The sequence below is a fragment of the Microcebus murinus genome, chromosome 10 (assembly GCF_040939455.1).
Source record: "Microcebus murinus isolate Inina chromosome 10, M.murinus_Inina_mat1.0, whole genome shotgun sequence".
Classification (NCBI taxonomy): domain Eukaryota; kingdom Metazoa; phylum Chordata; class Mammalia; order Primates; family Cheirogaleidae; genus Microcebus; species Microcebus murinus.
In genome coordinates, this window is record NC_134113.1 from 97,896,756 (window position 1) to 98,018,917 (window position 122,162).

A 122,162-nucleotide genomic window follows, 5' to 3' on the forward strand; every position below is an offset into this window, starting at 1 on the left:
AGAGCGGGCTCCTGCCCCAGGGCTGTCACTGCCACACTGCTCCATGGGCCCCCGCCTCTGTGCGTGTGTGACAATGAGGGGTCTGGGTGAGATGCACTGAGTCCTTTCCAGCTCTTAGTGGCTCTGTAGCCCCACCCTCCTTCCTCCACTCTCCTGTGGGTCTCATGGGAGATCTTATTTTTCAGTTTCTGAAGTATTATGATATTGTAAAATTTATATTTGGTTGCCATCCAGTTTCCTGGCATACAACTCCTAAAATCCTTGGAATCTCCAAAGTGATGTCTTTTTATATGCCAATGATTGACTGGTGACTGGCAGCCCCTAGCTGGCTTCAGAATGGGGCTGGTCACCAAGACTGAGGCAGGATTAGATGTTTGGGACATTCAGCTCCACCCAACCTTTAGAGGTGGGAGAGAGGCTGAAGGTTAAGTCGATCGCCAATGGCTGAGGATTTAATAAATCATGCCTACATTACAAAGCTTCCATAAGAACTCAAAGGTCCAGGTTCGGAGAGATTCCTGGCGGGCGGTGCACCAGGGAGGGCACGGCAGCTCCACCCCGTCCCGCTTGCCTTTCCTTATGCATCTTCATCTACGGCTTTTGTAACATCCTTTACAAGAAACTGGCAAATGTAAGTGAGTGTTCCCTGGGTTCTGTGAGCCACTCCAGCAAATTAACTGACCCCAAGGAGAGGGCCACGGCAGCCCCATCTGTAGCCAGGGGTCAGAGCCTGGGGGAAGCCTTGTGGGGCCCAGCCCCGCCTGCGGGACCGGGGCCATCTGCAGGTGGCTAGCGTCAGAACGGAACGGAGGGCCCGGCTGGCGGCTGGCGGCCCTGCGGCAGGATGGCTCGCTTGGTGGTGGTGGAGAAGCGCCGGCATCTGGTGTGAGCAGTGCGGCGCGACCGGTCAGGCAGGAGAGGCCGGCAAGAAGAAACTGAGCCCGTGTCGCCCGGACGCTCCGACAGGACCGTCTCACTTTACTGCTGCTCTCTTCCTTACGCCGCCTACTAGGCCGTTAAATATGACATGTCCGACTTCAAATCAAAAGTGCAGTTTGTTATATTTCAAACAAGAAGCACTCACAGTATCAAGGTGTGCACCTGCACTGTCGACACAGTTTTGCCTTCTTAATGGTGGCTTGTTTACGCCAGCAGTGGAGCCTGGCAGTGATCTTTTTCAAAATTAGCATTTTCTAAATATAAAAAATCGATATTTATTATGGAAAATTTGGAAAATACAAGAAGCACAGAAACAATATGAAAATCACCTATAATCCATTCATTGAAAGAGAACTACCATTAACAATTTGCCCTGTATCTTTCTGGTCTTTCTATAAATAGACAGTGGTCTCTTATTATCTGTGGGGGGCTTTGCCAGCACCCCAGGAACACCAACATCAGTGAACGCCAAGCCCTTTATATAAAATGGAGCGATATCTGCATATAAACTCCTCACATCCTCCTGTATGCTTTAAATCATCTCTAGATTACTGTTACTCTAGCGTAAATGCATTAACTCATTTAATATAATTTAATTACATTGCTTTAATATAATGTAAGTGCTATGTAAATAGTTGTACGCTGTATTTTTTAATTTGCATTTTTTAATTATATTTTTTTTCTGAATACAGTTACGCACCTCACAATGACATTTTGATCAACGACAGACTGAGTATACGGTGGTGGTCCCATGAGACTATAATGGAGCTGAAACATTCCTGTCGCCTAGTGACGCCATAGCCATAGTAACATCGTAGCACAGCACATTACTCGTGTGTTTGTGGCGGTCCTTCCCAAGGTGTTCCAGAAGGCGTTGTTATCTTAGGAGATGACAGCTCCATGTGTGCTCCTGCCCCTGACGACCTTCCAGTGGGACAAGACGTGGAGATGGGAGACAGTCACGCTGACAATCCTGACCCTGTGCAGGCCTAGGCTACTGTGCATGTTAGTTTTTAACAAAAAGTTTTAAACATAAAAAACAAATAATTTTTTAAATTGAAAAAAAGCTTATAAAATAAGATCTAAAGAAAGAAGACACTTTTGTACAGCTAAACAGTGTGCTTGTGTTTTAAGCTAAGTCTTATTACAAGAGAGTCAAAAAGTTTTAAAAAATTGCTTACAAAATAAAAAAGTTACAATAAGCTATAGTTAATTTATTATTAAAGAAATAAATTTTTTTAGAAATTTAGTGTAGCCCAAGTCTACAGTGTTTACGAAGTCCACAGCAGTGTACAGTAGTGTCCCTGGCCTTCACCTGCACTCGCCACTCACACACTGGCTCACCCAGATCCACTTCCAGCACTGAAAGCTCCATTAGTTGTAAGTGCCCTATATATACACAGGTGTAAGATTTTTATCTTTTATACTGTATCTTTACTGTACCTTTTCTATATTTAGACACACAAATACCATTCTGTCATAGTTGCCCACGGTGTTGAGCACAGTCACCCGCTCACAGGTTTGCAGGCCAGGAGCAATAGGCTGTGCATTATAGCCTGGGTGTGTAGCAGCTGTGCCACCTGGGCCTGTGTAAGTGCACTCTGTGATGTTCGCACGGCAACAAAATCACCTAGTGGCGCATTTCTCAGAATGCATGCCCATCATTAAGTTACACATGACTGTTTCTTCAGTCCAAGGCTGGTTGAATCCACAGATGTGGAGCCCACAGATATGGAGGGCCAACTGTATATACATACTGTCTATTCCGTTTTCTGCTGCTATCATGAAATAGCCCAGACTGGATCATCTACAAAGGAAATAAATTGATTTCTTAAGTTCCAGAGACTAGGACGTCCAAAATCCAGGTGCCAGCATCTGGTGAGGGCCTTCATCCTCTGCCATCACTCGGCAGAAGGCATTGCGTAGCAAGAGGGCAAGAGTGTGTCAGCTCAGATCTCTCTTCCTCCTCTCCAACGGCCACCAGTGCAATCCTGGGGGCCCTTGCTGATGACCTTAGCTAGTCCTAACTACCTCTCAAAGGCTGAGCTCCAAATACCATCAACACACAAATCTGGGGATTAAGTTTCCAATGCACGCAATGGGGGAAACATTCAAACCATAGGACATATTTATATGCTTTTAGTTCTAACCAAGTTAGTATCATACAGCAATACCATTTAGAAACCTGGTTTTTTTATTTCACTTAAAAATTATATATTTTTGAGCATTCTACCTCCAGTATTGATTAACTAGGTTGATTTTTGGACCAATACTCCCACTGAGAACTAGAAAAGCTGGACAACATATAACAAAATCTCTTTCAGAAGGCATCTGAAAGATTACCAAGGCAATGGAATTTTGTGGTGCTACAATCTGAAAGAGGAAGGAAATCAAGAAAAATGAACCCATAATTTGGGGCCTTTTTGCCACTCACAGCAACGGAAAGATTCCATGAGCAGGAACAGAGACTGAAAGGTGGAGAAACCAGGAAGCTTTCAGCGTCTTGAGAGGCTGCTGCAACCAAGCAGTGCTCGGGCCCGCTGGGGAGGAGGGAGCCTGGGAGACCTGCAGGCATTCTGTGGGGGCCCCAAAGGGCTATACTCTTGTTTAAGAGTAAACCGGACCTCACAAAGACTGAAGCCCGTCTCCAAATCAGGTCAATTCCTGCCTGAATTAAGATGACCTTCTCCTGGACTGACTAATGTCCAGAAGTAAGCCCATATGCTCTGTGGAGGAAAAGAGCATCACCTAGAATCATGCCCCCTGGCCCAACACATAGCTAAACTCCACCACTGCTAGGTCCTTGCTGTCTCACAGAGCCTGGGATACTGCCAGGTCCCACCATCTCAGGGTCCAAAGTCACCACTACATGGTATCTCATGCTGCAGGGCCTCAGTTGTTGCTATGACTTATTGGCTCTGGTTCTCTAATTACACTTATTATTACAGTTTATTATTATTACACTTATTCTGAAATTACAGTTACAGCCAGGGGAGGCCCAGTGGCGTGAGGTCTGGCCTGCTGGCAGAGGCCCAGGAATAGCCGCGGAGTTGGGGAGGGTGGAAAGAACCGAGGCCCGCTCCAGACTGCAGGTCTTACCCCCTCCCCACACTTAGACTCTCTGACTGAGTGGGGCCATTCCAGCCCCTCCCTGACAGCTTTTCCCAGAAGCAGAGAACAGAACTTTGACCCCTGCTAACGGCATTGGTGCCTGAGGGCAGGCTTACCCCACCCAGCTCCGCCCAGACTCTCACCTAGACCAGCCCTCACTGAGGGGGAGAAAAGGACACACCTGGAAGTCTCAGGGCCCCACCGACCACCTGAGGCACTATAGTGCCTCTCTACAGGAACAAGAGCTGATAACAGGACACAAAAACAACAGTGTAGCCTGTTCCTCCAAACAAGCGCCACCTACTGACAGGGAGGACACCCTGCACACCCTCTTCACGGCACCTAATAACTCATCATACAGGGAGTGGTCGAATCTCACCCACAGACACCACCTACCGGCTCAGAAACTAAACAAGGCGTGTGAATACCCAACCCAAAACCTAGATAAAAGAAACAACAAAGGATCGACATGGGAAGAAATCAGAGAAGAAACTCCAGAAATATGAAGAACCAGACAGAAACCACACCCCCAAAGAGGAGCACCAGCCCTTTAGAAACAGAAGCTAACCAAAATCAGGCAACCAAAATGACAGAAGATGAATTTCAAATGTGGATCATAAGAAAATTCAATGACCTGCAAGAACAACACCATAAGCAACACAAAGAAACCACAAAAAGCCTCCAGAACCTGAAACAAAAGTTCCCTAAAGGAATTGATACAATGAAGAAAAGTTTAACCAAACTCCCGGAAATGAAGAATCAATTCAGGGAACTACAAAATACAGTGGAAAGCCTAAAGAACAGGGTAGATCAAACTGAAGAAAGAATCTCTTCCAATTAAATAAATCACTCACAGAGATAGAGCAGAGAAACAAGAGAAAAGAGCAAAGCCTACAAGAGATGTGGGATTATGTGAAGAAACCTAATGTGAGGATCATAGGGTTATCAGAAGGGGAAGGAGAAAACAAACAAGGGTTGGACAATCTATTTGAAGATATAAAAGAGGAAAATTTCCCAGGCCTTACTAAAAATCTCCATATACAAGTTCAAGAAGCTCAGAGGACCCCTGGGAGATTCAACGCAAATAGGAAGACATCACGACATACAGTCATCAGACTGACTAAAATATCAACTAAAGAGGCCCTTCTAAGAGCTGTAAGTAGAAAGAAGCAAGTAACATACAAGGGAAAGCCAATTGGAATAACACCAGACTTCTCTACTGAGACTTTACAAGCAAGGAGAGAGTGGGACCACATTGTCACTCTCCTGAAACAAAGCAATGCCCAGCCTAGAATCTTATTCCCTGCAAAACTAAGTTTTGTATATGAAGGAGAAATCAAGACATTCTCAGATAAGCAAAGACTGAGGGAATTCACCAAGACAAGACCAGCCCTTCAAGAAGTACTCAAAACACTGTTACCACCAGATCAGCACAATAAACACTCACAAATGTAAATCTACTCAAAGCTAAAGAACAAAGCCCAGACACTACAATGGTTCAAGAGAGAAAACAAAGCAACAAAGTTCAACCCAACATAATGAACAGAAATCTGCTCCACCTATCAGTTATCTCAATAAATGTGAATGGCTTGAACTCCCCACACAAGAGACATAGCCTGGCTAAACGGATAAAAAAACAAAGCCAAGTATCTGCTGCCTTCAGGAAACACACCTAACCTGCAAGGATCCAATTAGACTAAAGGTAAAGGGATGGAGAACAATATTTCAAGCAAACTGAAGCCAAAAGAAAGCTGGCATGGTGGTGCTAATTACAGATAACTTAGTTTTTAAATCAACAAAAGTAATAAAAGACAAAGAAGGTCACTATATAATGGTAAAGGGTACAGTCCAACAAGAGGACATAACAATTCTAAATATATATGCACCCAACCTTGGTGCACCCAGATTCATAAATCAAACTCTACTAGATATAAACAATTGGATAAGCAACAACACCATAATACTTGGAGACTTTAACACCCCACTGACAGCACAGGACAGATCCTCCAAACAGAAAATCAACAAAGAAATAATGGACTTAAACAGAACCCTAGAACAAATAGGCTTGACTGACATTTACAGGACATTCTACCCCCAAACCACTGAATATACGTTCTTCTCATCAGCTAATGGGTCACTCTCTAAGACTGACCATATCCTAGGACACAAAGCATGTCTCAAACAATTTAAAAAAACAGAAATTATACCATGTATCTTTTCAGACCACAATGGAATAAAAGCAGAAATTCATCCTAACAGGAGTCCTCATTTCTACACAAAGTCATGGAAACTAAACAACGTCCTGTTGAATGACCACTTCATAAATGAGGAAATCAAGATGGAAATCAAAAGATTCTTTGAACTAAATGAAAAAGGTGACACAAGTTACCAAATCCTGTGGGACACAGCTAAAGCAGTTCTGAGAGGAACGTTTTTTTTTCCATAAACGCCTATATCCAAAAGTCGAAAAGACCACAAATAGACAACCTAATGAATCATCTCAAAGAGCTGGAAAAAGAAGAACAGACCGACCTCAAACCCAGCAGAAGAAGTGATATCATTAAGATCAAATCAGAACTAAATGAAATTGACAATAGGGGAACTATTTAGAAGACTAATAAAACAAAAAGTTGGTTCTTTGAAAAAATAAACAAAATTGACACACCATTGGCAAGATTAATGAAAAACAGAAAAGAAAAATCTCTAATAAGCTCCATCAGGAACAATAAAGGAGAAATTACAACTGATATCACAGAGACACAAGATATAATTTATGAATACTACAAAAACCTCTATGCACACAAACTGGAAAATGTGGAGGAAATGGACAATTTCTTAGAAACACACAGCCTCCCTAGGCTCCACCAGGAAGAAATAGAATTCCTGAGCAGACCAATATCAAGTATGAAATTGAAACAGCATTAAAAAACCTTCCTAAAAAGAAAAGTCCTGGACCAGGTGGTTTGACACCCGAATTTTACCAAACCTACAAAGAACTGGTGCCTATCCTCAGAAATTATTCCATAACATTGAGAAGCATGGAATTCTCCCCAACACATTTTATGAAGCAAACATAACCCTGATACCAAAACCAGGAAAGGATGCAACAAAAAAAAGAAAACTACAGACCAATATCCCTATGAATATAGATGCAAAAATTCTCAACAAAATCCTAGCCAATCGAATCCAGGTGCTTGTCAAGAAAATGATTCATCACAACCAAGTGGGCTTCATCCCAGAGATGCAGTTATGGTTCAACATACGCAAATCTATAAATGTAATTCACCATATAAACAGCAGCAAAAACAAAGACCATATGATTCTCTCAATAGACACAGAGAAAGCATTTGACAAAATTCAACACCCTTTTATGATAAGAGCACTCAACAAAATAGGCATAGACGGGGCTTACCTAAAAATGATACAAGCCATATACAACATCCCACAGCCAATATCATACGGAATGGAGAAAAACTGAAAGCATTCCCACTTAGAACTGGAACAAGACAAGGTGGCCCACTCTCCTCACTTCTGTTCAACATACTGCTGGAAGTCCTCGCTACAGCAATCAGACAAGAGAGCAGAATTAGCGCGTCCAAATGGGAGCAGAAGAGATCAAACTCTCACTCTTTGCTGATGACATGATATTATACCTAGAAAACCCCAAGGATTCAACCAAGAGACTCCTTGATCTGATAAATGAATTTGGTAAAGTTTCAGGGTACAAAATCAATACACAGAAATCAGAGGCAATCATATACGCCAACAACAATAAAAGCGAGAACCAAATTAAAGACTCAATTCCCTTCAAAATAGCAACAAAGAAAATAAAGTACCTTGGAATATATTTAACTAAGGAGGTAAAAGAGCTCTATAGGGAGAACTATGAAACACTGAAGGAAATAGCAGAGGACATAAACAGATGGAAGAATATACCATGCTCTTGGGTTGGCAGAATCAACATTGTTAAAATGTCTATACTACCCAAAGTGACCTACAGCGTCCACCCAATCCCTATCAAAACACCATCATCATTTTTCACAGATATAGAAAAAATAATTTTATGCTTCATATGGAACCAGAGAGGACCCCGTATAGCAAAATCAATCCAAAATTAGGCAATAAAAACAAAATAGGAGGTATCAATTTACCAGACTTCAAACTATACTACAAGGCTATAGTCATTAAAACATCTTTTTATTGGTACAAGAACAGGGACATTGACCAGTGGAACAGAACAGAGAACCCAGATATAAAACCATCCTCATATAGCCAACTAATCTTCGACAAAGCAGACAAAATCATACAATGGGGGAAAGAATCCTTATTCAATAAATGGTGCTGGGAAAACTGCATAGCCACATGTAGAAGACTGAAACAAGACCCGCACCTTTCACCTCTCACAAAAATCAACTCACTCTGGGTAACAGATTTGAACCTTAGGTGTGAAACTATTAGAATGCTAGAGGAAAATGTTGGAAATACTCTTCTAGACATTGGCCTAGGCAAAGAATTTTGAAGAAGACCCCAAAGGCAATAATAACAGCAACAAAAATGAACAAATGGGACCTGATCAAATTAAAAAGCTTCTGCACCGCCTAAGATACCATCAAGAGATCAAACAGACAACCCACAGAATGGGAGAAAATTTTTGCAAGCTACACATCTGATAAAGGGCTGATAACTAGAATCTATTTAGAACTCAGGAAAATCAGCAAGAAAAGATCAAACAACCCTATCAAAAAATGGGCAAAGGACATGAACAGAAACTTCTCAAAAGAAGACAGAATAATGGCCAGAAAACATATGAAAAAGTGCTCAACATCTCTAATCATCAGGGAAATGCAAATCAAAACCACAATGAGATATCACTTAACTCCAGTGAGAATGGCCTTTATCAAAAAGTTCCCAAACAACAAATGCTGGCGTGGATGCAGAGAGAAAAACTCCTACTGCTGGTGGGACTGCAAACTAGTTCAACCTCTGTGGAAAGCAATATGGAGATACCTCAAAGCGATACAAGTAGATCTACCATTTGATCCAGCAATTCCACTACTGGGCATCTACCCAAAAGATCAAAAGGCATTTTATGAAAAAGACACCTGCACTCGAATGTTTATAGCAGCACAATTCACAATTGCAAAGCTGTGGAAACAACCCAAGTGCCCATCAATTCATGAGTGGATTAATAATGGTATGGATTAATGGTAGTGGATTAATGTGGTATATGTATACCATGGAGTACTACTCAGCTTTAAGAAACAATGGTGATATATATAGCACCTCTTGTATATTCTTGGATACAGCTGGAACCCATTCTACTAAGTGAAGTATCTCAAGAATGGAAAAACCAGCACCACATGTACTCACCAGCAAATTGGTATTAACGGATCAACACCTAATTGAACATATAGGAGTAACATTTATTGGGTGTCAGAAGGGTGGGAGGGGGGAGGAGGGGATGGGTATATACAACCACAAGGAATAAGATGTGCAACATTGGGGGATGGACACGCTTGAAGTTCTTACTGGGGGGGGGGTCGGGGGCATGTGCAATATTGTAACCTTAACACTTGTACTGCCATAATCCGCTAAAATAAAAAATAAAATCATCTCAAGCCCACAAAAAAAAAAAAAAGAAAGAAAGAAAACTTGGCGAGATACATGATCCAAGATACAGATAGACAATTCAACAAAATCAGGGAAACAAGTCATGATCTGAATGAGAAACTCAACAAACACATAGCTATCATAAAGAGAACCAAACATAAATCTTGAAACTGAATAATTCAATGAATGAAATTAAAAATACAATAGTGAGCTTCAACAGTAGACCAGATCAAGCAAAAGAAAGAATCTGTGAACTTTAAGATAGGTCTTTTGAAATCATCTAGTCAGAGGAATAATAGAAGAGAATTTAAAAAGTGAGACAGCCTGTGGACCTTATAGGAAACCATTAAGGGAATAAATTTTTGCCTTATTGGTGTTCCAGAAGGAGAAGAGACAGAGAAAGGGACAAAAAGTTTATTTAATGAAAGAAATGCTGAAAAATTCTCAAGTCTTGGGAGAGATATACATCCAGATCCATGAAGCTCAAAGGTCATTAAACATATTTAACCCAAAGTAGTCCTCTTCAAGGCACATTATAATCAAACTATTGGAAGTCAAGGTCAAAGAGAGAATTTTAAAATCAGCAAGAGAAAAGCATCAAGTCACACATAAGGGACCCTCCATTAGACTATCAGCAGATTTCTCAAGAGAAACAAGGCTAGCCATGAGAGAATTAGTTGATACATTCAAAACCCAGAAAGAAAAAAAACTGTTAGTCAAGAATATTATACCCATTGAAACTGCCTTCCATAAATCAGAGTGGAAAATATATCCAAAGAAAATCAAAGAGTGCAAAATATATCCAAAGACTAACCAAGTAAAAACTGGTATTGCTATCCTAATAGCAAAGAAATAGACTTTAAGGCAAAAATATTACTAAAGATAAAGAGGGATCTTTTATAATCATAAAGGGGTCAATTAGCCAGAAAGCTGTCATAATTCCAAATCTATATGCATGTCACAACATAGTTTTAAAATATATAAAGCAAAAATTGACAGAGTTAAAAGGAGAAACAATAAATCCACACAGTGGGAGAATTTAATACCTCTCCTTCAATAGTGGATAATCAACACAATAAAATCAGTAAAGAAAAAGAAGAACTAAACAATACAATTAATAAGTGAACTAATTGGAAAATATAGAGCACTACATAATTCCTTTTATATAATGTTCAAAAACAGGAAAAATGAGGTTATTAGAAATCATGACAGTGGCTACTTTTCAGGAAAAAAGTGTGGTTGTTGGAAAAGGGAATGAGGGAAAGTTTCTGGTATGCAGGTAATATATGGTCTATAATGGTCTATTTCCTGACCTGGGTGGTAGTTAGATGGGTATGTTCACTTAGAGATAACTTACCAAACTGTTAGAATTCAATATTTTTAAGTTTATTAAATATATTTGTGTAGTTAGAATACTACATATAGCAATAAAAAATAATTTTATCTACATATATCAAAATGGTTAAATCTTGAAAACTGTGTTGAATGAAAATATCACATTGCAGGAAGTTAAAATTTTTGTAAATTATAAAAGACGCTATGTATTTTTATGGAGATACATATATATGTAGTAAAAATATAACTTCTGAACGGGAAAAGTACATACGAATTTCAGAAAAATAGTCATCTATGGGGAGGTAGGGAAGAGAGAAGTACAAAAGAGGCCTCAACTATATCTGCAACCTTTTATTTCTTAAAACATTAAGTAAATATGGCAAAAATGTCAACCTTGTTTTATTTGGCTGGAGTGCACATGGATGTTTGCTATATTTGGTGTAATTTTCTATAAAAATATTTCATAATTTTTTAAGTTTTAAAAATTGTAAATATGTTCTCATGTCATCAGATATTCTGAAATAAGAATTTTAATGACTGCATTTGTTACTATAATAAATATTATTATAATTACTTAAATATTTGTAATATCTGTAATGTCTTCAGAGACATTCCTAGATGTGGGATTCTTGGGTCAAAAGTTATGAGCATTTTTAAAGTCTTCAATAGATATTGACAGTAATGATAACAGTGTTACTCATTAACCCTTACAGAAAAGTGGAATGCAAAAAAGTCCTTTCTATCTGGCCCTGGGGGATAGTCAGAGATCTACTCTCAATCAGACTCACATGCCCACTCTAGCCGATGCCCTTCCCCAAACCCTCACGGCTAGTCTTCGCAGTCTAAAAGTTCTATTATACTACTGGGCCAGATTAAGCTAACCTCCAACGTGTACAAATTGCATACACATAATAAGATAACAAGCCTGGGTCATTGGAGGACCCCCAAGGGAATGAGAAAGGGGACATTACAGCGGTTGTTCCTGTCCTCAGTGTGAGAGAGCACAATTCACAACCTTGACTAGCCCAAGGATGAGTCATTTGGGGTAGAGTTCTACTCCTTGTGTGGTTTTCTGTATGGGAAGTTCACAAAGTCTCTGGGCCCAGCTCCCTTCTACCATGTCGTTTTAGTAAATTACAGGCAAACCTGCTGCTTCTCAGCAGGGGAATACTGATTTTCCTTCCCTGCCTGCAACAGGAAACTGAGAAATATGGGTAAAAGTTTCTCCCTCCACTCCCCAAATTGCTGATTTCTTACTTAACTCCCCGAAAGCTTGATAGTGGGGGTTCTCTGAGCCACTCTGTTCCCGCCCCTGCCCCGGCTCCTCCACTCCCCAACCTTGCGAGTTATACGCCAGTGAAAAGGATTGCTCGTCTGGATCTGCATCCTGTGGGGCCATGGAACCTCAGCGTACCGTCCAGGCATGGAGACAGAGACCGTAACCCTGGGTTGAAAACTCACCGGCGAGCTGTGTCCAGGCCTGCTCCACCATGCAGCAGCAGGAGTTGGTGAAAGAAGCCAACCAGCCCCGCCCGTCAATGTAGACTGGGTTGGAGTGAAAAGGTGACAGCGGGGTGGAACAGCCCCCGTGGCGCTGAGTCGGGGTAGGAAGGTGGAGCCTTCGGCTTCAGCCCAGGAACAAGCCCATCCCCTCAAAGGAATGGCTGACAGCTCACATCTTGACCAGGACTTTCGCCTCCATTGTAAAAGGGCCTCCTGAGGGCCATTTCCTGCCACCAACACCCCTGCCATACACCTAGGAGCCGGAATGGCCCGATGCCAGGTTAATCAGACGGCTGCGCCCCCTGCCTGGTGAGCTGCCGAAGCCTCCCAAGGTCATGATGCCCAGTCCCTGGCTTCCAGGCTGGACCGTGCGGAGCTACATGCCACGCAGGGCAGCTCAGGTCACGTCCTAACTCCCCCCCAGGCCCCTCCAGCACGGAAGAGGAAATCAAGGAGCCCGGGAGCCTCACGGCCGATTGTTTTTCCCTAAGGGCCGATGGGTTGGGTGAGCAGCGTGATGAAATCACGGCCACTCCCGAGCGCGGCACAGGAGCCCGTTGGAACGCACCTGAGTGAGCTGCTCCGTCCTTCACTGTGCGCAGTCAGGGAGCCCCAGGAGGGGGAATCGCAAGGGCTGCTGTGAAGTAGTAGATGGACTCTTTCCTTCCGCATGTGACAGTATTTCTACGCCCGGCTGACACACAAGCCGCGCTGCACTGCGGCCCCACGCACACAGCGCCGCTCCTGGCTCTCCCTGCCGTCCTCACTGGCCAAAAGCCAAAACCTAGCGGGCTAAATCCTGCCCTCCAAAGCAGACACACACCTGTGAGATGCTGCAGCACGAGAGCCAGACTCCTCAGCAGGACGCGCGAGCCGCCGCTCTGCCTGGCCGGTCTGTGACGCCGGCCTCCAGCACCGCGAGGCCTCCTGCGCCGCGCCCAAGCATTGTCTAGTCTGTGCTCTTAGTTTGCCCCGCGCCTTCATGCCTCCAGACCTTTGCTCTTGTTCTCGTCCCGCCTAATATACTTTTTTGTCTCTCTCCCTGTCTCTGCGGAAAGCCTTCTCATTCTTCCAGGCCTGGATGAAGAGGCACTGGCGCCATAAAACGCTCCTCATCCCTAAACTGAGAGCGCATTAGCCTGTCCTCTGGCCCCCACCTGGGTCCCAGTTCAGCTCATGTCATCCTGTTTTGTGTTTTTCATGTGTTCGTTCATTTGACAGGCATGTATTGCCACTTCTACTGTGGCCCAGCTGCGGCGCTCGCACATACGTGGTCCCAGCTTTGCGAACATCACAGTCCAGAGGGGCAGACAGCTACGCAAGTAGCTGCATTACAGGATAAAGGGAATGACAGATTGTGCTCCTCTTCTGCTCAAACCACCAGTGTTTTCCCAACTCATTCAGAGTAAAACCCAAGGTCGTAGCTATGACCTACAAGGCCTTACACAGCCTGGCTCTGGTTGCTTCCTGAACTCATCCCTCATCATTCCCCTCTCTCACTCTGGTGACCTCTGACCTCCCTGCTGTTCCCTCACATCCAGCATGGTTTTGCCCAGAGCATTTGCCCTGGCTGCTCCCACTGCCGGGAAAGCTCTTTCCTTCCTTCCTTCTAGTCTGTTGTCAAATGTCGCCTTCACTGGCCACCCATCTCTCCGACACTTCATATCCCTCTTCCTAAGCACTGACTCCACCATACACACTGTTGTCTTACTAGTTTATCCTTCATAGTTTGCTGCTCCGGTGGATCACGACTGCATGATGGAAGGCATTTTTATCTGCCTTGTTCTAGTGAACTCTGTCCAGAACAGCAACTGGCACATAATAGGTGATCACTAAAGATCTGCCAAACAAATGAATCATAGAATGGTACGTGCTATGAGAGATGGGGGCAAGGAAAAGGAAGGGAGGACGATGGTAAGTCTCCTCTAGGCCCACTCCTCAGAGCCCAGATCACTCACGTAATTCCCTGGATATTCAGATCCAGGGAACGGCTTGTGTTCCTTGGTTCTCCTGTTAGTTTCATTGCCAAAATACTAAACAGGCTCTGCGGCCTGATCCACAGCTACTCATTCAATAGAACGAGCCACCTATTATACTCGGTGCTAGGATGGCGCTAGGATGTGGGGGCTTAGTGGTGAGCAAGATGACCTGTTCCTGCTTTATAGAGTTTATAATCTAATGGGCAACAAAATGAATGAACATTATAAATTGTAACAAATGCTAGAATTCCCGCCCAAGTCACATCCTCCTGGGACTGAGAAATTCTGCTCAGTTGGTAGAAGTGTGGGTTCAGAAATCATACTGCCTGGTTTATCCCTGGTTCTACTATTTATTAGCTATGTGACCTAGGGTCAGTACCTTAGCTTCTCTGAGCTTCAGTTTCTTCCTGTGTAAAACGGGAATCTTAACAGTACGTAATTATTGGAATTACTGTGAGGAAGAAATAGGTAATCCATTAACAGACTGGCACAGTAAAATGTCATTCAATTGTCACAGGGGAAGAAGGGCTCGCTGGCAGGTCCAGCGCAGTATGGACCTGTATGAAGCCATAAGCCATGCTGTCTGAAGTCATCACATCAGCTCGCTGGCAGGCAAGCAGATGTTTCCTAACTGGCCTGAAGTGTGCAATCGGTCAGTGGTGGGAACAGAAAAAAGCAACGGGCACTTTTCACTGCCTCGGTCTCATCAGCACAGCAAACACCTTTCTCCCCGTGTGTGATGTGACTATTCCCCTGCGCAGAATAAGACTGGGGCTTAGTTTAGACCCATAACTAAGGGCGCATTATGCAGTAGACTGAGCAGCAAGGGATCGCAGGGCCTCCTGCAGTGGGAGCTGCAATGAGTGCGCCAGGACACTTCTGTCCTGGCTTCCCCGCATCCTCATCACCCTTCCGCTGCTCTCTCCCCGGCGCCCACAGGCACAAGCGGCTCTGGACACTGGGCAGCCTCCGGAAGGCTCAAGGTGTTTGAACTGAGGCGAGCCACTAACCAGTTTTAGGCTTCTAAGGGCCAACAGCAGTTGCAGCCGGGCCAATTAATCCCGAGTCTGCCCTACGGCGTGTCTCTGGGCACCTTCCAGAGTCCCCGCAGCACACATCCGCAGCCCTCCCCTTCCTTCACTTCTCGCGCTTTTCCTCCCTGCCCTTCGGCAGTCCTGCCTTCCCCAGCAAACTCCCAGGCCGCCACATAACTTCAGAGCATCCTTCCCGTTCCAGCGCCCCAGCTCCAATGAGCACTACTCTTAGCATGTCAGTGTGGTGTTAGGTGACATTTCCCTCCCCACCTAAACCGTGACCTCATTCAAGGCTGACATTGTGTTTCTTTTTGTTTCATACCCCCAGAGCCTCGCATGCAATAAGAGGATAATCAATGTTGGTGAAGAATGAACAACCCAATGAAGGAAGGAAGGAAAGAATGAGCGAATGCTTTCCAAAAGACAAATCCAAGAAAGGACGGGGTGGGGAAGGGCAGTGGAGGGCCAAGGTCTGGGCGGGTGGGTTGGTTTGTTTGGCCCCAGCACGGGCTAGGCAAGAGCAGAACCTTAGGGATTTTGCAGCATAAGCATGAAATCTGTAGCTCCAGTCCCAGACCTGTGGGTCATGGCTGCAACCCCAGGCAGTCTGCTCGCCTTTCTAGGGCCGCGTTCCTTTCATCTACAAAGGAAGGGAGTTGGGCTAAGTGATCTCTTTCAGTTTTAATATATTAGGATTTTTGAATCTAATTCTTGACTGGCAAATTTAATAGAAAAATATATTCCCCATCCCCACCTCCAGGTCCCCCAAGTCTCCCTTTATGAAAGAACCCAGAAAGAAGCTTGCTGAAGTCTTCTCCATGGATGTATGTGTGGTTTTCCCCACACTCGGACCGGCCGTCACTGAATGTAACTGCATCTCTCACAGTGTGGCTCTGGCCAGCAGGCAGGGCCTGGGCAGAACTCCAGAGTTTAGAGCCACTGGACAAAAACATAGTTTATTCATCACATTTCAGGTGATAGTCAGAGAAGGGTGAATTGAGAGGCATCAGGTTTCAGGGGGAAAAAAATGCTTAAGGAATAAGAAGGAAGAGACTTGAGAGATGAAATAAATTGTGTTTTATAGGACTTTAAATTTCTTGTCTTGCCTGCAGCAAAAGAGATGATAAAATCTTCCACCAGCTGGTATAGCATAGTAAGTAATAAGATACAGGCTTTAGAGATAGCCAGATGTGGGTTGAAAGCCCAGCTCTGTCTCCTACCAGCTGTGGGACCCTGAGCAAGTGTCTTTATCTCTAAGACTCAGCTTCCTCATTGTGAATATATGGGTAATAATAGTATCTACCTCACAGGGTTGCTGTGAGAGTTTACAATGATAATGCACAATTATATCAGTGGATGCTAAAACTCCTGGACAAAAGACTGAGGGGGTATTCACACAACCACAAAGTACTGCTCCACAGATTACTTATTAATTACAAAGGAAAATGTTACCTCCACAATGTAGAACTCTGGCAAACACTGCCTGAGCCAAGCGATCATAGCATCATCAGGAATGGGGCAAACTGATATTTTATGCCCCCTGGTGTGATGAACTGAGAAAGACACAATATTACTTATGCAGTTTTCTTGCCAACAATATCTAACTTGAATCTCACCATGAAGAAACCACAGAAATCTAAACTAAGGGCATTTTGCAAAACAGCTAGCTTAGATTCATCAAAATTGTCAATGTTATGAAAGGGGGAAAAGGCTGATAAACTATTCTAATTAAAGGAGACTAAATAAGTATGAAAAATATGCTTTATTTGGAACCAGAAAAGAGCCTGAATAGCCAAAGCAACCTTAAGCAAAAGGAACCACTCTGGAGGTATCACTGTATCAGGCTTTAAGCTATACCACAAAGCTATAGCAACCAAAACAACATGGTATAGGCACAAAAATGGAGATATAGCCCAAAGGAACAGAACAGAGAACCCAGATAGAAAACCACCCACACATTGCCATCTGATCTTTGACAAAGTAGATAGCAGTAGACACTGGGGAAAAGAATCCCTACTCAATAAATGGTGCTGGGAAATTGGACAGCCATATGTAGAGGATTGAAACAGGATCCACACCTCTCACCACTCACAAAACTTAATTCAAGATGGATAACAGACATAAACTGAAGACATGAAACCATAAGAATTCTAGAAGGAAATGCTGAAAAAACTCTTGCAGATATTGGCCTAGGAAAAGAACTTATGAAGAAGAGCCCAAGGGCAATCACAGTAACAACAAAAATTAATAAATGGGACTTGGTTAAATTAAAAAGCTTCTTCACAGCCAAGGAAATAATCAATGGACCAAATAACCTACAGAATGGGAGAAAATATCCACATGCTATACATCCGATACAGGGCTAATAACCAGAATCTAGAAAGAGCTCAAACAAATCAGCAAGAAAAAAATCAAACAACTCCATTAAAAGGTGAGCAAAAGACATGAACAGAAGCTTTTCAAAAGAATAAAGACTAATGGCCAATAAAACATATGAAAAAAAAATGCTCAACGTCACTAATCATCAGGGAAATGCAAATCAAAACTAAAACAAGATATCGCCTAACCGCAGTGAGAATGGCTTTTATCAAAAAGTCCCAAAACAATAGATGCTGGCATGGATGCAGAGAGATAGGAACACTTATACATTGTTGGTAAGACTACAAACTAGTGCAACCTCTATAGAAAGTAGTACGGAGATTCCTCAAAGAACTAAAAGTAGATCTACCATTTGATCCAGCAATCCCCCCACTAGGTATATACCTAAAGGAAAAAAAGTCATTTCATCAAAAAGACATTTGCACTCAAATATTTATTGCAGTACAATTTACAATCGCAAAGATGTGGAAACAACCCAAGTGCCCATCAATACATGAGCAGATTTATAAAATGTGGTACATGTATACCATGAAGCACTACTCAGTCATAAAAAATGATGAATTAATACCTCTTGTAACAATCTGGATGGTACTGAAGACCATTCTCCTAAGTGAAGTATTGCAAGAATGGAGAAACAAACACCACATGTACTCACTATTAGATTGAAACTAACCTATCAGCACTCAAGTGCACAGATGGACGTAAAACTCAACAAGAAGGAGGGGATGGGTGAAATCATACCTAATGGGTACAATGTACTCTCTCTGGGTGATGGGCACACTTTTAACCTTGAATCAAGCAGTACAACAGCAATGTATATAACCAAAACATTTGTACCCCCATAATATTCTAAAATTTAAAAAAGAGAATATGAAAAGTAAAGGCAATATGTGATCCTTGATTAGATCCTAGATTGAAAAAAGGAAGGAAGGAAGGAAGGGAGGGAGGGAGGGAGGGATAGTTGAAGTATTACAGAAAAATAGGGGAAATTTGAATAGGGAGTATGTAATAGATAGTGGAATTGTTTTAATGTTAACTTTCCTGAGTGTGATTATTGTATTTTAGTTATCTAAAAGAATGTTCTTGTTCTGAGGAGATATATACTAGAATATTTAGGAGTGAAGTGTCATAATGTCTGCATGTAGCCTTCAAATGGCTCAAATAAAGAGAGAAAAATAAAGCAAAAATGTGAAACTAGGTGTAATAAATAAAGCAACTGGCGAAACTGGATGTTTCATTGTATATTCCTGCAACTTTTTTGCATGTTCTAAATGTTTTAAAAATAAAGATTGGAGGGAAAGGATAATGCATGTGTAGTTCTTGGTACGTAATAAGGGCTCGATAAATAGTAAATATGATATGCTGGTGATGATGATACCTTGATTTGATTGGAAACTATTTAAATCTAAAAATGCCTGTTTTACCCTCACATCTCAATTTCTGACTTTCCATGTGAGATGTTCAAGCCACTAGCCCACTCTGGGGTTCAGTTTTCCCACCTATAAAGCAGGAGAGACATCAGGAGGGACACCGAGAGGATGACAAAGATTGCACACACGATGAAGAAATCAAATTCCTCTCTGGGGTTGGGATAAGTCACTCCCTGCTCTCGTAATTACCACATAATTACCATGGTGACAGCCTCTGATTAGTCTTGTGAACTCTACCCTGGTTTATTTTTCTCCTTTTGCATCCACTTTCATACTCTGATGAAATTATTGTTGCTCTGTGCTTTTTAAATGCCCTACGAAGGTTAAAAGGGGAAAAGCAATGCCTGTTTGAGAAGCCTGGAAGAGAAGGCTGGCCCTATCCCACATCCCACATGGATGATACAATTCTACAATCATCGATTCAATATCTTCCTCTGTGTCAGGCACTTGGGATGCAAAAAGAGCAGTGAGAGTCTTTTCTGTCTTTTCTGAAGGGCTTATAACCTATTGGAGGGAAAAAACACATAATGAAGAAACTAGACAAACCATATGAACTATTTGCTCAACATTGTGTGGCCTGGAAATCATAGCAGGTTCATAGTAAGTAGATACTCGCTACATCATTGTTGAGTGAAAGAACAGCTGAGTGAATTGGTGGATGGATGGATGGATGGATGGATGGATGGATGGATGGATGGATGGCCAAGCGGTCAGACCACAGAATGGAGAGGATGACATGGGACCAAGAGAAAAAATGACCAATTCCACATGAAGACTTTAGGAGGTTGAGGAAAGGCCACTAGTCTATGGATGTTTGAATTGGATGTTGAAGTACCAGGAAAATTTCATCTGGGATGAAAAGCATCTTAAAGGAACAGCATAATCCAAGGAATAATTTTTTGGCTTTTCAGTAAATCTGTCCTATTGAGGAAGAAATCAGAAGAATGCAACGTTAGTGATGCAAGCACCGAGGTGAACCTATTCTGGATCAAAAGAGGGGATTGTGGCACTTGCTGGAAGAGGAACAACACAGCTTTGTTCCACAAGCATTACTGAGCACGCACCATGTTGCAGAGAGACATTGTTCAGCCTGAGGATACAGAGGCAGTAGGAAGGGCCCACAGCTTGGTAGCAAGATCTTTGCTATAGATTTTTCTGTTCTGACCTGCAAAAATAAAAGTTGAAGAACAAGAGGAAAGCAGTCTGAAACTAAAAACTAGTTGATACGGAAAAGTATTTGCTGAACACTGTGTGGCATGTAAAATGTCGTAGGGTCACAGTAAGTAGAAATTCAATAAATCATTGTTGCTTGAAAGAATAGCTGCGTGGATGGATGGATGGATGGATGGATGGATGGATGGATGGATGGATGGATGGATGGATGGATGGATGGATGGACAGGTGGATAGATGGTTGGATGGATGAACAAGCAGACAAAAGAATGGAGAAGTTGGTCATGAATAATTCTAAATGCAGGCAAAGTAGGAATACCCAGGAATTGCCTCCTTAACAATGTGCCCACATCAAAACTGCCAGTGGCTAGTTTTGGTTCCTGGGAGCCTTGTACAGACAAAAGAGTTTTACAATGCCTGTGATCGCTTAGCAAATGTAAAAGAGGAAGGAAAGCCAAAGCTTAGATAAGGAGTAATGGAAAACAGTACTTGCATGAGACAACTTATACTTATTGCCATATTTTAATTTTGCCCTAATCATATCTTTTCTTAAGAACTGTGAAGCCTAGATTATAATTAAGATGTAGCCTAATAGTTAAACTGTTGATCTAATAAGGAGTTTTCTTTTTAGAAAAAGCAAAATAATATGGCTGAATCATGTTTTCATCCCTTACCTCTTCTCAGTCATACAGAACTGGAGTAAATTTATTCATTTTCTCTCGGCAATTCCTCCAATTGGGAGGGTGGCATGAACTTGTAGGTACAGTCTAAGAGGGATTACCTGGCCTTTGGAGAATGTCTTGCTAGAATAGATGACAGAATAAATGACAGCAAAAGACAACAAAGGCTTATTCTAGTGGGGAAGCGGTATGGTGTAGCCGCTAATCATGCAGATTCTGGAATCAGATCTTGGGCAGCATCCTTAATAGTCCTAGACCTCAATTTCCTAATCTGTGAAATGGGGACAAAAGTACCTGCCTCATAAGGTTGCTACAAAGATTAAAAGGGTAAAGGATAAAAATCAATTAGCATACTGCATCTCATAGAAAACACTCAAAAACCATCAGCTGTCACTGAGAGATGAGAAGGAAAAGGGAAGCAGTCCTGGCTTGGTCGAGCTACTGGCTGACCTTGAGCAAATCACTCCATCATTCTGGGCTTCAGCGTCTTCACCCATAAAATAGTTTTTATGATCTCCAAGGTCTCCCCCAGTCTAAGGTTGCTCACCATTAGAGCAGGACACCAGAGGGAAGGAGAAGCAAGCCTGGCTGCCAACAGGTTCCCTCTCCCACCGCCGACTTCCTCTCACCACACGGCCAGAGCTGGTGGGAAGTCTCATCCCACAGGGCTACCTTGAAGGCACCAGGTGGCAGAAAAAGTAAGTCCCACTGGGTTTGGGGTCCCTGGGAGGTATTGGGCCCCCCAGATCCAGTTATGCTTCTGGCTCACTGAAGACACTTCTTGCCCTGCAGCAGCTGACACTGTTGGTGTCCACTGTACAGCCATTTCTTTCCTCCTTCTTTGAGATCTTAGAAGGCAAAAGTGAGCCCACCCCCTTGGGAGAGCCGTAAAGGGTCTGTCTACACCTGCAGCTCTCAGTGGGAAGGGGCGTTGCCCCAGGGGAAGTTAGAAGCTGTCGCAGTGACTGGAGGGCCCCTCTGGCACTTACAGAGTGAGGGCCAGGGATGCTGAATGTCCTCAATGAGCAGGACAGTCCTGTACAACAACAAATTGTCACCCCAAACACTGAAAGCACAGTATTGAGAAACACTGGATTACACTATTTATGGACGTTCCACTCCCCTTTCCATTCCCTTTGCCAGATTGGTTTAGGCTTGGACATGGGCCTATTTTGGTCAACAAGACATAAAAGCCCTTTGGGTGTCTGAGAAAGATTTTCCTCGTGATTAAAAGAAAAGAGAGAGTGTATCCCCCACCTCCTGCCTGCGTGAGGCACTTGGACCTCAGTAGCCACGTTGCAAGCAAGAGAGGAAAGCCCAGAGAACCCAGAGACCAGGCAGAGCCTGGCATTACTGAGCTGCTGAATCAGCCAGCCTTGGAACTATCTACCCCAGATGTCTTGTTCAGGAAAAAAAAAATTAAGTTCTTTTAATTGAATTGAATTTTAATCTGGCTCAATCTATTATTTGCAGCCCAAAACACTCTGAATAATACATTGTTTGACCTAAAGAAGGTGAAAGGAAAAAAAAATCACATGATCATATCAATTGATGCAGAAAAGCATCTGATAAAATTCAACACTCACTATTGATTTTTTAGAAAGGGAACTCCCATAAGAGAGCTCAAAGGAATAGGGAGAATCTCCTCAATCCGAGAGAAAGCACCTGCAAAAACATTTACGGCTGACGTCATACCTAATGGTGAAACACTGCTTCCTCCTCTGGATCAGAAGCAGGATAAGGACACCCTCTCTCCCCACTCTTATCCAACACAGTCCTGGATGTTCTATTCAGTGCAATAGGACAAGAATCCGGGGGTGGGGGAGGTATGCAGATTGGAAAGAAAGCAATGAAACTCTCCCCATATGCATATAAAATGATTGTCTATGTAGAAAATTCCAAAGAATCTATAAAAAACTCTTAGAACAAAAAATGAGTTCAATAATGTTGAAAGATACAAAATGAACACACAGAAATCAATTATATCTCTGTAGACTAGCAATGAACACATAGACACCAAAATTAAAAATATAATACCATTTATAATCACTCAAAAAAAGAAAAGGAAACATTTGGGTGTGAATCTCACAAGGCATGTACAAGATTTTGTCTTAGTCCTTTCAGGCTTCTATAACAAAATGCCCTAGACTGGGTAGCTTTAAAATAACAGAAATTTCCTTCTCACAGTTCTAGAGGCTGGGAAATCCAAGGTCAAGGCACCAGCAGATTCAGTGTCTGGTGAGGGCTCACTCTCTTTTTCATATGTGTCATCTTCTTGCTGTGTCCAGGTAAACAAGTTCCCTCAAGCCTCTTTTATAAGGGCATTAATCCCATTAATGAGGGCTCCACCCTCAAGACCTACTCACCTCCCAGGGCCCCAGCTCTAATACCACTATGTTGAGGATATCACCACATATAAATTTTGCAGGGACACAACCATTCAGCCCATAGCAGACTTGTATGCTGAAAGGTGCAAAACACTGTTGAAAGAACTCAAAGATCTAAATAATGTAGAGACGTGCTATGTTCATAGTTTAGAAAGCTAAGAAATCAAATATCTAAATAATGTAGAGACATGCTGTATTCATGGTTTAAAAGACTCAACAGAGGAAAGATGCTAATTATCCCTCAAATGTATATACAGGTTTAACACAATTCCTATCAAAATCACAGCAAGATTTTTATAGATATAGACTAGCTTATTTTAAAATGTATATAGAAAGGCAAAGGAACTAGAATAGCTAAAACAATTTTGAAATAGAAGAATAAAGTGGGAGGAATCAGTCTACTCAATTTCAAGACTTATTATATCGAAATATATAGCTACAGTAACCAAGACTGGATGGTATTGGTGGAGGGAGAGACACATAGCTTAATGGAACAGAATAGAGAACCCAGAAATAGACTTGCACAAATATTCATGAGTGATTTTTGGAAAAGGTGCAAAATCAATTCAATGGAGGAAACAGAACCTTTATAGCAAATGGTGCTAGAACAATTGGACATTTACGGGGGGGGGGGAGGGGGGCGGGGGGGTACCCTGCCCTAAGTCGCACGAGTATACAAAAATTAACTCAAAATATATCGTGGACTTATGTACAGTATGTCTAGAAAACATACAGGAGAAAATCTTCAGGATCTAGGGTTGGGCAAAGAGATCTTAGACTTGATACCAAGAGTATGACCCATAAAAGGAAAAATTGACCAACTGGACTTCTTCAAAATTTAAAACTTGTCTTCTGCAAAAGACCTTGTTAAAAGGATGAAAAAACAACCTATAAACAGAGAGAAAATATTTCTGTCGCCCTGGGTAGAGCGCTGTGTCGTCAGCCTAGCTCACGGCAACCTCAAACTCCTGGGCTCGAGTGATCCTCCTGTCTCAGCCTCCCAAGTGGTTGGAACTACAGGCACCCCCCACTAAGCCTGGCTAATTTTTCTATTTCTAGTAGAGACGGGGTCTCGCTCTTCTTGCTCAGGCTGGTCTTGAACTCCTGAGCTCAAACGATCTTCCCACCTTGGCCTCCCAAAGTGCTAGGACTACAGGCATGAGCCACCAGTGGCCCACAGAGACAATACTTGTAAACCACATGCCTGACAAAAGACTAGTATCTAGAATATACAAGAACTCTTAAAACTCAACAGTAAAAAAAAAAAAAAACCAACAGTCAATTAGAAATCGAGCAAAAAACATGAGCAAACATTTCACCAAATAGGATATACAGATGGCAAATAAGAACACAAAGGAGGTTCAACATCATTAGCAACTAGGGAATGCAAAGTTAAACCACTAAGACGTTATATACACTTATCAGAATGACAAAGATAAGAGGCAGTAGCCACAAATGCAGGTGAGGATGTAACGAAACTGAATCTGTCACCCATGGCTGGTGAAAATGGAAAATAGTGCAGCCAGTCTGGAAAATACTTTGATGGTTTCTCAAAAAACTAAATGTGCAATGACATATGATCCATCAATTATACTCCTGGGCATTTATCCCAGAGAAACGAAAACTTATGTTTATACAAAAAACCTGTACAAAACTGTTCATAGCAGCTTTATTCATAAAAGCCAAAACTGGAGACAGCCCTGATGTCCTTCCATGAGTGGATGGTAAGACACACCGTGGTTCAGCCATGCAGTGGAATACCACTCAGCAATAAAAAGGACAGAACTATTGATACACACAACAACTGATGAATCTTCAGGGAATTATGCTTGAGTAAAATAAAAAAACTAGTCCCGGGAGGTTCCATACTACACGATTCCATTTATATAGCTTTCTTGAAATGAATGACAAAATTGCAGAAATGGAGAATAGATCAACAGTTGCCAAGCCTGAAGGGTGGGATGGGAGGGAGGAAGTGGGCATGGCTGTAAAGGGCAATATCAAGGGTCCCTGTGAAGGAAATGATCCTGTCTTGAATGCAGCAATGTTGATGTTCTGGCTGTGTTGCTGCACTATCGTTTTGCAAGACATTACTGTTGAGGGAAACTGGATAAAGGGTACATGGAATGTCTCTGTATTATTTGTACAACTGCACGTGAATTTACAATTGTCTCAAAATTAAAAGTTTAATTGGGAAAAAATGGCACCAGAGTACAGTCAACAAGTTTGTTGAGCCAGCAAGCCCCGAGCCTGGTGCCGACTTAGAAACTGAGAAGGAGCAGGCCCCGCAGGCGAATGGGAGGCGAAAAGCCAACAGCCCCACGTGGGGTCAAGACGGATGAGCACTGATATTTCACTTGCCTAAAGAAGAAAGGAAAGAAATTACCACATAAGCTGATTTACAAAGGAAACCTCTTTCAGCCTGAATCCACGTGAAGCCGGAGGCTCCTTCAACCTGGCGCGTTCAGACGGCTGGCTGGCGCGGGCGGCTCGGCGCAGCCTGAGGAATCCGACCCTTTGGCTCCCAGTCAGCAGTGTGGACACATGCTTGCAATCTGAAGGCTTCCTGTGAGGCACACAGACCCTCGAGATGCCAGGCCAGGCTGGCGTCGGGCTGAAGCTGCGGTTGGGCATAAACAAGGGCTAAAGGCGGGCCCTCCAGCCGGCGGGCCGGCCCGGGGACTGAGTGTGGGCGCGGGCCTGTTCTCCGCGGCTCCCAGAGAAGGCATTTGCTGTGTTTCCCTCGAATCAGAGAACAACCCACAGGACTTTTCCGCTTTGCTCCTGCATCTGCCGGGAGGCAGAGGCGATGGCTGAAGTCCCGGCCGCGCCAGGCCCAGCCCTGAGAGGAGCGCCGGCGCCTGGTCTCCCGGCCTCTCCCCCAGCCCTTGGCGAGCGGCCCCCGCCGCTCCCGCCCGGCGGCCCGGCCGCGCATGAGTCACTCCCAAAGGAGCAGTTCTCTTCCCACTGCACTGCTGCGGCTTTTCAAGTCATCTGTAAACCACACACTAAAAAATACTGTTCTAATGTGTGAGTTTGACCAACACCTCATCTAATCTGCACCTACTGTTTTCTTCTTGCTTTACCAATCAGACAACAGAGATCTGATTTGGAAAAAGCCCATTCTTTGTTACTCACATCCTTTTAACAATTTCATCTCCTCCTGCTTCAGGAAACAAAAATCAGAGCTAGAAGGGAACGCTTCCTTGAGCTACAGACATAAGCACTCCCTCTGTCCGTGGCCGTTGATGAGGCATCCCGAGCCCTCTCCCACGCCTGGGTCTCCAGGAGGCTGTCCTTGGAGGTCACATCACGGGGGACAAAGGAAAATTGAATGACTAGTTGGCAAAAGGCTCTTGAGCAGGGACTCCTTTTCTCCAAACTTCTATTTCTTTTTTTTCTTTTTTTTTTTTTTTTTTTGCAACAAGGTCTTGCTCTGTTGCCAGGGCTAGAGTGCAGCAGTATCATCACAGCTCACTGTACTCTCAAACTCCTGGGCTCACGCGATCCTTCTGCCTCAGCCTCCTGAGTGGCTGGGACTAGAGGAGTGTGCCACCACGCCTGGATAATTTTTTGTATTTTTAGTAGACATGGGGTCTTGCCATTGCCCAAGCTGGTCTCGAACTTCTGGCCTCAAGTGATCCTCCTGCTTCAGCCTCCCAAAGTGCTGGGATTACAGGGGTGAGCCACCGCACCCAGCCTTTTCTCCAAACTTGTAACTCATCTGTGGCCTCACCAGCCCCACAAACTGGAAGTCTGTAGGCTTATAGGAAATCAGCAGCCAACCAGGGACAGTATGAATATGTACTGACACTTCTTCCACAGGTAAACTGAGTTTTCCCACTTCTTTTGCTTTTGTTCAGCAGGGCTTGGGGAAGGGCTCAGAGAGAAGGAAACGAGTAGCAGGATCAAGAAAACAAGCTGTCCCAGCGGCTGGGAAACCTCTTGCCAGAATGGTTGCTGGCCTCTGAGGTCCTGGCTGCCAGCTCGCAGAGCCGAGCTCTTGTCCTGGCGAGTCACGGGGCAGCGTCCTCCTGAGCGGGGACGGGCCGCCGCGGGCCGCAGAGGTGCTCGCCAGTCCTCAGTGCACGGCCGGGCGAAAGCGGGCCGACGAGGGATGGAGTCGAGAACACTGGGGCTGGGGGCCCCCACTGCAGGCCCACCCTCAGGTGTGGCCTGTGCCATGATACACTGGGGCAGGCCACTGTCCTCCTGTGCCTCAGTTTCCTCATTAGTAAAATAAAATACGAATTGGTAAAATACGAATATTAATACTCATCTCAGGAAGTGATTTCAAGTAGTCAGTTCAGGAATATGTTTTGCTGCAAATAACAGAAAGCCCAACAGCCACTCCTAAAAGAATTAGGTGTTTGCTATTGTCACGTAAGCAGTCCAGAGGTAGATCCTCCAGGGCTCAGACACCTGTTCAGTTCCCATGGACTTTAGAACCCACACTTTTTACACATTTTAACATCTTGGGGATCTGGATGTGTCCTAAAAACAAGTTGTAGTGTCATTATCAGTATTTTATCTTTCCTGATGGCACCTAAATCATGGTGTCTCACAATACTGTGTTTCCGGCGAAAGACATTATGTTAGCAGGGACCAGAGTCTTCCCACCCTTTGTCTCCGTCCTTGGCCTGGTGGATGCCCCACTTCAGCTTCTCATTTGCCTCATGGTGCCAACATCACTGCTGCATCTCCGAGCATCACGTCCACACCACTAGCAGGAGGAAGAGAGAAGTAGGAAGGAAACAGGGTTTTCTCTTCCTGAAATCTTTTCTTCTTAGTTAGGAAGATACCCTGTCTAATAACTTTCACATATATGTTATTGGGCAGAGCTATGTCACATGGCCACCTGCAGAAGGCCAGGCAGTTGAGTGTTTATACTTCCAGGCTCTGTAGAAGAAGGCAAGGGAGAGAGGTGGTTGGGCACTGAGTGAGCCAACCTATCATGCCTGCCCGAGCATTTAAAATAACTAGCACATTGGTTGATAAGGTACTTCTGGGAAGAAAAAAATAGAAAAAATAAATAAATAGCTAGCAGTCTCTGGCAGGTGGCGGGCTTCACCAAGAGCAGTCCCGTGCCTGCCTGCACACAAACGAAACGCCAGTGACTTGTTTGGGGAGTGAGGTAAGCTGCCCACCAAACAGCTTCATTTCTTGGAAGCTACAATCAACACTCCCTAGGAATGCAAACGAGGTTTCCCCAGGCAAGAGTGAGTGAGAACCGCACTTCTCTCCGTTCTGCTCACCCGCCAGAAGAACCTGGCACCAAATAAATAAACTGTTTTCTATCTTCGCAGATGAGACGTTTGGTTTCCCTCCACCAAGCAAAGCCCGTCTCCCTCTTCAGCTCTGCGGTGGCCACAGGGCTCCCCGCCGAGTTGGGCAGGCCCGCGACGCGTCCCGCGTCCTCGGGCGGGAGGTGAGCCGACATCTGCTCAGTGGCGACCATGTCGCTCCTGCACCCTCACTGCAAACCTGTGGGCAGGGCTAGCACTCCCACCCGCGCAAACTTCGTCTCGGAGAAATGAGAGACAGGTCCAAGGCTGTCCAGGCGGTGAGCGAAAGGCCGAGACACAAGCCCAGGTCGTCTGGGGCCAGTACCCTTTCCGGTGCATCTCCTTGCTTCCAGAGTGTTGCTTCATGTTTACCTCTCAGTTTTACGCCAAAACAGCAGGCACCCCCAACACCAGGACCCGTGGAAAGGTCACAGTGGCAATGGCAAGCGGCGGCGCTGCAGTCCGGCTACCCCCAAACGGCTGGTCCTCAGGGAAGGGCAGAGCACTGGCGTCACAGTCTCCCGGCCTCTGACCTCAGAGCCCTCCCAGCCCGATTCCCTCACAGGACAGATGAGGAAAGGGGACCGAGAGAGGTGAGTGGTAACCCTGAGACAGGGCCCTCAGGCTCAGGCCTCTGGGCTTCTAGGCCATTGCTGCTTCCAGCACGACCCGGTGGCCTTCCGGAGCTCAGAGGGACTCTCCCAGTCGGCCGGCAGCCCGGCCTGGAGCCACCGCCACCACATCTCCCTGTGATTTTCATTCACCTACTGAACAAGCATTTCCAGGGAGCTTACCACGGGCTCAGTGCTGCTCTCGGCATTGGAAGTAAAGCAAGGAACAGCAAACATAAATGTCACCTACAGCCCAGGGGAGCAAACAGGTAACAAGTAACTGTGGAGGACGGAGGACACAGCAGGTACCAGACAGGGATGGGCTCTGGGGAGCAGGCAGACGACAGGGCTGACGGGGCACACTTCAGAGTCAGGCTCAGGGAAGAGCTGTGCTGGGGCGACATTCGGGCTGAGGCCTGAATGGTGAGAAGACAGCCGGCCAGTGAGGACGGGCGAGGGTAGGAATCCAGGCAGGGGACGGGTCCAGGCAGAGGACACGTGGCGGCAAAGCCCTGCACCGGGCGTGAGCGTGGCCAAGGCGGGAAGGGAGAAGAGGGGCGGCGCCCGCGGTCGGGGAGCAGGGGTGCCCTAGGCAGGTGGCACACGCGATGGGTCCACTGAAGAGTTTTAGGAGGCAAGTGCCATGCTGTCACGTAAGCTTTGAAAAGATTGTTCTGGATGCTGCGGAGAGAGAGAAACCAGGGAGATGAGCTGTCAAGCCTGGGTCTCCGCAAGGCTGCCCCTGCGTGGCTGTGCGCTGTGCAGGCCCAAGGCCGGGCGGTCCCCTAAGCGCAGCACGCTCTGAAGCTGCACCCCACAGACACTTACAGCCCTGTGTCCTCCCACCAAAGGACCAAAAGAAGAACCCCTCTAACATCCTTTTTCTACACAAAAGTACGACAACTACAAATCACTATGTCCAAAACATCATTGTTGATTAGGCCATGAAGTAAATATGAGAAATAATAAAATCTAAAATATCTTATACTTTTAATTAACTCATGTCCTTTGGAAAATATATTAATTTTTTTATTGTTCTCCTCTGCACTAAAAAAAATCATGGATGATCAAAAACAATCATTTTAATAATTTATATTTGGCTTAAACTTGCATCCAATAGTGAGTGAGCGACTCACAGAAACAAATGGCAGCTGTTCGATGGTCATTGGTATTTGGTTCATATCATTGTCCAGAATGAATCAGGAGTGTTAGAGAAAGCAAATCCTCATTAATTCTCTCATCACGTATTTGTTGAGTGTCTGCTACATGCCAGGCTCTTCTGGGTCAAACGGACAACAGAGAAAATAACAGGGGGAGGCGTCATTTAGATTGTGAGGGTCGGGTGGGCTCCCCGTGATGTCGCTGGAAAGGCCAAGAGCCGCGTGGCTATTTGTAGACCTCACGGTTCTCTCACCTCATTCTCCTCTCCCACTGCCCTTTAGACAAATACTTGCCCAGGGCCTTGCAGTCTTGCTTCATCCTCCCTCCCTCCCAACCCTGCCCGCCAAGCTCGCCCTGCTGTCTGTGACCCGAGCACAAGCGCAAAACCCTGAGAGCCGGGATCCCGAAATCCGGGACGAGGCCGAGCCGGGGAAGCCCTGGCCCCCGACAGAGAGCAGCACGAAATCCTCCGCCTGGTTCTCACACAGTCTCACTCCTTTCATGACCTTCGGGAACTGCTTTGTCTCTCTAGAAGTCTCGGCGTCTCCCATGTATCAAGCACACCGTCCCTGGGGTCCCCAACTGAGCCCCAGAGATTGACTCTGCCGCCCAGATGTCCTTGGAGGGCCCCACAGCAGGCTGGCAGCCCCCCGGCCCACTGGGACAGCGTGGCAGAGGACATGAGCCCCTGCAGGCCCCGAGCCGGGGCCGGGCCAGCCCCCTCCATGGGTTTCCAAACAGACTTCGCTGCAGAGCCTGTGTGCCGGTCCCACTTCGCTCCCCCCAGGTTCCAGAAGCAAATACTTGAGACAAAATGAGGAGAGCAGTGGGAACTCCCTGTTGGAGAAAAGGGCGTGGATTTTGCTTCTGGGCGCTGCCCTGGACACACAGCCGGATGTCAGGAAGTCACTGGCTGCCTCTGTTGCAGCCCCTCGCTCAGCTGACCTCCCTCACCCCTGCCCCGCGGCCGTGGGAGTGTGGCTGTGCGCATTCTTGATGAGCACAGACCCAGCAGTGCCAACGTGCCATCTCCAGACAGAGCCCGCTGGCTCTGGGCGCTGCTGGATGGGAAGAAGATAAGCCTACTGTCACTTCCCACTCCCACTCCCTGGGCCTCCGCCCTGCCACCTCTTAGAGAGGGACTGGGGAACGGCCTGGGGCAGCCCAGGTGGCAGGCGGGGAAGGGAAACTACAGCAGACCCTGCGAAAGGAAGGAACAGGTGCACGTGTGACCAGAGGAGGGAGGCGTCTCAGCCTGGGCTCCAGCTGCTATTCTGCCAACAACCGGCCAGCTGTGGCCATCACTGCCCTCTCTAGGTCTTGGTCTCCTGATGGTAAATGAGAGTATACCAGGTGACCTCTAAGCCATCTCGCAGCTCTAGGGTTTTCCAATTCTCAGAGCACTCATTTCCAAGCTGTGCTCATCACATATGTGCTGTGTAGGGACAGGGGCAGGGAGAGACTGCGGGGCCCTGTCTGATAAGAAGGAAGCACGTCGGCTCAGCGGACTCCAGCCCTTCTTTCAGCGGCAGCACGCCTGACGAAGGATGACCGAGAGCCTGACGTGTTCCCGGGATTTTTGTGGACTTCAGCACAGATGTGAAGGATCCAGGGCTATCCGTGATTTTTGGGGCCCGGGAGATAGAGGACAGGTGACAGCTATAATGTCACCACATCACACCAGTGTACCTGACACCAAATTTAAGAGCCACTTAAATCTGCACCAGCAGACCACGTTGGAAAATTTCTGTTGACAACATTGTAGACTAGGCCAAATCATGCTGCACAGCATCAGAAGAGTCTCGACTGCTTCATAATTTATGCTGCATTTACTAAGGTCTATCACTGGCCAGCACTGTACTGAGTGCTCAGGCAGTCAGAGGAGTAGGGTCCAGTCCTTGCTCTCCAGCAGTTCCCAGTTGACCTGCCACAGCACCCAGGGTGTCCTGAGCCGGAGCATTATCCATCCAAACAAGACCTTTGTACAAATCAGGAAAAGGTTCCCTTCAGGCAGATGATGTCCAATGGGAAAACAGTCTGGTGAACAGATAAGAGCCGACCATTTGGTTTCCTTTGCCCCTTCAACTGAGCCCCATGGTGCAGTTAACAACCTATGCAACTGATCTTGGTGGTCACAGAGGGCTGCCAAATTTCAGACAATGTCTAAAATTTTTTTGTGCTAATCGAATATGCATGTTAGCAATGTCTGTTAAATGGAGCATAGACCCAACTGAGTCACATGACAGTGGAGAGTGAGGTAAGCTGGCTAGGAGACAAGGTGAGAAATGAAAATCTGGCCAACTCGCTGTTTGTTGGAACATAAGAAAATGTAACATGAGAGTTATACAAGAGCATATATTTGGAAAAACCCATTAAAGAGAGACCATTTGATAGTATGGTAACAGTGGGTGCTTTTATAGTTGCTGTGAGACCCAGTTATATTGAAGCAGTAATTGCATTGTAATGATTTCTAACTTGTTTAATGTGTTTTTAGTATTTTAATGCCGTAATGTGTGCACCAAAAAAACCAAAAAAAAAACAAAAACAAAAAAACAGCAAACACAAAAATTGTTGCAAACCACCAGTCTAATGGTTCTAGTGGAAAAGAGGTGTGTTATAAGTAATTTCTGTGGAGAGAATCAAGATGGCAGGCGAGAAACACCACCAGACAGAGTGTCTCAGCAGAAAAGACAGATTCTAGCAGAAATTAGAAGAAAAAGAAGCAAGAAGACGAGCATACATTGAACGAGGGTGGGAAGGAGGGGTACTTGAGAGACCACGGGAGGAGGTTGCAGAGGAGAACTGGAAGCAGAGACCTCCGGAGCAGCCTGGAGACCAGCGGCAAGGGTAGCTGGAGTGGTTAACTTTCCTCTCCCCTGCATCTCGGACTGCTGGTGGGCTCCACAGAAGGTGGAGAGACCTGTGGACACCAGCCCTGAGACGGCCACCGCCAGCAAGCAGTAAGCCTGTAGCGGACCCGGCACCAGGCTCCCAACTCTTACAGGGCATCTCCCCGTGCACAGACCCGAGCCGCACGGCAGGCGCCATATTGCCTCATTCTCCCCTCCCCCGACCCTATTGAGAGAGAGATTGGGAGAGAGAAAGAGAGAGAGCTCCCAACCCACCAGACCTCCCAGGTGCTGCTGGCATGGTGATCCCAGGAGAACAGGGCAGACTGTGAGGCTGAGAGACATAGACCCAGCTTGGGCTCCCGATGGGTGTATTGGGACTGGCACTCCTTGCCCTAGTGGGGATATAGTTTGAATTCTGGGCCCTAAAGGTCAAACCTGCAGACCAGGTCCCGTGCACCCAGGTCTAGAATTGCCCGGGGCACAAAAGGGATATTTGTGAACAGCCTGCTGAGGTGTGTGTGCCTTCAGGGGCAGATCAGTGTCCTAGAGGGCAACCCTCCTTCCAAAGGGAGGCCGTGCGCCCAGCCCGGGTGTCGTTCCTGCCCAGGGAACCTCCCGCCGGCAGCACAGCCAGGGGAGGCCTGGTGGCGTGAGGTTTGGCCTGCTGGCAGAGGCCCAGGAGTAGCTGCGGAGTTAGGGAGGGCAGAAAGAAGCGAGGCCCGCTCCAGACTGTGGGTCTCAGACAGCCCCACCCCCACACGTAGACTCTCTGACTGAGTGGGGCCATTCCAGTCCCCCCCTGACAGCTTTTCCTGGAAGCAGAGAACAGAACTTTGACCCCTGCTAACGGCATTGGTGGTGGCTGAGGGAAGGGTCACCCAATCAGCTCTGCCCAGACTCACTCCAGACCAGCCCTCACTGAGGGAAAGAGAAGGACACACCTGGAAGTCCCAGGGCCCCACCGACCATCTAAGGCACTACAGTGCCTCTCTACAGGAACAAGAGCTGATAACAGGACACAAAAACAACAGTGTAGCCTGTTCCTCCAAACAAGCGCCACCTACTGACAGGGAGGGCATCCTGCACGGCCTTTTCACGGCACCTAATAACTCATCATACAGGGAGTGGCCGAATCTCACCCACAGACACAACCTACCAGCTCAGAAACTAAACAAGGCGTGTGAATACCCAAACCAAAACCTAAAAGAAAGAAACAACAAAGGATCGACATCGGAAGAAATCAGCAAAGAAACTCCAGAAACATGAAGAACCAAACGGAAACCACACCCCCAAAAGGAGCACCAGCCCTTTAGAAACAGTTGCCCCAAATCAGGCAACCAAAATGACAGAAGAGGAATTTTGAATGTGGATCATAAGAAAATTCAACAACCTGGAAGAACAACTCAATAACAAACACAAAGAAACCACAAAAAGACTCTAGGACCTGGAACATAAATTCACTAAAGAAATCTGTACAATGAAGAAAAGTTTAACCAAACTCCTTGAAATGAAGAATCAATTCAGGGAACTACAAAATACAGTGAAAAGCCTCAAGAACAGGGTAAATAAAACTGAAGAAAGAATCTCAGAGATTGAAGATAAAACCTTCCAATTAAATAAATCACTCATGGAGATAGAGCAGAGAAATAAGAGAAAAGAGCAAAGCCTACAAGAGATGTGGGATTATGTGAAGAAACCTAATGTCAGGGTCATAGGATTATCAGAAGGGGAAGAAGAAAACATTCAAGGGTTGGACAAGCTATTTGAAGATAAAGAGAGGAAAATTTCCCAGGCCTTACTAAAAATCTCCATATACAAGTTCGAGAAGCTCAGAGGACCCCTGGGAGATTCAATGCAAACAGGAAGATGTCACGACATGCAGTCATCAGACTGACCAAAATATCAACTAAAGAGGCCCTTCTAAGAGCTGTAAGTAGAAAGAAGCAAGTAACATACAAGGGAAAGCCAATTGGAATAACACCAGACTTCCCTACTGAGACTTTACAAGCAAGGAGAGAGTGGGACCACATTGTCACTCTCCTGAAACAAAGCAATGCCCAGCCTAGAATCTTATTCCCTGCAAAACTAAGTTTTGTATATGAAGGAGAAATCAAGACATTCTCAGATAAGCAAAGACTGAGGGAATTCACCAAGACAAGACCAGCCCTTCAAAAAGTACTCAAAACACTATTACCCCCAGATCAGCAAAATAAACACTCACGAATGTAAATCTACTCAAAGCAAAAATCACAGCCCAGACACTACAATGGCTCAAGAGAGAAAACAAAGCAACAAAGTTCAACCCAACATATTGAACAGAAATCTGCCCCACCTAACAGTTATCTCAATAAATGTGAATTGCTTGAAATCCCCAGACAAGAAACATAGACTGGCCGAATGGATAAAAAAACAAAGCCAAGTATCTGCTGCCTTCAGGAAACACATCTAACCTGTAAGGATACAATTAGACTAAAGGTAAAGGGGTGGAGAAGAATATTACAAGCAAATGGAAGCCAAAAGAAAGCTGGTGTGGTGGTGCTGATCACAGATAACTTAGTTTTTAAATCAACAAAAGTAATAAAAGACAAAGAAGGTCACTATATAATGGTAAAGGGTACAGTCCAACAAGAGAACATAACAATTCTAAATATATATGCACCCAACCTTGGTGCACCCAGATTCATAAATCAAACTCTACTAGATATAAACAAATGGATAAATAACAACACCATAATAGTTGGAGACTTTAAAACCCCACTGACAGAACAGGAAAGATCCTCCAAACAGAAAATCAACAAAGAAATAATGGACTTAAACAGAACCCTAAAACAAATGGGCCTGACTGACATCTACAGGACATTCCACCCCAAAACCACTGAATAAACGTTCTTCTCATCAGCTCATGGGTCATTCTCTAAGATTGACCATATCCTAGGACACAAAGCACGTCTCAAACAATTTAAAAAAACAGAAATTTTGCCATCTAACTTTTCAGACCACAATGGAATAAATGTAGAAATCAATCTTAACAGGAGTCCTCATTTCTACACAAAGTCATGGAAACTAAACACCCTTCTGCTGAATGACCACTTGATAAATGAGAAAATCGGATGGAAATCAAAAGATTCTTTGAACTAAACGACAAAGGTGACACAAGTTACCAAAACCTGTGGGACACAGCTAAAGCATTCCTGAGAGGAAAGTTTATTTTCATAAATGCCTATACCGAAAAGTCGAAAGGATCACAACTAGACAACCTAATGAATCATCTCAAAGAGCTGGAAAAGGAAAAAAAGACCAATCCCAAACCAAGCAGAAGAAGTGAAATCATTAAGATCAAATTAGAACTAAACGAAATTGACAACAGAGAAACTATATGGAAAATTAATAAAATAAAAAGTTGGTTCTTTGAAAAAATAAACAAAATTGACACACCATTGGCAAGACTAACAAAAAGCAGAAACGCAAAATCTCTAATAAACCCCATCAGGAACAATAAAGGAGAAATCACAACTGATGCCATGGAGATACAAGATATAATTTATAAATACTACAAAAACCTCTATGCACACAAACTGGAAAATATGAAGGAGATGAACAATTTCTTAGAAACACACAGCCTTCCTAGGCTCAACCAGGAAGAAATAGAATTCCTGAACAGACCAATATCAAGTACTGAAATTGAAACAGCAATAAAAAACCTTCCTAAAAAGAAAAGTCCTGGACCAGATGGTTTCACACCCGAATTTTACCACCCACAAAGAAGAATTGGTGCCTATCCTGCAGAAATTATTCCACAACATTGAGAAGGATGGAAGCCTCCCCAACACAGTTTATGAAGTGAACATAACCCTGATACCAAAACCACGAAAGGATGCAACAAAAAAAGAAAACTACAGACCAATATCCCTTATGAATATAGATGCAAAAATTCTCAACAAAATCCTAGCCAATCAAATCCAGGTGCTTGTCAAGAAAATAATTCATCACAACCAAGTGGGCTTCATCCCAGGGATGCAGTTATGGTTCAACATACGCAAATCTATAAATGTAATTCACCATATAAACAGCAGCAAAAACAAAGACCATATGATCCTCTCAATAGATGCAGAGAAAGCATTTGACAAAATTCAACACCCTTTTATGATAAGAACGCTCAACAAAATAGGTATAGGCGGGGCTTACCTACAAATGATACAAGCCATATATGACAAATACACAGCCAATATCATACTGGATGGGGAAAAATTGAAAGCATTCCCACTTAGAACTGGAACTAGACAAGGTGGCCCACTCTCCCCACTTCTGTTCAACATACTGCTGGAAGTCCTCACTACAGCAATCAGACAAGAGAGCAGAATTAAGGGCGTCCAAATGGGAGCAGAAGAGATCAAACTCTCACTCTTTGCTGATGACATGATATTATACCTAGAAAACCCCAAGGATTCAACCAAGAGACTCCTTGATCTGATAAATGAATTTGGTAAAGTCTCAGGATACAAAATCAATACACAGAAATCAGAGGCATTCATATACGCCAACAACAATAAAAGTGAGAACCAAATTAAAGACTCAATTTCCTTCAAAATAGAAACAAAGAAAATAAAGTACCTTGGAATATATTTAACTAAGGAGGTAAAATACCTCTACAAGGAGAACTCTGAAACACTGAAGAAGGAAATAGCAGAAGACATAAACAGATGGAAGAATATACCATGCTCTTGGGTTGGCAGAATCAACATTGTTAAAATGTCTATACTACCCAAAGTGACCTACAGAGTCCACACAATCCCTATCAAAATACCATCATCACTTTTCACAGATATAGAAAAAATAATTTTACGCTCCGTATGGAACCAGATAAGACCCCATATAGCAAAATCAATCCTAGACAATAAAAACAAAATAGGAGGTATCAATTTACCAGACTTCAAACTATACTACAAGGCTATAGTCATTAAAACATCTTTTTATTGGTACAAGAACAGAGACATTGACCAGTGGAACAGAACAGAGAACCCAGATATAAAACCATCCTCATATAGCCAACTAATCTTCGACAAAACCAGACAAAAACATACACTGGAGGAAAGAATCCTTATTCAATAAATGGTGCTGGGAAAACTGCATAGCCACATGTAGAAGACTGAAACAAGACCCACACCTTTCACCTCTCACAAAAATCAACTCACTCTGGGTAGCAGATTTGAACCTTAGGTGTGAAACTATTAGAATGCTAGAGGAAAATGTTGGAAATACCCTTCTAGACATTGGCCTAGGCAAACAATTTATGAAGAAGACCCCAAAAGCAATCACAATAGCAACAAAAATAAACAAATGGCACCTGATCAAATTGAAAAGCTTCTGCATAGCCAAAGAAACTGTGAAGAGATCAAACACACAACCTACAGAATGGGAGAAAATTTTTGCAAGCTACACATCTGATAAAGACCTATAACTAGAATCTACTTAGAACTCAGGAAAATCAGCAAGAACAAATCAAACAATCCTATCAAAAAATGGGCAATGGACTTGAACAGAAACTTCTCAAAAGAAGACAGAATAATGGCCAAAAAACATATGAAAAAATGTTCAACATCTCTAATCATCAGGACAATGCAAATCAAAACCACAATGAGATATCACTTAACTCCAGTGAGAATGATCTTTATCAAAAAATTCCCAAACAACTAATGCTGGTGTGGATTTGTAGAGAGAGGAACACTCCTACACTGCTGGTGGGACTGCAAACTAGTGCAACCTCTGTGGAAAGCAATATGGAGATACCTCAAAGCGATACAAGTAGATCTACCATTTGATCCAGCAATTCCACAACTGGGCATCTACCCAAAAGATCAAAAGGCATTTTATGAAAAAGACACCTGCACTCGAATGTTTATAGCAGCACAATTCACAATTGCAAAGCTGTGGAAACAACCCAAGTGCCCATCAATTCATGAGTGGATTAATAAAATGTGGTATATGTATACCATGGAATACTACTCAGCTTTAAGAAACAATGGTGATATATATAGCACCTCTTGTATATTCTTGGATACAGCTGGAACCCATTCTACTAAGTGAAGTATCTCAAGAATGGAAAAACCACCACCACATGTACTCATCAGCAAATTGGTATTAACGGATCAACACCTAATTGGACATATAGGAGTAACATTAATCGTGTGTCGGGAGGGTGGGAGGGGGGAGTAGGGGATGGATATATACAACCACAATGAGTAAGATGTGCAACGTTTGGGGGATGGACATGCTTGAAGCTCTTACTTGAGGGGGGCGGGGGGCATGGGCAATATACGTAACCTTAACACTTGTACTCCCATAGTACACTAAAATAAAAAAAGAAAAAGAAAAATTTTCACAAATAAATTTCCAAAATGAGGAGAAAAAAGAAAAAAAAGGAAGTTGCTAGAACAAGAATGGAGATAACATGTATATGCTTTATTAATTAGTTACTTAATTGTTAATATATGTCCTGCAAAAAAAAAAAAAGTAATTTCTGCTTTCTAAGTTCTCCTTGGAGATATGAGCAAGTTGCTTAGCTCTCCCTAGGGAGGTCACAGAGGGCTTCCTGAAGGAGGTGAAAACCAAAGGTGATAAGTGCAAGCTCTGAAATGGAGAGGAGATAGAATGTGAAGAGGTGAAGGAGAAGCCCCTCACAAAAGAACCCTAATGGATGTAGCTCTGGGAATTCTTCTCCCCCCAAATCCAACTATCTCCCCACCACTACCACTGAAGAAAAGGTAAGAATTTTCCCAAGATACACATGATGGAGCTTTCTTTTGGCTCAGCAGAATACCACACACCTTAATCTTTTACATTGGGTGGAAAATGAATAACACTAGGCAAGTATTTTGCAGAAATACCAAAGACCAAGCTCTGCAGAGCAGAAGCCTATACTCAGGATCAGCTACCTAGTTTGAGGGCCCCAGCACAAAATGAAAAAATGGGGCCTTTTTTTCAAAAATTATTAAGAATTTCAAGATAGCAACAGTAAAGCATTAAATGAAATGCTGGGCTGGTCCCAGTGTGGGGTCTTTTATGACTGCACACGTTGCGCACTCACAAAGCAGGCCTTGTCTGTAGCTGAGAGCAGGAGGCCTTATAAGGGTATGAATTGGATTTTTTTTTACATAAAAGAGGGAAAGGGAAAGGGAGAAAGAGAGAGATATTAAGAGGACAATTCAAGAAAGTCAATATTCATTTTTTAGCTGAACTTCCAAAATTTTGTCTTCATATCCCTAATAACAAGAGGCATCTTTGGTATAGCAACCCTTCACAACATACAATTTGTTTGAGTTCCTATGTCACTGAAGAATGCATGCATTCTTCTTAATTATATACCAGTATTTATTTTAATATGAAAAGTGTTATTAGTAAGGTGACTGGTTATAAGATAAATATACAAAAATGTACATCTCATAATAGTTCAAGCTATTAGACAGTATACCAGCTTCTACATCCTCATCTACTCAAAATTCCGATGAAGAGGGGGGCGGAGCAAGATGGCAGACGAATAACACCTCTATACAGAGGTCTCTGCAGAAAAGACAGATTCTAGCAGAAATTAGAGGAAAGAAGCAAGAAGACGAGCATACAGCGGACAAGGGCCGGAAGGAGGGGTACCTGAGACCCCAGGAGACTCCACGGGAGGAGGCTGCGGAGGAGAACTGGAGGCTGAGACCACCGGAGCAGCCCGGAGACCAGCGGCAAGGGTAGGTGGATTTGCTGTTTCCCCTCCCCTGCATTCGGGACTGCTGGTGGGCTCCCCAGCGGGTGGAGAGACCTGCGGACACCAGCCCAGAGACTGCCGCCGCCTGCCAACGGTGAGCCTGTAGCAGACGTGGCACCAGGTTCCCAACTTCCTCCGGGCACCTCCGTGTGCACAGACCCGAGCCGCACGGCAGGCGCCATATTGCCTCCTCCTCCCCTCCGCCGACCCTACCCGCGGCTGCCCAGAGAGACAATACAGCCACTATCCGGAGGCACCTCCAGGGAACGGGACCTTCCCGTTTGGGACTGTACACCTGACTCAGGGGAACTCAGACTGTGAGCTCCCTACCCACCCGCCCTCCCAGGTGCTGCTGGCATGGTGTTCCCAGGAGAACGGTGCCGACTCAGAGGCTGAGAGACATAGACCCAGTTTGGGCTCCCTGTGGGTGAATTGGGACCGGAAATCCTCTCCCTAGTGGGGATACAGTTTGAACTCTGGGACCCAGAGGTCCGATCTGCAGACCAGATCCCCTGCACCGAGGGCTAGCATTGCCCGGGGCACAGAAGGGTTATACGTGAACAGCCTACTGAGGTGTGTGTGCCTCCAGGGGCGGATCGGCGTCCTAGAGGGCAACCCTCCTCCCAGAAGGAGGCCGTGCTCCCAACCCTGGTGGTGTTCCTGTGCAGGGAACCTCCCCACCGGCATCACAGTCCTGGGAGGCCTGGTGGCTTGTGGTCTGGCCTGCTGGCAGAGGCCCAGGAGTAGCTGCGGAGTTAGGGAGGGTGGAAAGAAGCCAGGCCCGCTCCAGATTGCGGGTCTCAGACAGCCCCACCCCCACACACAGACTTTCTGGCTGAGCAGGACCATTCCAGCCCCGCCCTGACAGCTTTCCCTGGAAGCAGAGAACAGAACTTTGACCCCTGCTAACGGCCTGAGGGCAGGCTTACCCAACCCAGCTCCGCCAAGAACAAGAGCTGATAACAGGACACAAAATCAATAGCATAGCCTGTTCCTCCAAGCAAACGCCACCTACTGACAGGGACGGCATCTTGCACAGCCTTTCCACGGCACCCACTGATTCAATATACAGGGAGTGGTCCAATTTCACCCACAGACACCACCTAACGCCTCAGAAACTAAACAGGGTGTGTGAATACCCAAACAATAACCTCAGGAAAGAAACAACAACTGATTGACATGGGAAGAAATCAGCGAAAGAACTCAGGAAATATGAAGAACCAAACGGAAAACACCCCCCCAAAGAGGAGCACCAGCCCCCTAGAAACGGACACCAACCAAAATCAGGCAACCAATATGACAGAAGAGGAATTTCATATGTGGATCATAAGAACACTCACCGAGCTGCAACAACAACTCAATAACCAACACAAGGAAACCACAAAAGGTCTCCAGGATATGGGAAAAGAAATAGACACAATGAAGAAAAGTGTAACCGAACTCCTGGAAATGAAGAATCAATTCAAGGAACTACAAAATACAGTGGAAAGTCTCAAGAATAGGGTAGAAGAAACAGAAGAAAGAATCTCAGAGCTTGAAGATAACACCCTCCAATTAAATAAATCAGTCACAGAAATAGAGCAGAGAAACAAGAGAAAAGAGCAAAGCCTACAAGAGATGTGGGATTATGTGAAGAAACCTAATGTGAGGGTCATAGGGTTACAAGAAGGGGAAGAAGACAACACTCAAGGGTTGGACAAGCTGTTTGAAGATATAATAGAGGAAAATTTCCCAGGCCTTGCTCAAAATCTTGATATACAAGTTCAAGAAGCTCAGAGGACCCCTGGGAGATTCAACGCAAACAGGAAGATGTCACGACATGCAGTCATCAGACTGACCAAAGTATCAACTAAAGAGGCCCTTCTAAGAGCTGTAAGACAAAAGAAGCAAGTAACATACAAGGGAAAGCCAATTCAAATAACATCAGACTTCTCTACTGAGACTTTACAAGCAAGGAGAGACTGGGGCCCCATTCTCACTCTTTTGAAACAAAACAATGCCCAGCCTAGAATATTATTCCCTGCAAAACTAAGCTTCGTATATGAAGGAGAAATAAAAACATTCTCAGACAAGCAAAGGCTCAGAGAATTCACTAAGACAAGACCAGCCCTACAGGAAGTACTTAAAACAGTGTTATGCACGGAATATCATAATAATAACCCACGAATATAAAAACAACCAAAACCCAAAGATATTAAAGGCCAGATATTACAATGGCTCAAGACAGAAATCATAGCAACAACATCCAACCCAACAAAATGATCAGTAATCTACCTTACCTATCAGTTCTCTCAATAAATGTGAATGGCTTAAACTGTCCACTCAAGAGACATAGGCTGGCTGAATGGATAAGAAAATACAGGCCAAGTATATGCTGTCTTCAGGAAACACATCTAACCTGCAAGGATGCATATAGACTAAAAATAAAATGGTGGAGATCAATATTCCAAGCAAATAGAAGCCAAAAGAAGGCTGGTGTGGCAGTTCTAATTTCAGACGATTTAGTTTTTAAACCAACAAAAGTAGTAAAAGACAAATAGGGTCATTATATAATGGTGAAGGGCACAGTCCAACAAGAAGATAACAATTTTAAATATATATGCACCCAACTTAGGTGCACCCAGATTCATAAAGCAAACCTTACTGGAGCTAAGCAAATGGATTAATAGCAACTCCATAATCGCCGGAGATTTCAACACCCCACTGACGGCACGAGACAGATCCTCCAAACAGAAAATTAATAAAGAAATAATGGACTTAAACAAAACTCTAGAACAATTGGGTCTGACAGACATCTACAGAACATTCTACCCAAAATCCACTGAATATACGTTCTTCTCATCAGCTCACAGGACATTCTCTAAGATTGACCATATCCTAGGACACAAAGAAAATCTCAAGAAATTTAAAAAAATAGAAATCATACCATGTACCTTCTCAGATCACAGTGGAATAAAAGTAGAAATCAACCCTAACAGAAACTCACATTTCTACACAAAAACGTGGAAATTAAACAACCTCCTACTAAATGATTACTTCATAAATGAAGAAATCAAGACGGAAATAAAAAAATTCTATGAAGAAAACGACAATGGAGAGACAAGTTATAAACTCCTCTGGGACACAGCTAACGCAGTTCTGAGAGGAAAGTTTATCTCCATAAATGCCTATAACCAAAAGACAAGAAGATCACAAATAGACAATCTAATGAAACGACTCAAAGAGCTGGAAAAAGAAGAACAGACCAACCCCAAACCCAGCAGAAGAAGTGAAATCAACAAGATCAAATCAGAACTAAACGAAATTGAAAACAGGGAAGCTATTCAGGAGATTAACAAAACAAAAAGTTGGTTCTTTGAAAAAATAAACAAAATTGACACACCATTGGCTAAGCTAACGAAAAGCAGAAAAGAGAAATCTCTAATAAGCTCCATCAGGAATAAAAAAGGAGATATCACAACTGATCCCAAAGAGATACAAGATACAATTTATGAATACTACAAAAATCTTTATGCACACAAACTGGAAAATGTGGAGGAAATGGACAAATTTCTAGAAACACACAGCCTCCCTAGGCTCAACCAGGAAGAAATAGATTCCCTGAACAGACCAATCTCAACAGCTGAAATAGAAACAGCAATTAAAAATCTCCCTAAAAAGAAAAGTCCCTGTCCAGATGGCTTCACACCTGAATTTTACCACACTTACAAAGAAGAACTAGTACCTATCTTGCAGAAACTATTCCACAATATCGAGAAGACCGGAAACCTCCCCGACACCTTTTATGAAGCGAATATTACTCTGATACCAAAACCAGGAAAGGATGCAACAAAAAAAGAAAGCTACAGACCAATATCCCTAATGAATATAGATGCAAAAATTTTCAACAAAATCTTAGCTAACCGAATCCAGACACTTATCAAAAAAATAATCCACCACAACCAAGTGGGCTTCATCCCAGGGATGCAGGGATGGTTCAACATACGTAAATCTATAAATGCAATTCACCACATAAACAGAAGCAAAAACAAAGACCACATGATTCTTTCAATAGATGCAGAAAAAGCTTTTGACAAAATTCAACACCCTTTCATGATACGAACACTTAAGAAAATAGGCATAGAAGGGACATACCTAAAAATGATACAAGCCATATATGACAGACCCATAGCCAACATCATACTGAATGGGGAAAGATTGAAATCATTCCCATTTAGAACTGGAACCAGACAAGGCTGCCCACTATCTCCACTTCTGTTCAACATAGTACTGGAAGTCTTGGCTACAGCAATCAGACAGGAAAATGGAATCAAAGGTATCCAAATAGGGGCAGAAGAGATCAAACTTTCACTGTTTGCTGATGATATGATATTGTATCTAGAAAACCCCAAAGATTCAACCAAGAAACTCCTGGAACTGATCAATGCATTTAGTAAAGTCTCAGGATACAAAATCAATACACAGAAATCAGAGGCATTCATATACGCCAACAATCTAATTGAGAACCAAATCAAAGACTCAATTCCCTTCACAATAGCAACAAAGAAATTAAAGTACGTAGGAATATACTTAACCAAGGACGTAAAAGACCTCTACAGGGAGAACTATGAAACACTGAGGAAGGAAATAGCAGAGGATGTAAACAGATGGAAATCCATACCATGCTTGTGGATCGGCAGACTCAATATCATCAAAATGTCTATACTACCCAAACTGATCTACAGATTCAATGCAATACCTATTAAAATCCCATCAGCATTCTTCACAGATATAGAAAAAATAATTTTACGCTTCGTATGGAACCAAAGAAGACCCCGAATATCAAGAGCAATTCTAGGCAACAAAAACAAAATGGGAGGCATTAATATGCCAGATATCAAACTTTACTACAAAGCTGTAGTAATTAAAACAATATGGTATTGGCACAAAAATAGGAATATTGACCAGTGGAACAGATGTGACAATCCTGATATAAAACCATCCTCATATAGCCATCTCATCTTTGACAAAGCAGACAAAAACATACGCTGGAGAAAAGAATCCCTCTTCAATAAATGGTGCTGGGAAAACTGGATAGCCACCTGTAGAAGGCTAAAACAGGACCCACACCTTTCACCTCTCACAAAAACCAACTCACGCTGGATAACAGACTTAAACCTAAGGTATGAAACTATTAGAACTCTAGAGGAAAAAGTTGGAAACACTCTCCTAGACATTGGCCTGGGCAAAGAGTTTATGAAGAATTCCCCAAAGGCAATCACAGCAGCAACAAAAATAAATAAATGGGACATGATCAAACTACAAAGCTTCTGCACAGCCAAAGAAATAGTCATGAAAGTAAACAGACAACCTACAGAATGGGAGTAAATTTTTGCATCCTATGCATCCGATAAGGGACTGATAACTAGAATATACTTAGAACTCACAAAAATTAGGAAGAAAAAATCAAATAACCCCATTAAAAAGTGGGCAAAGGACTTGAACAGAAATTTTTCTAAAGAAGACAGAAGAATGGCCAACAAACATATGAAGAAATGCTCAACATCTCTAATCATCAGGGAAATGCAAATCAAAACCACAATGAGATATCACTTAACTCCAGTGAGAATGGCCTTTATCAAAAAATCTCCAAACAATAAATGCTGGCGTGGTTGCGGAGAGAGAGGAACACTCCTACACTGCTGGTGGGACTGCAAACTAGTTCAACCTCTGTGGAAAGCAATATGGAGATACCTTAAAGCGATACAACTGAATCTACCATTTGATCCAGCAATCCCATTGCTGGGTATCTACCCAAATGATCCAATGACACTCTACAAAAAAGACACCTGCACTCGAATGTTTATAGCAGCTCAATTCATAATTGCAAGGCTGTGGAAACAGCCCAAGTGCCCATCAATCCAAGAATGGATTAATAAAATGTGGTATATGTATACCATGGAGTACTATTCAGCTCTAAGAAACAATGGTGATATAGCACATCTTATATTTTCGTGGTTAGAGCTGGAACCCATACTACTAAGTGAAGTATCCCAAGAATGGAAAAACAAGCACCAGATATATTCTCCAGCAAACTGGTATTAACTGAGTAGCACCTAAGTGGACACATAGGTACTACAGTAATAGTGTATTGGGCAGGTGGGGGGGGAGGGGGGCGGGTATATGCATACATAATGAGTGAGATGTGCACCATCTAGGGGATGGTCATGATGGAGACTTAGACTTTAGGGGGGAGGGGGGAAATGGGCATTTATTGAAACCTTATAATCTGTACCCCCATAATATGCTGAAATAACAAAAAATTCCCATGAAATAAAAAAAATTATATTTTAAAGAAGGAATCAACTTATGTTGCTGAAAATGAAGGAAGGATGCTACCTGCAGACTAGAAATATTGAGAATGATTTTTTTTTTAAAGATAGGATTGGGTTGATAAAGACACAGAGAAGAAAAGGGGAAAAAAAATAAACAACCCAAAAATTAGTAGGATGAACCACACAGGGAATAACAGTTCCCAAGCATCCCAAGTTAAGAGTGACAAAATCCACGTGGAGCAGAGCGCCTAGGACCTCAGTGCTATCAGTTGAACCTTCCATGAACACAGAGCAGTTTGTAGGTAGGGCATTTCCTCCCAGGATAAAGCTGTTAGCGCTGCTCTCTGAAAAGACAGTTCTGACTCCACAAATCTTGTGAGCTGGGGCCAATAAGCAGAGTAGGACATCAGGTAACTTAGGGTCCCGAAAGGGATGGAGAGTCCACACCACCAGGTCATGCCCCCACAGACACCTCTGCAGCCCCAGCACAGACACCTTCCCGCAGTCGCCGGGGAGGCAGCAGTAAAATGGAACAGATCTCTATTTGGGTTGCAGAGAGGTATTGTGGTTAGATATCACAGCCTGTGTGATAGGTAGCTTTCAGACATTTTTGAGATCTTCCTATTTTACATATTTTGTTTTATATATTTTGAAGCTGGGCGCAAAAGTTCATGGGTGAGCAAGAATGAAACAAAACAAAACAAAAATCCCTTCTCGGATCATGAATTCTTTTGGCTTTGAATCGATTTTGTCTTAATTAATATTGGCACACCTGTTTCTTGGTGCTAGCATTTCCTTCATTAATATATCTTTTCCACTGCTTTATTTTGTAACTTTGTGTCTTTTGTGTGTGTGTCTTTTAACCAACGGATATTAATAACTGAATTTTGTTTTGGTACCCAGACAGTTGCTATTTTTTAATGGAAACATTAAGCAAATCACATCAATTCTAAGTATTGGCAAAGCTGGACTTAATTTGCCCATATATTTGTACTTTCTATTTATTGTGCTTTCTTGTTGTTTCTTTTCTTTTTTCCATTCCTCACTTTGTTGGATTAATCAAGGTTGTAGGTGTTCCCTTTTCTTTTTTTTTAAGCAGTTTAGCATTTAAATATACTATTTCTATTCTTCTAATAGTTACCTCTAAATTTATTTTAGCAGAAGAAAGCAGATAGTTTTATTTACAATGATGTGTGATTGTCAATTGATAATTATTTTGCCCTTTTTTTGGTTATTGTTACCTTTAATTTTAACTAAGTTTAAGTTACACATATATTTTCTCCCTATGGAAAAGCTCAAACATTACAGACTTGGTTAAATTCCTCTTTGACTACATTTCCAATCCTAGTTCCTTTTCAAGAAGTAATAATTATATTTAAGTTTAAAACACATTCTTCCAACTTTATATATATATATACACACACAAACGCGTATGTGTGTACATACATACATACTTGGACTTTTTACTTACTGTGCGTTCTTGTTTCTTTTCTTGGTGTCCATCCACAAAAAGGATATTTTCTGTGACTCAATTTCTAAGAATTTATCATGAAGAAATAGTTGAATAAGCAGGCAAATATATGTGTGAAAGAATGGTTTATAACTACATTGTAAAAAGATTGTTTTAATTGAAAACATTTTAAATATTCCTTAATAGGGGATGGGCTGAATAAATTGCAGCACATCCACGTCACATCAAAAATGGTGTGATATATCCTTAAGTCCATTAACATAAAAAGACAACAAGAATATACTCTCAAATGAAATGAATGAGGTTACAAACACACACTCACAAACACAGTATTAAAAGTGTAACCAGTTATATACAGTAAAATAAATATAAAGTAAATAGAGTAATAAAGTGATTATCTCTGATGGCTAAGATTCCAAGTAATATTTACTTTATTCTTTTTTTTTTGAGACAGAGTCTCACTTTGTTGCCCAGGCTAGAGTGAGTACCGTGGCATCAGCCCAGCTCACAGCAACCTCAAACTCCTGGGCTCAAGCAATCCTCCTGCCTCAGCCTCCCAGGTAGCTGGGACTACAGGCATGTGCCACCATGCTTGGCTGATTTTTTCTATATATATCTTAGTTGGCCAATTAATTTCTTTCTATTTATAGTAGAGATGGGGTCTCGCTCTTGCTCAGGCTGGTTTTGAACTCCTGACCTCGAGCAATCTGCCCGCCTCGGCCTCCCAGAGTGCTAGGATTACAGGCGTGAGCCACCTCACTCGGCCATATTTACTTGATTCTTTAACATTTTATACTGATCAAATTGTCTAAAATCAACATATATACATGTTATACTTTTGAAAATATAAATAAAAACCTTATTCTCTTCTTTCCAAAAAATCTTAATATAGCATAGGTGCTCCTGGAAAATTCATGATGTTTATCCAAAGGTCTCGCTTCCTCCCCAGAATGCGACCTTGGCTCCAGAGAACCTGTACCGCAGTTACAGAAGCAGGTTTTAGAAAACTTCCTGTAGAAGATGAGAGAGGATTAGCAGCATGTGCTACACATAGCAAAAAATTCCAGCTGTAAATATTTAAGTGTCATTTTGCATGTTATTTATATATTTGCTCAGCTGTCTGTACTTATGTTTTTTGTATCCTAGATGTGTTTTTCTATGTTTTGCCTTAAATAATGTTTTCCTGGGAAGGAACCAGGCTGTAAAGTCCTGTCTGTAGCATGCCAAGAGAGCATGACAAGCAATTGGACATTTGAGCAATGCTTTTGACACTGCTAATGAAGATCAATAATTATTTCAAGCACTAATTAGTACAATTAATGTTCTTGGTGTCATTGGAAGTATATCTCATGACAGTTGAGAAACTACTTCTGGTGTAATGTCTTTCCCATGGGAATTACTCCTGAGACTGTGAGTTCATTTCCACAGTCATTTCTTTACCTATTAAGCACCAGATATCATTGCAAAAATGAGCAGTTTGGGTCATCGAGTTCACAGTAAAATGCAGGTTGAATTGAAGCTACTCTTAACTGATCGATATTTAACATCTGGCCATTCCCCAGTCCTTCCGGAAGAGAGAAAGGTGCTGACAAGAGGCTTTTTTGGCTGTATTTTTCACGAGGATGAGAAACCAAGGCCAGTTTCCATTGTCTAAGAGGGTGGAAAGAATCTGGGCGGAGTTTCTCCCCACTCTAAAGAGGGAAGCAGGTGGTATCCTCGGGCTGTCTCTGCCGTGCATCCGGGGGGAGCTTTTCTGCTGGGTGTTCCCGTCTCCAAGAACACAGCTGCTTCTCCTGGAAATGGCCCCGTCGAGAGCCTGGACAGACAGTCCTTGTTAGGACCACGTCGGGATGGCAGCTTAGCCGGCAGGGATGCCGGGAGGCAGGAGTAGCCGTTGTCAAGGGAACCTGCATTTCCTTGCACCCTCCAAGGCGGTGGCTGGAAACTGTTCTGAAGCGCAGGCCTATGCTCAGAGGCTAGAGAAGTCCAAGTGCAGCAGGTCCTGACCCGTGAGGGTTTATGGGAATGTGTTGCATATCCTGGGATGCAACAGTAACGCCCATGCCAGTGTGTGTGTGTGTGTGTAGCTATCCATGCAACGAAGACAAAAACACAGGAGTATTTTCTGTGGCCCCATTTCCAGGAATAGACAGAGACACTGTGGCCAGGAAGAAAGGCTACCAGGCCCTGTGCTGGCACAGACAGGGTCTCACAAGGTCTACCCTGTACCTCCAAGTGGCAGATGTCTGAAAAATCAAGGAAGTCTAAGGATTATTATTTTCACATTTCAAAAGGAGCTTCTACGACTCTCATCACTACTGCAGCCATGACGGATATCAGATACAAGGCAGCGAGGGGCGCCAGTGAGCTGCGCTACGGCCCGCAGGAGGGCACAGGTCTCCGAGTCTGGGATCCAAACTCTTGCTTCAGAGGATTTCACCGGCCACTCCCATTTCTTTTCTAAATAAGGGACTACTCCCCCCATTTTGCAGATGCAGGAAACGAGACCCAGACTTAGCCACATCCAGGTGTTTGCGACTGAGCCGGAGTTCAGAGCTCGAGGGAAACTACTAACATGGGAGCTCATGTAAGCAAGAGTCATCCTGTGCATTGTCACAGGGCACTGTCAGTTCAATCTCTGGAGCACCACTGACGAGGAAACCACATTCCTCATAGGCATGCAGAACAATAACGTGCTGCTGTCCGAATGGAGCACTTCCAGCTCACATCCCCTCTGCTCAGGCCTTCGCAGTCCCAGCTGCCATTTCCCTGATCATGGACACGGGTCCTCAGCCTTCTCCTCGTCTTCTCCAGGTGTGCCCTGTGGCATGAGGTGGAACAGAGGAGACACGGCACTGGGGGCGGGGAGGCCCATTTCCTCATAGAAGGCAAGGGCAAAATAAAGGTCAAAACCCGAAAGTCTAGGAAGACAAATTCCAGACCTCCGTTGCCTGATGTGGCAGCCACTGCCCACATGTTGCTACTGAGCACTTGAGACCTACCACGTGCAACAGGAGGGCTGGATTTCTTATTTCAGTTCATCTTAATTAACTTAAGTTTAAAAACTAATCATTTGATTTGATTATTGGGAAGCACAAGTATGTGTGGAGCAACTTAGGTTTGTAACTCTACTTCTGCAACTGCAAATGGTATGAAATCTAAATACCAATCAGGTATTTCCAATGACAATTTAGTGTCTGAACTTAGATGTGCTGCAGGTGTAGAGTACATACCAGGGTTGGAAGACTTAATAGGAAAAAAATGTAAAATATCTCGTTATTAATTTTTTTACATTAACACATTAAAATGATAATTTTTAGATATATTGAAGTAAAATATACCATTAAAATTACTTTCACCATTTCCTTTTTTTATACTTTTAAACGTGTCTCCTGGGACATTTTTAATCACACACTGCATTTCTGTTGGCTCACACTCTAGATGTCCCGTGTTCTAGGGTTGGTGCTGGAGAGGGGACGTCCTGGTCCCGAGGTTCATTTCACTCGCCACCTCACATGGCTAAAAGGTCCCTCGGGGCCGTTCACCGCTCCGCCCTCGGCGTGTTTGGGGGCTCTGCCTGCGGTGGGCACCAGCGCCCCTGGCCTTCGCCTCTGCAGCTCTCCTCCCTCCTCGGGACTGCCCACTCTTCTTGCCTCCACCTGGCTTTTGAAAACCTATATTCCACTACAAATAACCCTCCTCTTTGCTCCCCATTTCTCAACCTTTTCCTTTAACACCATCTTCTCTGGCTTGTTCTGACAACTCCTGTCTCTGGAAACTGCTTCCCTAGAGGCCAAGGGGAGAGGCTGCCATGCTGCGCTCTTGCCCACGCCTCGCTCCCCCGCCGCTGGGCCTTCACCCCAACGCGCTCACACAGGGCACTTCTGCCTCTCGAGATTTTGGGGGGATTTTTTTGAGACAAGGTCTTGTTCTGTTGCTCTGTCTCCCAGGCTAGAGTACAGTGGAGTCACCATAGCTCACTACAACCTCAAACTCCTGGGCTCAAGCAATCCTCCTGCCTCAGCCTCCTGAGTAGCTGGGACTACAGGCATGAGCCACCATGCCCGGTTAGCTAATTTTTCTATGTTTTCTAGAGACGGGGCCTCGTTCTTGCTCAGGCTGGTCTCACACTCCTGGTCTCAAAGGATCCTCCTGCCTTGGCCTCCCAAGGTGCTAGGATTACAGGTGTGAGCCACGGGGCCCAGCCTGCCTATATTTTCATCTCCATCCCACCTTTGCCCTGCTTTGCTCCCCTGTTCTCAGAGCCCCTATGTCTCGGGTTTGATTATTAGGAAACAGGCTGCGTGGAGACGGGGAGGGCTGGCATGCAGGAGGTCTGCCGGGCACACTTGGAGCAACACCTTGAGAGAGTGAGGGAAACGGGCTCGGGCAGAGTGGCCCTGAACTGGGATGCTGTTTCCGAGAGGCCTCTGCTGGTCCCTCTGGATGCTGCAGAACTGTGGGGACCCCAGAATGGAAGCGAGGGCATGTACCTTTGTGTCCCTGCATCCACAAATTGGATCCAGGATCGAGATGCCCCCTAAGGAGTGGCAATCTGGTTTATACAACCCACCACTCAAATAATTCTCTCAAAACTCCCCAAAGATCTTCTAATTTCTACATCTAGACCTATTCTCCTGGGCACCTTCCTCTTTGGTGTCCCTGTAGTGCGGGCCCCAGTGATATGCCTCGTCTCCTGAGTTCAGTGACCCTGCATGGCCCTGCTCCTCTTCCTGGCTCCTCCTGGGGGTTGCAATCTCTTTCTGTGGCTTCGTCAACTCCTCAGAGCCGGGTTCTGTCTGCAGCCTGTTCTCCCGCCTTCTCCACACTCTCCCCCTTCTCTCCCAGCCCAGCTTCTCTGCAGAGGACTCTAAAATTCTCAGAATTATCTTTCCAAGTGTGTTTGCTGGGTGAAGGTGGCCTGCTTCTCGGATGAAGTGCCTCATAGCACTTGGGTTCTTCAGACTCCCACACTTCACAACCCAGCATCCTGCTCTCCTCCTCCTCCTCCTCCTCCTCATTCTCCTCCTCCTCCTCATGATCCCTCTCCCCCTCTACTCCACACAGCAGCTCTGCAGACTCTCCTTCACTGATCCTCCCATCCAGGCCATCAGCTCAAGGGGACTGTTGCAATCATCTCCTTCCCTCCGTCCTTTCTGCAAACCCCTTCTCAGCAGCCATCGAGCTGGTGCTGCGGGGAGCCAGGGGCTTCATGGGCTTTCCCTGCCCCGAGTGGCTTCCCTGACCTAGCAACCTGGTAAATGGGTAAACTTTGTTCACTGCAGTAAGGTTTCAGAAGAACATGGTTGGACAAGCACATGGCCATTGTTACTTTAGGAAATAACACAGAATGCATGCTGCACTCTTAGTGCAGTTCCAGGTAATGGGCAACTTTGCACCCCACTGGGTGGAGGCAGGAACAGGTGGGCTCTACTGTCTGTTCTGCCTTTTTGGTCCAGTCTAGGAAGATATCTTGATCCTCCGTGCTCCCAGGTAATGGAAAGCCGATGGTCCATGGGACTCTGAGAGAGGCAGCCCAGTGATGGGAGCCTTCTGAGACTTGGGGGTCAGTGGGAGGCCCTAGGCTCTTTGCTATCAGGCAGGCTTGTCCCTAGAGTCCCTGGGAAACTCCAAAGTCCAGCCTTCCCCAGGCCCTGTGGCTGTCCCCACTCCACCAGGAGCTTGCCAGGGGAGGTGGGGATGGCAGAGACAGGGTGGGACTGCGGAGGGCAGGAGGTTCGAAGGCTGCTCCACCGCACCCCCCGCGCCCCTCCCCCGCAGCCCATCCTTCCCTGCCCCCCCCCCAGGGTTCCCCCAGGCAACCACACAGCTGCCCCTAACTCCGTCCCACTTAATTCCCTCCCTCGCCATGCTCTAAATCGCAGAAAGGCAAACTCCCAAACAAAGAGTTGACGCCTGCGAAGGGGCTCCAGGGTGTGTCCCGCCGGCCAGGCCAGCAGAGGGGCGCGGGACCCAGCAGGCGGAGGTGCACGGCCCGCCAGGAAGTGCCCGCGGGCGCGGGGCTGGAGCCGGCTGCCCGCTCGCTGCGGGCCGGGCGGGCGGGAGGAAGGGGCGGGCCGGCGCGGGCCGTGGGCGGCTGGGCTCGGCCCTCCCGCCTCTCCAGGCTCAGGCGCCCATCGCTGCGTCGGAGCCCCGCGCCATCCGGGTAAGTGCCAGCGGCGGCGGGGCAGCGCGCCGGGGGTGGGGGTACAGCACACCGCGGTGGGCGCCGGCGGGGGCCTGGGGGGTCCTGGCGAGGCGCCGCCGCCCTGCTGCCCGCCCCGCGCCCCGGGGTCCTGAGCTGGATGGCGGCGGCCTGGCGGGCAGGGGGAAGCTGGCTTTGGATGGGGGGCAGGGCCGTTCTCGGATGTGTGCACGTATCGTGTCTGCACCGGGCACGCACGCTGTGTCCGTGAGCACACGCCTGGGGCTGCACTTGTGTCTTGGGAGCAGCTCCGGGCCTCTAAGGGCCTTGTGCCGTCCAACGTGCCTGGTGCATGTCTGTCCTCTTCAAAATGTCATTCTCTTTGTCCACTCTTTTTTTTTTTTTTTTTTTTTTTGAGACAGAGTCTCGCTTTGTTGCCCAGGCTAGAGTGAGTGCCGTGGCGTCAGCCTGGCTCACAGCAACCTCAGTCTCCGGGGCTCAGCGATCCTACTGTCTCAGCCTCCCGAGTAGCTGGGACTACAGGCATGTGCCACCATGCCCGGCTAATTTTTTGTATATATATTTTTAGTTGGTCAATTAATTTATTTCTATTTTTGGTAGAGACGGGGTCTTGCTCAGGATGGTTTCGAACTCCTGACCTCAAGCAATCCGCCCTCCTCGGCCTCCCAAAGTGCTAGGATTACAGGCGTGAGCCACCACGCCCGGCCTCTTTGTCCACTCTTAATTCCAGTAGCTGCTTCTTGTGACAGGCCCAGAGTTGTGGCGGTTAGAGGGTGACCAGCCTTGGCTGCGTTTCTCACACAAAATAGGGTTTGCTGGGTCCTGGCAGCTGCTGGGTCCGGTCTGTGTTCTCAGCGCTCTGTCTGCCCATGCAGGGTGTCCACCCCTTCCCTGAGCACGGCTGTGTTCTTTGTGGGAACATGGTGCTGCAGGCCCTGTCCCCTATGTTTGCCTGCCCACCCCTGCATGTGCAGCCGGGTGTGGAAGGTTCTGGGGTGTGTCATTTTCACCAGCCACATGTGTGGTCGGCTGGCAAGCTGGGCTGGGCAGGATAGCATCTTGACCTGGGTCGTGCCGCTGTGTGTGCAGGAACTAGTGCTCCAGAGGCCTCCAGTACGAGGCAGGTTTTGCGAGGGGGCTGAGTGGGAAAAAGAGGTATCTTCTGGAAAAACTCCTAAGTGCACTCTAGGGCATAGGGTGTGTGTAGCTGGAGGGTGGGGAGAGAGTGAGGGTGGCATCAGGCCAGGATGGACAGTCTGATTAATTTGCAGGCAGCTGGACTGCAGTGGAAAGCAGCAGTTGGGGTCTGGAGACCTGGGGCTGAATCAGAACTTAGGGTTGTCTCTGTGCCAGTAGCTCCCTGTGTTCCCTGGACAGGTCATCCGGGGCCCAGTGGCTTTACTTACAAAATGGGACTCCTAATAACTGCCAGGGGCCGTTGGTTACTGCCTGAAAGTGCCTGGACGGCAGGAAGGCTCCTAGGGCGAGGGGCACCGCCAGGCCGCAGGTGCCTAGCTGATGGTCTGGGGAGGGCTTTGGTGGCCTGCAGCTGTTGGTTTGTGAGTAGTAGAGGGAACCATTGCGTGCTGCTTCCCGTGACATTCAGTGTAATAGGAGTGTCTGCCTAGAGCCCGTGTTTGGACTCTTGGTGTATAAAATACATACGGGTCTGTGTGGTCTCTCATAGTTTTTGTGCGAATGGCTTCTGGAGCACAAGAGGAAAGCTGGCTGTCATGGTCTAAAGACCCTAGAGCACCACGGCCTTCCAGAGAGCCTTTGTCCAGATGAACCCGGGGGCTAACACTCACCACGGCACTTCTATCTGAGTGCCCCCAAATGAGGCGGCAAGGAGCACTTCCCGCCATTTGTGCTACGGAGCAGAAGCAGCTTTCCCAGCCCAGGTCACAGGTGTGGGATGTCAACCGCAGGGTTCTGTCTGTTAGGTTATACACCCTGGCCAACCCTTGCCTGGGCGGAGGAGGAGAGGCGGGTACCAAGAGTCTTGCATGAGGTAGTTTGTCCACCCTTGGATCTCACCTGTCACAGAAATGTCTTCTTATATTGTAGCTGTTCAGTAATGTTTGCTAAAGGACAGAGTCCTGGGTGGGGGCTGCTGGAAACCCAGGGTCAGGCCCTGGCTCGGCTCCCTGCCCACTGTGTCCTGGGGAAGGTCACTCTACCTCTTTGGGTCTGCTTCCTCTACGGTCCGAATCAGGGCACCTTTCCAGATTAGCCTTCTGATCTCAGCTCGTGTTTCACTTCCCCAGAGGGGCCATTCCTGATTTCCCAAAAGTAGCCACCTCCCAGCCATCGTCACATCATCGCCCTGATCTGGACCCTGATTCCTCCCTAGACCCTGCCACCATCTGAACTATCCTTGCTGTCTCCTACTACAGAGCAAGCTGGGAGAAGGGTGGACTGCCTCGTCCTGTTACCTGCTGGCTCACTGGCGCCTCGCCGTAGCAGGTGCTCAGGAAACACTGTTGCGTGAGTGGACGCATGTGTTCCGAACTGTGCTCCTAGGAGCTTTCAAGGCAAAGAGGGCCCTGCGACTCTCACACTGCCTGCCCCGGGGCTAATCTAACTACCTTACATGTTGGCTTCCTGGGAGGATTTCCTTTGAAGAAGCATTCTTCCCCTAAAATAAAACTAGAAAACGATTGTACCAGAAGACTTAGAGGGGTCTTTTCAACTCCAAGTGGAAATAACAGTACTGTAACTGGAAGCAATGCACTCGTGGTCGTCAGTGAGGACCGTGGGCTGCGATTCAGGCACCCAAAGTGGTTATTCCACCAATCTTTCTGCTTGGCCATGGAATTCATCCTGTGGCTATTTTTATGCAACTGGTTCGATTTCCTGAACTTTTAGTTGGAGTTAATATGATTTTGCACACAATACAGCAACAAAGGGGCATGTGGGCGCTCTGATCCGTGTGAGAGACAGGCCCCAGACTGAGAGGAAACTTCGAACATCCGCAAGGTGGATGAGCCACATGCTGATACTTGAGAGCTGCCTATCTGGGGTGACTGTGTCTGTCTTCATCCTCCCCTGGGCGTGTCACCTGGCAAAGTGCTCAGACGTGCTTCATCCCCAGTAGGTGCCGACTCAGCATTGTTTTTCTCGGGAAGTTGCAGTGCCAGGAGCTCTGCTCTCTGAGCGATTTCTGAGCCTAGAGGACAGCCGCGTTGGCGGAGTGGCCTGACCTTTTACAGCAGCCACACTTCCCAGGGTTTCCAAGCTCGCCTCCATGCTAAACATCCTCTCATGTTGTCTCTTCCTGAAAATACTGTTGCAAATGGCAGTGCAACTGCTATGTCCAACACCATGCCCAGGGTTAGGGGCACAGAATCTAGATTCACCACTCCGTTTTCTAAGCCCCACGGGAGGGACATAAATGGCCATACCCACAGGGAGAAGGCTTTCATTGTTTTGCTTAGATGGTTTATTTAGGTAGGTTGTTGAGGGAGATTATGGTAGACAGCTGGAACCCTCCATTCCTTTTGACTGTTGACCTGGCTTCTTCTATCCACTCCCGTGCTGGCTGGCTCTTGCGGCCTCCTGGATTCATAGGTTTATGTTCATAAAACAGCACACCTGGTGCAGGTGGAGTTGGGGAGGGGCCCAAATGTGCAATGTGCGCACATGGACTAAGGGCCTGCTCTGAGCCTCGAACCTCCAGCCCTAGGAAGTACAGAAGGACCCAGCCCCAACCCCTAAGCGATAGTTGTTGAGGAGATTAAACTCACCCCCAGCAAGAGATGAGAAAACAGCTGTGTGCAAACTGAGTGGACTCAGCCCAGCCACAGCAGGAGCCCAGAGGAGGGAAGGGAGTGCGGGCAGGCAGAGGCCGCAGAAGAGCAATGTTGCACTGCTGGTCCCCTGGTCCGTTTGGGGGCAGCAAGTAGGGTGCCCCCTTGATGGCAGTAGCAGGTATCCCCAGGGCCTCTCAACCTCATCCCGACTCAGGGATCCTTTTCTCTCTCTTTTTTAAACACAGGCTTTTTGATTGGAAAGATTTTTGTCAGCCAAACTTCAATATAAATGAGAATTTGTTTCTTGATCTTAAAAAATTAATGAAAGATCATATACCTGATGGTTTGATTTTACTATCTGGTGTCCACCTTTCTGCTTATATCATTTTGGGTCATTCACTAACAGATTCTAGTGTGTTCTTAAAGGCTCAGAAGAGAAAAGAACGAAGGACAGAGTTGGGCTGGTGGTGTCCAGTCTGAGGTCTGGAAAAGACTGGAAAAAATTGCCTTATCCTATTCAGTCACGTAGCTGGTGTGGCAGGTAGAGTGTGACGCCCTTCGGGCAGGTAAAAGTGCAAGTCTCTGTAAGCATCCTGAAATGTTACGAAGAGACTTCTCTCTCAGAGCTGCCTTTGCTAGGCAAGTACGAGGGTTTTGGCATTTGGAAACCACTGTCCTATGGTCTGGTTTTAGAATGACAGTCCTCGTCAGTACTTGAGGGTGGACTTATGTTTATTGACTTTGTACCCATAGCAACTAGCACAAAGCTTGGCAAACAGTAGGCATTCAGTACATGTGCATTGAATGGACATTTCAGGAAGGAGTTCCTCAGTCATTGTTACATTGTGCAATGCCAGGACAAATATATGAGCACTTGGTGCATATGTAGAATTACCAAAATTACACAATTCCTATTTCGTAGCCCATATATGCACATGTATTTTGTTATCAGGACAGTGGAGATGCCGCACAAAACTAACTCAGCTGTTTTTTACTTCACTTCTTGCTGCACACACATTCCACCAACATCTGCCTTCAGCCTACTGATAAGTTAGGATGGACTAAAGGGCTATGCATGGCCCTGTCTTTGTTTCTTCTCTGTTAATAATTTTTAGTGTAAGGAATTGCCTAATGCGGAGTAACAAAATAAGAGAGGATATCATATTGCAGAGCTCCTCGGTTGTTCATGTTTTTTAGAATGTGTAACTTTCTTTCTGCATTTGAGCCACGTTCTGGTTCCAACAGAGAGCATGGCCTCTAGGGTCTGTCAGTGACCCAATTGCTCTGTCCAGACAGCCCGTTGCCCTGGACTCACTCCCAGGCTCTGACACAACCCACGCGTGTGGGTTGCTGGAATTCCCTGCTCGTGGGCATCATGGTGGTGGTATCTTCTCTGCTCATGTTCATGTTCCCCTCCCGCCTTAGGCTTTAATTATAAAATACAAGTTCAAAGGTAAAATTGCTAAGAATTTCAAGATGCCAATGGCAGGGCATTAAACCACACACAGAGCCCTTCTGAATGCAAGGCACTGTGAGCCTGTACAGCTTGCATGCCCATGAAGCCAGCCCAGTCTCAATCCTTCGTCTCCCTTTTTGGTAACCTTTTTGGACGGTGGCACAGTTGGAGCAGAGCAAATCCTTTTAACGGTGGGCCATTCAAGCGCCCTAGGATTAGAGTTAGCTCATGTGTCTTTGGAAAATGGTGGAGGCTTCCATTCTGACATCCAGGTCTCTACCCTTCTACTACCTTGACATCATTTCAGCTTTTAAGAGTCAGCTCAGGTGGTTTACCAACAGATTCTAGTGTGTTTGAAGTGCTCAGACGAAAGGAAGAAAGGCTAAGAGTAGAGGTGGGTATTGTCCATCTTGTCCAAGGTTTGGAATAGACCGAAAAGCTCTCAAGTCCATTCAAAGATACTCCCTGGCTGTTTGTGGCATGATCATTTTTATACTAAAGCCAAGCAGATAGACTGGGAAGACAGAGGGGAGGGAATAGCTTAGTTATCAAAGGAGTGCTTTTGGGTAGGAGAAAAGAGAGCATGTGAGCAGGTGCCAGGTAACTCCACATTTTGGGATGCTTTTTGCACTCACAGAGGCTTAGGGAGCTAGGCTTCCAGAAGAAAGAAGCTCCTCTCTGTGTGGGGAGAAAGGGGGAGATGGGAAATCAGGACTAGAAGCACTGGGAGAGGATGAAATACCAGAAAGGCAATTAACACGTTCTGACAGCACTGAACAGATAGCCAAGGGCTTTTAACTCAGCTGGAGACATTAAAGTTCCATGCAGGTACTAACTAGGAAACAAGTACCAGTAGAGTAACTGGCAAGGGGTAGGGGGATAGAAGGACACCTGTCCCTCTTTTTTTAATGCAGAAAGGAGAACTAGGTTAGAAAAAGCAGTGATAGGTAATAACACTACAAGTTTAGCAAGGAGAAGCCACGTTCACATTGCACCTTTAATTCCCTTAAATTGGTCTGCATTCTGCCTTAGTTTTAATTTATTGTATGAATAATGCTAGTTGTGAGTGGCTGTTTGATAGATGAATGACTGGCTGATCCAGCTTCTCTAGGGGTCCACAAACTGGTTTTTGCATTATGACCTGTAAACTAAGAATGAGTTTTACATGCTTAAAGATTTGAAACAAAAGAACAAAGAAAGATATGCAACAGAGGCTGTGCGTGTGTGGCCCACAAAGCCTGAAGTATTTACTACTTGGTCCTTTACAGAAAAAGTTTGCTGACGCCTAATCTATCCAGCCTTAGCCTGGGATGTTCAATAGCAAAGTGAACCCAATGCACTGAGCACTCACTGCTCTCTGAGTGCCAGCCTCTGGGATCTCACTTTAATTCTCCTGGGGGACAGCCTGGGAATTGATTGTTTTTTAATTTCTCAGGTGGTTCTAGTAGACATCTGAGGTTGAAATGCACTGTCCCCAGACAGTGGTTCTCAGAGTGAGGTCTGGACCTAGTAGCATCAGCGTGCCCCGGTTTGTAGGAAATGCAAAATCTGAGCCCCCACCCCAGATCTGCTGAGTCGGAGACTCTCCTTAGCAACCTGCCAGACTGCGTCCAGGGTGATTCTGAACTGCAAGTGTGAGAACACTATGCTGAGGCTTGGCCTTTCAAACCAACACGTGGGGGAGGCTCAAGGCGCAAAGGGAAAAGCGGAAGCTGCCAAGGGGGAACCAAAAGGACCGAGGCCCAGGGAGGCGAAGTGAGCTGCAGGGCCACCAACGATGATAACGAGTTGCTCCCTAAACACATTGTCATTATAATAATTTTAGCTTCGAGCTCTGTTTTTCATTACTACATATATATTTCTGTTGTAATGTTAGTAGCTTAAATTACAAAAGGTCCCCATTTGGGATTTAAACATAACTTCTGAACTGTCTTGAAATAATTTAAATAAATATTATATATGCCTGGGAAGTAGGAAAGTTGCACTGCCGACTTTCACCCTATAACTGACAGGGGAATGCTGTTCTGCCCCCCCTCCCTCTCTAAGGAGGACAGATTCCCACAGGGGACTCTGCCCTAATTTCCTGCCCTCCAATGATATAGCCTGTGGGCAGTTATAAGAAAGTAATGGGAATCTCACCGGAGGCCTACTATGTGCCAGGCATCCTGTGAGGTTTTAACAAAGGTTATCTCCTGTAATCCTTACAGCCTTATGAAGTCAATGTTATTAACCCCATTTTATATTGTGAATGTTGAGGCGCAGAGAGGTTGAAGACCTTCCCCAAATCCTACAACTGATACATGACAGAGCTGAGATTCAAACCCAGAGGGGTCTGGCCTCAAAACTGGTGGGAGTAGAGGGGGGAAGTCTGCCCATGACCAGGCATGATATGGCATTTCAATAAACGTAAACTGGTTTATGAGTTTATGAACTTGCAAAGGGATCGTTCCTGCTCCTCCAAGTCTTGCCCATTTTTTGTGTGCCCTGGGCAGGAAATGAGCCCACACTGGTTGAAGGTGATATTGCTCATGTGCCCATGCTAGAACCAATTCTAGGACCAGAGGCACATGAGGCAACAAGAGGTAAAGATTCCATCCAGGTTGTCTAGAATGCAGTTGTGGCCAACAGAGCTGACTGGGTCCTTAAATCATTCCTTACTTTTGGAAATTAGCAGCCAGGGTGACATATAAATATTGCATGTCACCATCCCCATCAATAATAATGAAGCATCCTTTTAGAGGTCTTCACATCTCCAAAGCGCTGTGTGCTCATTAGCTCGAGATGTCCCAGTATTATTAGCCTTGGTTACAACCTGAGGCTGGGGAAGCTTAGTGGTCATGACCGTCATGGGCAGCCCTGTAAGCCTACAATCCCCCAACCTGGAGCGCTGAGCTCCAAAACCAGCAACAGGGGTTTGAACCCCTGCTCTTCTAGGACTAGATCAACCTGAGAATGGAGAAACGACATCTGCCCTCTGGGTCTCTCCAGCCAAAATCTGGGCACGGGCTGATTTCTAAGGTACCTTCTCCTCCTGGGACATGCAGGCAGCTTTTTAAACCTTGAAAATAATGGGCAGTGATGATGGGGTGATTATGTATTAATAGTTAGTTACTTGATGAGGGAGCCAATTTGAGCAATATCTAGGGTGTTCTGATGCCAAGTCCATTTCTATACATCCTCCCTGAAGAACTCACGCAACTAAAATTCTTCCTTCTTTTGGATAGAATTAGGGTAACAGTGTGGGGGATGTTGGTTAGCTGCCATGCAAGTACATTATTTTCTTGCCCAGAAAGGTCAAGTATCTTTTAAAAAGACAAGTATCTGTGTAGTTGGCTCTACTGCAAGAAGAAGATTCTAATACTCTCTGAAGGGGTTTGTAAGTCCTTAGAAAGAATGTTTTCACAGATCTAAGATGGAGAAACATGGCTTATTTATCAGGGAGCTTAACAGCTTCCAAGCTCTCTTCAACAAATTACGTCACCTTCTGGACTTAAGACCTAACAGATTTACATCCAAGTCCCCAAGTGAACATTGGCATTTAAATTTGGATGCACAAGTGTTCTCTCCTCACCCTGATCACACAGGTTGATCAGTCAGGGTGGTGGAGGAGAAGCAAGCTGGGCCAGGAGTCGGACACCTGGGAGACCTGGCCTCCAGCTCCAGCTCCACCTCCAGCAGTGCTCTGGGGCCCGCCGGGCCTCGGAGCCTATGCCGGAGACATGGCCCTTGCCCTGGGAGTTGATAGTTAAGGCCTTGTCTGTGTCTACTCAAAAAAAGAAGGGTGGAACATCAGTGGTTCTTAATCTTTTTTGTGTGAGGGAGTCATAAACCCCTTTGGAGATCTACTGAAACCTCTGGAACCCCAGCACATAAATGGTAAAATTTTTCATACAATTTCAGGGCCCCTAAGTTATAACTCCCTGGAAGGAATGATCTTTTAGGTTTACTACTAAGCCATGGCATACTGTTCTGGAGACTTATTTTGAAAGCAAATGAGAAATTGTACAAATCCCCCTGTCTGGGAAAGGAGATGAGTTTTTAAGTCATTTAGGCTTTTTTTTTTTTTTCAATTCCTGCCACCTGCCCAGGAATGTCTGTGCCTTTCTGATTCCCAGCGAGCAGGTTGCAAATATACGTAAGCATGAAATGATGTCTGCCACAGTGAAGGCTTTTGTGGGAGAGCCACCCCTTCTACCCCAAGGCAAACTCCCTTCCAGCCTAGCTGGTCCCTGCCAGAGCCACAGAAGGTACCAACTGCCATCCTGTGCTGGGTGCCACTGCTTCTATGCTGGGGAGGGGCAGTTGCATGTCCACCCAGCGCTTACTGAATTCAGACTCAGCCTCGGCCATCACTGTCACTATCTCAGCGATCCTCACCCTCTTAGCCCCACTGGGCAGGGGACACTGGCTCAGGTAGGTTAGATGACACCTACCCAAGGCCCTACAGCCAGTGAAGGTGACATTAATTTTCCCCCCATGTATGTGACAGCCCACCCCTCAAACCAAACATCAGAGACCCAGGCTCATGTGTATGTTCACTCTTCCAGCTCCCTCTTCCTGGCACCGGGCAGGGTGGGGGGAGAAAAGCTGCCCCGCTCCCCCCCCCCCCCGCCTATACTCAGGACCGTGCAGAAGCCGCCCCTAGAGGACCTCTTCCCTAGGCTTATGGGTGTCCTCTGCAGGCTCCAACCAGCACCGTTTCCCAACCAGCTCCCATAAATTGTCAAGCAAATGGTAGCTGCAGCTATGGACCTGGGGGGCAGCTCTGGGGACCCCGCCCTGGGGGAGAGCAGCGGTGTAGTTGGGCCCTGCGTCAAGCCTGGTAGTGAGGCTTTGGTTCAGACTGAGTCTGAGAGCCAGGATCATTGTTGATTTGGGGCCTGGAGTGCCTTCCATCCTCTAGACTGCTCGGCTGCTCCACACCTCACACGCAGCAGCGAACACTCGCCCTGCCCCCGCCCCCTGCGGAGATGCCCGTAGGCCTCCGGCTCTAGTCTGAGTCCTAATCCAAGCCTGGAGGCCCACTGGGCCTGGAGTGTCCGTGTCTGCCCGGCTCCCTGGGGGACGGTGGATGCCGGATACTCACCCGGCCTTCGGGCCTTCTTGAATTTCTGCAGAGCACCAGCCCCCAGGGGGCCGCTGGCCGGACCAGCCATGGCTGGGCAGCAGGGTAGGGAGACCTGCTTCATAGGCTTCAGTCTGGACTCTGCACCTGAGGGCAGAGTGAACCGACCCGATACAGCCTTCCGCGCTGGACCTGTCTGTCGTCGGCAGCGGTGCCGGCCTTGCTGTCGTCACACGGACTCAGACCACAAGTCCTGGGCGCAGGCTCCAAAGAGCTGATCGAGGCTCTGTTTCCCTGGGCTGAGTATGGGGTCCAGAAAGCTATGTCAATGGTGTGAGTCCGCACGTGCTGGAGAGGCCTTAGGGCCTCAGCAAGTAGGAGCTGGATGCTGATCAGGGAAGCCCGGTGCAGCGACAGAACCTGGAAAGCAGCCTAGGACACGCTCCTGAGGGCCAGGCCCCAGGAGCCTGAGCAGGACGGCACCAGGGCGTCTCCAGGCCCTGCAGAGCAGTGTAGGGAGTGGGCCGGCAGGGGCTTGTATTCCAGACAGGGCTGCATGTCCTTGAGTGAGTTTGCTTATCTCTGAAGTACCTGCCTTTTAGTTAACGTGAGGACTACTCACAGGCTACATTCTCATCCCTGTCATTGGAGCAAGTACCAGGGAGCTGAAGCCTGGAGCGGCAGACACAGCAGGCTGCCCTGGCTCCTACCTTTTCCTGGGGGACAGGGTGCCACTTCCTTGCAGCATATGCCATATCCAAAACACAGGGTGGGGCTGTGGAGGACAGGTTAGCAGGGCCTCAATACGTTAGACACAGAATCACCACATGACCTAGCAATTCCACTCCTCAGTGTTACCCAAAGAAGTTCAAAACAGGTGTCCACACAAAAACTTGTGTATGAATGTTCATGGCAGCTTCATTCACAGTAGCCCAAAGATGGAAACGGCTGAAATGTCTGTGAGCAGATGAGTGGGTAAGCAAAGGTGGTCTGTGCATGCAGTGAGGGGCTGATCCACGCTACAGCATGCATGAGCCTTGGAAGCGCTGTGCTGAGTGAGAGGGGCCAGAGGCCGAAGACCGTACACTCTGTCATTCTGTTGGTGTGAAGTATTAAGAACAGGCAAATCCATAGAGGTGGGAAGCAGATAAGCACTTTCCAGGAGCTGGGGGGAGGGGAATGAGGGGTGATGGCTTAATGGGCTTGGGGTGATGAAAGAGTTTGAAGCAAGATGGTGGTGGGGTTGCCCAACACTGGGAATGTACTTAATGGCATTGAATCGTACACTTTAAAATGGTTGTAATGGTAACTTATGTTATGTGTATTTTATCACAATAAAAGATAAAAGAAAGAAATGGGGTAGGGTTGGGGTCAGGCGGAGGTCAGCAGAAGCTGAACTGTCTGTAAAGTGAAGGGCTTCTCAGAGGTCACTTGCAGCTCTAAACGTGTCTAGTGGGTGTGTGATATGGTCCTAGCTCTCCCCTTGCTCATTTTGACCATAAATAAGTGTGGGGTGACATTGTGCAACTGAAGAATGAGAAAGCTGGCAGCCGTCACTGGTCTCACAGAGTGCTAGCGCTGAGTTTCTTTGCGGTGCCGGCTTTGGGGTGGGTGGGGGAGGGGAGACGGTGGTCGGAGGAGCTTAAATGAAGCGGGAGGGCTCAACACACCCCTTCAACCAGAAAGGCTCCACCTTATCTGTTTTATATGTTGAGGTTCTACATAAAAATTTGTTTGGAGGAATCTCCTGCTAGAACACTAACACTCTCATCTTACAGATAAAGAAACTGAGGCACAGGGTGGGTGCTGACTTGCCCAGGTGCAGGCAAGGAGAAGGAGAACTCCTGAATCTAGACCCCCAGCCATGTGGTGCGGCTTTGCAAACACCGCTGTCAATGGACAGCCCCGCATCGCTGCGGCAGTGCCCTTCTGTGGGTGCTCACGGGGCACGGGGCTTCCCTGGGCCCCTGCGCCACCCCCCCGGGATCCAGGCACAGCCTGGCCCCAACCACATTCTCCCCACTCGGGGTGATGAGCAGGCGGCTTCCACCCGGACGGGCCTCAGACAATTGTCTCCTCACGGGGGAAGGAAAGAGTAGCTCTTTCTCTGTGGAAATCGTAGATCCATTCATTCAAGAAGATGGGGGAAATTATAATATAAGTCCTTCTCTGAGTGTGGGAAAAGTTCTAGACTGCATTCTTCACTACAATTAAGCTGATGTTTGAGGGAGCCGTAAGTATATTAGGCAATGCATTGTTCTTTTTGAAAGGTCTTTTTGAGACCCAGTGTGTCAAAATTAAAACCCTGTGCTCTTAGTGCAGAGAGGCAGGATTTTCCTGGGTGGGCTGCAGGCTTTACTTCTCACGATCCTGCCCCTCCTCCTCTAGCTGGCTCCACCCCTGCAGTTTTGGAGCCTGGGCCAGCTGACCTGGTCTGCCCTGGGTGGGGCCGGACAGCCCTTGACTTTTCTCTGCTGTGGTCTTACAGAACCACAGGAGAACGACTAACACGTGCCAGATTCTCTCTTCAGGGAACTGGGCTCTTCAGTGTGTTTTTAGGGTTCCTTTAAATGAATGCTCATCGCCCAGCCCCAGACTTGTTGTATAATTCACTAAGTCATTTCAGTGTCTTTAGCTTAACCTCAAAAGTCGGGACTCTAATTCTCAGTCCTGGGATCAGAAAGTCCAGTGGCTCCCTATTACTTACAAAATAAAATCCAAAATCTTGAGCCTGGCATACACCTTCTCCATCGCTGTCTGTGCCGAATTCCTGCTCATCGTTTACAGCTCATGCCCATACCTAGTTCCCTCTTCAGCACTCCTGTATACATTTTTTCTCCGTGAACTCCGTACACAGTGTTAAAGTGATGGTGATGTGTCTGTCTCCCCAGCTGTGAGCTCTTTGAGATCAGGGACAGCTTCGTTCATTCTCTTCTCTTTTTCTGTTTTTAGAGACGAGGTCTCACTTTGTTGCCCAGGCTACACTTGAACTCCTAGGCTCAAGCGATCCTGCCATTTCAGCCTTCCAGGTGGCCGGAACTACACAGGCGTGCACCCAACACTTCTCTTTTCTTCCTCCTTTTTTTTTTCTGGGATCTCCAGCACCTAGCACATTGTATGCCTCATAGTGAGGCCTCAGGTGTTCAATGAATTAATAGATAAATTAACCAGTTAATCTTGGGGGCGGGGGGAGGAACAGATACATCAACTACCAACCAGAGCACTGCACTGATGAGTGAGGAGGGGCCTAAGACAGGCAGCAGCAGTGAGAAGAAAGGAATGGCAGGAATGGGCGGATCCGCAGGGTGTTCTTGGACAGCTGCAGTAGGGGCCGCCTTGGTGAAGCGGCGAGTGTTGGGGTGGAGAGTGGTGACACTGAGAAAGAGGGAGGAGCACTGCATGGGGACGGAGTGCACCGGGGCCGGGAACACAACGGCAAGCTGCGGGGAAGATGCTGACTCGGTATTCATTGTGCGCTGGGTACCAGGGCGCTGCAGCCATGGGGTGAGCCCACGCTCGGCAGGCTCTTGAGAGTCATTGGCTTATTGGAGGTACATGGAGTTGGCAGGAAGAGGGGTGGCAAAGGAGAGACAAGAATGTCCCCACCTCACCCTGGTGGAAGTGCCAGCCTCAGGGGCGAGCCAAGAAGAGGAGCAGTTGATGACGCAGAGGAAGAGAGCACAAAGTCAGAGTCTCGGTAGCCGTGACGTTCAGGTTAAGGCAAATTGGAGACGCAGGAGAAGAATCAGGCGCGAGTGGTACCATGAAACAAGCAGTGGGGAGAGAGCTTCGAAAGGAAGGTGTGATCAGGGTTTCAGATTCAGCAGAAGTGAAGCAGGAGGAGGTTTGAAAAGCCAGCTTTGGCTTTGGCAGTTAGAAGTGACTTCGGATGAGGAGAGTGGTGGAGGAGGTCAGACAGTCGTGGGGCACAGGATGACTGGATGAGGAAGTGAAGCTGCAGAGGAAGAAAGATCTGGCAGTAACTTCAGAGGGAGACAGGATCCAGGAAAATGTGGGTGACTTGAGAAACAGTATGCATCGTGATTAGGTTGAGCTTTGGAATCTTACAGCTGAGATGGCATCCTGGCTCTGTACACTAGTCTGATTAAGGGCTAATTTGTTGCTCCTAGAGGTGGAGCTAGAATAGGCTTGTTTTTTTCTTCTTTTTTGAGAGGGGCATTCATAGAGTTGGAGGAGACTCTGACTTCCAGGAATATGATTCTGTTAGAGCAAAGACTGAGCTGCTGTGTCAGACACCCAAGCACAGTGGCTTAAAGAACAAAGCAGTTTTTTCATTTTCTCTCATGTACCAGTCCAGGGAGGCAAGCTGTTCTGCTCCACAGAGTCATACAGGGATCCAGGCTCATGCCATCTTGTTTCTCTTCCATCCGCAAGGGTCTGGGACAACACTGTAGGACCAAGTGTGTGGTCTCAAAGTGTGTTATTCCCCAGACCAGCAACATCAACATCACTTGGAAACTTGTGAGAAATATAAATTCTCAGGCACTGACCCAGAATTACTCAATCACAGTCTCCAGGGGTGGGGCAAGCACTCTGTTTTTGAAAGCTCTCCAGCTGATTCTAACGTGCCCTTAAGTTTAAGGACTATTGCTGTGAGGTGGTGTCCTTCCTGCGTGGTTGAAGCTGGCTTCCAGACACATCTGCGTCCCAGCTCTCAGGAAGGGGAAGAGTATGTCAATGTGCAAGGGCAGTGTTTTAAGATCCAGGCCTGGAGTGGTGCTTCCACGCATGTCACCTTGTCAAGAACTACTATGTGGCTGACCTAGCTGCTTGGAGGGCTGGGAAATATAGTCACTGGGTAGGTGGCCACACACCCAGCTGCAGCTCCATTATAATGAAATAAGAGGAGAGCAACTTTGGGGAGACCACTGGCAGTCTTGATTACCTTATGAATCAAACTTAAGTTTAATGTCATCTCCCATCCTCTGGAAGAAAGGGGAGGATATCTACCTACTGATTGCAGTTAAGACTTACATGTTAGTGCAATGCACACCGTCTGGGGGATGGACATGCTTGAAGCTCTGACTTGAGGGGGGAGGGGAGGCAAGGGCAATGTACATAACCTTAACGTTTGTACCCCCATAATATGCTGAAATTAAAAAAAAGACTTACATGTTTAAAGGGACCCATGTGTTTTTTGGGCCAGGTGTACCAGCTCCCAAATGTCCACCCTCACTGGACTTGAGCAGCCCAACCCTTAGACACCTGCCTTACCTGCTCATCCACTATATACTGCACTGCCCTGTCCCTGGTTGGCAACTTCCAATAAAAGTCAGGATTTCACCCAGCTGGCCCCATCAAAAGGAAGACACCCAGGCTTGGCAGGGAAAGATGGGTAGTAAGGAAGAGTGCTGGTCTACTGAAAATGAGAGCTAGAAGGAAGATGCACAGCTTGTCAAATGAGCAGCTGGGCACTTGCAAGGCAGTTGTGTACACCTGCACAGACTGTGCACTGCACAATTCCAGGGCAGGCATTCACATGCACCGTGATGTGTATAGCTCCCCCTGGAGCTGGGTGATGCGGCTGCCTGTCTGTGTCTCAGCCACATCTCACCCTCTGCTGAACCCCAACATCCTGGGCTCTTGGGCTTTCCTGCTGCCACTGCTCTTTGCCTTACAGATCCTGAGCTCACCCTGAATGGGTCACCCCGGAAACCTCCATCCTTGCTCTGAGCAGCTTCTCAAGTGGTAGCTCAGTGCTCCAAGGACAGTCTGGACAGAGAAATCGATTCTGGATGCGGGTGGCTTTTCTTTCCACCTCAAAGCCTTTCCATCTGAAAGCCCAAACCTGAGTGTCCTCAACTTTGACATCAGTAACAGCTGGGCTTATTCCCGAGTCTGTCGGAGGAGCCTTAGCCTCCTCGTCTATAAAATAGAGGTGAAGGCACCTGCCTCACTGAGTTATGAGACAATTAAATGAGAAATCTGGCCCAGATGCAGGCCCCTACCACTATTTATGGCCGAGGCTGCAGGGAGCTGGGGTTTCAAACTACTGGGCAGTGTCTGGGGGAGGTGTGGGGAACCAGAGATGGCTTCTCGGGGCCCTAAAACACCTGTCTCCATGGCTAAGAAGTCATACGTTTTTGAAGCAGAGGCAGGACGACCTGCCTTCCTTGGATCTGGCATTGTTTCTTTAATGAGCTACTTTCAGAGCCAACACATGAGGTGCTCGGGCTGGAACAGCTCTGCTGTGGTGCCGAGTTCTGCAGCAGGAGAAGGGAGCCACTGGTGCTTGTCCACACTGAGATCCCACTGGTGGTGGCCTTCGGGGCTCTGGGCTTTCCCAGCTTCTGCTGTGGATCCATTTTAAGGGCCATAGCAAAGGGAAGAAAAAGAGGCCGTGGGGCTGGAGTGGGGGCAGAATGCGTATTCATTTCTACATCTGTCAAAGCTGCCCCTCTTGTGGGTTTCTGCTGAGGTCTGACTCCTCTAGGAAGTGCCTGATTATGCCCTGGTGTTTCCCATCAAGGGAACTGTCCTCTTCCCATTTGTGCCTTGTTTGAATTAATTTCAAAAGGATTTTCTGCTTTGATGTATGATGGACATAGGTCTGTGTTTCTCTTCTGAGGCTGAAATTAAAAGACTAGGGGAAAGAGAGGAGGATGTGGAGAAGGCAGAGAAAGCTTGGGGAGAAAAGACCACGGAAGCTCCCCGGGCTGGCTGGTGCGAGGCCTTCCCACGAGGCCCTGTTGGGAGCGCTGGCTGATGCCGCATTGAACCCATCGCTGCAGAAACGCACCCCGCACGTCCACATAGGCAGAGGCTGCAGAAGTGATGGTGTCAGTTTTGCTTCTCTCCTTTCTGTTATCTCTGACTTAGGTTTCTTGGAGAACTTGGTGAGAGCATGAGTGGGGGAGAAGCATTTGTGTACTCTCAGAGTTCCTGAGCGTTCATGGCTCCTTAGTGCACCTGTTCATTTGCTCAGTCACTCACTCATTCATTTCACATTTGACACCATGCATCAGGTGCTGTGCCAGGTGTTTAGGACCCAGAACTCAGCACAGATTTTATCAGATAATAGGGGGCTTCATATAGGGTTTGATGGCTGTGGGCTGTCAGAGCAGGAAGTGAGTCGGAGAAACCTGTAGTGTGGAGGGGATGGGGCAGAAAGATTCAGAGCTTCAGGAGTGTTATTGGCTATTGTTGATGAGCAGTGTAACATAATGAAGAGCCACGATTTAACATCTAACCTGGGACATAATTATGTCTAGACAGCAGGTGTACACCAGAATTAACCTCTGTCTCCCTGTCCTCTTCTGTGATGTGGGGATGGTGAGCTGCCTGCCTCACAGGGTTGTAGTGAGGCTTAAAAGAGATAATGCTTAGAAAGTACAGTTGACCGCTGAACAACAGGGGTTTGAAGTGCATGCATCCACTTATATACAGATGTTTTTCAACCAAACATGGATTGAAAATAAAGTATTCGACGGCTGCACCCTGCATATATGGAGGGCCATGCGTGGCCCTTGAGTGTGCTCGGATTTTGGTATATGCTGGGCATCCTGGAACCAATGCCCCGAGTGTACCGAGGGACAGCTGTACTTAGAACCATCGCTGGCACACGGCACTTGATCGACACACATTAGCCACTGTTACTACTAGGCACGCAGTGAAATACACAGAGCTGTATGTGATGCAGAAATGGTCAGAAACCACTGTGCAGGGAGTACGTCTTGGAATGAGGCAGCATCTTCACCCACTCTAGTAAGGAAGTTACTCATTCCAGCTTTGTAGACAAGAACTGAAGCCCAAAGCACAGAGCAAGTTAGAAACAGACAAGAACCCAGGTCCCTGGGTTCAAGCCTGGCCCTCCTTAACTTGCAGGAGGTTGGGGGGGGAGGTGCTGGTGAGAAGGGAAGGAGTGTCTAGGGGTAACCCGAGCACCAAGACAGCCATCACGTTCTGGATTCAGTGACCTCATTAGCCCCGTGGGATGACAGAGGCCCTCTGGTGCTGCCTGGTGGAGCCCCACCCTGTGGGCACCCAGGCTGCAGCCTTGCCTTGGGGTGCCTCTTCCCACCCCACCAAGCATGCTCCTTTGCAGTGCCTCGATGACGTGTTGAGATTAGGTGCTTAATGTTCACTACAGCTGTTGCCTTTTTTCCCCACCACTTTCCTGTCTGAACCAATCTATTTTGTTAAATTAATGTCTTTATTTTCTGCAACTGGATTCTTCGTGGTCACTTGAAAACAGGGTCTCCTCTCATGACCATCTGGGTGGAGTCCACCAGCAGGCAGGGTGGGCCGAGGGGCAGAGACCCTGAGACTGCATTCTTGGCCCTCACAGACAGGCTCTGGCTGGTGCATTATTTAGGGTTACCTGCCCTTTTCCCATCGCCCTTCATTCGGGAAGCTCTCAGCAAGTTGGGTTTAAGTGTTCCTTTGCCGTCGTCTGGCACGGAAGCCGTACGATTGCAGGGCACACAGTTCCTGCCAGTCCTCATCCCATTGCAGCCTCACAGCCACCACGCGGGGGACGAGGCAGCCCGGCCGCGTCTCCACTCCACACAGGAGGAAGCCGAGGCTCCAAGGCCACGCTGCTGCAGGTGGCAGCTGTGTTCACACCCAGATCTTCTTGGCCTGCAGACTACTGATGCTCGTCACAAGTACTGGAGAAGTCCTCATTTCATAGGTCAGCCTGCAATTTTAAAAAAGGAGAAAAAGAACCTAGAACAAACACAGCAAAAGGCGATCCCTGTCTACAGGCAGACCCTCCAGAGACTCTGTGTGTCACACACATAGGGAACAAGGACATGCCAAACCACTCACCTGACAAGTACATACAGCACAATGTGGGGCTTGCAGATGAAGCAAAATATGTTTTCCTAAGTATATGGCTATATCTTTTAGGGTATAAAGACTAAGAATTCCTAGTGCTAGGATTTTAATTCAAGTTCTACCTACAGCCCCATCCACAAGACTCTATAGTTAGCAATCAAACCCTGTTTTGTCCAAAAGAGCTGCCTGCATTCATTTACCTGCACACAACAAACACATTGGTATAAAAGAAAAGGCCAGTGGTTGCCCAGAGACCCCAGGCCAGCCTGTGTCTCACGTGGTGCTAGCAGCCGCTGGATCCCTGGTCTCAGAGTCAAGGAGATAGAGGACCAGGGAGAAGGGTGAGGTTCCCTCCAGAGGCCTCCCCAAGCATTTGATCTCTTTGTAGTGACAGCCATGTGGGATCCTGCCAGGATCCTGCCAAAGCCAGAGGACACTGGCCCTGCGCCCTCCTGCAGCTCCCAACTGGGTTCTCTGGCCAGGCAGATCCCTCATTCTTAGCTTCCATCAGAGACCACCAAGCTAAAAGAAGCTGCAAGAAACCACAACTAAACCTGCCCGGGGAAAAGTCAAACATCGGCTCTGCATATATCTCACGTGTCTGGCTTGCCACATACTGTTGTGTGCCTCAGTTTCTGCTTCTACAAAAGCAGAAACTGCTTCCATACTGCCAAACTGCCATAATCCATCGTGGCATTATTTTAAGTATTATAATACATTTATTAATGCACATACAGCACTTAGTGCCTAGCATGTAGTTAGCATTTAGTAAATATGTTGTTTATTATTAGTAGTATATCAGCCAATGAAAATCTTATTAACTGCCATCGAGAGACCATTAGCCTGGGAGACATGAGAGCAGGTCCTGCCCTGCCACCAATCTGCAGTGTGACTTTGACTGCAGTGTGACCTTCCCCTCCCCCTCCCCAGGGCCCCTCCCCACCCTGTTCTCAGACACAGGGGCTGAGCTAGGCATCCTTTTGGCTCCTCCCAGCTGTCCCATTCTAAGGGGCTGAGGAAGTCCCCCTTCTCTGACTGCTTCAGAAGGACACACTGTCACACTGTCTACCCACCAAAAATGAGTTAGGCAAGTGGAAACTGAATAAGAGGGAAACAAGGGCAAAGAAGGACAGTGTTGCATGAGGAAAGAAAATAGACCATGCAGGACTATAACCATGTTTCATTAGAAGCCGAAAGAAATTAAGTTATAAATTCAGCCACTTAGACTGTTTTTTCCTTTCCAGCTGTTCTTGGCCATTGTGCAGGCATGACCTCTTGTTGGCTAAGTACTCAGAGCTGGAAACTGGCACTTATTTAATTGAAGGGGTGGGGTGAGGTGGGGTCTGGTTTTTCCAATAGCAAACACACGCTAGTTTGGGGGGGAGGATTCTTTTTGTTCTTTTTTAAACCAACAGATAAAATTGTATGCATCCGCTGTGTACAACATGACTTGAAGCATATATACATTGCAGAATGACTAAATGTAGCTAACTAACATATGTAGTACTTCATATGATTATCATTTTTGTGGTGAGAGGCATAACATCCACTCTTACCACTTTTCAAAAACGCAATATATCACTAACTATAGTTGCTGCGCTGTAAAATACATCTCAAGCTTATTCCTGCTATCTCACTGAGATTCTGTATCCTTTGGCCAGCATCTCTCCACCGCACCCCCGCCCACACCCCAGCCCCCGGAACCTCCATTCTACTCTCCGTCGCTGTGAGACCCGCTTCTGAGAGTCCGCCTGTGAGTTAGGTCATGAGATGTTTGTCTTTCCGTGCCTGGTTGATTTCACCGAACAGAAGCCAGTGCTGGGTGTTTATCCAAAGGAAACGAAGTCAGCGTGTGGAAGAGGACCTGCTGCCCGTGCTCTCGGCAGCACTGCTCCCAATAGCCGCGACAGGGAACTTACTGTGAACAAAGGAAATGTGGCATACATACACGGTAGAATACTACTGAGCCTGAAAAAGGGACATCCTGTTGCCTGTGACAACATGGATGAACATGGAGGATGTCATGTTAGGTGAAATATGCATGTCGTTTTCATTTCAGAAGCACCAAGCTCCCCAGAAACCACCCCCCCCCCCGGGTGTGGCTGCTCTCCTATCAGGGAATGGAGAGTCAGGGTACCCCAACCTGGGTCTTGCTAATGGGAATGAACAGAGGACAGGCAGTGGGTGAGGTCCCGGGAGTCGAGCGTATGGGCGAGGGGGAAAAAGTCCCAACTGAGTGTGGCCGCAGAGAGTTCTAGGCCCTAGCTTGATTTCCCAGCCCTTCCTGCCACCCACTCCAGGCCAGTGCCCACTGTCCCCTCTGCCTGGTCAGCCCCACCTCCTTTGCTACCTACAGAAACCCTGCCTGTCCTCCTGGACCAGATTAAATGTCCCTCCCTTTTGTCACTGCCCCTGCCACCCCAGTCTGGTGGAATTGACGCCACTTCCTCTGTGCTACCCTCAGGCTTGACCAGCATCTCTCTGGAAGCCCTGTCCGGAGGGTCTGGAAGTTATTGGTATGCCCATGCCCCACGCCCCACGGTCTGCTGTGTGCTCTGCACGGAGCATGTCTGGGGATTCCAAGCACCAGCCTGGCACACAGGGGACTCAGTGCGTGTTTGTGGAGGGAGTGAAGGATGCAGCTGGCCAGGGCCTGACAGTGCCTTGTATTTAACACAATTTATTACGTCAGCTCCCAAGCACTCCCCACGCCCTGCCGCCCACCACCACGACAGGATGCGGCTCTGCCCACCGGCCCTCAGCCCAGTGGGGGCCTCTGCTCCTGCGCACGTCCCGGCCGGAGAGTGTCCTGCTCGCCACACCCCGCTGGCCGCCGGCGGGCCTTTCCTACGTGTCACTCATCTCCTCCGCGCCCCGAGCCTCGTTCACTTGGGGCAGGGGCAAATCCCCAAGTGTCACAGCCCGTGACACTACACATCTGGCCGCGATGAAAGTCCCCCACATTCATCACTTCACCGGCAAGGCATTTGCGGTTGCTTTTCTGAGCTGTCCCGTGGCGGGTCCTAACTGTGCCATTAGCAGGCCCCCGGCCTGCTGGCTGCCCCTGAGTCCCAGCTTTGTTCTCCATCAGAAGCCCGGCCTGGAGGAGAAGGCCCCCTGGGCCTGTTGTCAGGCAGTCTGGGGAATCTGTGACGTGTCCCTGGGAACTGTGTTCCAACTGCGTCTGTGTGCAGGGACAGGCCCGCCCTCGCGCCCCGCCCGGCTCAGCTATGTCTGCTTCAGACGGAAGGATGCTTACGTGGCAGGGCGGGGACTTTCAGAACTGGAAGGGGCCTTAACGAACATTGACGATTCAAAGCGTGGTCCTGGGACCAGCAGCGTCTGGGAGTAGAGTGACCACCGTCTGGCTTCCTGGGACTGCCCAGGCTCAACACTGAACAGTACTCCCATATTCCAAGAAATCCCTCTGTCCTGGGTGAATCCAGGTCAGTGGTCACCCTGTCTGGGAGCAAATTCTCCACGGTGTCACCCTAAACCTAATGACCAGAAGCCTTGGGGCTGGGCCCAGCCATCTCGATTTTAATGAGCCCTCCAGACAATTCTGATGCACGCTCAAGAGAGCCACTGCCCCACCCCGCAGACGGGAACACAGGCCCGAGAGAAGGCGATAAGGAAGGGCAGAGCCAGAGAAAGGGTCCTGGCCGCGCCGAGCAGCACCGCCCCATCTCAGTTGGAGTCGAATCGGTCAGCCTGGTGACGGAAACGAGGGGCTGGAAAGGACCCGAGTCACTTGCAGGGAAGGCAGGGCCCTCTGAGCCCTGAAGCACTGGGCAGAAAGGAGCAGGCGTCAGATTCGGGGCGCAGTGTGAACCAAACATGCCTTTCAGAGGCCAAAGAAGAGGTCAGCTTGGCTGAGGTGGGGGACCTGGGGGTACAGGCACCTCTCCTCTGTCCTCCAGGCTTGTCCGTGGTTCTGCGCCAGGTGTTGACCACCCCCTGGGTGGGTGTGCCTGTCCCCCACTGTCTGCCTCTCGACCCTTAGAGACACTTCCTCCCAGTGGTTCAGGAAGTCCGACTCCCAACTCCTAGGAACAGAAATAACACCCACCTCAGAAGGCCAGTCTGCTTCCCAGAAATCGTAAGACGCTCCTCAAAGCTCAGTGGAAATGATTTCGGGGATTATCCCAAGCCCTGGTGCCCCCATTCACCGGCAGGGGGAGGTGAGCCCACATCGAGTGGCGTGTGTTTGCTTCTCTGCTCTGCAGGGGCTGCTGCCGCCATTCCCACACCCATCCCGTATCACCCTGTAAACAGGCAAACGGGCGGGGTGCAACAGGCCCTAGAGCAGGGAGGCCATTAGGACAGCTGGGGAGGGGCTGGGAGCTCCCCATCTCACCCCCGAACCCATCCCCTTTCCCGGGGGCAGCAGAGCTAAGTGCCTGAGCCTCCCTTCTTGACAACACAAAAGCACTCCCTTTCTCTGGCCTTCTAGCTGCTTCCCTCCAGCCCTAAAATACCCACCTGGGGTCTCCGTTTCCTCCCCTCTCCTGGAACATCCGTCACCCACCATCAGTCCTCCATGGATGCTGCTCTGGCACAGGTGAGCCCTCGCTAGTCCTCAGGCGACTGGGACCTCTAGGCAGCACGTGGCACTGTGGCCCTTGCCCTCTTCCCTGGCTGCGGGATCCCGCACCTCTTCTCCTACCGGCTCCCTTGCAGGTCAGTTTCCTGCCTGGTGTCCTCGTCCTCGGCTCACTCCCTTCTTAGAAGGCAGAGCTCTTTGGGGTCTGTCCCCTGCCTCCCACATGCACACTGCCTGCCACCAGGGGCCTCCCTCTGCGTCTCAGCTGTCTGTCCCCTGCTCTCCATTCTCCCCCGCCTCTTGCTTGGGCTTAAGCACTGCCTTCCTGGCGTCGGCATGACCTTCAGGACACGAACCCAAGCCCCTGAGCTTGGCATGTGAGGCCGTTCTTGATCTGACCCTACTCAACCTTCAGCTCTCACCCCTCCACTCACTCTGAACCAGTGGTCTCCAAAGTGGAGGCAGACGGTACACCAGGGTGCAGGGAGAACTTACTAGAATCCCTATTCCTAATTATTTTTATCCTTAAAAAAGGCAAAATAAGGGTTTGATGAATATTTACTATATATGGATAGTAGTACATGAATAAAATTCATAAATAAATTGAGGTGTACCATCAAAAGAGCTTGGTGACACTGTTCCAATCTAGTCTCACTGCCCCACCTGCAGTGCCCCAGCATGTGATGATCTCACACACCTTGTACCCACTGCTCCCTCCACCACAGCAGGATGGAGTCAGCCGTGACTAATAGCACATCCAAACATGTCGCTTAAAGAAGCTACCGGTTTGCTGTTTGCTCATGTAGACTAAGTCTGGAGGCCAGGAGCTCAGAGATGGCAGGGCAGCTCTCCATCATCTGAGACCCAGACTCTGAACTCCACGTGCTCTGCCCTTTTCAACTTGCGGTTTCCTGCCCATGGCTCAAGACGGCTGCAGCCGTGACATCTGTGTTCCTCCCAACAGTAAGAGACATGCCCCACCCACCTCAAAGATACTTCTGGTTAATAGAGACAATGGCACTTATTAATGATAAAGGAATTGATTCACCAAAATGATATCACAGCTCCAAATCTGTTTGTACCCCGTAAAATATCTGCAGAATATATGAATCAAAAACTTAACAGAATTAAATTGGGGATAGACAGATTCATAGTCATAATGGGAATCTTGTCATATGCCTTTTCCAGCAGCCACCAGCACAAGCAGGCACCATTCGGTAAGGACATAGAAGATGCGAAAAGTGTGATTAACAAATTCTATCTAACTGACACATATAAAATTCTGCACCCTACAATGGTAGGATTCACATTCTTTTCAAATGCACATGAAACATAGCCAATAAATGACACTTCTAAAGAGTTGCATATACTACTTCAGCCCGTATACTATTCGCCTGCCAGCAGTTAATCCTGGCTGCACCCACCAGAGAGGGAGGCTAGGAAATGTCATCTGCTCCAGGTGGCCACGTACCCAACTTACATTGAGAGGTTCTATTCCTGAAGAAGAGGGGAGAGCAAATACCGGGAAGGCCAGCAATCTCTGGCCTTCCCTTCCTGGCAGCCGTGTAGGGCCTGAGCCCAGAGGCAGAGGCTCCTCGTTCAGCTCTGGCTCTGCCCTTTACTTGCTGGGTGACTTTGGATAGGTTGTGTGACCGTCTGATCCTTAGTTTTCTTGTCTTACAAAATGGGCATGACCCTGCTTCCTAGGCGTGTTGGGAAGATGGATCAAGATAATGTAGGCAAAGCACTTAGTTCTGTGTCTGGCACATAATATTCAACAAATGTTAGCAGCACAGAGAGGTTAAGTAACTTGCCCAGGATCACACAGCAGGTAAATGGCAAGGCTTGCTTTTAGATCCAGGCATCTGGCTCCCAGCCGGTACTGACACTTCTTTGGGGCCTCTGCCACCCCAGCACAGGACCCCACACATGTTGGGGGTGTTATGGGGGAAGGAGTGCTGAACAGTGGGGGTTAGGAAACTGGGACTACCAATTATCCCTGTGGCTTTAGAGAAGTCATTTAAAAGTCTGTCTTGAATCAGACATACTAGCTTCCTCATTCCCTCTGTAAAATGTTGAGTTAAGTGAGCCCAAAGGTGTTCCCAGCCCTGGCATCCTGTGGCTCTATCTTCTCTGCCGCTAACGGCTGAAATGTTGCCATTAGAAATATATCTCTCTTTGTTAAGTCCTGTCTTCTGCCTGGGGTTCTTTTTTAAAAATATAGTTTCCTTTCCAGCCTGACCCCTCGGTGTGAGTGGCCCCTCAGGCCCTTTGGCTGCGGGCCGGAGGTGGCTGGTGGCAGGAGCCCACAGGCCACCCACTCTCAGCGTGCCCAGCCCCGCGTGGCCGAGGACACTGCCCCAGCCTCTCCTCAGGGCAGAAGGGCGCGGAACAGCTGCTGTTGCATCGCCCGGCGGCCGCTACCCCCATTTTTTGCAGGCTGCTTTTCCTTCTCCTCCTGTATTTCTTCCACCACGCTGCCTCACAGACTAAATTGGAGAAAAATGGGTTTTGTCTTTTTTTAACAAGAAGACTAAAAGTCTTAAATTACCTTCTTCAAGGTCTGCAAATAGAAATCCCAAATAAGACAGCCACCTTTTCTTTCTCTCTTCCTCCCTCCCGTCTCCAGGAGCCCAGGAGCTTGAAATAAAAGGCAGAGCCGTGGCTCAGAGAAGAAATCTGGGCCCGGCCCAGCCCCAGCCGGGGAGGGGAGGAGGGCCCAGCGGGGGCTGGGAGCGGCGGAGGACGGATGGAGGTGGGCAGCACCAGGGCCTCGTTACTGCTTATGGTTGGGAAATAAAAGAGGTTTTCAAAATGGGGACGATTTCTTAAAGGGCAGCTCCTCTGCGAGTGTTGGGGTGCAGGTGCCCAGGGGTACACGGAGCTCAAGGAGAGGAACGTCAAAGGCGTCAGAGTTCGGAGGCTCAGACGGGCTGCGAGGCAAATAGGACTGTGGGCCTCCTCCGCCTCACCACCACGCGTGTCCTGCTTCCTAGGGTCCCCAGTGGGCGCTGGGACAGGCGTGGGAGGATGGTGCTGGGCAGAGACTGGAGTTTTAGGACTGGAGTCCTAGGTGTTAGTCCCTGCTCTGTGACATGTAATAATAGTAGCTGATGTTTACTGAACACTTACTATGTGCCAAACTGTGCTACACTCTTCGCATAGATTACCTCATATAATCTTCAACCCTATGATAAAATTGCCACTGTCATCCCCATTTATGGACAAGGACACAGAGGGATGGGACATCGTGTAACTTGCCCAAAGCATCACTCACCTGGTGACAGAGCAGGATTTGAACACAGGGAGTCAGACTCCAGAGGCTCTTGCACTTCCCTGCCAAACCACCAGGCCTGTCTGGACCTGCTTCCTCGCCTGGAGAGTCAAGGTGCAGGCCCAGGTGGGGTGGGCTGGGCGGCGGTTGAGGTCCTTTCCCGCACAGATGCTCTGTGTGGGGTCGTGCCACGCCTGCGGATACAGAGTTCTGTTCACAGGACGCAGAGTACAAGTTTCCAATGCGGAGCAGCCCTGCTGAGCATGCGCACGCGCATGTGTGTGCATGTGTGCGTGTGTCTGTGTGTGTGTGTGTGTGTACAGGAAAGGCAAACTTGTGTCCTGCAGTCCTGATGAGACAGAAAGAGAATAAGAGCACAGTAAGGCCAGTGCGAACTCTGTGGCCGACTTGTAGGTTAGACCTTTGTCGAGAGGACAAAACTGGGATCCAAAGGTCCAGTGCATTCTGCCCAAGTTCATCTCCACAGGGTGTCCCCAGCCTTTGCTGCTCTCCGGTCCTCACTCCGTGTTGCACACCCACAGCCTCCATAAGCCCTTTGAAGGGAACTTGCCAAGGTGCCGGGCTCCGGGAAGGGCAGGTTGCTCTCCATGGCCCCCTGGCCCAACACAGGTGTCTTCTCTGCAGGCACGGCAGGCATGGCCCACTACAAGACGGAGCAGGATGACTGGCTGATTGTCTGCCTGAAGTATTTACTCTTCGTCTTTAACTTCTTCTTCTGGGTAAGTGGATTCCACACGCACATCCCCTTCCCAAGCGCTGAGTGAGTCAAGCCACCTTTGTTTCTTGTGAGTCACCGCTTTGAGGTTGATTTCTTCCAAATCAAAGACCACCCGTGGGCAAATTCTGCCCACTTTAAAGCAAATATGCACATGTGCTACTGGGGGAAGAAAAGAACCCGGTCTGCAGGCTGGCACGGAGCCCGTACCACGCGGCTCTGAATAGAGGCACAAACGACAGTGAGCGCTGCGTCCAGCCCTGCGTATGCAGGGGCCGCTTCTTCCTTCCCTGCTAACCGGTTGCGCCAGCGCCTGGTGGGAAGTAGCCCGTGGAAATGATTTCCCACCACAGCCCATTTGCTTCCGTGGCCGCCGTTGCCCGGGCCCAGGGCGGACAAACAGAAGCCCTGGGGCTCCGCCGAGCTGCCTACCGTGGAAAGGCCCCTGTGGCGGCTCCCCGGGAAACCTGCCCGCTGACGTCGGCCAGAGGAGTGTGGGGCCTGTCCACCTGAGGCAGCTTTCTGGGTAATTGGGAGCAGAACACCATGAGCTCCCAGAAACAGCCCGACGCTGGAGTGTGTGCGATGCGTATCACAGTCCCAGCAAGTTGGGGAAGGTGGCAAAGTACTCGGAGCAGGCCTTGCGGTCAGCAGGGCCTGGGCGCTGTGGTCGCTAATGGTGCGGCCTTGGGCAGCTTTCTCAGGATCGAGGCGTCTTTCCCCAGCCACGATACAGGGATACTTCCTACCCTCTTGGGTTTGCAGTCAGTAAATGCAGTATTTTGAATATGTTAGATGTCAAATGCCTGAAGATAACACCACGTCAACCCACAGATGGGGCAGAGCTGGGCTTCCTGCTTACCCTCCCTTGACAGAGTCTTAGGAGCATCTCAGAAAGGCAAGAGCAAAGGTGGGATATGTCTGAGTTTTCAGGGTCTCTCCTGCAGGGCCTGGGTGAAGACTGACAAGGACCATGACAGGAGTGCAGGATGGGCAGCACAGCAAGGCAAGCCTTTCGAAGAGTCTTGGAGAATAGACCGTCATTAGATGCTACCTATTAAAAAGTCAAACAATCTGATGTTTGTTTAAATGTTGTTTGCAAAGTTCCTGAAATGAATGATAAAATTATTTGCAACTTCATCTGCCTGGGTGAGGGTTTCTGAAACAGCGAAGTCCTGGTGATACAGATAAAGGTGTGTTGATGTAGCCAGTCACCTGTGTGCTGTGGATAGTTTCAATTCTCAAAGCAAATCCACTCAGGTATTTAGGATTCTTATTTAGCATTTCTTTTTAAGAATAACTGTGTTTTTCTTGATCATAAAAGTCTTGAGTATGCACTACAAATGCTCTCTAAAATATTAGTATAAGAAAATGAAAATTGCCCGTATCTCACCACGCTTGTTTCCCAGGGCAACCATAACAGAGTACCATAAACTGGGTGGCTTAAACAACAGAAATGTATTCTCTCCCAGTTCCGGGGCTCAAAGTCTACAATCAAGGCATCAGCAGGGCCCAGCTCTACTCTTGGTAGACTCTTTCCTTGCCTCTTCTCAGCTCCTGGCAGCAACTGGTAAACCCCAGCATTCCTTGGCTTGCAGCTGCGTCACTCTAGTCTCTTCCTCTGTTGTCACATGGTGTCCTTCCTGGCAGTTCCTGTCTTCACATGGCATTTTCCTCTTCTCGTAAGGACACCAGTCATACTGGATTAGGGCCCACTCTAATGGCCTCATCTTAGCTTGGTTACACCTGCCAAGATCCTATTTCTGAATCAGGTCACATTCATGAACACTGGGGCTGAGGATTCCAACATACCTTTTGGGGAACACAGTTCAACCTGTACCGGTGGCCACCCCAGGAACAGCCACTGTCAGCATTCCTCTGCCTCTGCACTGACCAGGGCAAGAGATGGTGGTGACCTGCATGCAGGAGTGACAGTGGAGAGCAGAGTATTTGGAGAGACTGGAAGGATTTAGGAGGTGCAGTTGATGAGATCAGGTCATTAACTAGATGGCTGAGAAGGATGAGGTATCTGGGATTTGCAGCTCCTGGGTGGATGGCGGAGCTCATTGTGCTAACAAGAGACCAGAGAGAGAAGTTTGGGTTGGGATCAGATGGTGAGGTCGGATGAGTGAGTTTGAGGAGCCAGGAGACCTCTGAGCACAGATGCTCTGTGGGCAGTTAGCCCTGGGGTCTGGATCTCGGGAGAGAGCGAGACTGGCACCCCAGACGTGGGCTCACCATCCCCACCACGATGGTAGCTACAGCCAGAGAACGAGGTGAGAGCCCTGGGAGAGCAGGGAGACAGACAAGAGAGGAGATGAGTGGGTCAGCGGGAGTCGAGGGTGACCCGGAGTCCCACTGTGCCCTGAACTGGGGGGTTCCCAGGGTGTGAAACCTCTAGTGCTAAAATCAGGGGAAGCCAGGGATCAGGGAAGGTTGGAGGGTGAGGAAACATCAAGTCTCCTAAGGCCTGGCAAAGGCCACTTGGCTCAGCAGCAAAGATCGGTGGCTGTGGGGCGAGCACTCTCAGGAGAGCAGAGAGGTAGAGGGATGAGAAAGTGGACTCAGTGTAGACAGCACCGCTGGGCATGAGAAGAGGGATGGGCGGTAGCCAGCGAGGCCAGAGGGTTGGTGGCTCTTCAGTCCCTAGGGCTGCCGTGAGGTGTTCAGCCCCAAATGTTGGTGGACGGGCCTGGGCCCTGCACGTCCTGCCTGTGCCAAGGCCCCGTCGGTGTGGCGGGCAGCAGACACAGCGACCCCCTGAGGGGCCGTCCCAGCGCAGCAGCCCGGGCTCTGTTCAGTGCCTGCGTCCGTTGGGTGTGGTGAGGAGCGGGTGTGGCGGCGGCTTGGGCAGACGGGCAGCAAGCGTGCTGCCAGAGCAGCTGCCGGCAAGGGCGCCGCCCCGTGCAGACGCCCGGCCTGCGTTAAAATCCACCTTCCCGGGGCCTGGCGCGCCACAGACCAGCTCCCCAGAGGCCCACCTGGCCCTGGTGAGGGGTGTTCGGCCTCCCGTCCTGGCACCAGTCCCCTGGCCCTGCTTGCAGCGTCCTCGGTAGACATGGAGCAGACCGCCAGCCCGTCCCTCCTAAGGCAGAGCCCAGATCCCTGGGAATTTACCAGAACTCCCCGGGGAGGGGGTGCTGGCCGTGAGGATCCACCGCATGGTGGAGAAGGTGTCCTCCCACACGGCACACCCCAAAGTCCAATTGCTGTCCTCCCACCTGGGCCTCTTGAGGTATCAGACACACAGCAATGCCTTGTCTACACTGCGGGTGCTCCCCCACCCGGCCACGGTTCCTGCCTCTTGCGCTCCCCTCGGAGAGTGGTGGTGCAGAGTGACACCCGCCAGTCTGCGGTTCACTCTCGCCCCACCCGCCACCGCCGCTGCCCAGCGCAGAAAGCAGGCCTGCGAGCAGAGGCAACTGCCCAGGCTGGCGTGAGGGGGACAAAACACAGGCTTCCTTCCCCGGAACAGAGTCCTCGCCTTGTCACACTCGTCATCAAAACCGAGCACAGGGAGGAGAGGATCGTGCGGGTGTGGTGCCGGCCCCTGCAAGGCCCTGTCCACCCAAGATCCCACACCATCCTCAGGCCAACCCCGATGGCCCTGTTGTTATCATCCTCACTTACAGACAGTGAGCAGGCGCCCAGGTTCAGAATCTCGCCCGAGGTCGCAGAGTGGTGATAAAGCTAACACTGGCACCTAGGCATTCGAATACCGGGTCAGTGACAATAGCAGTAAGTTAGATATTCTTCCACCACTTTGATTAAGCACCTATCAGGTGTCCAGCGTGGGCCTAGGCACTTGGGTTACATCAGGGAACAAAGTTCCCGCCTTTCCTGGAACTTACTGTCGTGGGCTTCCTCTGCGCTCGTCCCTGTCAATCCTCCCAGCACCCCCACAGCGAAGCACTCCACGCGAGCCCTGCTTTGTAGCACGTGCGGCGCTCTGCGCGGCGCTCTGCCCGCAGTCCCGGAGCTGGAGCCCAGCCCTCTCTGGCACCCATCCTGTGCATGGCCACCATGCTCTGCTGCCCCAGCCCTGAGTCTTGCACTCTTCCACGGTGTCTTTGGGACACACATGGGTCATCAAGGCAGCAGAGCAATGATGGGAGACTCAGGCTCAATCTGGGGCTCGTGTTCAGACTCCAGCCGTGGGACTTTAGGTGCTACAGACTGAACTGTGTCCCCCAAAATTCATATGTTGAAGCCCTAACCCCCAATATGACTGTATTTGGAGACAGGCTTTTGGGAGGTGGATGAGGTTACATGAGGTCATAAGGGTTGGGTTCTGTTCTGATAGGATTGGGAGCCTTCTAAGAAGAGGAAGAGGAGGAGAGTTCCCGTTTCCTCCACGCACTAATGCTGAGGAAGGGCCGTGTGAGGACCCAGCAAGAAGGCAGCCGTCATCAAGCCAGGAAGTGAGCCCCAGCCAGGAACTGAACCACCTTGATCTTGGACTTCCCAGTCTCCAGGACTGTGGTGTTTAGGCCTCCCAGTCTGCGGTACTTTGTTATGGCTGCCTCAGCTAAGACAGGAGGCAAATCACTTAATCTCACTGAGCCTTGTGTTTTTCACATCCTAAATGAGAATGCCAAAACCTGTATGAATTAGAGATGAGTATTCAGAAAAACATGTAGCACAGTTGATGGCACATACTTGGTGCTTAGCTATTAATATGATTAGACTAATGGGCATCTCTCTAGTCTCTTTTAACAGCTTTCTCTGTCCATAGCACTAAATTATATTTCAATTCTTTCTTTTTTTTTAGTGCAGGGTACAACCCACTAGATTTATTTCACAACCCTAATAGGTCACATCCCAAAATTTGCAAAACCCAAAGCAGTGCCCACCTCCACCCCAGCGCGGCAGGATTCAGGCAGCAGTCCTTCCTTGTGCCTGTCCCTGAGCCCCTCATACCCACCTTGCATTCAGTTAACCCAGTGTTGATCGCAGGATCCTACTGGGCAAGGAAGGCTTCCTTGGATATAGCCATGGGTCAGGAACCAAAACACCAGCGCGTTCACACCTCTTTCCCAGCCTGCAGAGAAAGTGTGGTCTCGGCTTTCTCATGTGGCCACCTAGAAAATGCTTTTCTTTCCCCTCCCTTTTCCTGCATGGCTCCCTACAGCGCCCATCACCCCTGCAGCGTTGTTCTCTAATTTATTATTTTAATTAGCTGCTTGGCTGTGTTAATAATCAAAACTTTTCCAGGCTCCCGGGGGCTCTGCCAGGCCATGGGAAGATGCGAGGGAGCAGTGGCCGCCTTGGCTGGAGAGGCTGGCTCTGCGCAGGACGCTCTGTCCCGCACCACAGCCAGGAGGGCTCAGCCTCCAGGGAATCCCTGGGACGGCCAGGGGAGACCTGGGGCCCAGACAGGTGGCAGAGAAGATGGAGTCTCAGCGCCGGCAGGGGAGTGAGGTGGCTTGAGAGCCTCACTTCAGGATCCAGGGAGGCCCTGGGAGGGAGGAACCTTCTGCTGACCTCCCTGCCAAGGCCAGAAAGCCCTTGGCCTCATACATCGCCCGCCCGCCAACTCGGCCTCTGCTTCTGCCCGGGCTTGCCTCCCGGGAAAGAGCTGGCAAGGGGCGGTGGTTGATATGTTTGCTGTACCCTTTCTTGCAATGCTGAATGGTCGAGGACAGCCCTGGCCTTTGGGGTACCTCTGCCTCTCTGTGCTGTCAGAATGCGCTAGGGGACAAGGTCACACTTGAGGGGGTGCATGATTCATCTGCACAGGGCCATGGTGGGAGGCAAGGGGTGGCCTGGGCAGCAGCCGGGAGCTGCCCCGCTGCAGCTCGGGTCCTCCAGGCCTGGCTGCAGCCCAGACGCCCGGTGCCCTGCTTCCTGGGCAGAGCAGCTCTGTGCGGGTCAGATGGGCACTAAACTGAGCATCGGGAGTTCTCGCGTTCTGATCCTCACTCTGCCCGGGCTAGTTGTGTGACCCTGGAAAAGCCGTTCCTCTCTAGCCTTAGTTTCTCCAGCCAGACTGTAAAAGGGGTTGAACTGGATTCTTCCCTCCCTCCCCACCCTGCTGGGGACACTAAGATGAATGAAGTTGAATCTAGAGGCTAAAAGAGGAGACAGACAAGGCAGCAAATAAAACAAACAGTGATGAAGCAATCAGAAACACACACAAGACATGGAGCCGGTGCGGAGGGCAGAATGATTTGCTGGGGTGGGGGCAGGGACGGCTCCGAGGAAGGTTTCCTCTGGGTTCAGAGATGACTCTTCCGACGTGGGGGGCATTCTCCCAAAGCACCTGCACCTTGCTCAGACCCAGCCTCCCAACCCCTGCCTCAGCCGTCCGGCCATTTGCTCCCCAAATTGGGCCCATTCACTTCTCCTTCATAATGGAAATGACCCTGTGTTTACGAAATCAGGGTCTTTCTACCCTGTCCCCTGCAGGTGACACGAGGGCACAGCAGTGTCAGGCTCAGGCCCCACCCTGGCCTGAGAGCCGCTGTCACGTTTGGTGCAGACAGACAGCGAGAAGAGCCAAGCATCAGTCTGGCACTGAGACCCCTGGGGGCTACCCCAGGCCTCTGCAGCGCCTTGTTCCGAATGGCTTGGCGGAAAGTCCACTCTGGGACTGCCGAGTCTTCAGGCCGCCCCTCTAAAGATGACCATGGCTGTGACGCAGGCAAGAGAAATACTGTAACAGCTGTTGCCCGGAAGCTCGCCAGACAGGCAGGTGAGGGAGCAGGTGCTGTTATCGCCACAGCCCTCGCGAAGCCCCTCCGCAAGTCCCTGCTCACTTGGTGGCTCCCTGGTGCCTGCTGTGAGCCGGACCTGGTTCCGAGGGCTGTGAGGTGTGTGTCCCACGCCACGCGCAGGGCTGCCACAGGGCGAGCAGAGTGCCGCAGAAGGGCAGGAGAGGCCGGAACGCACCTGCCTGGGAGGGGCAGGAAGCGCCACACTCAGAGGCTTAACGTGCACAGCGCTCAGTAGAAGAGGAGGGCGCCGAGGACCAGGTGAGACCGGTGGGAGGGGTGAGACAGCCTGAGGCTCAGACTTGTCCAGACTCACACAGCCCATAAAGAAAGGAGCTTGGACGTGGACACCAACACCCTGCCCAGAGGCCACCCTCTCCACGCACACTGACACTGCGCAGTTATTAGGCACCTGCAGTGCTTTCAAGCAAAATAGCTACTCAGTTTGTAGTGATTAAAGCCCAGGTGTGGAGGAAGGAAACTAGTGGAGGAGGAAGCCAAGTGTCAGGCTAAGACCAGGTGTGTAAGGGCCTTGAGGCCACGCGGGAGAGCTTGGGCTTGGCGCTCTGGGTGCTGGGGTGTGTCTCAGCAGGGGTGCTGGGTGGGTGGGCACTGCGGCACAGCGTGCTGGCCTGTGGGGAAGAGCCGAGGCCAGCGGAGCCGAGGCTGGGCAGTGCGCTGGGGAGACGGGGACAGGTTTGAGAGCAGAGGGGACCTGGCAGGAGGCCGTCAGCGAAGGTCAGCAGTGACCCTGACTGGAGTGGGAGGAGCGCAGACGTCTAACCCAGAAACCTTTCCAGCGCAGCGTGGTGCTTGGCACATAGCAGGTGGCCAGCAAGCAAATGTACAAACTGCACTGTCACCCTGTGCGTTCCCGCCTCCCAGTGCCTCGGCTCCCCAGCGCTGAAGGCGGAGAACTCTCCCGCCCAGGGGACCCTTCTTTGTCAGGAATACCACAGTCCTGGCTCCCAGCATGGAAACCCTACGGCTGCAAGACAAAGAAGAATCCTGCAGTTACTTTCACACCCTCTGCCTGCTTTCCTTCAGGTCCACTGCCTTATTGCTGTGGCCCCACGCATGTACACCTGCCAAGGCCAGCCCTTCCCCCTGCCCCCCCACCCCAGAGGGCTCTGGCAATGTTTCCTGTCCATAAACGGGAAGGTCCGCAGATCACCGGGCGTGGGTGACCCGCCGTGCCCCTCAGCCTGCTCGTGTCCTCGTTGCCTAGCTTCACCCTCTGCAGGGTTTTCTGGCTAATCGGCCACAGGCTGTGGCTTTGAAAAATGTAGTTAATACTCCACAGAAAACCAACCCAGTTTCTACAAAGAGCCAAATACTGTCGAATCAACTCTATGCAAATGGCTGTTGAAACAGCTCGCTGGGGTCAGATCTCTGCCTGCCCATCCGTCCTCCTCTGCGGGCCTCTTCCACTGCTCTCTGCTGACTTAGGCAGTTTCCAGGTGGCTTGAGCGAAAGCCATGAGCATGGTCCAGAAGCATCCTGCTGGAAGTGTATTGGCAGAAGCTTGTCCCCCTGGTAACAACAGGGACATTTAACCACGTGGAAGGGACCTCAGAGATATTCCCATTCAGAGCCCCCAGTTTACAGATGAAGAAACTGAGGCTCAGAGAGGCCATGCGTCTGTGCCACAGTTGCATGGTAGTAGGGGCACAGCCCAGACCCGAACCCAGGCCTGCTGACATCTGCCTGCTGTGACACTCCCTGGCGACGCACTCAACAGTGAGCAGTTTCACTTTTCCTGTCCAGAGGAGAGGTGGCTTTCTAAAGAGCTGGCCGCATCCCAAGCGGGAAGGCCCCTGGAGGACTTGAAACCCTCTTATTCCTGAGGGCTACTCATAAGGAGGAGGGCGGAGACTCCGCTGATTTCAGACTCATCCCCCCATTTCTTCTGGACCTCAAGACAGTGTGGGCTGTTGTTTTGTAGACTTCAGTCAGGGCGGCGCGGCGCTCCGACCCTCCCAGACCCCGCGCCGGCCGGGCCTGGGCTCAGCCTGCGCGAGTCGGCCTGCTGCGTGGGCGCCTGGCGGGAGCAGCCCCCACGTTTCGGGATCAGCTGCTCCTCTCAGGCCGGGCTTCTCCTGGCCGCCCCCTTCCCCTGGGAGCCAGTTTTTCTTCCTCTCTTGCAAAATTTGATTTTTGCCCCTTTACATTTAAAATTGTCCTCATCACCCCACCTTCTGCCCTAAAGCTTCTCCCAGAGAAAACACACTAACACAGCGGGAGGGACGGGATGGCCTCCGGCCTCAACCAAGCTCCACGCCCCAGGCGGCTCCTCCCAGGGCGGCGGGGCGTGCAGAGGCGCCTCCTGGGCCTGACCTGTCAGGGCGCCCGGTCCGTGGTGCCCGGCACAGCGCCGCCTGCCGGGAGGAGAGCGGCGGGACGCCTGGACCCCCGGCTTAGGAATGCCGGGCAGAGGTTCCCACGCGCACCACCCGGGCTCTACACGCTCAGGCCTGGGCCCCACTCCCGAGACTCTGATTGGCCTGCGGTGTGGCCTGGGATTCTCACAGCTCCCCAGGCGATGGTACAGCCAGACCTTAGAGGGACAAAGAGGTAGAAGAGTCCTTAGACATCATCTAGGCCAGGCTCGTTACGTGGTACAAAAATAAACTTCAGCAGCTGGCGCTGAGTATGTTGTTTTGTGGGGATGACTGTTTATCTGGACAAGGATACAAAACCTTTCATCAGATTCCCAGTGGGTTCCGCGTCCCCCATCAGATCAGTCGTCCCCAGGCCAGTCCAAACACATTCCTTTTGGTGATCCCAGATCCGGATGACCAGCCTATGCTCTGGTGTGGGCTGACAGGATTAATAAACTTAAAGGATAAGGGATAATGTGCATATTTCTATAAAAAGACTATACTCATTAAAAGCCAAGTTTCTTGGCTTTTTGCTGGAGTTAGATCAACTCAGTGTGGTCACGTCGACTCTCTCATGCTGTTCAGAATCTCTTCCTGGCACTACTATATGTCTTTGATTAATAAATGAGAAGTAAATCATTAATTAATGCACAGTCTGGTAGGCAGAAGCCCTCAAAACCTAAGATCCATGGGGAAAAGTGATCAAAGGGGTTACAGGTTGGGAACCACTGGTCCCAGTGCAACCTCCCTATCTGAGAGATGAGGAAACAGGTCCAGAGAGGTTAAGAGACTATCTTTAGGTCACACAGCTAGTTGGGACCCTCACCCAAGCCTTCCAGACATGCTGTAGGGGGCAAAGAGAATTCTGTGCAGGACATTTCGCTAGAAACCCTCACCTGACACAATTCCACCAACCCAGACTCAGGAAGTACCTCACTGGGGCATGAAGGTTGTGTGGGCCACACGTAACCCACACCCATAGAGAATTTAAACACCTGTTGTAGTCCAGGATTTCATTGACCCTAAAATAGTATCAGTTGTAAGATACAACATTGTTTTTCACACCACTAAGAAAAAGTGCTGCCAATTGTAATTGCAAGTTCCATCACTCATAAGATGCATCCCAATTTTAGAGATGTTAAAATGTGAGGGAAAAAATGTGCATCATGGAAGGGAAGAAATATGGCACGTGTAGCCTTTCCCGTTCTGTTGGGAGTGGTGCAGCTGCAGCCTGGGTGGGGTCCCTCCTCCTGGTGCTCTCATCTGGTGAAGGTGCCAGTGGAGATAAAATGACACTTTGAAGAAACCCTATCTGTTAAAAACACAGGAGTAAGTGGAGGAGCAGTCCCAGCCCATTCTGTGGGATCTGAGGACAGAGTCCTGGATTTGCCCACAGAAGACCCAGGTTTAAGTCTCAATTCTGAAACTCTTTAATGGTGTCATCTTGGGCACATTCTTACTCTCTCCAAGCCTTGCTTTCCTCATCCGCAAAAGGGTAATGCCTGCCCTCCCACCCTGCCCCATCTCCACAGAGCTGCTGAGAGTGCAGAAGAGGAAATGGTATTGTGCACGGAGCTGAGGAAGGTGGGCACCTGTTCATTGCTGAGGGCCGCCTTCCATTTTGCTGAGCTGAGGTCTATGACTGTCCAGAGCAAAGAATGGGAAATGACAGGTGGTTATGCAGAGAGTCACCTGGGGCAGGTGGAGCACACCTCACAGGGACAAGCATCAGAGGGCGTGGGCAGAGCCCAGGGGCTTCTCTGGCTTTGGCCACAGCCCGGACGCCTTGAGGAAGCACCCACCACCTGTCAGAGGAAACGGACCCATCCTTATATGGGGGCGGAGACTAGAAGGCAGGCAGAAGTCACCTTCCCGGGAGCAGATGGCAGAGATGGTCAGAGGTCCCAGGGGTCCTGCCCCAAAGACTGGGCAAACACCCCCAATATCCCCATCTGGCACCTTAAGGACACTCACGTGTGTGTACATGTACACACATACAAACACACGCGCGCGTTATGCCCTGCTGAAAGTGACAGTCACAGAGAGGGTCATTCGGCCTCATCACAGAAAGAACCGGGCAAGCTGAGCCACCCCAGCCACGTTTCCCAGGTGCTCTGGTGTCCAAGGAGGCATCCGCCAGACCTGCCCTTCTCAGGACTGAAAGGGAATCAGGCAGTTAGCGAAGAAGTCTCCATGCCGCCTCCCGCGGTGCCAGAGTGGCTCAGGTGTCCCACAGCGGCCCTCCCGGCGGGAGGCAGAGAGGCAGCAGGCAGGGCCTCTGGGGCCTCAGTTCCTCCCCGTAAGACAGGTGAGGGGCCGGCTGTGCTTCCCAGCGGCGAGGCTAAGGCCCCAGAAGGGCCCCACCAGGGATGCAGACAGAGCAAAGGAGCGCTCAGAGGGGAGGGGAGCCGGCGGCCATTGTCCCCCCAGCACGGCGGCAGCACGCAGGCCCCGCAGTTGGAAGCTCCGACCTGGATTCAAACCTGGCTCCACGGCTCGCTCACGTGTGTGACCTTGGGCCAGTCTCCTAACCTCTCTGAGCCTCGGTTTCCCCATCTATAAAACGGGGTGGCCAAAGTCTTCCCGCAGGCCTTTTGCAGGACACAGGACAGAGCGGGGCGAGGCGACCCGCCCAGCCCCGACGGGCGCACAGTGACCCCGGGTCTCCCGCAGGTCGGGGGCGCGGCCGTCCTGGCCGTGGGTGTCTGGACCCTGGTGGAGAAGAGCGGCTACCTCAGCGTCCTGGCCTCCAGCACCTTCGCCGCCTCTGCCTACATTCTCATCTTCGCGGGCGCCCTCGTCATGGTGACCGGCTTCCTGGGCTTCAGCGCCATCCTCCGGGAGCAGCGGGGCTGCCTCTCCACGGTAGGTGGCCCCCGCCCTGCATGCTCTCCAGGGAGGGGAGCCACCCACCTGGCCCCCAGGTTTCGCAGCAAGTGGGAGGGGCCCAGCCCTGGAACGGGAGGGCCGAGGCGTGGGAAAGCCGGGATCAGGGCTGCCCTTGGGTCTCATGTTTGCCAAGGTCTCCAGGTTCTCAGGACCTAAGCCCAGAGGCTCCCTCCTCCCTCCTCTTCCTCCTCCTCCTTCTAGATTTTATCACGGTAATTTCCAACAATATACAGAAAAAAACATTGTGATGAAGCTCCACGTTCCCATCACTCGGGGTCCAACAGCTGCCCTCCCATAGCCAATCTGGGTTCACTGGCACCTACACCCTGCCCCTCCCGGCCCTAGGGTGATTTCACAGCAACCCCAGATATCGAGAGTCATCCGTAAATATTTCTGTAACAGTTGTTCCTTAATATCATGAAATGACTAGGCAGTTTCAGATCTCCCCAATTAACCATAAACTGTTCTCTTTTTTTTCAAGTTTTTTTGAGTCAGAATCTAAATTAGGTCCATGTGTTAAAATTGGTTGATTTGTCCCCTAAATCTCTTTTAGTCTCTAAGCTCCACCACCAATCTCTTTCTCACTCTTTCTCTCTGTCTCTTTTCCTCTTGCTGTTTATTTGTTGAAGGACCCAGGACATTTGTCCTATAGAGTTTCTCCCAGTCTGGATTTCTGATTACACCCTGTGCTAACATATTCTCCTGGTGGTTAGCAGCCCGATCTGCTCCGACTGATCTGGTTGTCTTGGAGGCATTCCACGGCTGGAGCCTCTTTGACAGGCTCCTGCCTAGGACCCCAGGAATAGAGCCGCAGATGCTCAGAGTGTCAGGAAGGAGGCCAGAGGCCTGGAGTCCGCTCCAGACTCGGGCAGCTGGGAAACGTCCGGACTAGCAAGGAAGCGTGAGGGCAGAACCAGCCCACGCCTCAGGCTGAGCCTGCAGGAATCCGGCAGGGGAAGAAGCCTCACGGGGCCCTGTGTCTCTTCTCCTGCCCCCAATCCACCACGCCTCTGCCCTTGCACAGCGACCAAGCGAACAGGAGGCCAGGGAGGTGTGCTGCCAGAGCGCCAGTGCCCCCCTGCTGCCTCTCACCAGCAGCGACCTAGTTTCTGGCCCTGGATATGGAGCCACTGTGTACACGCTCAGCAGGACTCTCCCCTTTTGAAGAATTTCTTAATTCTGCTCTGAGGGACAGCCCGGAGCCAGGGTGCGGCAGGGCGCATGACGATATGCCGCAGGGATGAGGGCCCCAGGGCACTGGCCACCAGAGCCCGGGCTTTGAGCTCTTTCCCAGCAGCAGGGACAGGTGTGCCTGGAGCCAGCCACACCCCCACCCAGCCCTCTCCCATGAGGCCTGGCATGAGGGCTCCCGACAGGGGCTGCAGTTGGTCAGCTGAGGTCCTGGGGAGCGCCGGGGCACAGCTAGATCTGACCGCGGTAGCTAGACGAAGGCGCACGGTGTGCATGAGTGACTCGGGTGTGTGGCATGGCTGGGTGGTGTGTTCTGTCTGTGCAGTGCTGAGGCTTATGGACCTGTGCTGTTGGGCCCAGAGGGAGAATCCCCCTCCTCTGCACACCCGTCTGTGCCCTGCTCAGCTCTGCACCCTTTAGCAGGTGGGGCTCTTCGCTTGGCCTCAAGCTGCAGGCTGAGCCTCCGGCCCCTCACTCCTGGAGGTCTGCCCACCGGCAGGCCACTGAGCTGTGTCCTCTTGGCTGCCTCCTTCCTCCCGCCAGGGCATCTTGTTGAGAGAGGACAGGACTCAGCCCACGAGGGGAGCAGAAGCCCTCACCTGGGAGCCTGCCTTCTGACTCTGAGCCGTCTGTCTTGGTTGTAAGGAGCCCCTGAAGGCTGGTGGTCCCCTGCAGCACTGGCAAAAGCCCCCTACATTCCACCCAGGGTCCAGTTAGAAATCAGATGGCCAGCGTCTACTGACAGCCACCACCTCTGTCCTTACGGCAGCCACCCTGCGAAGTCCCAGCAACCTAATCTCCGTGTGCCCAGCGCCGTTCTCAGCACTGATGCATGTGACTCATTCAGTCCTCGCCTGCCCCACGGGCTGCTTACTCTGCCTAGTGCATTCGACGGGGGAGGAGACTGAGGACAGGGGGACGGGCAGTGGTTTGCCCAGAGTCGCACTGCTGCTGTGTTCTTTTAGGTGACAATCAATCAGGCGCAGGGCGAGGGCACAGGAGAGGCATGGGGAAAACAAAGTCTCCTGTACCCACAGGTCCCGGACAGCCACTGCGCGGGGAGGGGCTGCGGGAGACTTGTGGCAGGGCCAGCCCTGTTGCACTGGTGCTCCCGGTCACCCAGGCCGGGCACTCGCAGCCGCTGAGGCAGCAGAGCAACATGCAGTTTTAAAACGCCCACCCCACAGTGAGTGTCACTCAGTCTGGCGCCCAGGCCCATGCTCCGACTCCGCACTCCACTGCCTCCAAGAGTGTAAACCCATCTCTCCCGCCTCATAGGCGAGGAAGCTGGGCTCAGAGAGGAGGAGCAGTGAGGAGCGGGACTGTGAACTCCAGTCTGTTGGAGTCACCTCTGGGAGTCTGCTCCCCCCGGGAGGCCAAGCCTGGCGGGAGGCAGAAGGACAGGAAGCCCAGCGGCGGGACGGGTGCGGGCACACCCCGCTCTCCATCTCTGGGGGGCTCAGCACGGAGCAGTGGCACTCCGAGAGCTGGCTGATGCCAGAGAGGGCTTCCCGCAGGGCCTCAGGCAGGAGACCGGGATGTCGTGGGGGACCCTAGAAGCCTCAGGCATCCGAGTGCCTCCTCGCTCCGTTGTAGTGAGGAAGGAGCAGCGTGCACAGGGCAGGCACATTCAGTGTAGAAGGGAACTTGAGGGCCACGGAGCCGGCACTGCATCCAAGGGTCCCAGGCTGAAGGACACTGACTGGGTGTGGGTCACCCAGACATGAGCGGGAGATTCGCAGTTACTGCTTTCTTGGAGAGCAGTCTATCCTAAGCGCTCCCCTTGGCAGTCTCAAAGGCCAGAAGGAAAGCCTCAGGTCTAGCACGTGCCGGCGCTCTGCTGTCCAGGCCACGGGTCACAGCTCCCTCCACGTTCCACCTGACACGACCCATGGCTGATCCGTGGAGAACGGGTGTCCGCAGCCTCCCCAGTCACAGCCTGGCTGGCACTTAGTCTCGGGGGCCTTCCCAGCGGGGACCAAACCCCGGGCCAGGACTGTGCGGGAGAGATGTAGAGACCTGGGCGTGCCTGAGGCTTGGTGAGCCCCTCTTGCCCCACGCTTCCGAACTTCAGGGGGCCCGCAACTGGAGAGAGCCTTGTCATCCCTCTCGGGCTTGCGGCAGGGCTGGGGCAAAGGGGCCGTTGGACAGGCTGGTGTGAGGTCGCCTCCTTCTTCTCAGCCCCACTTGCCCCCTCCATGGAGACCTGCCTGCATTCACTTCCAGTGCACACAGAACTGGTGATCTCCCTGGCTCGATGTCACTGAACAGACACATCAGGGAGGCAACAGCTTAAAACTGAGGTCAGAAAACGTGTGCATGTGCGCGCACACACTCAGCCACCAGCACAGGGCTGCAGGGACAGGTGTCTCTGCCAGGAAGCTAGCAAACAGCAAACCCCATGGCCTAGAATCTTCTTTCTTTGCTTTCCCTGCCCACCGACCCAAAAGAACCAGTGAAAGAACTGGCCCAAGTACAGAGCTTGGAGTAAAGCAGAGGAACCTGAGCCATCCTCACCCTGGCCCACCAGCCCCTGAATTACTGAGCACTTCATCACTTAATTGTTTAAGCCAAGCCAGTGGCTGCAAAACCTTTCTCGGGCTAACACAAGCAGGAATTTTAAAACCCAGGCTCCCATTTAGAGTCACGCAGTGTGATTAAGGCAGTGTAAGAGGAACTGTGGTTCCTGGAGGTTCCTTCTGGTTTCATTTCACTTTTCCCCTCCGTGTCTAACTTCATTTTGAGACCTTGAGTCAGCTGAAGGCTGAAGGAAGCTCCGGAGGAGGAGCCAGCGAGGCCAGCGCTAGACAAAGTGGTCCCCAGGGAGGAGTGTAGTGATGACAGACCAGGCCTCGGAGTGACGAGTGACATGCCTCCACGCAGGCTAGGAGGAGGAGAGGACTGAGCTCAGAAGTTCCCAGGGAAGGACCCAGGCAGGGTGGCCAGCTCACACTGTCTGTCCTGGCCCGAACCCTTCCTCCTTGCCCATCTGCAGCCCCTCAGAGTCATTTTCCCAAGAAGGAAATGATCCCCAGGGACAGGAATAGCACATCTTTGCTGGTGCTGAAACGCTGATCAGCTTGGCGTCGGAAGTCTGCAGAGGGGAAAGGGAATGGGGTTTAAATTATTCACACCAGCTCTTCTTTTTTAGCTAAGACTGCATGAGAGGGACAGATAATTCAGGCCATCTGAGCCTAGGGCCGATGACCAGGACAGATGCCACCCAGATCAAAAGAGAGGAATATTTTTAGAGTTTTGATGGACTCTGAAAACTTTTATATCTTAAGCCAAATGAAGATCATGATGGATGGTTCAGACTAAACTGGGTCTTTGTCAGGGGCTCTTTTATATTTAGGGGGTGAATTTAAAAGTAAGAAGTTCTAGAAACCAATTTCCCAAAATGAAGGGGCCCAGAATTGCAACACTTTCATCAAATATGCCAAGACTTGGTAAACCAGGGCAACAAGGTCTAGAATCAAGGGCAAAAATATCTTGGCTTGGGCTCAAAGACAGGTCTTTGTGTAGCTTCCCAGCTTGCTCTGGGACCTCAGGAAAGTCACCGGCCTCTCCTCCCACCTTGGTGTTGCCATCTTTATATGGGATGAGGTGTGAGGGTAGTGAGGAAGTTTTTTCAGGTCCTAGGAAACAAGTCACCGCATTCTATAAAGATCATAAAAATGTGGCTCTAATTAACATTCACATCACTATCGGCATGACCAAGCTCCTTTGAGAAGTAACCTAAATAAATAAAGTTGCTCTTAGGGCTGTTACTCCCAGGGCCCTACAGCCTGGCTGGGCCACATCCTCTAAAGAAGCTGGTGGGGGTAGAAGTTTGGAGGGAGCCGGGGTCCCCATGTCCTCCCTTGGCTCATTTCTCATGCACAAGTTTCTTAGCTCAACCAGCACTCCAGCCCCTGGGTGGGCCTCACCGCCTCTGTTTGGTGGTCCTTTGACCCACGGGTGCCGCTTGCTCCAGAGGGAGCATCCTACTGCCAGGGCTTCGAGAACCCCGGCCTCTCTCCAGATGAGCCTTTCCTTATCCAGTGTGGCTCGTGCAGCAGAGGCAGGGCAGTGGGCATGAAGACCTCTTTCCGGGCTCTTTGGGAAGCAGAGTACAGACATCCCTAAGAGCCAGCCTTGTGATGGCAGCACAGAGACTCACAGAGTCTCCGCGACACCCACCTTCCTCAGGCTGCAGCGGATACACCTGGTCACCGCCAGCTCCAGCAGCATCTTCTACACGGGGCGCTTTCACAGCCAGTTAGCTTCCATCACCACCTTCCTTCCAGTTTTCTGCAACCGATGCTCCATATTGCGTTGACGGGACTCCCTAACTCATCAACCTCAACAAGCATTTCCAGCATGTTCTCAGCATTTCCTGCTCTGCTGGGCACAAGGCAGGGTGAGAAGGGAAGGGGGAAGAAAAGGACTGTGACCCAGTTCTTGGCTCGGAGTCCAGTGAGGAGTGCAAGACACCTATGTCACATGGTAAAGGACTGTGCAGGTGGTTTGAATTTGTGTTGGATTTGGTCAGGGGCTCTGACCTCTCTGAGCCCCAGGGCTTGTCCTCCCCGCTAGCCTGCCCTGTGTTTCCTGGAGCCTGGTGTCTCCCCACTCTTGTTCTTGCTGGCCTTCCCTTTCCCCCTAGAGCCAATCTTGTCCAAGAATTAATGACCACTGCTAGGGACCCCATCAGCAGTCCCACCCTGGGTCCTTGTGACCGTCCTTTGTCCTGATCTTGCCCCCTGCACGGCCACTCTCTTCCACCTGTGTGCACAGGCCACGACATAGCCTTCCCACAGCCTGTGAGGAGGCAGCCAGTGGGAAAGTCTAGGCCCTTTCAGGAGCAGCCACTGGTTACCTCCCCATGCCCGGATCCACCGGCAGCAGCATCCTCTGAGTTCCCTAGGCTGTGTCTCACAGGGTGTGGTCTGGCCCTCACCCCCCAGCCCGCTAGCCAGGCCTCCATGCCCACTCTGGGTCCTGCGCTTGCCCGGTCCATTCAGACTGAGCTCTCAGTGGTCCCAGCTTCCAACCTAGTGGGCACTGTCTTGGGCTTATGGTTCTGGAACTGTGTTCTCCTTCCATGATCTCCACACCCTGCCCCCACCCACAGCACACATACACGCATGCGCGCGCACACACAGTGAGTTCCTCTTGCAACAAAACATTTTGGCTGAGACTTTGGATGGCTCAGCTGCATTTTCTTGATGTGCCTTCGCATACATCCTGCACCCCTGTGACCCAGTTTGCTTCCTCCTTGCCTCTTCCTCCTTGCCGTCACTTGGTCCACCAGCTCTTCTTGCCCCAGCCCTGGTGCCCTTCTCTGCTTCCAGCCCCTGGGGCCAGAACCGAATGTTAGTATCAGACATTGGCCTGGCCTGGCACATCCTCACGTCCTCACTGTGTCCAGGTGGACTGGCTGCATCCCAGCATTCGCAATGGCTGTGGCTGGACCACCCAGCCTGTGAGCCCTGGGCTGGGGCCAGGAGGGGTAGAGGTCACCTTCATCCTTCCAGCAGTGACATCTTGTTAAACAAATGGCTTGAGGCTCCCAAATCCATATCTGCTCTCTCTTCTGCACAAACATGCTGGGCAGCTGCACCTCTGAGCCGATTGCCTCCAGTCGATAGTTAATTGCCAGAAAATAATTCGCCCTGGGGTCATTGCCGCTTAAACAGCTGGCTTCATCTTTTCCTGTTTGGCCGTCCCTGGCCCTCCCTCTGCCCGCCCTACAATCTCACACACAGCCATCTGGGAGCCTGGGCTTCTCTCCTTGCAGCTACCCCGGGCTGTGGTGTCTTGATCTTCCTCTTCTACTGCTGCCACCACCCCCACCCCAACCCACCTGGACACCCAGCCTCCACTGGCAGACTGGGGCTTGGCGGGAAGCTTCTCCAGCCCCTTCTATCGGTAATCTCGCAGGATGGTGGGGGAGGCAGAAGAGGACTGCTTCGGCAAGCCTCCCTTCTGTGGCAGGGTCTGTCCAATGGGGACATTCTGAAATTCCAATTTTATAAAGTGCTTCAATCTTACCTCAAAGATGGTATCAGCTGATGCTGAGCCGCCCTGTCTCTTACGCACCAGTGAGTCCGCCCCAGAAAATCCATCTGGGGCCCAGCTTGCCCCCATGCAGTGTAAGGCCAGCTCACATTCTAATTAATCACCTTGATGTCACAGTGAGAAATATTTCTGCATATTTCCCGCAGAGCCTCCATCATAGAAGTATTGGTTTGGTTCGGAGAGTGCTATGTTGTTCAGCTTCATTTTGGATCTATAGTTTTAGAAAGTAATCCAACTTTGCTTCTAGTTAAATCCATCCTATTAAAAAATGAAGGAAGAAAAACCCCTTTGGTATGGGGGGAAGATTAATGTGTCAGTCCCATTCTACGCTTAACACACTGATTCCTTCTACAGTTTGGGTATTGTTCGGTATATTTTGAAATGGGATAGTTCTCATGGAGTGCTCTGGGGGTAGACGCTATAAGAACTTTCTTTGGAAGCCTTGGTATCCATTTCTATCGGACCAAGCCATAGGAGTGGCTTCTGGAAGGACCAGGCAGCCCTGCATCTGCAGGTGCAGGCTAGTGACAAAACTCAGAGTGGAGCCAGAGGTGGGGCTGGAGGGCGGGTTCAGTTCATACCTCAACGCACAGGAACCGTGAAGACAGAACAAGGTACAGGTCAGAGTTGGGGGGATCAAGGTGTCCCAGGGAGCGAGACAAGTAAAGGCCCTGGGGTCAGAGAGATTTTCGGAAACAAGGATGCTGGCGATGAGCTCATAGTTCCGAAACTTCTAGCCCAGGGAGGGCTTTGTGGAGGCCGTGCCTGAGCCAAGTGTTGGTGGCCAAATAGCCAGTGAACAACACAGATGGGGTTGGGGCAGGGACTGGGCAGGGGAACCGCGTGAGCAAAAGCACAGAGGCTGGCGGCGGCGCTGTGCACAGGCTGTGTGCACACCGGGTGTTTCCAGGCTGGTGCAAATTTGCCCTTCTGAGATGAGAGTGTGTTGGGCTGAGTAAAGGGCAGAGGGGCAGAGACGAGCATCAGAGCCATGGCCATGAACCCAGCATGAGCCACGGGGTGAAGGTGTGGGGAGGATCGGGCAGAAGAGGCTCTTGTACCACTGCTAGCACCGAGGGCAGCTGGCAGGGGAGGACCACCTGGAGCCTGGAGCACGGCTGGCCTGCCCTGCTGGCACCGAGGGCAGCTGGCAGGGGACTGAGCAAGCGACAGGGTGCCCAAGGAGGGCTTCCCTTTTCCTCTCCATCTTCACCCCCTCATTCTTCATCGCTCCTGACACCCTGTCCTTTGGGGAGCATCTGACGCCACTGTGTCCTCTGAACTATATGGCCCCTGACATGCTGAATCCACCCTGAGCCCAGCGAGCTCATCAGCCACCTGTCTGCCATTTAGCGGGGACAGTACCACGCGGTGTGTCTGAGCATGGGTTCAGCAGCTGAAATGCCTGGGTTCCCCTCCTTGCTCAGCCGTGTGCCTGCTGTGTGGCCTCAGACAAGCTACTGAGCCTTTCCCAAGCAAAGCACCTGCAAGAGGGGCTGGCCCGGGGGAGAGCTCGTGAATGGTGGCCGTTTCTGTCATGGAGCACCCACCGTGTGCTGGGCTGTGCTTGCCGCTCCCCTGGTGCCCTGGGCTCCTCAGATGAATAAGGCCCTGACTCTGCCAAGAAAGGGTTAACTGTTCTGTTGGTGTTTTTGGTTTTGTTTGTTTGTTTTTGTGGAAGGGCTGCCTTTCTACTATGCCCAGCCCACTATAGAGACACTTCAGGCCAGTAAATACTTATGTTGAAATAGCACTCCAAATCACTCACAGGCTAGCTGCAAATTTCTTATTGACTTTTGCTTAATAATTCAAGAACAATACCAACCCAGACTTAATGAGGGCAAAAGGTGGCTCCAGAACCTTTTTTATGTTTCCTAGAGCCAACCTCTTATACAAACCTATGGCTGCAGCCGCCTCCCCAGCCACTAAGGGGACCTGGAGAAACCTACACTTGCTTCCTAAAACAGATTGAACCTGAGCCTGATGGAATTGGCCCTTTAGCTCCCGAAGAGACGTGAGCTGGTGCCCTCCCAGGCAGGTATGGAGTAGACCCCGCCCTCCTTCTATCTGTGTTCAGTTTCGGCTTCTCGGCAGCAGATAACATTTTTTGGATCCTCTTTCTGAGGCTCCCATAATGCACAGGGGCATATAAGCAAATCAAGTCCCAGGGACAGCCTGAGAACCCGGAGGTGTTTATGTCACCCAGGGTCTCTCAGCCTTGACACTGTTGACATTGTGGACCAGGTCATTCTTTGCTGTGGGGACTGTCCTGAGCACTGTGGGACATCCAGCAGCACCCCTGGGCACTACCCTTAGGTGCCAGTAGTTCTCCTTACCACAGTTGTGACAAGACACTCCAGACATTGCCAGATGTCCCCCAGGTACAAAACCGTGCCGGGTTGAGAACTGGTGTTGATTTAACTAAGGTCAGTTCTGTGCCACTCTCGGGTCAGAAGAGGATTAAGCTAGTGCCCCCAGCGTGGGGCTGGGGCTGGGGCCTTCCGCCTCCCAGGTGCGTTGGTGAGAACATGCACTCCTGCGACTTAAGCAGGATGTCCACATACGCCATGCCAGGCACTGGAGGAGCCGCCAGAAACCTAAGGTGTGGTCCCTGTTCCCCAGAAGCTCACAGTCACATGGCGCAGGGTGGTCACCTGGAGCAGAGCAGCAGATGCAGAGCAGGGGCACGGCGCCGCGGCCCCAGGGAAGGCCGTGCCGACTAGCAGGGGCAGCGGGAGGGCACGGGTGGAGCTCGCCCGGCTGAGGAGAGTCTTGTGTCCAGAGACCAGCAGGTGGGCATTTGGGGCGGCAGGGGGCCACCGCTGCCGACCCAGAGCCGTGGCGAGTGGAGCCGTGGCGAGTGGAGCTGGACTGAAGGATGAGCAGGCACCGGCACTCCGGGCACGAGCAGTGAGGGCAAAGGCCGGAGCCAGACGCCATGCCTGCGTGGAAGGGACTGTCAGCAGCAATGCAAGCAGCACGTCGCAGTCTCGCATGCCAGCTCGTGCCTGGGAAGTGCCTGGGACGATTGTGCCAGACTGAGGGAGTCGGAACAGGCCTGGCAAAGGGAAGGGTGGAGGGGCAGCCTGGCCCACTGCCCCTGAGCCCCAGCCAGCCAGCTCCAGGGCAGGGGTGCCCGGAGCCTCAGGGCTAGAGGGTCTCAGTGAGCAGGACCCTTCACCTGCCTTCTGGGGGCTGTCACACTGGGAGCCGTGACTCAGGGCCTCCTCCGCCCGGGCGAGTCACACACCTGCAGCCCTCTCACCATGGGAGCTGCCAGAGCCTGTGCCCACCAAGCACCCGGCCTAGCCCCTTCCTGGGCTGGGCGTCATTACACGCTGGAGCTCCTCTCTCAGGAGAGCTGTCCCCACACGATGCCTCTGCCAAGCCATCTTCCCTGCTCCGGACAGCCCAGGCAGGTGGGATGGCCTGTTGGATGCATCTGGACAAGACTTTGGGGCCGGCGTGTACTAATTAAGTCTGCCATTCGAGGGGTGGGCTCAGTTTCTCTTCTTTCCATTCTCCCTGCTCCCACCCCATCTTCAGTAGCAGCCGTGACAGTGACCCCCAGGGGAGCAGTGTGAAGTGCCACCTCTTCAGGACTATCCTCCAGCCCTGACTCGCAGCTCACAGCAGCAATAGGGCCAGGGAAGGTGATGAGATGCCAGGGTGTGGCTGTCTTCCCTGCTGGCGGCCTGGGTCTTCCTGTTCCATTATGGATGCTCCATCATCTCCTCCCACACTTTGGAGGGCACTGGGGGGACTGGCAGTCACTGCCGTTAGGTCCTGGGCAGCAGGACGGGGTGCAGGGCAACCTGGAGCCAGCCTGAAGGGCACCAGCTCAGAGAGGAGCCCTGGGCCCAGCAGTGCGTGACCAGGAGAACCTCCCAGGGTGGGGGCCGTGCAGCCTCGCCCCGTCTGATAGGCTGGGTGGCGCCCGGGAGGGGCCCCGCTGGCCTGGGCCGACTGCACACCTCCTGCTGTGCACCGGGTGCTGCGGGAGGGCAGGCGACAGGTCACAGCACTGTGAAGTGCGTTGTTTCCCCGAGGGGAACACTGGGTGCTCCCAGCCACTGCAGGAGGGCAGGGCAGGTGTGCCACCATCCTCCCCATATGCTGGCAAGGACACAGGCCAGAGTCGGAGCCACCAGGGATGGCCCTAAAGGGTTCATCCCATACGAGGGGACCAGTGAAGGCTGAAATTCAGCCCACGCAAGTCTTGTTGAGCCACAGTTTCTCATTGGAGCACAGTTTTCTAGTTTATACCAAGGCACCCACCAGCAGGTGGTGGAGTCTGGACTCAAACCCAAGCTGGCTGACGTTTCCACAGGCCTTCTGCAGCTGGTGGCCCTACTTCCCAGACGCTCCTCAAGCAGAGCGGGACCACCCACAGACCTGTTAGCCCTCTGCCTCACCCTGCCCTGGGACCACTCTGCACCGCCTGCAGACCCAGGCAAAGAGGGCCCTTGCCTGGGGCCGGGAGAACGTGCCCTGTGGAACCTGCCACTCGCTCCCCAACTTCTAGACCTCCTGGCACCCAGGAGCTTGGAATCCCCTGTGCAGACAGCCCACACCACCATGCAGCATATGCTCAGGGGTCCTGCGGCTGATGGGCCCCGGGACGTGCGCCCCTAGCCTGCACCCAACGCATCGCACCCAGCCCTCACGCCCTCAGCCAAGGGCGTCTGACCCTGGGTGAGGGGTGGACAGAGCTGGGACAGGCAGGCCGTGCCTTTCCTGGTGCAGCCTAGAGCCTGCGGTAGGGAAGGAGAGGCAGGCACTCTTGCCTCACCTGGCACTCTTTGCCCCAGGTCCCACGGGCGATGGGGCAGCACTGGCACTGTCATCCCGGGACTAGACGCTCTCCCTGTGTCCCCAGTGCCGCGGTAGACAGCGCCCAGGGAAATTGTGCGTTTGGAGGGAGGGACGCCATTCACTTAACTGGAAAGGCAGCCTTGCTCGTAGGTCACAGCTCTTTCCCTATGAAAAGAAATGTCCCCTCCCTTGTGTTCCTTCAGCCCCAGCCCCGCCAGGCTCCCTGCTGGGTGGTCCAGGAGACGTCAGGTCAGGCAAGGCCGGCAGGGCCATGGGTCAGCGTCGCCTCTGAAACGGCCGCAGCCCTCCGTGCGTGGGAGCCCCGCCATCTCCCTCCTGCGGCCTCAGGCCTGCTGGGGGCTCCCGGGACAGGAGATGTACTCCTGAGTGGGACTGCGCTTCCCTAGAGTGGGGTCAGCTTTGGCCAGTGGTACGCCCCTCCCTGCTCCTCTCTCCCTCCTCCCCTCCTTCTCCCCACTCCTCCTCTTCCCCCCCTTCCTCCCTTTTCTCTATTCCCTGCCTGGTGCTCTCTGGCTGCTTGTAGCCGGCTTCATCCCCCTTTCCCTGCCCTGACCCTTGGCTCCTACAAGAACACACTAGGGTCTCAGGGCGCCTCCCTGACTGCAGAAACCCAGGTGGGGCCCGTCCTGCCGTCACACTCAGCGCACAGCCAGCGGAGGCCAGGCCAGGCAGGAAGAGGACACATGAATCGCCTTCACTGCATCCCTGCCTCTGCCTTCCAGAGCCTCGCTGCTGCCGCTCCCCCGGCCCCTGTGCTGCAGCCTCCTCCTGCCCCCAAACACAAAGGCCCTGCGCTTCCCACAGGCTCCAGGTCTCGCATGTGTCCTCCCCTCTGGCTGGAATGCACTTCCTTCTTCACCTGGGAAAATGCCTACTTGTCCTTAGAGCTGCCCCTCAGGTGTCACCACCTCCAGGAAGCCTTCTCTGGCTGCCACCCCACCAGGAGCCTCCCATTGTTTCTAGGGTCTCCCCCATAGTAGGACCTATAACACAGCTTGTGTGTCCCCTGCCCGCCACCACCACTCCCAATAACTTTGAGGGCAACAGCTGTCTTATGCCACCTGGCACCGACATACAGTAGGTATTTAATACATGTTGGGTGAGTGGATGGATTCCTGAGTTGCCGACAGACCAAGGAGGGCAGGGGTGGGTGGGGCGCTCAGTGGCGGCAGCCGGCGAGGCTGGTGGGTCCAGAGCTGCTGGCGAGAGGAGGAAGCGGCGTCTCTGCCACCCGTACTGCTCTGGGGGAATGTTTGCCATGGGGGTGCCAGGTCGCCCTGGTGACCTCCTCTCTCCTTGCTCCTAGTATTTCTGCCTGTTGCTTGTCATCTTCCTGGTCGAGCTGGTGGCGGGAATCCTGGCCCACGTGTATTACCAGAGGGTGAGTGCGTGCTTCCCCCTGCATTCTCTGCCGGGGTGCACTGTGATTGGGAGGCTGAGGCAGACACACGGGGTGGTCCCGCTTCCCAGGCCCCAGCAGTCCTCCCACCTCTGGCTCCCGGCTGCTTGTCACAGCCAGCAATGCTCTGCTACGTCTGCAGACGCTGATGTCTTCCACGTGGGAGTGGGGCGGGAGCCCCGGGGAGGTTGGGTCATCCCTGGCCCCTTCCAAGGATGATCTAGAGGATGAACCCGTCTGGCAAAGACGTCCAAGAAGGAAGGCCTGGGCTGGGGGTTGGTGCTAGACTATAAAGACAGGCGCAGGCCTTGCCTGCCTGGATTGAAGTGCCCTGCCCAGTCCTGTCCGTCCCCAGCCCGGTGGCCTCTGATTCGGGGATTCCAGGTCGTGGCCAAGGTGACGTTCAACTTAGAGACACAGCACAGCCCTGCTGGCTGTTTCAAGCTAGTGCTTGTAAGGTGCCCACAGGATAGCCATTGCAAATATTTTGGATCACCTCGTAATCAAAATTAAAACAGACATTTCAGAGCAGCCCTGTGTCTGGCCTCACCATGGCCTCCCACCAGTTTCCAGCTGTGACACTTGCCCCGAGCCATCCCCAAGCCCGTCCCAGCTCTGCCCACAGCACCTGCGGCCATGTCAGGCCCGTCTTTGTGGCACCCTCCCCACGAACGTCTTCTGCGCTGTCTCCACTGTCAGCCCCGTGACACTGCTGACAAGCCCCGCTGCTGCACCGCCGCAGCCCCGGCGTCCTGGAGTCAGCTGGGCAGGCTGGGGGCAGCCTGGGTGCCTGGACGGGGGGGGGGGGGGGGGGGGGGCGCTGATGCCTCCTCCACTCCCACCCTCTTCAGCTGAGCGACGAGCTGAAGCAGCACTTGAACCGTACTCTGTCGGAGAACTACGGGCAGCCCGGAGCCACGGAGATCACCGCCTCGGTGGACCGTCTCCAGCAGGACGTAAGCTGTGATCTGTGGGCTTGAGGGCCAGGCAGACATGGGTTCAAATCCTGACTCTGCTCTTTCCTATCTGTGTGACCCTAAGCAAGTTACTTACCATCTCTGAGCTTTAGCTGCTACATCCCTGAAATGAAGCCTCTTTAGGGTGTGTGAGCATCAGATACATCTACAGAAGTCCCCAGCCACCATGGATAGTGCCTAGCGCTTCCTGGTTCCGTTCCTCCTCCTTTGCCTCTGCCTCCGCGTGGCTCCCCCGACCACCTCCTCCAACCCCACGCTGCTCCTTCCTGCTCTGGGCCCTCTGTGGGCAGGAGGCTGGCCGTGCGAGCAGGCCCTGGGCGAGGAAGGCACTCTCCTGGATGCTTCTGTCTGCGGGTCCCCCTCTGCGGGAAGCGGGGGTGGGGCCCCACAGGGAGCTGTAGCAGCCGGAGGGAGCCCAGGTCCGCTGCCACTCCCGGCTGCGAGTGCTCAGGCAGAGTGCTGGGGAAGAACGGTGGTCTCCTTTCCAAGAGAGGCGAGCAGATCCCTCCAGGGAGGCCACCGTGCTGGCCAGACGTAGGGGACAGGCAAGGGGACCTCAGCGCTGTGCTGTCCAGTGCGGCAGCTACTGGCCACATGCAGCTATCCACAGTTAAATTGAATACAAAATTCAGTTCCTCAGTCGCGCCGGCCACATGGCGAGTGCCCAGCAGCCACACATGGCCAGCGAGCACCGAACCGGACAGCACAGATGTAGCACATTTCCTCTGTCTCGGAAAGCCCCACTGGACACGCTCCTCTAGGATCCCGATGGCCCGTGTTGGAAAACTGAGGCAGTCCTACCCGCCCACTCTGGGCCCGCTGCTCCCTGCTGCCCCCAGCCAGCCTGAGGCCTTGGTCTTGGACCCCGGGATGTCAGGCAGGTAGAGGAGATAGAGGTGGTAAGCTCCGAGCTCCAGGGACATTGAGGTTCAGTGGGGACAGCCCCTCCCTGCCTCCCCAAGAGTCAGGCTCAGCTCCGGTCAGCACCGCACAGAGGGGTCTCTTCGCTGACCTAGTGGCCAGGGGTACACATGCACGCACAGGTGCATACCCACACCCCACGGCTTTGCTCGGGACATGATGGGGCACACACACGCCAGTCAGCCCTGTGCAAAACAAGTGTGTTCTCACTGGGCCACACCAGGAGGAACCGTGCGAGACAAAGAGCAGGACGCAATCCCTGCCCCCAGGAGCGTACTCAGAAGGCAGACGCACAGCAGGCCACTCGTGGTCGGTGCTGGGCTGGGGCACCCTCCGAGTAGAAGCAGGGAGCTGGGCAGAGCTCCATGGGGCAGGGGCAGAGTTTGCTGAGGTGGCGAGGATGGCAGCAACGGGTCAGGGCGGGGACAGGTCAGGGTCGGGGCAGGTCATGGCAGGAGTCAGGGTGGTGGCAGGTAGGGTGGGGCCAGCATCAGGGCAGGCCCGGCTGAGGGCGAAGGCAGGTCGCTGACCGAGACCTGGGTGGGCGTCAGCGAGGCCATGGACACAGGCCGTCACGTGGGCCGGGAACAGAACCACGGCTTGAATGTCATACAGGAGGCTGAGCCCCGAGAAGGCAGTGGCTTCGGAGCCAGGCCAGCGTCAGGCCCCCCAGTGGCACCACGTGTATGGAAGTGACACCTGTGCAGGTGTGGACACACAATTTGATCACAAAAGTCGGCGTCTCTCACTAACTGCAGCTCTGTGCCGGGCTCTCTGCCGAGTGCTCTGTGTGAATCGCCTCTTTCAGTGCGCACAGCTGCCCGGCGTGTAGGGACTTTTGCTGTCCCCTTTGCACAAGGGGACAGCAGTGGCGTGGCGCCAGCACACACAGGCGGACACACACAGGTGCGCAGTCCCACGCGACTGCGACCCATGCCGTGCCGCTCCCTGCTCCATGTGCGCTGCCATGTTCTGCCTCGACTCCCGAGGACCTGCCGCCCTGGCAGCCCTTCCTGGCCCTGGACAGCGCACCGGCCCTTCCTCCTCCGAGCCGCGCACGCCCCTAGGTCCTCGCGCGCAACGGCAGTGAGCGCCGTGTGCGTGAGCGCAGGGCCAGGCCTTGCTCGTGCTGGCTCACTCCGGGCACAGGCTGGTGCCTAACAGACACTCGTGAGCGGAGCCGAATGTGCCTCCACCCCACCTGCCCACCCACACACGCCCTGTCCCCAGCGTCACTGTGTTCTCAGGCCTGGGAAGGGACTTTGAATCTCAGGGCCCGGACTCAGGAGGGCAGGGAGCTGTCGGTGCTGATCACCCCCACCGTGGGCCCCGGCACCCTCCACACCCCTGCAGGTCTGGGGCCCTGCCGCTTCAGAGCCTGGCTGGGGCCAGGAGCCTCTGGCAAGACTGGGTCCCTGTCCCCACGTCCTGCCTCCTGGCTACCAGGAACCCCTCCTCCCCCACCCATGGCCTTGCCTGAGCTCTGCACCTTGTGGTATAAGCCTCACTCTCTGGGGACCTGCCACATCCACCCTCCCGCCCACCCCACAGACAGCCCTGCCCCCAGGACACAAGCATATCTCCTTAAAGCAGGGGACAAGTGACAGCAGACGGGTGTCCCGTGGGCAATTCTGCACCAACCAGGCTTGAGGAGAATGACCAGCTCCTGCTCAAAGCCAGAGAAGAGAAGATCGCAGGGAGAACAAGCAGGGTTTGGGGCTATCGTGGCCCGTTTGCAGGACGGAGGACGAACACAGAACATAAAACACAAACGCAGAACACAAAGAAAAACGCAGACACACAGACAGTTGGCTTGAGTAATAATACACTGGGTCCATTTTATTTTTATACTCTAAAAAATTAAAGTTAGTTTCTTGTACGTAACCACCCAGGCATTGCAGCAATGGCCATAAATTCCGGAACAGCCTTAGGGAAGCAGATATCCCCTGGCTCAATGTTTCCAGGTGGTTGCTTTAGGTACTACGCATAGATAAAGGACCAAGATTAGCAAGGATGGGCAAGGTGAGCCACGGGGCATTTCTCATCCCCAGTTTCTCTTAGGGTGACCCCCTAAGATCTTCGGCTGAACCCCCGGCGGCTGTGCCTGGCTTAGGTCGCCCCTCCCTTGAGGGGTCCTACCCGTCATTGACTAACCAGCCATCTTATGGGGTGTATGCGGCAATCACAGGAACAATATGTTTATCGTGTGGCCTCCAGACCCCCAATGCCGTGGGGCGGGGCCGCTCTTGCTACTCGCAGCTCAGGTCCTTTGTTATGCCTCTAGGCAACACCTATGTTTATCACAGGGAGTCTGTCTGGAACACATTACTTTCAAACACTCTGGGCAGAACATGTACATTACTCACTAACTTTAATTCTTAAACTAGGAAAATATGTGTCAGTCCCCTACAGGGCCAGTACTTGAACACTGTGCCCTGTAGCCCTGCAGCCCGGGGACTGGGAGGCCCCCCATGCAGCCTCCTCTCACCTCCAGCCTCTGCTTGTCCCCCCAGTTCAAGTGCTGTGGAAGCAACAGCTCAGCCGACTGGCAGCACAGCACCTACATCCTGTCGAGGGAGGCCGAGGACCGCCGGGTGCCCGACAGCTGCTGCAAGACGGTGGTGGCACGCTGTGGCCAGCGGGCCCACCCCTCCAACATCTACAAGGTGGAGGTGAGCGCCCAAGCTCAAGCTGGGGCAGGAGAGGGCCCCGCCTGGCGGTTCAGGAGCCCCTGGGAAGGCCGGGCCAGGCAGATGGATGTGGGCAAGCAGAACACACTTAGTCCTTGCCATGACACCACAGTGCCCAGGGCCTTCCGGGGTCTCTACAAAGCCCTGGGGACAAGCAGCTCCTACTGGGAGATTCTAGGACACTGGGCATGCCCCCTGGGCCCACACCAGAAGTCTGTGATCAAGTCAAAGGCTGGTCCGGGCTGGATATGGCTGACAGGCAGCCCTCCCCACCATTCCCCTCCTGCTCCGGGCATGGCCGTGTAACCTGCCGTTCTCTTTCAGGGAGGCTGCATCACCAAGCTAGAGCAGTTCCTGGCTGACCACCTGCTACTCATGGGGGCAGTGGGCATCGGGGTGGCCTGTCTGCAGGTGAGTTGGAGTGGGGGGATTAGGAGAAGGGGTCGTGAGGAAGAGCTCAGAACCTCTCTCCCATTGGCAGAGACCTCACATAACTGGGCTGAAATAACTGGCCCTTTGCTCACCCCGGCCCTATTCTGCCCTCTTCTCTCCCCTTCCCTTTGCAAACAAGGCTGAATCCCATGGTCAGTCTCTTCCCCAGAGAACATGAAGGAAAATGCCCGGGGGACAGCTTGAACTTGTGAGGAACAGGGACCTGGGAGGAGTATGCGTGTGGGCTCAGGTATGTGCATGCACCCTGTGTGTGTGCACGTGGGAGCGTGTGCTCAGCTGCTGTGGCGTGCGTGGGTCCATGAGTGTCTGCATGCCTCTGGGGCTGTGTGGTTGGGCCACGCACATATATGTGTTTAGGGGTGCTTGTTAGTGTGTGTGCATGTACCTGCACTCATTCCTTCCTCTGTGTGTGTGTGTGTGTGTGTGTGTGTGTACAGTCATTCAGCCAACTGTGGATCAAAAATATTAGGAAAAAAATAGATGACTGCATCTGTAAACACATACAGACATTTTTCCTTATTATCCCCTGATATAACACAGCATCAAGTTATTTACATCGCACTTACATGGCATTAGGTACTATGCGTAACCTAGAGATGACAACGTGAACAGGAGGTTGTGCACAGATGTCAGCAAATGCCACGGTATTTCACATGAGGGACTCGAGCCCGTGTGGGTTTTGATATCCAGGACGGCTATACGCATGCGCTCCCTGAGGATGAGCAGTGCCCTGGCTCCCGTGTCTCCCTTCCACCCCCCACCCAGCGCCATGCAGGAGGTCGGCCTCACTCTCCCAGAGTGCTCCAGTCCAGGGTCACGGCAGGGCAGCCAGGAGGGGCTCCTCCTCGGCTGGGGCAGATCCAGCCGCCCTCACAGGCACGCCTGCTTCCACCCCGCAGGGGCTGGGCGAGGGCTGCCGTTCTGGAGGCTGCTCCACAGCCCTTCCCAGCCTTCCCAGCCCTTCCCACCCCAGGGCTCTGAGCTCTGTCCAGGCTTCGGCCTCAGAAGACCTGGGTCCTATCCTGGCTTTGCTCCTGTGTGACCTCGAGCTACTTAACCTCCCTGTGCCTCAGCTACTTCATATGCACAATGTGGGCAACTTCCCCAGCCTCATAAGGTCTACATAAGAATGAGGTGATACGTGTGACCCACTTACAGTGCCTGGCACACAGGAAGGCCTCTGTAAGTGGAAGCTGCCTTTATCCAGCTATCTGCAGACTCCAGAGGTTTGCAGCTACTTCCTCGCATTGGGTCCCCACGACAGCCTGAGCCCCAGGCCAGACAGGTGCTCTCCCATTTACAAATCAGACAGGTGACTTACCCAGGGTCTCATGCCCTGAACTGGCGCCCAGGTCTCCTGGCTTTGGGCCTTTTCTTTCCCACACTTCCCACCTTGACGAAGAGGTCTGTGGGAAAGAGAAGCAGGGGGCGGCAGCTGGCTCAGAGGCACTTGCAGTATAGGGTCCCTTCGGCTCACCGTGCTGCCTACCCACAGTGTCTGTGGCCTGGAGGAGCCAGCTAGAGTGCCTAGCCTCTGGAGAGAGAGCCATCTTGGTCCTGCCACCTATGAGCTGTGTGTTACCTAGGGCCAGTGATTTCATCTCTGAGCTTCAGTTTCTCGTTTGTAAAATGAGGCTAATTATAATTCATTTGGTGGCTGTGAAAAGCAATATACATGCAATATACATTAGCAATATACATGCAAATCCCTTGGCTCTTTGCTGAGCAGACAGCACATGTTCAATAAATGACACCCATCATTTTTATCATTTCTACGTGGGCACATTGTCTCTCAAAAAAAAATCTCACTTGTTCACTGGCCAGGCCAACCTTCTCCCCTTCACTCTCACTCCCCTGCAGGGCCAGGGAGCCCCCGGCAGCCTTAGCATCCCCCTTTGCACTGCCCCAAGGCAGGCCTTTTGTCCCAGAGGAGTTTCACTGGGACCTGGGGAAGGGCTGCTCTGTCTCCTGTGCCTGGCTCAGCTGAGGTTTCCAGAAACCTGTCACTCAGGTGTTGAGGGGCTGCTCTGGAGGGACACCGACTGGGCCTGGGCCACTCTGTCCATTTCTTCTTGACTTCTCTGGCCTCAAGAGCCTGTAGAATGTGCAGACGGGCAGTGGACTGAGGCAGGGAGTGGGGCTGCGAATGCCCCAAGCCTAAGGTCAATAGAACAGTCCTGCTGTGCAAGTCTGAGGTGGAGGAGGCCAGGTCGCCGGGCAGTGTACCTGCAGGCCACGACACCTCTGCCCACTCACAACCCCCACCGTGACCCTCTCTGTTCCGCCATGGCCCGCAGGAATGGCTCCTGCTGGATCTCAGCCCCTTGCTGCCTTTTCTCCCCCGCGGGCCACTGAGCCAGCCCTGCCAGGCCTCGGGTTAGAGCGCCCTCTGCCGGCCACCGCCCGAGCACTGCAGGTGGGCCGAAGCTTTGAGAAAGTCTGGTCCCAGGCCTCTCCCCCCAGCTCAGAGTCATCTTCCAGCCGGTGCAGACACCAGGCACATGCCTCTCCCACATACCCAGCCTGGCATCCTGAAGACCCCCAAGGTTCGGGAGATACCAGCCCAAGATTGGGTCATAATATTCCCTGGTCCCCAGAAACCGGAAGACATCTTGCTTGGGAGTTAGAGCACCTGGATTCTAAACATAGCTCCACCTCATGCTGTGTGACCTCAGGAAAGTCACATTCCCTCTCTGAGCCCGTAGTTTCTTACCTGCAAAATGGAGGGATTGGATTCTTTTGAGCCCGTGTTAAGCAGCAGCATCCTCTTATCAATGGAAATCTCCCATAGAGAGACGCATAGAAGGTGAGCAGTGAATGGGAGCAGGGGTAAGCCCAGTGTGACAGCCTCCCTCACTGCCCTCTGTGGCCCTGAGCTACCCTTGGAGTTTCTGATACAGTTTGGAAAGTGTGGGCCCACCGCACCTCCCAAGAACCTTCTGGTTCTAACGTTCTGTCAGTTTTTGGTAAGCTTTCCACCTCAGTGACCAAATTATTTTGAGATTAATGTCCTGCAACATTGTAGAATGTTAAAGCAGATGGTTTGTGAACACTCTGAAAACTAAGAAGGAAATCCAACGAGCATAACAAGCCCTGATCTCGGCCGGGTATTTGGCAATGGCCCCTCACTGCCGCGGAGACGCGTGGGCCAGGCACTGGGCGTGGGTGAGAGGAAGCGTGGCAGCCGGGGGACCATGGACCATGCTGTTGCAGGGAGATGGGAGGGCTAATGTCAGCCTGGTGAAAGGTCTCTAGGGGGGCTGCAGCCTTCAGCCTCAGCCCTGTCTCCTCCAAGTTGGGTGACCTCAGTGGAGACCCAGGTAGCATGCTAGTCCCCTCTGACAATGGCCACACCTGCAGGGCTGGCTGGTCTGCTGAATGATAAAGCCAGCATTGAGAAAAGACTTGGGGGGTGGGGAAGATGTGCTGGAATGAAGAGTGAACAGAGCTGAGTCCATGCGTTGGAGCTTTGTAGTGTTTTGTATGTAAGACGATGACACAGGGCCGTACATCTGCCCGAGTTATGTGGCAGGGTGCTGCCCACGGAGATGCAGCCTGGGCCTGCACGGGTAGAAATCATGGTCCCGGGTGGTCCAGACCTCCACAGAGCCTCCAGGGCAGTGGTCCTCACCCTTGGCTGCCATCGAGACCCCCTGATGAGCCTTGAAACTGCCCCAGGCGGAGGCCGAAAGCCCAACAGTTCCGGCACCCAGACGTCAGTGCCTGTGGACAGCTCCTGGGGATCCCACGGTGCGGCCGACGCAGAGGGCGTGGCAAGGGGCACGTGGGCCTGGAAGTCGAAGGTGAGGGGTCAGGAGATGCGGGAAGACAGCACCGTCACCATCTGGGAACACCCAGGCAGTCACGTGGGGCAGGGAGGGGACTTTTCCTGAGAGGTTCCATAGGACACAGAACCGTAGGTGGAATTTACAAGGAGACAGGTTCGAGAACTTTTCCACGATTAGAACTGTTAAACAGCAGTCCTTGCAGAGGGACTAAGCTCTCTGCAGCTGCAGGTTTGGGCCGAGGCTGGGGGCTGGCAGGGATGAGAAGGGAGGCCCCTCCACGCCGAGGTCCTGCATTCTGGGGGTGCTCCTGTTCTTTCAGCAGGGCCCCACGGGCTCCTCCGCTCACGACACTGGAGGCAGTTTCAGACCTGGACAGGATCAGCAGAGTCCTGAGGGACTGGGGTACCCCCAGATCATAGACGCGTACACGTGGAAGGGCCTTACAGACTGCGGGGCCAGTGCCGGCAGTCCAGCTGCACATTAGGATCAGGTTTCCGCATTGCCATTGCCCAGGCCCCATCTGCACAGGTTCTGGCTCCAACCGCCTGGGCCGAGCCTGTGCAGAGCCTGTGCATGGGTATTTTTTAACCCCCCCCCCCAGGTGATTCTAATGTGTGTTCAGGTTGCAAACGCCTGCGCCCATCATACTCATACACATCTAAGGACGCCAAGCCCTGCTGGAACGGACACACGCCACTGGCAGGGCTGCCCAGCACCCCAACTCATGGGTCTCTTTCCTCTGCACCGGCTTCTCTTCTTGTGGGGGGCTCTGGAGGCACTCCACTTTGAGGGAACTTTAGGAGCTAATTTCTAGAATATTGTGGCTGGGCAATGTTTTACTAAAAATGTCACAGTGGCCCAGCTCTCTTTTTCTGCAGCCTGCCTTACACAAAGCAGGCCTCCGCCCAGGACACCTGCAGGGGAGGAGGAGAGGCACCTGCAGGGGAGGCGAAGGGGCACTCGCTGTGTCCACGTGGCCGCAGAGCCGCGGCACACCAGGCACTGTGCCAGTGCTGGGCCCCGCCTCGGGCAGGGCCCCGTCCTTTCTCCCAAGGAGTTGCGCTTGAGAGAAGGGGACGGACGAGTACACGGGCTGCCACGGTCCAGTCCTCCATGCTGTGTTAGCGTGCGCCCTGGGGTTTGAGGAGTAAACACTGGAGGCCTTAACCAGTCAGGAGAGGTCAGGGAAGGCTTCCTGGTGGAAGTGACATGTAATTAAGCCCAGAAGGAGGTTGACAGGAAGTGACAAGAGGGAGGAAAGAGCCAGACTGAGGGCACGGCATGCGCAAAGTCCTGGCCGGTGGACAGAGAGTGGGGTCTTTATCCTGAGGGCCCTTGGGAGCCACAGCCAGGCCTCTCAAAGGCTCAGGGTGCTGGAGGGCTGGGTGCTGTGCTGTTGGTCCTTGTCATTCTAGTTTTTAAGAATCTCACCAGGGAAGGCCCTGGACCAGTATATAAACTGGAGGCTTTCCTATTGATGAAGAGGAGTTTAAGGCTCAGAGAGGGCTATAACTGTACCCAAGGTCACACAGCCCGTTGGTGCAAGCCCCAAAGAGAACCTAACCCACTACCACCCATACATTCTCCCATTGTAAGATGGAAACATGGTTTAGAACACAGAAAACTCACAAGATGGTCAAGATTGGGATCTGCAAGTCACTAACAGGGAAACCAAGCTCCCAGAACCTCCCTGGCGCTTCCTTCATGCTGCCTGATGACAATCAGGTGCTGACTTAGAAACCTCATAAGAAGCTGAATGCATGACAGCCTCCCTGTTAAAAATGTCCCACGTATGGCCAAGTGCCACGCCCAGGCAGCTACGAGCAGAGAGCACCACGCGGGCTGGGCCCAGAGCCTGCCCTGGCCTGCTGCCGTCTCCAGCTCCTGCAGCTAACTTGTCCTGTGTTGTCTCTGCTCACCCTGCTGGCTGATTCGAGCCATCCATTCCGGTTTCTCAGCGTCCTCTGTCAGGAGGGAGATGCCGCTCACTCAGGGGCATGGTGGTTAACATCCTTTAGCCGCCACGTGACTCAGGTGGGCTGTGTGCGTGTGGATACACGTTGATGAGGGCATCCTTTACCCCTTTGCATGATTTAGGGTGCAGTTTGTGCATGTGATTGCATGTGTACGTGTGCACAGATGGCCCACACCCTCCACCTGTACTGTGCCTCTCCCGGGAGGCACCTGGGAACACACACACGTCTTGCAAAAGTGTGTCCACTGAGGAGCCTCCAGCCCTCCCCGGCATGAGATGTACACCGTAGGAGATATGGACGGAGCCTGCCGCACCGATCTGTGCTGGGCCAACATCTCCCTCTAGCCTCCCCCTTAGCACAGATCAGAAAGATCCAGATGAGCCCACAGGAGAATGATCAAGCCATGAGGTGGGGACAGGGAAGAGGGTGGATGGCTGTGACAGCCACCTGCTCACAGCTATGGGAGACAGGCAACCTTCTGAGCCACCTGTCAGCCTGTGCCCTGAGGCCCCAAGACAGACTACATTGCCCTTAGCACCCAGTGTGAACGCTGAAAGCAGTGTCCGTGCTCCCCACTGTCCTCCAGCTTGGGTGGGATGGAGAGGTGGAGGAGGGGAAGAAGACGGGCTGCCCCTCTGCTACCTCCTTCAGCTAGCCTTGCAGAGAAAGACAAGGCGGGGGCCAGCCCACACGCATCTCCAGCCTGTCCTCCGCCCACTGGCTAGAGCTCCATGTGCATCCGATTGGCCCCAGCAAGGTCAGGTCTCAGCACCTATGGGAAGAGTTTCCTGCACTTAGAGAAATCTGCCTTCACCCCGGGTGCCACGGGACAGCCATGGGCTGCCCTATCCCAGAGCCTCTCTCCTGTGGACAGAATTGAGATGCAGTGACATGCCATCATCATCATTAGGATCATGATGACAGTCATGGGGCTCCTTGCCCTCAATATGTCCTTAGGTGGGAGGACTGAGAGAAAGAGGAGGAGGAAGGTGGAGGTGGGCCTGTGAAGAGCAAGGTGGGAGAATAAAGGCCCTTGCATTGTGGAAACGGGACAAGTGAGATGGGGGTGATTTTCCCAAACCCGCACTTGCCGGGACGTGCCCTTCTTGTCCAGCTAGTGGGTGCCGATGGAGGGGCTGGCCGGCAGGGCTCCTAGGGCCTGGCTTGGTGCTGCATTGTGTGTTGACTTACAGGAGGGGCTGGAGACGGCTCCAGGCGCTCCTCCCAGCGCCTCAGCTTCCCCAGTGGTTTCTGTGCATCGCCAGAGAAGGGACAAGGGACCTGAGTTGTGCTCTGGAGTCTGAGAGCAGCAAGATGCAGGCAGGCTCTTTCCTAGAGACCAGGACTGCTGCAGACGGTTCTGACGAGGGAGTGGAAATATTACCACTCAGGATCTGATTAAATTAGGCGGGACCAGCAGCCTGGCCCGGGAGCTTGCTAGGAATACAGACTCTCAGGCTCCCCGGGCCTGCAGAGTTGTAACCTGCCATCTCGTGAGGCTCCGAGGTGATCTGTGCTCATTAAAGTGTGAAAGACACTGCTCTGGGATAGTGGCACTCTGTGTGGTCCCCTCACACCCCACCCTCACCCAGGAGCTGGTCAGAAAGCTGAGCTCTCAGGCCCCACCCCAGCCTCTGGGCACTGCCCTTTGCCCAGCCCCAGGGTGGCCTGTGCATGCCAGCGTGAGCGGTCAGGGGGTCCTGACTTCTCTTTGCTCCTCTGCTCTCTCCCCTGGCAGATCTGCGGGATGGTTCTCACCTGCTGCCTGCACCGGAGGCTCCAGCAGTATCTTTACTGATGGCGACCCCACCCGACTGCCCCTGGCAAGGGCAGGTGCCCACATGCTGATCTGCTAGGACTGCAGAGTTAGTACCAGCTCTGCTAGGGCCACAGGCGCCCTTCCTCTGTGCCCTGCCCCCGCAAGTCCACCAAGTGCCTGAGACCACCGCTCCTGCTGCCCCCGACACAGGGCCCTCGCCGCACCTCCACTGCTGAGCCCTCCCGCCGGGCCCTGGGCAGGGGAGCAATCCTGCCACAGGACGGCCAGAGGCCCTCACCAGGCACGGGGTGCCCGTGGGCTCTGGGAGGGAGAGAACTGGGCTCTCTGCTCCCTCCCAGCTCCAGAACCCGGAACAGCGGGCTGCAAACCTGGCTCCCTATAGGCCCCTTACATTCTGCGTTTGAGTCCTCTAGTGGCCCTCAGAAGCCTCAGCTTGCTGTCCCCTCTGGGAAAGGTGTGAGCTGGCGCAGGTGGGGCTGGCTCTTCCCTCGGAGACCTGCGCACTCCCCGCACTGCCTGGAGAATGGTGTCCTGCGGGGCCTGGGAGGGGAGGCATAGGCTGATGGAGCAGCCAGGGCAGGACGGAGGGGGTGGGGAGAGGATGATGGCACCAGCACCCGCTGCACCAGGAGCAGAGCCCGCACCCTGCCCAGCCGCCTTCCCAGGAGAAGTCCCCCTGGGAGGCCACGGCCCCAGGCCCCAGCCTCTAGTAACATGCCCTCAGGGTTCTCCCATTCCGGCGCCTGATTTTTAGGAATGCCAGGTGTTAAAACTATCTTCAGCTCTTAATATTGGTGGATGTAAAACTCCTCTCCTAGGGACAAAACCACAGGCCCTGCAGAGTCGGGGTGCTGAGGAGGAAAGGCTCTGAGCAGAGGGCACTCTGCCTGAACCTCACTTTTCCGAGGGCTCCCTCCCCTGACCACAAGGCCACCACCGTGTTGCTTTCCGGGGGCCGCACTCTGCTTCCCTTGCCACCTGTCCCACAGTGGACACAGTCCCTTCCTTTTGTTCTCTCTTGCGTCACAGAATTAGGCAACGAATTTTCAGGAAGGACTTTCCCAAGTACTAAAGGATAACAGAAAATCCTAGGAAATACAGCCATACATGCCCGTGGTTTTCCGAAGAATGCGTATCAGTTCTTACGACAACCATGGGACCCTTCCCCCAGAGTGGCTGTTACAAGTGGGCAGCTCGTGACACAAGAGCCCCACACCCTCCTCTGCGCCTCTCAGGCCCTACAGTGCCCCCAGAGGGGACCCTCTTACTTCCCCATGGGGAGGGATGGCACCTTTCTCTGCTGAGGCCAGA

General features: G+C 50.5%; 1 protein-coding gene across 3 annotated transcripts; it reads left to right on the plus strand.

Annotated features, from left to right (window-relative positions):
- Positions 1–55,028: 55,028 nt before the first annotated feature.
- On the plus strand, positions 55,029–121,640 carry TSPAN11 (tetraspanin 11). Of its 3 annotated transcripts, none has more exons than XM_076007759.1 (9): positions 55,029–55,169; positions 81,414–81,539; positions 82,704–82,798; positions 94,562–94,753; positions 108,174–108,248; positions 109,118–109,222; positions 112,678–112,836; positions 113,179–113,265; positions 120,810–121,640. In XM_076007759.1, the coding sequence occupies exons 3-9, from the start codon at positions 82,715–82,717 to the stop codon at positions 120,867–120,869; spliced, it is 762 nt and encodes a 253-aa protein (XP_075863874.1). In that variant the 5' UTR covers positions 55,029–55,169; positions 81,414–81,539; positions 82,704–82,714; the 3' UTR covers positions 120,870–121,640. The 3 variants fall into 3 exon arrangements, with proteins under 3 accessions (XP_075863874.1, XP_020143294.2, XP_020143293.2); XM_020287705.2 differs by lacking the exon at positions 120,810–121,640 and adding an exon at positions 113,426–113,827; XM_020287704.2 differs by lacking the exon at positions 81,414–81,539.
- The last annotated feature ends 522 nt before the right edge of the window (positions 121,641–122,162 follow it).

Bases quoted from the DNA above. Each gene is read 5' to 3' on its own strand.
- TSPAN11 (XM_076007759.1), top strand. From the start codon at position 82,715: ATGGCCCACTACAAGACGGAGCAGGATGACTGGCTGATTGTCTGCCTG. The intron at 108,249-109,117 runs GTGAGTGCGTGC...CACCCTCTTCAG, and splicing joins CCCACGTGTATTACCAGAGG to CTGAGCGACGAGCTGAAGCA. The intron at 113,266-120,809 runs GTGAGTTGGAGT...CTCCCCTGGCAG, and splicing joins TCGGGGTGGCCTGTCTGCAG to ATCTGCGGGATGGTTCTCAC.